Consider the following 112,521-nt stretch of genomic DNA (forward strand, 5'->3'; position numbering starts at 1 on the left):
GATATTTGTCATGAAATCGACATATTATAACTTAACAACGGATTACGACACAAAGTCGGAAACTAAACAACCGGTGACTTAGTTTACGTTTGGTAGACTTGAAATGTCTACTGTATTCTAATAATATTGTCCGAAGTTCTGATTGGAACTTAACGTGTGAACAACTCTGAGGAAATAGTGTCCATCAATGACGAGATTTCATTGGTTTTGATGATTTGTATTACGCGAAAGTTGTAACTCGTGACCTTCCCGGTCACTGTACGGTAATATTTATTGATAAGAATTGTTAGAATTGGTCTCATTAGAAAGGCTGAAATCGTCAAGAAATGATTTGCAGAATTTGTAAGTTTTTGTTTCATTGTGTTCGATATCAATTTCTATTTTTAGAAAAAAAAATCTGACTGGAAAAACCTTACTGATTTCCATTCATTGTTCTACATAATACGATTTTTTTTATTATGATTACCAGTTGGTTACTGACTAAATAAGTAATCATTCTGTGTAAAATAACTAGTACTTTTCAGAATTGTCTTTTATTGAAAGTTAATTAAACAATAACGAAGATAAAAGAAAGCGACAATTCGCTTGTTTGCTCAAATGAAACAAAGCATTTTGCTTTAAACGAATGTGGATATCAGCCAAGAGTTTCATAATTTATTTCAATATCTTGTGTAGTTTTATAACTATTATATTCCTGCTTCCAGGGTTAATCGCTGTCACTTGTGTATTGCCATTTGACCTAGTAAAAGGTAATCTGTTGAAAGAAGTAAGCTACAATAAAAAATACACCAGACGAACACTTGCCTTAAATCAGGTTGCCTTTAGAACGATGCATTTCTAGAGAAAACTATAACATTTAAACCGTGTTTCAAAGGTGATAATGGGTAAAAGAGGAGTTATTTCCAAGATAACAAAAACTCGTTTAAATGCTCATTCACTAGCACAATAAATTTGTCGGAAAACGCATCATGACATATAGTACTAGTGGTTCAAAAGATTATAATAATACGTTTCAAGACCAGTTACTATACTTTGTCCACAGATGTTCTTCATGCAGAATATGTCAACTTTGGCTCGTTCATTTATTAAGACGTAGTTCATTATATTAGTTAAATGCCAAAGTAGAAATTGTTTTTAAGGAGTGGGACCAGTTTGTCTGGAATGCAAAGGAATTGACAATCCATTAGCTTGTAGTGACATTGTACATTGTGGAGATCACGAGGTAAGCCATTTTTTATTTTGAAATCATTCAGGAATAGAAATTTAAACCATTCCTTCGAAAACAATTTTTTACTATTAGCTCAGGTATTTGGCAGATGGAGTTTTGCTAATCGTCTTTCCTCTTCTATATACAATTTCCGTACCCTGACTTCTTGTTCGACAGTATTTGGATAAATATATAATAATAAATTTTCTAGAATCTTGGAGTCTGAGTTGCTCATTTACTTTTGTTACTTTGTATGTATGATTTTGGTTACTTTATGTTCTTTGTTGTGTATGTCTGTTTTCTATGTCTGGTCTTTGTCCCTGGATTACATTCTTTTGATTACCGCTATAACCTTGGTTCCCTTGATTACTCTTTTAAATGTTTGTGCTGATTTGTCGCTACTGGTCAAGGAGTAGTTCTCGCCAGCAAATAATTCTCGCCAATCCATTTTCCGTTCACCACTGTCAAACAACTTCGTGCCCAAAGTTTAGGAAAAAAAAAAACGTCCAACAAATTGCTGGTACTTTGTTTTTTAAAATGGGCTATCACACAAACATTTTCATTGAGGAATTTTTTTTTTGGTGATCAGATTGGCGAGATTCGCTCCTGACTGGAAAACAGTGAGCTCTACTCACACTTTTTGGTGGAGTCCGAGTTGCTCATTTGCTTTTGTTACTTTGTATGTATTATTTTAGTTACTTTATTTTCTTTGTAGTGTATGTCTGTTTTGCATGTCTGGTCTTTGTCCCTGGATTACATTATTTTGATTATTTCCAGAACCTTGGTTCCCTTGATTACTCTCTGACAAGTATATCCTACATTTTCTGTAAATATTTGAATATTTGATGTTATTCCACAATAAATATCAATCTTCCTATTTTCATTTGTGTGGAAACTGCGTAACACAGTTCATGGTCTGTCAATTATCTCAATTTGTTATTAAATTTCTTATAAATCGTGACTACCAAATAAAGCTTAGAACAAAATGACGAAATCATAAAAATAGGGAATGAAAATAATTAGTAAATGAACTGTTAAAATCAAGGATAAATCAGGAAAGAATCAATAAGCCTCTCTGACTTGGTAGATGAATTTCACGGTCTGTGTTAAACGCTACTAAAAGATAGTCATCAAACATCTACAACAGCCATATCCTATTATTGTCTGAAACACCATGTTTCTGCCTCGGACTATAAAAAACTGCTTTTAATTGTGATTGATTGCTAATACAACCACTCTGTGCCAGATTTTATGCATTCAATTTGGTTCTTTTGATTCTGAATTTTGTTGTAATCCTGAATGATCTGATTAAAGACTTGTCAGAATGTAAAGCCACGGTAGTACTTTGAGTTTTCGATATAATAAACCTATAATATATGTCCAATGGTAAAGTGGAATTTTCTTTTATCAAGAAGTACGTTCCATGGCTTCTAGCACTTCTTGTTCATATATCTCCTTCACTTCATTTCACGAGTCGTTTTTTTATATGCTAGACTTTTTTTTACCTATTACCAGTTCTTTTTTGCAGCATTAGTTCATAAGTTCAACGGTGAATTTTCCACATTGTTAAGAGCAATATTAAGATTCAGGTATAAGTTAATTTGGTGCTATCTGTATGGCGTCGAAAATTTGTCTTGTTGTGGTTTGTTGATTTTGTCCTTACTGATTTGCTGCATTAAGTTATTTAAGCATGTCATTTTAATTCCAGCAATGCAGTGTTACAAAGTATGTCACGCCAGACGGACATTTGTTCTTTGACGTTGGATGCAAGGACGAAACGGTAATGACGATGCACATGAAAGAGATTTTCGATTTTCTACTGAAGAAAAGAAAAGTTATAGTTGAATTCATCATCATTTTTTTTTGGCCTTTTTTTCAGATATTAAAGTATACATTTACCAGTGTTCAGAAAGTATACGTTACTTTTTAGTAATGAAATTTAGAATCGTCATGATATTGATGAAAAATAAGCATAGTTTACAGGTGATCAAATGATCTCTTTAGAAAAAGATTTTTGGTATCATCACAAACTTCAATCTGTTGGAATTCTTTTCTAAATAAGATCAAATACTTGTCAGATTTGTGCGAAATTACTCAGCATTGGTAAACGAGATGGTTCTCATTCAACTAATTCGACGTTAGAAGATGCACAATCATCTAAGAATATCAAAATCTGTGAACACTGCTGTGCCAGCGACCTCTGCAACAAAGATCCCCAATGCGGTTCTCCAAGTAGGTCAACTAGAAATAACTTTATGTTGGTAGAATTAAACACATTACTGAAGGAAAATTCATCGCATCGGTCATTGGGTTCCAAAAAAATCCCAGATTTTCTTTCAATTATCGAGTTTATAATTGAGGAGATCTGGTTAGTTGAAATACGATTTAAGAAAATATTTGAGGAAAGCCTTAATGCAAAGTTTTTTGTATCGCCCTAGAATTCTAACAAATAGGCTTCTGGAGCAGGGTTATGTTGCTACAAGATTGAAGTCATCACTACATCACTATAGAAGTTTTATGGTTGTCATCATTAACTCGTGGATCTTTACGGTGTATCCATCTGCGCTATGAAAACGGATTTGCTCAACGTGTCATAGTTTTCCTTTCCTCTTTCGTCTACCCCGGACTTCACTTTTATGTTGCTCATTCATGCTTTTGTTACTTTGTATGTATGATTTTAATTACTGTATGTTCTTTGTTGTGTATGTCTGTTTTCCATGTCTGGTCTTTGTCCCTGGATTACATTCTTTTGATTACCGCTAGAACCTTGGCTCCCTTGATTATTATTTTATTCTTATTACATCAGCCCATGTATTATTATGGCTCACATAATATGTTAACGGTCGAAGTCATGAGCTAGATAGCTGGATATAAGAAATGACATTTGCAAAATTAATAAATGTTGCTTTTATTTAATGTCCATTTAAAGCTTTTTGTTCGTTTTTTTATTAATACGCGATACAACGCCAGAATTCAACTGACTGTAAGCCCAATCATGTGGTAGTGTGCTTACAGGGATATCGTTCACTTCTCTAGGTGATAGCCGTGATCATGGTTGTCAGTCTTGGTCATTTACACATGGGCAGAAATTATGTTAATTATGTTATTTACATCCTGTAAGACATGAAATTACACTTTCAGTGATTTCAAATTCACATTAAGTATGAAAAGATAATTTGTAAAAATCTGTTGAGCAGACGTTGAAAGATATACACCTTTGTTTTTTAGCGCTGCAACACACTGGAACTCTATTATGTTACCATTGTCAAAAACTGGCAGACCCGGCAAAATGTAACAAGATTATTTCGTGCACACAAAATCAGGTATATTTTTAAAATGTTTTAATAAAAATAAGGGTAGAATAGAACAAAATTACCGAACACTTATCCAATTCACAATCAAATCAAGTCCAAAATACATCTGGCAAAATACATATTACACCATCGGAGCAGCTGGTACCGCAATGTATGCAAAAATTTGTACTTAAAACTCTCATTTTTTCCATACGTTTCTTTGAAAGTTTTTTTTTTTTTTCAAATGAAGCACATCTACATCAATAGACTAATCAAGTAAGATTGGTATACTTTGTGTTCCAGTTTGCATTGAAAATGATTTCTAGAAGAGTTTCCTAAATGAGTATGAATTGAATAATCGTTTGTAATGATATACAGTTATTTTGGTCAAATATTATTATGTGATACTAAAGGTAATGGTAAAACAACTATTGTTTTTTTATTTTATTACCTGATATTTTCATTTTCATTTTTTATAAACATATTATGTCTGTATATAATCAAAATGGATATAAAATCTTAATAATATATAATGAAAGGAATAATAAGACATATATATGAAATGGTATTTCCCTTATAGTTATGCTCTTATGTAAACAAGCCAAATAGTAATTTGAATCATGGCAATGAGTGGGAGGTTACTTGTATGGAAAAGGCACAGGTTAGTAATATGGTATGTTGTCTTATCGCGTAACTCTGTGATGCACTTTCATTCCGTATTGTCAACTTTACTTGAATCTATGTCAACATCCCTTCTTTATTCTGCTAATGGATTTTTCATATCACAACTCAATCGTTATGAGAGAGCTTGTCGTTAATACGTAAACTTTTGTACCGTGCTAGCCTTCTTACAATTAGACTTCTCTAGTTATTTCATGTTCTTTATTGTGTGTGCTATATTAGTTTTGCTTATACTTCATTTGTTCTATTATTTAATAGATAGAAAATATAAAATATTCACCTTAAATTCACCAACTCAGTTAATTATATCATATTTTAACTACCCTATTTATGAAATCTTGCAGTATTCCATATTTAAATTTACGTAAAACACTTAGGCTTCATTCCTTGCATTGCATATGGTAGAACCTCTCGTTGATGAATTCGGCTTCCTCTTTCGATAGTTTTGGCTTTGAGTACTTCTTGTATACAGCTAGTATTTTGATTATTATCTTCCTACATATTTGATTTTAATGCTGCTGATGAGAGGTTACTCTTTGAAAAACGTGTACAGCATATCGAAATTTACATTATATAATCTGAGTGTTTTAATATATATATATATACACACAATTTCAACCTTAATTTCAATTTCATTTTTATTTAACATTATAGTGTGCCGTACTCCCAATAGGGAATTGTAACCTTGGTTGTTGTAATTCAGATATATGTAACACAGGTTGTAAAACAAAAGGTATGTACGACACCAAGAGCTTATACACAATAGTGCAATATCACAATAAAAAGGTAAATTTACACACAAAAAAAAACGGGGCAAAAAAAATTCAGTTACAGCATTCTTCAATTTGTTTTGTGGTAGACTCTTTATTTGTAAAATATTTAGCTCATGTTCTTTATAAGACCTGCTAACAACCTTGCAATGAAGACTTGGAACATTTACCATGATTCCATCGTTTCTTCGGTGTAGATGCAGCTTATGTCTGTACATAAAATATGGTACTACAGTTTTATTGTTTAATGCAACATTTTTACGAATTGTACTCAATTACATAAATGCCAACCATATTAATATTACAAATATCGGTATGCTGTACACGTGTTTCATGATGTAACCTCTCACTAGCAGCAGTTGAATAAAATATATAGGAAGATCTAAAACTAATTGTATACAAGAAGTACCAAAACTATCGAAATGGAAATTTAATTGATCACCAAAATGGTTTACCATGAACGGTATAAGGAATGCAGCCTGAGTGTTCATTAATTATTCCTTTATTTTATTTTTATATATACATTTTAGGTGGCTTACCTAACAATGGTAGGTAAATCCTGTGTAATGAAAGTATAATAAATGCTGTCCTAAAGCAGGTGACACACCTGTGCGAACGTCTTAGTATCTAATAATCCCAACAACTTTAACGACATAAAAAATAAAAGAAAACAACATAGAAACAAATAAAAAGAAAGCTCATTCTACCTTAGTACTAATTATAAAATATCTACATTCAATGCGATCTTTTCAGTTACCATTCGTTGCTGCCAATGAGCATTTTTTATGTACTCTATATGTGCTCTAGATACAAGGTTTTTTTCCAATTATGACAACAGAATTATATTTCAAATCATATGAATGTGATAATGTAAGATCAGGAATAAATCGGTAAGGATGGTTTTCATTAACAGTTAATAATTACACCACGTTGGCTATTTCACATAGACATCGATGAATCATCAATTGTGTATTATAGTAATTACCACAATTATCATGTCATATATTCCATAAAATGTACCTCTCATCAGTAGCATAAGAACATGATACGTAAAAAGTAAAAATTTCAAACGTAAGTTGTATGTAAGAAGTATTAAAAACCAAAACCGCCAAAGGAGAGTACATTATTTTTTTTTATTATTTTTTAGCCATTACTAGTCAAAGTAAGTATAAGTAAAAGTTGATGAATACATGCTGATTGTTGATATATCTATATATATATATATTTCGAAAGTGATCTAAGTAAGCAGGCGCTGAAGTTGACAAGGAAGTACTATTCGAAAAAAAAAAAACAAATCCATTCGAACTGATAACAAATACTAACAAATTGTATATGTTTCTATCATTAGTTAAAGCAGCACTCCAGCTAAGAATCATGCAAAATGTGATTCATGGGTGAAAAGCCTACACATTTTTATTTTTGATATTTAGTTTGACTTGCCATAGTAAACAGGCATTAACATTCAATTTTCACCACTGTGTCGATACCGCTGCTGGTGGATTTTGTCCCTAAGGTTATCATCAGCCAAGTTATACAATTTAAATTGTTGTAACAAGAGGAATGAAAGAAAAACTGGCTCGGACGTCGCCCAGTATAAAAAAAATCCGAACCTGACAACGGACCGGACACACTGTTGTCTTTTAAGGCTATGGTGTCCCCAGATGGGAATCCTATCACGTTCATATCTGGTATGGATAGTGCCACGACAATTCCAACAAAAGTAACCAATCACACGTTCAGTCAGCATACCAACTATTCCAGTACAAAAATTCTGACAATATTAAAGTATTCAAACAATGTTTCATCACTTTAAATGATATACATTTGACTACAACGATGACGAACCACATTGTACTATTTCAAAATGTGGTATTAAGTGGTGTCATAGTTTTCCTCTCCTCTTTCGTCTACCCCGGACTTGACTTTTTATGAGCAGCTCTGCGGGTGTTTCTAGAAAAGCAGAGGACACTTACCTTGCCGGTGCACCTGGTCCATTCTCCAAATTTTCAGTTGAGTCCGAGTTGCTCATTTGCTTTTGTTACTTTTTATGTATTATTTTAATTACTTAATGTTCTTTGTTGTGTTTGTTTTCCATGTTTGGTCCCTGTCCCTGGATTGCTTTCTTTTGATTTCCGGGTGTATCAAATTTTTCAGATTTTGCATGATTTTTACAAAGACACTACTTAAATTCTTAATAGAACTTTAATTAGTAAAGTGATAAGAACAAGGGCGCTTTAAATGAATTACTGTATCATATCATGACTTTTGTATGGGGCGCTTTAAAGGAATCACTGTATCACTTAATGATTTGTAAGGGGTGCTTTAAAGGAATCACTCTATCATTTCATAACTTACAAGGGGCACTTTAAATGAATCACTCTATCATTTCATAACTTGTAACGGACGCTTTAAATGAATTGATGTATCATTTCATGAGTTGTAAGGGGTGCTTTAAAGGAATCACTGTATCATTTAAGAGCTTGTATCACAGGATTCTCCCTTTATTCTATAATTGCCTTGTTAAATGTTAAAGTGTTTTGTCCTTATTTGGTTATAGTTTGGAGCAGGCGCATACATTGTAAAGGCATTTTCACTTAGTAGCGATTGAAATAAAATCAGCTTAAGCTAAAGCAAATTGAAATGTTTTTATTCCGTTTCCAACATTATTTTGATAGTGACAACAACTTAAAATAATTAATTATACATAGATTTATTTTGTTTCCTTCAAAACTTTTTTTCCAAAGACACGTTTTGAATATCTAAAAAATAGCTCATTGTAAAAATTATCAAGGGATATCAAATTTATTAAAGATATCAAAGTATAATTTAATTTGTCTTTTAATTAGGTAGTTCATATGATAACATGCACATCATCTATTTTCTGTAATTCTTTGTATCGTTGAAGTACAATTCAATATCTTAACAATTAAAGTAAAATAATTCCCAACATAGTCGTGCTACAGAAATATGAAATATCTACTAATGAATACATAAAACTTTTAAATTTTGATTGAGTAATACGAATGCTTGCCCTGGTATTGAATACGAACCAATCCAGTGGCAGAATTCTTTTTTTATTTGGACAAATATAGACTTCGGAAAAACGATAAAAGCATAAATGATTTTTAACAGTTATCACTCAGACTTATTTACTTTGCGGAAACAAACGTCAAATATTTCGATTGGATGTGTTTCATTGGACATCGCAAGTATTCTTTTATTAACTTTTATTTAATTATCGCTTTTTATATTTGAACTTAATACTACATACTTTAATGAATATTTCGGAAAAAAAGAATTTTAGTTATTTAAAAGTTAAAGACGAAATTCGGAGTGTTTGTAATGCGCAACCGGGAAAATTCAGTGACACAGCACACAAATAAACAAAATAAACAACAAAAAATGGATTATCAAGCATTCACTTTGATTATTACCTGAATACGCAAATAGAAAATAGAATGGCAATCTTATGTTTAATTTAGATTTTAAAACAAAGCGTAAAGATATTATTCCTCAGTACAACACAACTTTTTCTTTGTTATGTAATATCATTTCTGAAATTTAAAAAAAAGAAATGTTTTACAGCTACTTGTGCAGACCAACATTTATTTAATTGCAATCCAAGCGTATGTAATACACCAGACTTGGCAAAATATTGTCCCTTGACGTGTGGCTCATGTAGTGCAGGTAAAACATTTCATGTTTATTTGTATGTAATACCTTTATCTGGAATCAGTTTGTTTGAATCAAATTAGAGAGATTTTAACATATTCCTTCACTCTTATGAGACTGACTTTATAGGTTACCTGATCCAAAAGAAGGAACATCGTTTGGGCAGATCCTTTGATCTCAGATTCTGGTATATAGATGACATATTGTCATTAAACAATCCTAGTTTCAGGAATTTTATACATCGCATCTACCAAAGAACTTTAGATTAAGGACAATACAGATACTATGATGCCAGCCTCATTTCGTGACCTACGCTTAGAAATCCACAGTAAAGGAAAACTATTGACAAAAATGACTATGGTTTCGGTTAATTTATGGGTATCAATTTTTGTGATAAGAGGAAAAAAGACATTTCGTTGAACATTTTAAGTAGTGGTTCGTGGGTCAATAAAATTTTCGATGAATTTCCCTGCATTTCCGGTAAATTATTACTGACTTTGCACACAATTTTAATCGACAATCCTGTGAGTATTTAACGCATATAAACATTAGATGGTATTTTTGTGAACAGGTGTTTTACTCCATTGCAATTAAAAAGGGCTTTGTCATAAGCTGTTTCAATCACATATGAAACAGTTGTAATACATCCATCAGAAAATGCAGACTCTCAATTCTATTTTCTGGACTACGAGTAAAAGTTCGGTATGTCAAAATTATTTTTTCAAATGAAAACTTGAGGAGCCATTGCTTGTTCAATAGTAGACGGTAAGTGGTATAATCCCGAATTCTACGACAACCGATGTCAGTAGAAAGACGAGGAAATCCGAGAATACCGAACGTCACTCTTACGATTTTTTTTAATTAAAACTGACATTACACGACTCACGAGCCCTAAGGCTTTATGGGTCTAAAAAACAATTGATATTTTGTTTAATTAAACGGTAAGAGTGGCGGGGTGACGTAATGTCGATATGGTTACACGTGTCACTTGACCATGACAAATATTAAGGTGAGCAATCTTTCATCAACAGAAAAAATGTTCGTTGGAATCTTAATTTCATGGTTAAACACTATCCACGAAAACCACGAAAAAAAGTACCAAACGAAAACGAAAAACTGAAAACACCGTATACGACTAACGCAATGAAATTTCATTCCGCATTTGTGGAAACATTCGTTCAGCACCTGCGTATGCAGTTTTTATATCTTAACTCATTTGTTATTCCTGACATTGCCGTAACTACGCGGACTTTATGTACCGTGCTAGATTTCTTAATATATAAGGCTTCTGAAACAAGGTTATGTTGCTTCAAGATTGAAATCATCACTACAAAAATTATATGGTCGACACTATGAACTCGTGGATCGTTATTGTGTATTCAACTTCACCTCTAGAACTGATTAGAGTCATATAGTTTTCCTTCCTTCTTTCGTTTAATCCGGACTTGAACTTTTATGAACGATTAACACGTTGGTTTCTAGAACGACAGGGGACGCTTACCATACGGGTTTACATGGTCTCAGTTTTTCAAGTTTTGAGTGGAGTCTTTGTTCGTGTTATTTTGGTCAAATAATGTTTTTTTTCGTTGTTGTGTGTGTCTGTTTTCCATGTTTAGTCTTTATCAATGGATTTTATTCTTTCGATTTCCGCTCGAATCTTGGCTCACTTGAATATCATTTGCTATAATTAGCTATGCATTACTATTGACAAACATTTCTCCAAAATGTTGTTACATTGATATTCAAAAATTGAAAGTCAATAATCAATGACGAATCAATGTAAATAACGACCGAATCAAAGTTCAATGTTTTATATTTTGGTTTTCTTATATTTTTTTATGAAAATTGTATATAGAATTTTATTTTTATTGTCGAATAACTTGCATATTTCAGGGCCGCAATCTACACGTAAGTTGCTTTACATAGTGTCTTGATTTTAATATTTAATTAAAAAAAAGTGTCTAAAACATCTGCTTGTAGTATTAATAATTGGGGGAGGTTTGTTCTACAATCATTCAAAATGAAAACCTATCTTATATTGATAGTCTTTACATAATACAATAACTTTCCTTCGTTCCACTTAATTATTTAATTAAATATTATAATTGCGCTAAACCTATGGTTACAGGGTGCAAGTATATATTAAATGATTCACTCTATCTGATATATTATTAAATCTTGATCTACCTGATCTATTCCTGAAAAGCATTAGTCGGGCAAGAGGAATCCACAACAATCCTCCATGTAGTATTAAAAAACAATCCTAAACCTGTGAAAAATGTACAGTTTATCACAAATTAAAATTATCAGAGTGTTTGTGTTTTTTTTAAATGTTGGTGAAGTTTACATTTCTATTATTTAGTAAACACATATGGTATATACTAAATTCAATACATTTACACAGCTGATGTATTATATTTTATCTACAATTTACATTACTCAATCATGCAAAAATACATAAATATACTTTCTCTTTTTAGACACCATTTAATTGAATTGAATTGATATCAAAATAAAAGATATTTGAAAAAAGAATTTTACAAATTAAAGAGCTTAATATTCTAGATATGGAAATTCAAATGCATATTAAACGAAAAGAAAATTAATTGTTTTATAATTTTTTCTAGTCTTCTTTTTTGTGGTAAACGAGCTTTAAAAGTTGAGTATTACTTAAATCTGTTTTTGCCTGATTAACTGATGCGCTATCTCATATATGATATTGATTTTTTTTAAAATATTCTTTGTATTTATTTTTCTACACTAATGTTGATTTTTTAAAAACAAGTTTTAATCTATTTTTCATTATACATCTATTTGGATATATATAATCTACTTCAATTTTTTTGGGTTTTTTTGTGTGTGTGACTACATGTTAAGATAAAGCACATTATTATAGAACCAGGTAGGGATTAGTGCCACATATACGTCATAATCACGATGCATGCTGGGAACAAATCTCATTCTTCTGTATTAATGTTTGTCAGTTAGTTAAGGGTAATTAGTGAGACTCTGAAATTGAAGAATAAAATCATGCATTATTTAGATACTATTAAATTTGAGTAAGAGTCTTTTGGGGTTCCCATACTCTTTAAGTATCAGACAGGAATTGACTCAGTCTTAGTTTTTCATTTGGTTGTTACACTTTTGGGATGAGCTTATATAGATTGTATTTAATATTGACACGTTCCAAGAGTTAGCGTTCATGATTTGGTAGGTCAAAGTAGGAAATTAAGGCATGATTTTCTTTAAAATATGGTTACATATGATTTGTTAAATACCGAAAAATCATTGTTTGTTCGATAGGTTTTTTTTACAAAAAATCTAAGTTATCAACGTATGAATAAGTAACGGAACAACTTTTGTGTAATATCGAAAGAACAAACCGACAGTAGACGAATAATTCATTGATCAAACAACAAAATATAAAGCAAAATACACACGGAAAATGTGCAAAACCACCTAAAATTGCGAGTGACCTAGGTGATTTTAACGTGGGAGTAGTTTCTGCTTCGTGCTGCTACATTTTTTATTTGAAAATCAAGTTCGATGAAAGAGGAAAATCATCAATGAAAGATGGCTATTGTTTGTAATGTTGAAACATCATATCGGTCAGTTAAGGGGAAGTGACGACCTTTCTACTTTAAGCATGACGACCTTAATCTATTGGCAACAAGTCCTTATTTTGCGTAAACTGCAGAGCCCAGTCTTGAAAATCAGTATAATGATCACAGTATCTAAAATACAAAAATTCAAGTTTTATACATTGTAAATTTCGAGATGCTGTATACGTATTTCAAGGAGTAACCTCTCATCAACAGCATTACAATCAAATCAAATATGTAGGAAGATCATGATCAAAATAAAATTTATATCTAATGAAACGTATAGGTTTTAATACAAAACTCGATGCACAGGGAGTTATGTTGTTTTTTTCTTTTGTTTTTTTGTTTCGTTTCGTCTTGTTTTGTTTGTTTGTTTGTTTTTTTTTTTTTCGTCATTGAAATAGACGTATATACCTGAATTTATCAACACCATTTTCAGGATATTGCAAAAATGATATTCTTTATTTGTTTTGGTCTTGTGTTGCAGTTTTATGTAAAGACTCAACTCTGTTTAATTGTAATCCTGCAGTATGTTCTGACCCAACTTTAAGACGCATGTGTCCTGCTACTTGTGGTTCGTGTGGTGGGTATTTTTTTTTTTTTTTTTTTTTGGAAGGACACTTTAAGGATATGATTTTTTCAATTAATTTAATTACGAACATTTAGCTGTTATAGTAAACAAAGAGTAATCAAGGGAACCAAGGTTATATGGTAATCAAGGGACAAAGACCAGACATAGAAAACATACATACACAACAAAGAACATAAAGTAACTAAAATCATACATACAAAGTAACAAAAGCAAATGAGCAACTCGGGCTCCACAAAAAACTGGAAGCATGGACCAGATGCACCGGCAAGAATGAAAATTCATAACATTTATTTAAGCAATTGCTACTTAAATCAATACATAAGTCGCTTTAAATTGCAATTGAAGTTTAAATTATTGTTTTAATATATTTTAGGAACAGGGAAGAAATAAAAAAATAATAAAATATGAATATTATCTGTTATAGTTTTCCTCTACTGGTCATGATATATGCTATTTGCGATGGTTTTGACTTAAGGTAAATTCATATGTCAACACCATGCGAACAGTTTTCAAGGCATTAGCAACTAAGTGGCTAATACAGAAGATACTTTCCCACCAGAAGTTCTTAGGCCATAAATACTTGTCACCACGGTCGATACAGAATGACAGATTTCGATGGGACAAGTGGCCTCATTTTATATCCTTTCGTCTGAAAGATGAAAGTTTATACAGAAAATGTGCTGGTTACAATACCATTTTGTGATGTACCAGCTCTTATAACAAAAGGGGAAAATTTGGTATATGCCGAGACAAGCCCGTCTGAAATCTGTACCTAGCTAGCAAACTAATAGGTTAACCAAAAATGTTATATTACCAAATTTAGATACATTAACTTTTATGCAAGGCTTTCTAACATGTATTGATATTTAGCTATACCAGTACGTAGTACCTACAAATTTATAACGATATTTGTTAATACCTTTCAGGGATCGGAACCACCGAGCCGATTAAGTTTCCTATAAACATTCATGCATTCAATTACGCATTCACATGAAATAATAAACATTATTTTAATTACAATTAAAATATTTGGCTAATCAACAAGATATGAAGTGGATTAAACGGCCACAGTCGAATCAGGATGACGATATATGACACGAAAAAAAACAGAATACCAAAATATATAGAGCAAGTCTTCGCGCCTTTGGTATCAAAGAATGCTCAAATTCCTCTTACTAAAGCAAATCACCAAGAGAGGACAAATGTCCTGCTCTTTTACACTTTATCCTAGAACACCCTGGTTGACAAGGAAGAGCAGCAATTAAACAATTTACTAGCTTAACTACGTACATTTATATTTCATACAAGCTAAAAGTATACTTAAACACGGTGATAACAAACTGGTATCAGATTAGCCGCCCGCCCCGGCTACTCACGGTTACATGAGATAGTCTTCACCGAACTGACTTCCCAAGGTAACGTGGAAAAGTCGCTGACTTTGATATGATCCGACGTAAAATAGTGGAAAAGATCGGGACCCTTATACCAGTGGGTCTATACATACTCACATAATCCCCCTACTTAACAACTGACTTTTTCAATATTTTTTCTCTTTCCTACGGTGACGTGCCAATATCGCCTAATTAGTATGTAATTCCAAATATTTTGAGAGACAAAGATGCAAAATATCGGCATGTCATTAATCAATTCACATGATTTTTTATCCCCAATATCATTCTAACCTAGCTGAATCAAGATTAGTTGGGGTACATATTTTAGCTCCTATTCGACTGCGGCGGCCATGAGGGCATACCATGGTATTCCACGTATCCGTGTCCACTTGATATTGACCTATTCCTTCACTCTTATGAGGCTGACTTTATAGCTGATCTGATCAGAAAGAAAGAATATCGTTTGGCTAGATCATTCAATCTCAGTTTCCTCTATATAGATGACGTATTATCTTTAAACAATCCTGATTTCGGGGATTTGATACATCGCATCTACCCAAAAGAACTTGAGATAAAGGATACTACAGACACTGTGATAATCAAAAGAATATAATCCAGGGACAAAGACCAGACATGGAAAACAGACATACACAACAAAGAACATACAGCAACTAAAATCATACACACAAAGCAACAAAAGCAAATGAGTTACTCGGACTCCACTGAAAACTGGGAGTATGGACCAGGTGCACCGGTAGGGTAAGCGTCCTCTGCTTTTCTAGAAACACCCGCTGGGTTGCTCATAAAAAGTCAAGTCCGGTATAGACAAACGAGGAAAGGAAAACTATGACCTGTTGAATAAATCAGTTTTCATGGTGCAGATGGATACACCATAACGATCCACGAGTTCATGATAACTTCAATCTTGTAGCAACATAACCCTGTTCCAGAAGTCTATTTGTTAGAGTTCTAGCGCGAACCAAAAAGTCTGGCATAACGTATGAGTTGTGATATGAACACTCCATACGCAGGAGCCGAAGGGATGTTGCCACAGATGAAAGGAATGTTGACAATTTTGAATGAAAAGTCATCACGTTTGTCGTAAAGTTTGGTCAATAGTTTTCCTTTACCATCGATTTCTAAGTGTAGGTCAAGATATGAGGCTGACTTCACAGTGTATGTAGTATCCTTTATCTCAAGTTCTTTTGGGTAGATGCGATGTATCAACTCCCCGAAATTAGGATTGTTTAAAGATAATACGTCATCTACATAGCGGAAACTGAGACTGAATGATCTAGCCAAACGATATTCTTTCTTTCGGACCAGATTAGCAAAAAGAATTTAGCAAATGAAAAAGCAAAACAAAACATTTCCCGTTCGTATCGGGTAAAATATACTTTGTTTAGGGCGCTGATTAGGCGATTTAATAACGCTAGAGAAATTGGTGACCTAGCATCAGCTTCTCGTGATTTATTCCGTCGGAGCCCCTCAACCATTTTCTCTATGAAAAATGATTTTACACTATCTGTTATGTTTCGTATTTTGAGGGCAAAACTCAGTCCTGACAAGTAAGTGGTCACTTTAGAAACTGACAGTTGTTTTTGTAAGAAAGGTATGCTATGAACTTCGCCCAATTGTCAATAGGATTTGGCCGCAAATCATCCAAATTATCAAGTAACCGAAACTGAATGTAAGACTCTACTGCTATTTCATAAGTTTCCAGGTACTAGACAACATAGAAAAATTAACTAGCAAATTCTGTACTCATGTAAAACTTTCAGAATTGGAACGAAATTTCACTGCTATTGATGTCTGCTGTGGGACACATTCTTCTGAATTTTTTAAATTTACCACGTGAAAGAGAATCAGAATTCAAACATCTCGGGATATGTTCAGGTTTTCACAAAATATCAAATTCTAAACCAATTTTCTGACAAGGGCTATCACTCTTGGGGATTTCGAGGATTTATTTCGTATAATTGTGACTAGGCCATGTTATCGATTTTGAAAATAACATTCTTGTTTTTTAAATGTTGTCCCCATATGTTCAATGCGATTACTACAACGAATAATTCAAGAAATGTAATATCAGTATTCAAACCAAGAATATGGCAAATTCTCCTGTGCCACCCACCATTGAAATAAATACCAAACCCTATATCTTAAATACCCGCGCTATCACTGAACGGTTGCAACTGGTCATTATAAGACCAAAATTGATCCAGAAGAGCGTAGTTTCATTCTATTTGTCCAGAAATGATAGCTAAGTTCTAATGTCTTCTTTCATAGACTGTGTAACCCTGATTTTATGCTGAGGTTTATCACATTACTTGTTTCGTCAATTAAGCTGCTCGACCTGGAACGATACCTTGACACGCAAAATTATCATGCCTATCAAAGATTGCAATTCACGGAGTATGATTTTTAACAATTTAGACAAGAAAATAGTTTGTTACACAAGGTTTCAATCTTATCTCGCCAAAGCTTCATTACCAACGGCTTGGTGTCAAATTCTCCCCCAAAATGTCAGTACCTCTGTATAATCTACGGTTTTCTCATCCGCTTAAGGGACCCAATGCCTACCCCCCTAAACTGCAACTCTTCTGAAAGGTGGTTAAAGTGCTTTTACACTCAAAACTTCCCTCTTTTGAACACAGCAAATAGTCATTTAAGTAGTTCAAGATATTTTCAATGTAAAGCCATTGAAAAAGATTCAAACAAAGAACAGCTAACAGAGGCACCCATCGTGAGATATTTTTCTAAGTAGTACATAATTTCAAATTTGAACTTCGTAGATCGAGTTCTCTAGACGAATGTCATAAAATTTATTTTAAATGCCGATTTAATATAATATTTTGCTAAGACACTGAATGATATTTACAGCATTGTCTATACTTGAATATTTAACTTTACAGTGTTCCCTATCAATATAGTCGTTGTCAGATTTATTATGAAGAAATGACAGATTATGGATCATTCGAAATTCGCTGCTGGATCAGTTTTTGGAATAATCGAAATTGGGGACACTCGGAAGATTAGGAATGGAGGGGACAAAATAGACCGACTACTCTGTCTAGTTTTATTTCTTTGTTGATTTTTCTTCAGCAATAGTAGCCAACTCCCCGACAATCTCTTTACATTCATGACCAAACAGTAATCTAGGAAATTGCAAAACACACCTCTGTTGTAGAATTTCAATGTCTAGTTTTCTGGTAAGTCATAAATGAATTTATAATCCCGTTCATGTTCTTATGAGGCTGAAGATTGTTCCTGTCCCCTGATTGACCTTGACTGATACCCAAAGAGCTATTATAATTAGGCGTTGTAACGTACATCATTTATAATTCCATGTCCACTACCCCCATCCCCAGGAGGTTAATACTGAGTGAACCTTATTCAGCCTGATTAGTTCGTCATACATAACACAACCATTTGAACATCCAACCCCTTTCCTTGCCATGTCTCGAGCATGACACTACTATAAATCATGAATGCTGTTGACTAAGTATGCATGTTTTTGATTGTATATGTTTTTTTTTTCCACAACTGACAGAAAATCACCTTCCCTTTTAGAGCAAACCGTCCCTCCAGATTTAGCTCAATATTTAAAGCCTGGTTTAACTTTAACATTAAGCTCAAATATGTGAATTCTCGGTTTACACTTTGTTTATATGATCACTATCACTTTTATAGTAAAAAATGAAAAAGATATATATGTTATAGGACAGATTGAAATTTAGTAGGATTTGAAACCCTCGATTCTAGGGAAAATTGAATTATAATTTCTCCTAGGATAAAAACAAGTCAAGTCCTGGGTAGACGAAAAAGGAAAAAAAACTATGACACGTTGAACAAACCAGTCTTCATGGTGCATATGGATACACCGTAACGATCCATGAGTTCACGATGACGACCATAAAACTTTTGAAGTGATGATTTCAATCTTGTAGCAACATAACCCTGTTCCAGAAGGCTAATTGTAAGAAGTCTAGCGTGATACAAAAGGTCTGCGTAGTAACGGCAAGCTCTGGCTTAACGTAGGAGTTGTAATATGAGCATTCTAGACGCAGGTTCTGAAGGGATGTTGCCACAGATGAAAGGAAACTTGACGATACGTTTTGAAAAGTCAACGTTTGTCCTTTTACATTGATCTCTAAGTGTAGGTCAATATATGAGGCTGTCTTCACAGCGTCTGTAGTAGGATCTTTTACCAATAATACGTCATCTATATGACCGAAACTGAGATCGAAGGACCTGGCTAAACGATGTTCCTTCCTTTTGATTAGATCAGCTATAAAGTCAGCTTCATTACAGTGAAGGAATAGGTCAGCCAGTAGAGGAGCACAATTTGTCAGCCAGTAGAGGAGCACAATTTGTCAGCCAGTAGAGGAGCACAATTTGTTATTATTGGAATGCCAAAGGTTTGTTGAAAAATGCGTCCACCTTACTGAAAAAATATGTTGTCGATAAAAAACTTCCAGCATTTTGACAATATCTTTTTTCTTTATGATTTTGAATCGTTTTGTAAAAAGTATGACGAATCTCTATGAAGTACCACGCATTTATATCTAGATGTGTCATTTTTTTCTTGGAGTAAGAAATTGCATTTTACACAATTTTTCATGTCAAGGGAATAATGTTTTTTCTTTTAAAAACGCTATTTTGGAGTCGATGTAAGCTATAGAGTTCCTACTTCTTTGTAGGTAAAAGTTGTAAAAGATTTTCATAATTTAGAAATTGAGTGTTAGTATCCTTTACTCAATACTCTGGTTTCCTTGAACGCCATAAACATCTGCACAGACTCCTGAATCAAGGGTATGAAGAAATGCGTCTCAAAAGGTCTCTTACCAAATTTATTTTAGTAATAATATAATAGGTATCGGGAATTTTTCTAGTACAAGTATCAGTGAAATCAATGCAATGACGTTATTTAACACCTGTCCAAGAAGTAAACGTAGCCATTGCCAAAGACGTCGGAAGACTAGGGAAAAAGATGCACCCGACCCTGTCCCATCATATTCACTTTCAGACAGATAGAATAACCTTCTGTCTAGTTTACAATAACCTTTACTTGTTCATTACATAAGAACGAAACTTTTTTCACTACCAGTCACCCTTCTAAAAGATCTTAGATATTTCGGACTCGTGGAAGGATGTCAACCCCTTTTCGATGAAATACAGGTTGTCCGGCATTATATTTGACGTGGCCAAAGTCCGTCCTTTAAACCTGTTAGATCTGAACCTCTTCACGGTGAGAATCGGAAATTTATACACATCCCATTTTCCAACAAAGGAATAGATGCTCTTAACATCAGCAATATTCTTCATCGTAAAGCGGTAGTTTCCAAAATTTCACCATATTTCAAAAATCAATCTGTTCCTATAGTCTCTTACAGCTACACTAAGATAATAAGTAGTAAAAAGACATTGCAGAATCTAAACATTAAGGAATACTTAAAATCCCCTCTGACATGTGACTGTGCTTCTTTTTTTAATAACAGTCCTTCTGGCCATGTCATCACTGGACATTTGAATATCATTGAGAATGAACTCCTCAGTTTCTCATGGTCCAAAATTCGGAGAATCACAGCGCCTTAATTGGAAACTTAATTTCAAAACTATAATGGATGCCAGATCATGGATAAAGAGAGAGACAAGGACTAAGAATCAGAAATCGAGTCCTTGTCAGATTGGATACGTGCCATCTAATCGTTGGTACGGAATCGTATTGACAATCTCCAGAAATGTGTCGATAAAAGACCCAAGTCCGAATTCAACGATTGTGAGGCAATTGAACGATACATGAGAAATGTGTCATCAAAATGTGTGGACAAAGTTTCGAACAACATTGTATTTGTTTGTAAAGCGCATTACTTCAGTTGTCTTATTACAGAATTAGGCAATGATAGTAACATTCCAGGTTGTGCCACATACAAATGTACTACTTCTAAAAAGAAAGATGAAATTCTAAACAACTAGAAGTCCTTCATGTCTTTTCTCAACATCGAAACAAAATTTGAGGACTTACCTTACTTGTATTGGATTCCCAAACTCCTTAAGAATCCATACAAAGAAAGGTATATAACTGGATCTTCATCTTGCTCCACGAAGGAGATGTCAGTTCATCTTACAAAGATATTGTCTGCAGTTAAGAATGGACAGCAATCTTATTAAAATACCTCCTACTCTCGTAGCGGCATTAATCATATGTGGACACATTCTAAAGACTAACTTCAAAACCTAAAATCCTGCAGTTTTTCGGAAATTATTTCTCTCCAATTTTTTTACTGCTCAACTCTTCACACTACATTACCACATGAAAAATCGAAATCTCGTAAATCTTTAACTATTTCAAAATTTATGTTGTCCTCGGTTACAAATCCACATACTTTTCTAAAACATCGTAGAAGGCAAAGTGTGCTACACAGAAAAGCAGGTTTGCGATATGCTAGATTTCCTTATTGATAACATATTTGTCACATTTGGAGGAGCTATTTTATTCAACAACAAATTGGCATACCAAAGGGCACTAACTGTACTCCTATCCTGGTCGATTTGTTTTTATATTCATATGAGACTGAATTCCTTAAGAACCTTGTAAAGAATAAAAATTTAAAAGATGCTAAATTATATAACTTTACATAAAGATATATTGATGATGTATTGTCCATCAACGTACCTTCTTTTGGTAAATGGTTACCGTCAATATATCCATCAGAGCTCGAGATATTGGAGACTCCCGAAACAGCCTGTTCTGCATCTTTTTTTTACCTACATCTCGAATTCGACAACAGTGGTCAACTCGCACTAAGATTTATGATAAAAGAGACGACTTTAATTTTAATAAAATTTCCTTTTCTGTGCAGCTATATCCCTGCATATGGTGTTTATATTTCATAATTGATTCACTACGCTAGAGCAAGTACTAACTACTCGGATTTCCTTGAACGTCATAAATATCCGCGTAACAGACTCCTGAATCAAGGATATGAAGAAATGCGTCTTAAAAAGTCTCTTACCAAATTATTTTTTAGAAATCAGTCCTCAGTTTCTTCTAAAACAATGAGTAATGATTGTTGTTTTTTAATCATCACTATCGTCATGCTGCAATGGGAGAGGGGAAGTTTAGCGCCCTGTAAAACCTAGATTTAACCCACCATTTCGTTTGAAGTGCCTGTACCAAGTCAGGACCATTGCGGTACCAGCTGCTCCGGTGGTGTAATGTCAATTTTGCTAGATTTATATTGTACTCAGTTTCTTCTAAAATAATGAGTAATGATTGTTTTTTGTAAATTGTTCTTTGTGCTAATTTTTCGATTTTAAAGCAATAGCATGCAAATGCTGTTTAATCACCACTGGTATATTCACGCCGCAATGAAAGAGGGGGGTTTAGTGCGCTGTAAAACCTTTATTTTACCCACCATTTCGTTTGAAATCGCAGTACTGAGTCAGGACCATTGCGGCATCAGCTGCTCCGTTGGTAAAATATCTATTTTTTCACATTTATTTTGGACTTGACTTGATAAGGGATCGAGTTATTGTTCGGTAATTTTGTTATTATCCTTATTCCTCAAATGAATTTAAATATAGTTTAAATATAAATTTAAACTCAGCCTTTTGACCAAAGTCTTCAAATACGTTTTTGAGTTTTGGTCTTTCACCTAGGTTCTAAACCAGATGAATCAAATAACCTTCATATTTATATACGTACAACCAAATAAAGGCAAAAAGGTAATATTTGATTTAAAGTGATTTTGTGGGGTTTAACAGGAAGTTGTTTTGATATAAATTTGGTTTGATCTGTTATCATATGACTTAAATGTAAGACAGTACGCATTGATATGGATGTCGTTTTGAGAAATTTCTTACCTTTAAGTTTGTTTTTCTGTTTGTCCTGTTTGTGTCAAACAAATGGATATTTATGGGGAAGAGAGAATAGCAACAAGCAGTTAGAAACCCTAGTTAACAGATGGGACAACAAGAAATACAGAGGTATGTCTATTCAGCGTTCTCCATTTCATGGATATGTGTTTATCTTAACTACATATTTATTTGTTTCTTTTAATCCTTTCATTGACTTTTTATATTAACGATTTTAATTTGTTAAATGACAAAATAAATTATCACTAACACACGTCATTTTTATTTATATCGTGATGTGAGAGTACAGCTGTACTACATTACTTCCACACATATTACGTTACGGTTAGATAAGCTTGTTCAAATACATTTAAAAAGATAAACATTGCAAAGTAACTTCCGGATAAATTTGTGGATTTTCAATTATGGTGAAAATGGTTTGCATTGTTGAATTTATTTATTTTATTTTGATTTTAAATTGATTTTTTTTTATATTTTTCTTCAGAAATAAGATGAACTTCAATGTACATAAGAGAGTTATGTTTACTATGCATTACAATTTTACCTTGTAATATATTTTTTGTAACTAGAAGGATGAACTTCAAAGTATTGAGCTTATTGCAGCACTACCAAACATGATGTTACTATCAAAATTAAAATATATTTAAAAATGGTAAAATAAATTTGAAATTAAGGGGTGAAAATACAAATATATAAATACAAGTATAAGATTAGAAATTAAGAATGCAATTCTAATCATGGAATAAAAGCTAATTTTCAATAAGTTTGGTCTATATCATTATAAATCCGTTATTACGTTACATACATTTTGATGTAGACTGTGGTGAAGTAAGGAAGTATGGTGAATACACAAAGGATGGAGTGTACAGGATATGGATGAACTCAACCTATAGTTTTGAGGTAAACTGAACATATAAGTATGAAGGGATAAAAAAACCGCTGTCTCATTCTAATTGTAACTAGACATTGAGTTTTATTTTTCTCATAAAAAAACAAATCAGACAGACAAATTAGGCTGGACAGCGTCTGACATCATTGAGTACTTTTATTGATTCAGTTTTTGTTGTTGTATTTCCCTAATTTAACTTAATATCAAAGTGTATCAAAGCACAGGTTACCAATAGTAGAGATAAAACAATAAAAAAACATCAACCTACGCTTTTTTTTCTTTTTTCTTAATAACATTTTTTTTTTTGTTAAATAAAGGAAGTTTTTTTTTTTTATCAAAAATGCAAATATTTACTGCTTACAAATGTAACAAATTCTTCATTCCAGATCTACTGCATTCACAACGTTTACAACTCTTATAATGTAATCTTGAAAAGAATGGACCCGCAAATAAGCTTCAGCCAGGGATGGCAGTCTTATGTCTCTGGATTTGGTAACAGTCAAAGTGATTACTGGATAGGGTTAAACCAAATATACTATCTCACAAATATTCAAAGTAAGTTGAACCGTAACCTGTAAGAAAGAAAGATTCAAATATTTTCGAAGAGTCTCAATAGTCAAACAAATATTGCAGTTGTGAACTTAAGACTAAGTTTTCGGTAAGTTAACATTGCGCATGTCAATATTAACCAATGATATGTAGCTCTCGATTAAGAAAGTATATTTTCTTCTCCATTTTATTAATTCGTGGATTCATCCGTGTGTGATAATATTTACTACCAGTATGACCTTGACTTTTTCATTACAGGAAATACGATTTTGACAATTAATCTTCAAGACTGGGCGGGACACAACAAAAACGCTCGATACAGTCATTTTCAATTAATAGACTCAACAAGCTACACACTAAGAATTGGTGGTTACTCTGGTGACGCTGGTGACTCGATGTCCCATAATGATAACATGGCATTTGCAACACAAGATAAACCTGACCGGAATTACTGTGCTGTTCATCAACAGGGAGGATGGTGGTTCAATTGCTGTACATACGCCTTCCTTACCGGCAAATATTACTATGGTGGACCCTATACGCCCAGTGGTAGTTACTTTGATGGAATTTACTGGTATTCCTGGGGAGGATATGGTGATTCCATGAAGTTCGCGCAAATGATGGTGTCTAACAATTAGATAAACATATGAACATAAGGGATGTAAATTGGTATAATTTAACATTTGTTGTATCATTTTATCGACCTAGTTTCTTTATGTATCATTTTGACACTCTCAGAATAATGCTTTATGTATTTACATGATAATGCGACATTTCGGCCTGCTGCTCAAGATGAGATTATTGAGATTTTGTTACACAATTTATACGCTTTGCTAAAAATTAATTTTCTTGATAGGGCTTTAAGGCTCAGTGGCTTACAAAAAGGCAACTTGGACAAGGTTATGTTGTGAATGAATAGAGGTTGTTAATTCAAGAAAGTCCATAACCTCATTGACCGATATGAAGTACTCGTTACCAATTTCATTAAAAAACATTCATCTATCCAAATGTTCAGATTTCCTCATTCATTTAACTGGACCTTCAACGAGTAGCACGAATGATGTATTGTAAGAATTTTTATATATATGGGGCTGCATTCAAAACCAAACACCGATTCGAATTTAGTTTATTACTTCCTTGTGCATCGATGTGACGGATAGTAATCCGAATTTTCTACTATTCATTTAAAACTTGTAATAGTGTAGAAAATAATTAAGCGTCTTAATGTATTTATGTGTAAAATGTTTTACTGATAAGATCTTGGTCTTTACTCTATTTAAAATCATCTCCAATGCTGTTGAATGGGAGTTACTACCGATTCTCATGAATTCCAAGAGTTAACGTGTCGAGACTTAAAGGACATATTGTCCACCCTTCCGGCTAACCTTAGTTCGACTTCAGTTTTAATTGGGTTCGTAGTGTTCGTTTCTGTGGATACGTTTGTTTAATGTGACCTGCGTTCTTGGCTTTGTTTTGTCCATGGATTTTCCCTCTGGTATTCCATACCCCTGCAATTTAAGAGAAGCGCAACTTTACAGAGACAAATATTTTTCACGTAAAATTAATGTTAATCGAGCTTCACATGATATTAACGTGAAATTCACTTAATACGAATTTCACGTGAAGGCTCATTCACCTGAATTTTACGTGAACTCTGTCACAAAGTTTATTTGCTTAATTCAGGTAAAAATCATCTGAAATTCGCGTGAAATCATCATGTGAAATAATTTTGCATGTGTAGCGTTAACAAACAAATTGGTTTGTAAAATCTAGCGACGTAGTTCGATAACTACCGAAATCACGCGATACTACTTTGTGTATTGCTAAGTATAGTTTATAAACAATATTCTTTGAAATTATAGACTTATGTATAAATTTGTAAAAAGATACAAGTGTGTAAATGATAAATAATGTATTCAAATGAATGTTTTTGCTTATTGTTTTTAATTGAAAAATTAAAAATGAATAACGTTCATTTTCATGTAATGGCAACCAGAGATGTGTTGCATGCACACATATCAATTGTGTTCATCATAAAATTTTTAAACCTTTCAAGGAAGAGTTCATATAAATCCTTCAAAATGTCACAAACAAGCATTAAAATAGAAAGTAAGGGGTTTGAAGGCCACATTTAATCAAATATTAATCACAATTGCCTTGAATTGGTCGAAGAAATGGTGTCGTTTCCATTTCTAGAACTTCTTTACAATATAAATGTCTCTATCTTAAACAGAAACTTCATCATTTATGTTTGAAATAACAGTTACAATATTTAGAAATGGGAAATCAATGTGATCAGTGTCTTTGAATGCAGAGGGTTTATGTTAAAGTCTCTGTTAAAAGTAATTACTTTTATTTCAAATCTTGTTTCGAGCAGCGTGGTAAAGCGGAATTTTGATGTCTTGCTATTCTCTAACTAGAATAATTCTGCGCCCTATATCGGCCACTGGCCATACAAGGTAGCGATCGATAGTGAGCGGAATATAACGACTGCATTATTCGGATTAGCTAATCTATTTAATAACAGGTATATGGGTATTCTTAATTCTCTTAGTTATAATATTCCTAACACTGGAAAAAAATATGTAAATTTAAAATTTAAATGTGTGCATGTACAATAGGAAATTAAGAACAAAATGGAGTAAAAATTTTGACTTTGATATGTTAAGTGTATGTTTGTATCCTTTTCTCAATTTCATCTCTAAATGCACATTTTTTTAATGATTTATATATATATATCTTCTTTACACTTTTAATTAGTTTTACCATATTTAAAAGTTACAAAATATGAAATCTCCTCTTTTTATGCACGCTGCTTGTGTCGAAAAGCAGCAAAGAAGTTCGAGAAAAGTCATATTTTGTAAATAGGATAAGAAGAATTAAAACGGTTTTTTCTATCTTTGAAATGTCAAAATGAGGACAATTTCTGACACTAAATTATGTGACTAAGAACTTTCAAAAATTTTCAAACTTGACGCTCTTATGGGCTTTTGACGTTTAACATTTCGAAAATTGCGCCGTTGGACTCATTAATCCAAGCGTCTTGTATAGTCAGATCTTCAAAATGAGACCAAAATCAGCAATGCGGTACATTTATCCCCTTTTGTTCCCTTACATTTTTTGACATGACTGTACAATTTTTAAAAAATGGCAGTAAGTGGTGTCTTGGGTTTGGATTCTAGATGTAGCATTTGTCTTTCGTGTTATAAAGAGCTAAGACTTTGAATTGTTACCATGTGTCTTGCACTCTATGTCTCAAAACATTAATTGTTGATGAATGTTCTTTCGATTGTCCTTTATGTAGGACCCGGATATCTGTTGACGAGGAAGGTGTAAACAGTTTCAAGTTAAACCCACTTTACAGCAAAAAAATTTCAACAGGAAAATGATATGCCGATCAAAGTGTGTGGTCTATTCGAGGACGAGGAACGTGGTATTGCTTAATGCCTGTATTTAGGTGTGCTTATTCGCAACCTTTGTGAAGAATATCCCATGAGGCTAAAGCAATAAAAAAACCACACAAAATCGAATATCTTACCGTTCCTGATTAAAAAATTTCATTGAAATCGGAAATTCAGTTATGCACCAAACATAACAAAGAACTTCATATTTTTGCAAACCAAGTAATGAACTTGTCTGCTCTGTTCTGATCAAGATCACAGCAAGCATGACTGTACAGCGATACTCAAATTAGCAGAACTTATGACTTGCATATCATAAAGAATGCAGTCTTGTAAAAGCAATTGAATTATTACAAAAAAACTTACTTCAGTGTTATTATGAAAATGGAAATATCTTATTCACCAACCCAGTAGTCAGACTTGTTTGACCTCGAATAATATCACATTTTATTTAACCTATTTATGAAATCTTGCATTATTCCAAATTTGAAAATACGTAAAACACTGAGGCTTCATTCCTTGCATTGCATATGGCAGAACCTTTCGGCGATGGATTTGGCTTCCTCTTTCGATAGATTTGGTTATGAGTACTTCTTGTATACAACTAATATTTTGATTATCATCTTCCTACATACCTGATTTTAATGCTGCCGATGAGAGGTTACTCCTTGAAACACGTGTACAGCATATCGAAAGTTTCAATATAAAAACTGGTATTTTTTGTATTTACCAATATGGCGACACAGTCAGTGCACCATTTTACAAAATCCACAAGATGGCATATAGCTATGGCATGAAAACCGTGCTAGCAAGTTAAATAAACATAAGAAAACTAGCTACGCTACAGAAAACTGTTTGGCCGTTTGTTTCCTTCATGGTGGAAAGTTAGTCGTATTTGAATTGAAAAACAATATATTAAATGAAATCAACGATCTTGGGGAAATGGTGAGAACAATTGAGCACCCGAGTCTTCAATCCGTTTTTCAAGATGTCAAGGCCAATGGTTCAAGTTTTTTTTCAATTATAACCACAGGCTTTAGATCATTAGCAACAAACAATTATGGACATATTCTAGTGGCTAACTATAATAATCATACTGTTTACCATACTGTTTACCATACTGTTTACTTGTCATCAGAGTTTAGACAATTAAAACGGACTCTTCTTAATAATACTAACAATAGGATAACTTATTCTACTCATATTGGAGTGGATGACTGAGGAAATATTTGGCTAAGCGGAAGGAAAATTCAAAAAATAATGTAAAAGTGTTTTCATACATATGAATAAAGATATAAATCACAACTGTATATGTTTTGTTGATAAATAAGATTGATGAACTGTTATCATTTTTGTCGCCACAACAATCGTGCCAAAACTTCCATCATGCTGTTAAATTCGACATTAAACAAGTTACTTTTATACATCATAAAGTCGTAATTATCACCATTTAATGTAATGTTTTAAACAGTATTTGTCTCGCTATTGTTGTTATTAGAAATCTTTGTATTTTTAGAGACGCCTACACTCATTCAAACAGTGCTCCGTGTCTATGCAACTCCTGTACGGAGTTCTGATTGCCTGCTTAGTTACCGATGGAATTATGCGTCTTCGGCTATATATGTGTTGTTTTGTTATTTCTGCAAACTTTTGCATGTTATGCATTATAAACTGTACAATGGTCCATTCCTCGCTTTGAGGTTTACTTTAAAGTTTAGCAGTGTGCAGAAATTAAGTTCAATTAACATTCAAGGAAATGAAAAAACCAAATTTATCAACAATAGGAAACGTTAGCCTAGAGCAAGATTAGCGAACTGATCCTTGACAAAAATTCCATGCAATTGTCAAATTAACAGTTTAAAGAAGGAACATCCATATAACAAATGGCAGAAGGCAAAACCCGGAAAGTTGGAATCAACCGCAATGGCCCTGACTTGGTACAGGAATTTCCAATCGAAATAGTTGGTTAAACCAGATTTTAGAACGCGCTTATAAGTTGGTCCTCGCCTAACTATTCACGTAGACTATGAAACAATAGTGAGTAATCAGACGGGAACGAGCTTAAAGCGTGCTAAACCTCCATTTCCCATTATGGTTGGTTGTTCCATCGGGCAAAGTTGGTAAGATCAGTATTCAAAACAGTACACAAGATATATTGGTGATACTTTTAAAATCCATCGTCTATAAACCCTTTTCAGAAACAGAATATTTCTCAATATGATTAGGACATCAGATTAAAACTTTTTTCAGGCAGTTCATGAGACATAATTTTAAACATTGGTACAAAATGCTATATACTACATTTCTAAAAATCAAAATCATTTGATCTCGACATCTCCATTACGTGTATTAACATCCTACAAAAACTTCAAAGCTACAGCTCAAAAATGTACTCCTTTTTACTCAATGAAAGATAAGAACTGCTACTTTCAAACTACTACTTTGCAATATTTTATAAATATCTTGTATATTATTAATTAAGTTTCAGTAGTGCAGCGGCGAAAAAAAATTGGAATCCCTAAAACACCGATGCAATATTCCTTCTATTAAACATGAGGCTAGAATAATGAGGCTGCTCATTTGAATATTTGGTAGAATTCTTCGGTGCTGACTTTGGCTTCCTATTTCGATTTTTAGTTTTGAGTGTTAATTTTTGAACTTCCTATGTATTTGTTTCAAATGCTGACAATGGGAGGTAATACCCATTGAAACACGTGTACAGCATATCCAAAATTTCATTAACCCTGCACGCCTCTATCATGGATATTAAAGCTGCCAAGTTCGACTATCTCTATTTCTTTTTTTATTAACAAATTCTAACTCTTTTTGCCATTCACGTTTCCATTATGTGTATAAGCATCCAACAAAATTTAAAAGTAGTAGCTTAAAAACAGAGGGAGGAGATAGTCGGATAAGCACGTACCCGCTATCAATATAGACAGCCAGGATTAAAATTAATATGCCAACTGACTTTTAGTCACGATATAAAAAGATCTTTTAGCTTTCTCATTTTGTATTACAGGTGTGTGTTTTCTTGGATAACACAATTACACCATTGCTTATATTTGGTAATTGCAGGAGGTAAATTTAGTTACAGCAACATAGAATTTGAATTAATTAAGATGGTCTCCGTTTTAAATGATTATTCAAGGTACAAAGATTGCAATATTAACTTAACTCACGACAGAAATGACGGAAGAACCAGGTCATGATCTAGACACCAAATGCAGCTTTATGCCTATCACTTTTTACCGAACCGAGACTTCAAGACTGTTATCGTGTGTTCTGCTCTAAGTGTATAGAGAAACATACTGATCAATCAAACAGATCCTGTTTTGTAAAACACCAAAAACGCTTAGCTGGATTATAATGTACAAGCCCATAGTTCTAAGCAGGCTTGTCACTCCACAAGTCACATTATTATGACCCAAAGACATGCAGTTGTGTTGCAATCACTCAATGACCTGTTGGATCGATAGGCAATGACTTTAATATTTTACGGTCTTTGGTATGTGTAGACTAGGACCATTACCACTACCTCCAGCACTAGGTGGGCAAACTATCACGAGTCTAGAACCACCTGGCCCTGCACATTTCTATTATATTTATAAGCATTGTACAAAATTTTGAAGTAGTAGCTTAAAAGAAGAGGGAGAAGATAGACAAAAATGAATCCGCTACCCATATGGATGGAGCTCTGATCTTGACTCCAAATGCAGCATTTGTCTGTCCCTTTAAATGAACCGAGACTTTTAGACTTTTATCATATGTTCTGCTCTCCGTGTATAGAAAAACATCCATAATAACTGTGTTGTGTGTCCTCTCTGTAGTACAACATGTTTCATTAGCAACGAGGAGCAAGTAAATAAAGGTCTTATCCGTATAATACTACGATTTCAAATCATGATTGCAATGCAATAGTAATTAATTGTGACTTGTGCAAAGACGAGAATACGGCAATTGCAAAATGCATTGACTTCAATGCGAACTTGTGTTCGATGTGTCATGACTACCATCGTAAATCTAAGTCCTGGGATAATCGCGGTATAAATCTTTTGGAAACCACAGCGAACACTTTGGATTCTTCTTGTATCAAAGCCAATGATGAAATATGCAACAAACATAAAAAGGAACTTGTTCTGTTGAGTAAGCCCTGCAACTTGGCAATTTGTCAAGATTGTGTCCAAGAATCTCATCAACAGCACAATACCAAAGAACTTACAGCACTAGCAGTCGAGAGTCGATATTCGTTACAAGTTCGAAAAACGAATTTAAAAAGTAGAATATCTTCCATAGAAGACAAGTTAGACCGAGTTAGGCAAGAAGAACAGGTGTTTTGCAAGAAGACAGAAATTGTCCAGAAAGATTTAAAAGTTCACGCGTCACATTTTAAAGAATTTTTTTGCAAAGCAATAGATAATTTTGTGGATGCAAAGTTGCGTACAATAGAATTAGAAAAAAGGTAAAAACCTGAAAAGTATTTAAACCATTCTGGACGAGAATGAAACCAAACATCTGTCGCTTTGTAGTCTGGCAATAACCTCGGATAAAATATTATCCGACTCGACGCTTTCTCATATCGACCTTTTTGAACACTCGCGACTGATCCGGGCACAGATTGATAAGTGTCTTTCCAATGTAGAGCCTATTATTACGTCCACTCTAACCATATCGCAAATCAAGTTTATGAAGAAAGCTTACAACGAAACAAAAGCTGAGAGATATATTTGGGGAACTTCAGATTGAAACTTGTAAAGTCGAATTAGAAGAAAACGTGATAGATCTTCAAATACCAGTATCAGATGTCCTTGCCCCCAAACAGAGGAGCGCCCAAATAAATGGCACTTTCACAAATATTTTTGGATCTAACAGCATTACAGCGTGGGTTATCACAAACAACTTAGGAAGTCTCTATCGGTCAAATGACAATTGATTGAAAGGCGTACACTGGAAATAAACTTTTTCTTTCTGCGAAAAAGAAGTGATTTGTGGATTTGGAGAGATAACTGTGTAAAAAATTGGAAAGAAGATGGGGAAAATAAGGGAAATTATGTATTATCAGATGACAAGGTGCCTGTATATTTTCCCTAAATGGAAATTTGCTTGTTTTAATAAAAGAAGAGATTTTTCTCGAATTAAATGAACTTGGTGAAATTGACAACAAATTGACCATACAAGCCTAAAATCGTGTTTGCAAAACGTTATTCTTACAAAAATAAAGTCAAAACAAGACATGGTTACTTTGCGACTTGTTGTAAAAGTGACCAAGTGATTCTAGCAGACAATAAGGGGAAAATACCTAACGCCGAATTTACCAGTTTATGCACCGATAATTACGGTGACTTGTTAGTATCAGACTATAATAACAATATCATATGCATGCTAAATGAAGATGCAAGTTATTCAAGAATTATCGTAGATTGTGACAAAATACACGGCCCGATGCATGTGGATATTGACGAATGTGGATAAATAATTTCAACAGATGTAATGGAAAGGGATCGTGTTATAAAGAAATAACTGTTTATTCTTATCTTTGGAAAGTGAATACAGTTTGACTAAAAAAAAAAATTAAAAAAAACTTTAATACGTTTACACAAGTAAACGTTATGATAAAATTTATTTTACAATCGTTAACATAACTACGCCCTTGCTATTTTGCCAGATAATCTATCTGGTAAATTGTTCACAAGATGCCAATAAATAGAACATACAACTTACCGTTTGTAATCTTCTATTTAGAAACCAAAAGGTCGATGTCTTTGTTGGTAGGCCATAGGTCCTTGTGGATATCCATCAGCCTAGTGCATGTAGCTTGTATTATAGATTGAAATTAGTTGTAGCACAAAATTCGAAGGAATGAACTAAAACCCCGAGGCTTCATTCTTTTTAAAACACATGGTGGAATTTCTCAGTGCTGGATTTCTGTTGTGTGTACTTCTTATATAAAATTAACTTTTGAATCTTGAACTTCCGATGTATGTTCAGTTCTAATGCTGCTGATGATATAGTTACTCCTCAAAACTAGTGTATTGCAGAGCGGAATGAATTTGCAATACACAAATGATTGATATCTTGTATTTATATAGTTCAATTCTTAGTTAGCGCAAACTTAAAGCTAAATCTTAACTCGAAAACTAAGTATTAATACCATGCAACGAACAATAAATGAACGATGACACGGAGATAAATGGGAATAAATGAGCAACTCTACCACTTAACAAGAACTGGGAGTATAGACCATGATCACTGATAGGGTAAAAAAACTCTGTTTTTTCTAGAAACGTCATACAAACAGAATTTTTTAAGTTAACACTTATAATTTAGGAACGATTGTTTCTAATCAAACTTTTAATTGCCGATATTTCATGTTTGTCTGAACAAGGACATATGCCCAATCTAACAGAGCCTGCTCCATAATAGGCCAAAACGCTGAGCTGATTTTTTTTTAAATGTGCTAACCCACAGTTCTAAGTAACTGCCCATGGAAAGGCTTGTCAGTCCACTAGTTACATTATTCTGACCCCAAGACAACCAGTCGTGTTGCAATCTCTTAATACTACCTGGTTCGATGATAAGCAGTGCCCACCATATTTTACAGTCTTTTGTACAAGTAGACTGGGACCCTAACCACGACCTCCCACACTTTAGGTGGGCACACTATAACGAGACTACTTAGATTGATAAAAGAACCACCTTATTCAACTAAGACAATGTTATGCATGCTTGAGTGATTGAATAGAAAAAAAAATTAAAAGTTACAAATTTTGAAAACAAAATTATGACCATTTACACTTGATATTGACCAAAATGAGCTATATACAAAACTAGAATATGCTGTAGTACATGAACACACACTGCATTATGACAAACAAGATAAAAAAGTTTTTAAAGTTATTGATAGATTGCCTTTGGAAGACATAGGTGACTAAATTATATATCAAACTCAACTGTAACTCACCATTGTATAAATCATAACAAACTATTCAACAATAAGTTTATTAATAACTTACTTCAATAACACACACCTTAGAATTGCTTGCAATGATGCTAATATGTACAATATACAGACTTTACATATCACAGATTAAAGGGGACACAATTCAAATCAAGGGGAAGCGAGGGTTTAAATGCTAACCATGTAAATACTTTCCTTTAAGCTCTGTTAAGACAATTACTGTGAAATAAAAATGGTTTGTCATGAGGAATTTTCACCTCAAAACAACATACATGAAATGGTAAAATTCTTAGGTAACTAAATAGCAGAAAGAATTTTGAATAAGCAAGAAATTTGTGAGCATTGGCTCACTAGTAATATCCCCCCCACCTTTCATCCACAATATAAAAAAAATAATCGAAGTCCTCGGTAAACAGGCAGTTGTTGTCAATTTTTTTCCGAAAATGGATACCACTATATGGCATACATACAAGAAGAATGTGTTAAAATCTCAGTAGTTGCTGAGAAAACTTTGACAGAAAAAAAGTGTTATGACCACACATAGAAAAAATGGATAAGAGTAAAGCAGTACACACTTCTCCTACTGTGCAGGGTACAACTACACCTGAAACTGACTTATTATGTATATATTTCATCAGACCATATCTGTATTGGCATATAGAAAATTAAAGTAAAGAAAGAACTCATTCAATTATGTATGATCTTATCTGATTTTTGCAATATGTGTATGAAACATACACAAACAAAAATTATGTCTATTTTTTCTTGTTGCAGTGACCTTAAAAAAATTTAAAAGATGTAGTTCATGTTTATAGCTATTGCTTTCATTTCCTTCAAAGATCAAGTTCATCTTATTATTTTTCTTCTTGCAAAATTTAAAAACAATATAAATCTTCAGCATTAATGCTTTCAATTGAGTACTAAGTATTTCATCAATTAAAAATCTAACTACAGTAAATGAAGCTTAAAAGAATAACCAGTCTTTTGGATACAAAACTGAATTCAATTTAGAAGTATCAGGCTTAACAGTAGACCAATCAAAATCTAAATAAATGATTTTTTTAAATCAAGTTGTAACACTATGCAACAACCATTAAATTTACTATTAGTACAAATGTGTGAGTGTCAGTGATATTATGACAATTCAAAATCTTCTTGAAAAGTAATTAGTACCAAAAAGTACATGAAATTCCATTGAGAGAGTTTCTCTTTCAGTACTAGCATTTAGGCACATAGAACTTTAATTTCTTAATAGTTCTTAGTTCTGAGATTCTAACAATGGACAATGGTTCTCTATCTAAAAACTATCTTCTTCTAATATTATTCTTACTGATATATATGTAGCAGATTATATTATTATTAAATAAATAAAACTACATATTTACATTTGTTCATATATAAATAGATATAGATGGATTGCTATGGAGTATACTGTATATTTCATTTGATATTTAGTCATTGCACAGTGACAGGTTACTAGTTTATCAATTTACCACAATAAAGAGAAACAAAACTTCTTAACCTGAATTCATTATATGTTCTGGGATGAGAGCCACAAAACTTAAAAATACTTTTCAGAGAATATTCTCAACTTCCATGGCAACTCCAATCAAAGTCTTTGAAATTGATGATGTCACAGTTGAGAATTTTCTAAGACTTATATAATTCTTCCAAGCCTTGTAGCACTGGGCCTGTATACTGGAGAATCAAAATCCAATGTGTATATTTATGATGGTAATTAATGTGTTTTCTACAATGCACAATAATTGTGTTCAACTTTAAACTGGTCTGTATATTGGCTAAAATAAAAAGTGTGCTTTTAACCATTTATTCACAAGACAATCACATTAATTGCTATACCATTATCACAATGACTTCTGAAATACCAGTATACTTGACTAGATTAATCTATTTTTTTTTCATTTTTCATGTTTCAGTCTATTAATGAAATAAGAAAATGTGTTAATTGATTGCTTGAACCTGATATGAAATGAAAAGTGGTAGATAGGAAAATTTAAAACTTCCTATCAAATTTTAATTTTATTCGATCTAGACCGAAAAACATTGTTTGCTTGGTAAGTTTTTCTGCCATAGGGAAGTGTTTGAATTTTTATGGATTGGTTCCTAACAGCCGTAAATAAAGTTTTAAGAGTGTTTTAAAAGCATTTGTGTATAAGTAAAAAAGGGGAGAAAAACTGAACACCACCATTATTAAATAACCAAGTTCATTCATTCATAATGAGCTTATAAAAAGTAAAAGAAACACTGATATATAATTAATGGCATGAATTTTAAACACTCTGTAACAAAGATATAAATCATCAAGCACTATATCGGACTTCTGATAACAAATAACAAAACCTTAACAATACAAACAGTATTACTGTGTCTAAAGAATGTAACAACTGAGTGACAAGATCACCAGAAAAGTAACTCTGAAGAACACCATGAATTATTTTCTAAACTCTGCAGGAAAATTATAACAGCACAGAGTTCATCTTTCTTCTTCAAATTTTGTTATGATACCATCTAAAGCAACATTATCAAAGGTAAATTATAATGAAACCAGGAAGTGATATTTTAGTAACTTGACAGATATTTGCAGAGAAATTAGGCCATATTCCTCTTGTATTGTTTCTTAATGCATAAAATATACTAAAATGTGTCTAGACATGCACAAGTAGATGAAACTGCCCACTAATGACATCCCATGGATTTTGACATACCAAACAGAAGTCTGAAGTCCTACAAGACCCAAATTTTTTGACACACTAAAACTGTTTTCAGGGCTGGTAACAAAAATGAAAAAAATGATGTTGGATTTCCATATTGGATGACTTATACAAAATTGTACCTTTCTCAAAACACACTTGTTATCATAACTATATAAAAGTGATTTTCTTTAAGCAGTTAAATATATACTAAACCCAAGTACTTTCCCACAGTTTTACAAGACTCACAAAACACAATTTTGCCTCCATATAATGCTGGAATATATAAATAAAGTGTAAAGTGTCTGCTAAAAAATGCATTGAACAAGAAAATCATTCATAAAAGCTTAAAATACACACACCCACACATGTACAGCAAATACCAGGAAAAAAATACTGAATGTAACATCATTTGAGGATACTAGATGTGTGGGTAAAAACAATATCTAGGTTTAATGGTACCTGTGAAATGTCTATATTCTATTGAAGTATTAGACATTTGAGGAATTTTACAAATGATGAAATCTATGAAGCAGGATCATTTTACCGAACCTTGAAATATTGGGGTCTGCAAACTAAAATCCTTCAACTGTAAGACACGATGAAACATATCAAGAACAATGACAGTTATTAAATACATGCAAAAATATTAACATAATTCTAAACCTTACAAGCCCCTGTTCTCTATGACTAAAATGCTCAACCAAGCTTGCAAATAGCAAAATCATATGAATGAATAGACTTCTGAAATGAAAATTCAGCAAACTTACAAAAATGGACAAAAACCAACATACTTTTTGCAGAAACAACATTAAATGCTTTTTTTTACCATACAGACAATAAAACTCAATTCAACCTAACAGTACTGTGAAAAAATTTCCATAGTATACCTATTTTCATTTTCTTTGTTGTTTACAAAAAATGACACAAATACTTGATGTTTTTACTTAACAGACAAATCTTGAAGTCATATAAAATTCACCAATTAAAAAGAAGGACAACTTGAAATGTGGCATCTCCTTGCCATGTCAAAAGTTGACAATGACTTTATTGCTATTTTTGACAGATAGAGGAATGCAGTAGCGACTTTGTATCCACTTTTGCAATTTTGTTTGAAAGGGAGAGACAAAAACCAATGAAGTGTTCTGAAAACAAGAGGCTGCCAGGAGCCTGAATCACTCACCTGGTTAAATTTTGCCTTTCAAGGGCAATAAATTACACAAGAAGTTGTCCAACAATTTTGACTCAAGAAAACTTTAATAGGACTTATCATAACGATCATTTCAGCAAATGAAAGTCTAAATCTACCATAGTTTTCAAGATATTGGCTGAAAACTGTAAAAAAAACCCTGTCATTTTCCCCTGTCAAGGGCAATAACTCTTATAAGAAGGCATCTGACAAATTTTATGCCAGAAGACTTTTGTAGTCCTAAAAATAAGGATTGTTTCAGCTATTGAAAGAATTTGAATAAACTTGATGGTTTTGGAGATATATGCAAAAAACTACTGTCTGACCCCTATGTTCTATTTTTAGTAACAGCAGCCATGTTTTTCAAAAAAAGATCAAAAAACCCCACATCAGTTCTATGCAGGATACCCCAAAGAACACTCATACTGAGTTTTGTTTCAATTGGTAAAATAGTGTCAGAGGAGAAGATTTTTGAAAGAAATAACATTAAAAATAGCAAAAAACTTTAAAAAAGGGCAATAACTCCAACATGGCTTAATAGATTAAAATGAAAATTTTACCACAGATTGATCTCATCATGCTGAAAACTTTTACCCATGTCAGAATTTGGCTAAACCTAACGGTATTGGAGATATATGTAAAAAACTTCTGTCTGACCCCTATGTTCTATTTTAAGTAATGGCGGCCATGTTTTTGGACAAATTAAAAATCCCACAACAGTTCTATACAGGATACCCCAAGGAACATTCATATCAAGTTTGGTTCTAATCAGTCAAGTAGTTTCAGAGGAGAAGAGTTTTGTATAATTGTTAACGACCACGATGGATGCAAAGTGATGGCAATAGCTCATATGGCCTTTGGCAAGGTGAGCTAAAAAGAAAATTAATACATTTACCCATGATTGAAATTTTCCTTCACAGTACATTTTTGTATTATATTCATAATTCTCAAGAAATTATTCAAACTTGCACAACCAGTACACAAAGTACTTAATAAACAAGAATGCCCTATTTAAATGATTAAGCTTCTGAGTCATCTACTGCTCCATCATCCTCTTGTCCTACATTTAAATCTTTAACATTTTGTGTTATTTGTGTCTCTACATTGTTAAAATCCTCTACAGCATCATCATCTTCTTCAGCAGCAGTAAGAACCAAGTATTTTCCATCAGGAGAAAGTGGAAGTTTGTTAAGTTCATCATCTGAATCAGCATCTTCAAGATTTTGTATATTTTGTAACAAAATGTTCTTTTCTTGGGCTTTAACTTTCTTGATCTTGTCCACAGCTTTCTTCTCCTGCAAGTAAATAAATGGTAAATGTGGGTAAATATACCATACAATTTTACCATTGTAACACAATACACATTCATGATATTTATCTCTCTTGACATATATTTTATTTGTCACAGAAATGACTGTGCCTGGAACAGTGAGTATCTGCTTTCATTGAAAATTAGTCAACATTTCTTCTGGGACAATTTGTTTGCCTAAAAATCTGATATTTTCCATATAATGACACTATGGTAAAAAAAGGTCAGCATATTTATACATGGTCACAAATAAAGTCTTGACATGCTGAGACAAAAAACAGAATATCTAAATGAGAAAATTCAAACACTGGACACACTTACATGTAAAAAGACTAGAGGCTCAAGAGAGCCTGAATCGCTCACATGCTTAACCATTTGCTCAGACCCATCGAAATTTTTTTAAGCACATCTGACATTCGGTCAGACACAAGGTGATGACTTGTCTGACCGAACGACAATTTGTCTGACCGAAAAAACTCTGAACAATTTATCAACACGCTAACATTTTTGATGGGGGGTGGGAATATCCAAGTACATTTTATTATCAAGCTGATTTTAAAACTACTGGGTATGGGCTCTTGAATTTGTTAATTTGTCACCATTATTCATTTTGGCTAGAGTGTATCTGATGAGTCTTCATAAACGAAACATGTGTACTTTGTTTTGAGTTCTTTGTATTATATATTGTGGATTTTTTAAATTTGAAATAAAGTATTGTTATTAAATTATAAAATCTATTCTCAATCTCTGGCATAAAACATAATCATTTCAAAATTCAACATTTCATCTTGATAGTCAAAACATTCACTGTCTTCATAATCATCATCATTGTCAAATGAAAATTTGTTTTATCAGATGTTCAATTATTAATCTTTATCAATTTCGATGTAAAAGAAATATACTTTATTATTTTTTTCATTATTATTTTGACAATATAATAACAGCATGTTTCACATGTAAACGAGTAGCGAGACAACGGAAGGGACGATATATCAAAGGACGAAATGATGTGTAGCGAATGAACCGGAAGTTACATATTATTATTTACAATCAAATTGATTGACTATCTCGCTAGACTGTAGACTAATTCACGTAATTATTAAAACGTTCTAGTTTTATTATTCACAAAAACCACTTCAGTTTTGAGAAAATCTTCTTTAACGTAAGAAAAAAACATCGGACACCCGGGCCGACAAGCAACGTGTATTTACCGGACCCGGGACAATTTTACCGGACAGGTCCGATGGTCCGGCAGGTTTCGATGGGTCTGTTTGCTTATTTGAAAAACTTGAGGAATGAGACAGGCTAAGTTAAAATCAACTAAATTGTCAAATGCAAGAAATGCTTTTCATAGCATTTTCATTACCTGAACCAGAATTTTGCTAAAGGCAACAATTTTTGAATTTTTTTTCAAAACCTGTCTTATGACCCCCTAAGTTCCATTTTTAGTATAGGCAGCCATATCTATTCATTAATTAAAAATCACTACAATCATTTTGAGCACAATGCACTAAACAACTATTATGCTTATTTTCATTCAATGATCTTAAATGGTTTTAGAGAAGATTTTCAAAGTTGTACATGTGAAAAAAAACAAAAAAAAACAACAAAACTGTAAAGGGTCTTAACTCCTACATTAGTCAATGAATGGTTTTGAAAATTTCGGCATAGGTCCTTCTCATGATGCTTAACAATTTTACCCTATGCCAGAAATTTGCTAAATGCATGAATCAACAATCCCAACTGTCAATTTGTGTGGGATACCCTAAGGAACATATATGTCAACTTCCACTGAATTCTGTGCAATGGATTTTGAGAAGATTTTCAAAGTTGCACATGCGAAAAATGCGTAAAAAACTGTTTCAAGGTCTGTAACTCCTACATCAGTTGACCAATCGTTTTGAAAATTTTGGCATAGGTCCATCTCATGATGCTGAACAATATTACTCCAGCAAGAAATTTGCTAAAGGCAATGGTTTTTGAGTTATTTGCAAAAAACTGCCGTCTGACCCCTATGTTCTATTTTTAGTAACGGCGGCCATGTTTTTTCATGGATCAAAAATTTCAACAATCATTTTGTGCAGAACACCCTAAGGAACAATCATGCCAAGTTTAAAACCTGTCAATTCAGTAGTTTCAGAAGAGAAGATTTTTAAAAATTTGTCCATGACAACGACGACGGATGCCAAGTGATGGCATAAGCTCACTTGGCCTTCAGCAAGGTGAGCTAAAAAAAAATGGCAATATGGAAACTACTGATGTTAGAAAACCTTAAGGTATAAGATAGTACCTTTAGAACAAAATCTGCAAGCATTTAATATAAAATATTTTTTTTATATTTATATAATTCATTGAATTTAAGTAGTTTTGAGGAACTGACCCATCACTACAAAAAAACTCCACTTAATGTCTTGAAATATGTAAGTTCTATGAAGTTCAAGTGATATATTATGTCTTCTTATTTTGATTTAAATCTTTAACAGGTAGGTGGATATGGATATAATTTAGAAGAATAAAATTGCTACATTTTGATCAATGTTCTTATTGCTACATTGTGTTTATAAAAAATCAACATTTCTGTTGTCATAATTTTATATAGGTAGTATTTAGTTAAGACTTGTTAATATATAATATGTAGCAGTATATACATTTTTTGTATTGTATAAAGCTTATAATAGTACAAGTAGCAAAAAAACAGAGAAGAAACAATCATGCGATAGATCCAGGTACTAGCATGTAAGTTAACTTTTAGAAAAAAAAATGCTGCATACAAAAATTGACTCCAATATTATTGAGCATTGTCAAGTTAAAACCTACTGATGGTAGCCAATCTAATCAAATTTTGGTTAAAATTACATTGGTATAGACAGGTAATGGGTTTACCCAGGTTAAAAATACACTTAAACTGATATAAAGGGACTTTGAAAGTATTTGGTCTACACAGGTTTTGGTTTATTCAGAGTTCAGTTTAGACAGATTACACTGTATTATTTACTGCATAAATGATACAGTTCATGTATTTATATATAGTATTATTGGTTAAGGTTTTCCATATTGGCTGAGTTATTGATCCAAGGCTAATCATATTGGACTGAGGCGTAGCCAAAGTCCAATATTGCTACCCAAGGACCAATAACTCAGCCAATATGGACAACCTAACATAATTATACCTTTATTGACTAACTAGGCCAATATGGATTTTAACCAGGCAAATATGACATATTGGACAGATTAATCCTGTATTGGATGGCTAAATCCTGTATTGGTCTGCTATCTAAGATCAAGTTTTTGAGAAAAAAAAACAATAAGATTTCAATTTTTGCCTCAAACTTTTATTTTGAACCCTTTGGACCTTGACATGGACCAATTAACACTGGACCCCAAAAAAACTAAAATAAATAAACCCTATTAGATTCAATATATGGAAGAACCCAAAGGAATGTTTTTCTTTGTTTTTAGTTTTTCTGAAATCAAACAAAGTTTCATTTTTGGACCCAACTTTGGACAAATTAAAATAACCAAAATGCAGCATTGTAAAGAACCATACAAAATGTGGATTTTTCCCAAATTCCTAAAACCCTCAAAACAATCCTTAACCTTCTTCCACATTGTCAGAGAGATCCCTACATTTATACTCAAATCACTGTCTAGGAAACCAAATGTATATTACGCCAAAGTCCGTCCTTTAAACCTGTTAGATCTGAACCTCTTCACGGTGAGAATCGGAAATTTATACACATCCCATTTTCCAACAAAGGAATAGATGCTCTTAACATCAGCAATATTCTTCATCGTAAAGCGGTAGTTTCCAAAATTTCACCATATTTCAAAAATCAATCTGTTCCTATAGTCTCTTACAGCTACACTAAGATAATAAGTAGTAAAAAGACATTGCAGAATCTAAACATTAAGGAATACTTAAAATCCCCTCTGACATGTGACTGTGCTTCTTTTTTTAATAACAGTCCTTCTGGCCATGTCATCACTGGACATTTGAATATCATTGAGAATGAACTCCTCAGTTTCTCATGGTCCAAAATTCGGAGAATCACAGCGCCTTAATTGGAAACTTAATTTCAAAACTATAATGGATGCCAGATCATGGATAAAGAGAGAGACAAGGACCAAGAATCAGAAATCGAGTCCTTGTCAGATTGGATACGTGCCATCTAATCGTTGGTACGGAATCGTATTGACAATCTCCAGAAATGTGTCGATAAAAGACCCAAGTCCGAATTCAACGATCCTGAGGCAATTGAACGATACATGAGAAATGTGTCATCAAAATGTGTGGACAAAGTTTCGAACAACATTGTATTTGTTTGTAAAGCGCATTACTTCAGTTGCCTTATTACAGAATTAGGCAATGATAGTAACATTCCAGGTTGTGCCACATACAAATGTACTACTTCTAAAAAGAAAGATGAAATTCTAAACAACTAGAAGTCCTTCATGTCTTTTCTCAACATCGAAACAAAATTTGAGGACTTACCTTACTTGTATTGGATTCCCAAACTCCTTAAGAATCCATACAAAGAAAGGTATATAACTGGATCTTCATCTTGCTCCACGAAGAAGATGTCAGTTCATCTTACAAAGATATTGTCTGCAGTTAAGAATGGACAGCAATCTTATTAAAATACCTCCTACTCTCGTAGCGGCATTAATCATATGTGGACACATTCTAAAGACTAACTTCAAAACCTAAAATCCTGCAGTTTTTCGGAAATTATTTCTCTCCAATTTTTTTACTTCTCAACTCTTCACACTACATTACCACATGAAAAATCGAAATCTCGTAAATCTTTAACTATTTCAAAATTTATGTTGTCCTCGGTTACAAATCCACATACTTTTCTAAAACATCGTAGAAGGCAAAGTGTGCTACACAGAAAAGCAGGTTTGCGATATGCTTGATTTCCTTATTGATAACATATTTGTCACATTTGGAGGAGCTATTTTATTCAACAACAAATTGGCATTCCAAAGGGCACTAACTGTACTCCTATCCTGGTCGATTTGTTTTTATATTCATATGAGACTGAATTCCTTAAGAACCTTGTAAAGAATAAAAATTTAAAAGATGCTAAATCATATAACTTTACATAAAGATATATTGATGATGTATTGTCCATCAACGTACCTTCTTTTGGTAAATGGTTACCGTCAATATATCCATCAGAGCTCGAGATATTGGAGACTCCCGAAACAGCCTGTTCTGCATCTTTTTTTTACCTACATCTCGAATTCGACAACAGTGGTCAACTCGCACTAAGATTTATGATAAAAGAGACGACTTTAATTTTAATAAAATTTCCTTTTCTGTGCAGCTATATCCCTGCATATGGTGTTTATATTTCATAATTGATTCGCTACGCTAGAGCAAGTACTAACTACTCGGATTTCCTTGAACGTCATAAATATCCGCGTAACAGACTCCTGAATCAAGGATATGAAGAAATGCGTCTTAAAAAGTCTCTTACCAAATTATTTTTTAGAAATCAGTCCTCAGTTTCTTCTTAAACAATGAGTAATGATTGTTGTTTTTTAATCATCACTATCGTCATGCCGCAATGGGAGAGGGGAAGTTTAGCGCCCTGTAAAACCTAGATTTAACCCACCATTTCGTTTGAAGTGCCTGTACCAAGTCAGGACCATTGCGGTACCAACTGCTCCGGTGGTGTAATGTCAATTTTGCTAGATTTATATTGTACTCAGTTTCTTCTAAAATAATGAGTAATGATTGTTTTTTGTAAATTGTTCTTTGTGCTAATTTTTCGATTTTAACGCAATAGCATGCAAATGCTGTTTAATCACCACTGGTATATTCACGCCGCAATGAAAGAGGGGGGTTTAGTGCGCTGTAAAACCTTTATTTTACCCACCATTTCGTTTGAAATCGCAGTACTGAGTCAGGACCATTGCGGCATCAGCTGCTCCGTTGGTAAAATATCTATTTTTTCACATTTATTTTGGACTTGACTTGATAAGGGATCGAGTTATTGTTCGGTAATTTTGTTATTATCCTTATTCCTCAAATGAATTTAAATATAGTTTAAATATAAATTTAAACTCAGACTTTTGACCAAAGTCTTCAAATACGTTTTTGAGTTTTGGTCTTTCACCTAGGTTCTAAACCAGATGAATCAAATAACCTTCATATTTATATACGTACAACCAAATAAAGGCAAAAAGGAAATATTTGATTTAAAGTGATTTTGTGGGGTTTAACAGGAAGTTGTTTTGATATAAATTTGGTTTGATCTGTTATCATATGACTTAAATGTAAGACAGTACGCATTGATATGGATGTCGTTTTGAGAAATTTCTTACCTTTAAGTTTGTTTTTCTGTTTGTCCTGTTTGTGTCAAACAAATGGATATTTATGGGGAAGAGAGAATAGCAACAAGCAGTTAGAAACCCTAGTTAACAGATGGGACAACAAGAAATACAGAGGTATGTCTATTCAGCGTTCTCCATTTCATGGATATGTGTTTATCTTAACTACATATGTTTCTTTTAATCCTTTCATTGACTTTTTATATTAACGATTTTAATTTGTTAAATGACAAAATAAATTATCACTAACACACTTCGTCATTTTTATTTATATCGTGATGTGAGAGTACAGCTGTACTACATTACTTCCACACATATTACGTTACGGTTAGATAAGCTTGTTCAAATACATTTAAAAAGATAAACATTGCAAAGTAACTTCCGGATAAATTTGTGGATTTTCAATTATGGTGAAAATGGTTTGCATTGTTGAATTTATTTATTTTATTTTGATTTTAAATTGATTTTTTTTTATATTTTTCTTCAGAAATAAGATTAACTTCAATGTACATAAGAGAGTTATGATTACTATGCATTACAATTTTACCTTGTAATATATTTTTTGTAACTAGAAGGATGAACTTCAAAGTATTGAGCTTATTGCAGCACTACCAAACATGATGTTACTATCAAAATTAAAATATATTTAAAAATGGTAAAATAAATTTGAAATTAAGGGGTGAAAATACAAATATATAAATACAAGTATAAGATTAGAAATTAAGAATGCAATTCTAATCATGGAATAAAAGCTAATTTTCAATAAGTTTGGTCTATATCATTATACATCCGTTATTACGTTACATACATTTTGATGTAGACTGTGGTGAAGTAAGGAAGTATGGTGAATACACAAAGGATGGAGTGTACAGGATATGGATGAACTCAACCTATAGTTTTGAGGTAAACTGAACATATAAGTATGAAGGGATAAAAAAACCGCTGTCTCATTCTAATTGTAACTAGACATTGAGTTTTATTTTTCTCGTAAAAAAACAAATCAGACAGACAAATTAGGCTGGACAGCGTCTGACATCATTGAGTACTTTTATTGATTCAGTTTTTGTTGTTGTATTTCCCTAATTTAACTTAATATCAAAGTGTATCAAAGCACAGGTTACCAATAGTAGAGATAAAACAATAAAATAAACATCAACCTACGCTTTTTCTTTCTTTTTTCTTAATAACATTTTTTCTTTGTTAAATAAAGGAAGTTTTTTTTTTCATCAAAAATGCAAATATTTACTGCTTACAAATGTAACAAATTCTTCATTCCAGATCTACTGCATTCACAACGTTAACAACTCTTATAATGTAATCTTGAGAAGAATGGACCCGCAAATAAGCTTCAGCCAGGGATGGCAGTCTTATGTCTCTGGATTTGGTAACAGTCAAAGTGATTACTGGATAGGGTTAAACCAAATATACTATCTCACAAATATTCAGAGTAAGTTGAACCGTAACCTGTAAGAAAGAAAGATTCAAATATTTTCGAAGAGTCTCAATAGTCAAACAAATATTGCAGTTGTGAACTTAAGACTAAGTTTTCGGTAAGTTATTTAACATTGCGCATGTCAATATTAACCAATGATATGTAGCGCTCGATTAAGAAAGTATATTTTCTTCTTCATTTTATTAATTCGTGGATTCATCCGTGTGTGATAATATTTACTACCAGTATGACCTTGACTTTTTCATTACAGGAAATACGATTTTGACAATTAATCTTCAAGACTGGGCGGGAAACAACAAAAACGCTCGATACAGTCATTTTCAATTAATAGACTCAACAAGCTACACACTAAGAATTGGTGGTTACTCTGGTGACGCTGGTGACTCGATGTCCCATAATGATAACATGGCATTTGCAACACAAGATAAACCTGACCGGAATTACTGTGCTGTTCATCAACAGGGAGGATGGTGGTTCAATTACTGTACATACGCCTTCCTTACCGGCAAATATTACTATGGTGGACCCTATACACCCAGTGGTAGTTACTTTGATGGAATTTACTGGTATTCCTGGGGAGGATATAGTTATTCCATGAAGTTCGCGCAAATGATGGTGTCTAACAATTAGATAAACATATGAACAGAAGGGATGTAAATTGGTATAATTTAACATTTGTTGTATCATTTTATCGACCTAGTTTCTTTATGTATCATTTTGACACTCTCAGAATAATGCTTTATGTATTTACATGATAATGCGACATTTCGGCCTGCTGCTCCAGATGAGATTATTGAGATTTTGTTACACAATTCATACGCTTTGCTAAAAACTAATTTTCTTGATAGGGCTTTAAGGCTCAGTGGCTTACAAAAAGGCAACTTGGACAAGGTTATGTTGTGAATGAATAGAGGTTGTTAATTCAAGAAAGTCCATAACCTCATTGACCGATATGAAGTACTCGTTACCAATTTCATTAAAAAACATTCATCTATCCAAATGTTCAGATTTCCTCATTCATTTAACTGGACCTTCAACGAGTAGCACGAATGATGTATTGTAAGAATTTTTATATATATGGGGCTGCATTCAAAACCAAACACCGATTCGAATTTAGTTTGTTACCTCCTTGTGCATCGATGTGACGGATAGTAATCCGAATTTTCTACTATTCATTTAAAACTTGTAATAGTGTAGAAAATAGTTAAGCGTCTTAATGTATTTATGTGTAAAATGTTTTACTGAAAGATCTTGGTCTTTACTCTATTAAAATCATCTCCAATGCTGTTGAATGGGAGTTACTACCGATTCTCATGAATTCCAAGAGTTAACGTGTCGAGACTTAAAGGACATATTGTCCACCCTTCCGGCTAACCTTAGTTCGACTTCAGTTTTAATTGGGTTCGTAGTGTTCGTTTCTGTGGATACGTTTGTTTAATGTGACCTGCGTTCTTGGCTTTGTTTTGTCCATGGATTTTCCCTCTGGTATTCAATACGCTTGCAATTTAAGAGAAGCGCAACTGTACAGAGACAAATATTTTTCACGTAAAATTAATGTTAATCGAGCTTCACATGATATTAACGTGAAATTCACTTAATACGAATTTCACGTGAAGGCTCATTCACCTGAATTTTACGTGAACTCTGTCACAAAGTTTATTTGCTTAATGCAGGTAAAAATCATCTGAAATTCGTGTGAAATCATCATGTGAAATAATTTTGCATGTGTAGCGTTAACAAACAAATTGGTTTGTAAAATCTAGCGGCGTAGTTCGATAACTACCGAAATCACGCGATACTACTTTGTGTATAGCTAAGTATAGTTAATAAACAATATTCTTTGAAATTATAGACTTGTGTATAAATTTGTAAAAAGATACAAGTGCGTAAATGATAAATAATGTATTAAATGAATGTTTTTGCTTATTGTTTTTAATTGAAAAATTAAAAATGAATAACGTTCATTTTCATGTAATGGCAACCAGAGATGTGTCGCATGCACACATATCAATTGTGTTCATCATAAAATTTTTAAACCTTTCAAGGAAGAGTTCATATAAATCCTTCGAAATGTCACAAACAAGCATTAAAATAGAAAGTAAGGGGTTTGAAGGCCACATTTAATCAAATATTAATCACAATTGCCTTGAATTGGTCGAAGAAATGGTGTCGTTTCCATTTCTAGAACTTCTTTACAATATAAATGTCTCTATCTTAAACAGAAACTTCATCATTTATGTTTGAAATAACAGTTACAATATTTAGAAATGGGAAATCAATGTGATCAGTGTCTTTGAATGCAGAGGGTTTATGTTAAAGTCTCTGTTAAAAGTAATTACTTTTATTTCAAATCTTGTTTCGAGCAGCGTGGTAAAGCGGAATTTTGATGTCTTGCTATTCTCTAACTCGAATAATTCTGCGCCCTATATCGGCCACTGGCCATACAAGGTAGCGATCGATAGTGAGCGGAATATAACGACTGCATTATTCGGATTAGCTAATCTATTTAATAACAGGTATATGGGTATTCTTAATTCTCTTAGTTATAATATTCCTAACACTGGAAAAAAATTTGTAAATTTAAAATTTAAATGTGTGCATGTACAATAGGAAATTAAGAACAAAATGGAGTAAAAATTTTGACTTTGATATTTTAAGTGTATGTTTGTATCCTTTTCTCAATTTCATCTCTAAATGCACATTTTTTTAATGATTTATATATATATATCTTCTTTACACTTTTAATTAGTTTTACCATATTTAAAAGTTACAAAATAAGAAATTTCCTCTTTTTATGCACGCTGCTTGTGTCTAAAAGCAGCAAAGAAGTTCGAGAAAAGTCATATTTTGTAAATAGGATAAGAAGAATTAAAACCGTTTTTCTATCTTTGAAATGTCAAAATGAGGACAATTTCTGACACTAAATTATGTGACTAAGAACTTTCAAAAATACTCAAACTTGACGCTCTTATGGGCTTTTGACGTTTAACATTTCGAAAATTGCGCTGTTGGACTCATTAATCCAAGCGTCTTGTATAGTCAGATCTTCAAAATGAGACCAAAATCAGCAATGCGGTACATTTATCCCCTTTTGTTCCCTTACATTTTTTGACATGACTGTACAATTTTTAAAAAATGGCAGTAAGTGGTGTCTTGGGTTTGGATTCTAGATGTAGCATTTGTCTTTCGTGTTATACAGAGCCAAGACTTTGAATTGCTACCATGTGTTTTGTACTCTATGTCTCAAAACATTAATTGTTGATGAATGTTCTTTCGATTGTCCTTTATGTGGGACCCGGATATCTGTTGACGAGGAAGGTATAAACAGTTTCAAGTTAAACCCACTTTACAGCAAACAAATTTCAACAGGAAAATGATATGCCGATCAAAGTGTGTGGTCTATTCGAGGACGAGGAACGTGGTATTGCTTAATGCCTGTATTTAGGTGTGCTTATTCGCAACCTTTGTGAAGAATATCCCATGAGGCTAAAGCAATAAAAAAAACCACACAAAATCGAATATCTTACCGTTCCTGATTAAAAAATTTCATTGAAATCGGAAATTCAGTTATGCACCAAACATAACAAAGAACTTCATATTTTTGCAAACCAAGTAATGAACTTGTCTGCTCTGTTCTGATCAAGATCACAGCAAGCATGACTGTACAGCGATACTCAAATTAGCAGAACTGATGACTTACATATCATAAAGAATGCAGTCTTGTAAAAGCAATTGAATTATTACAAAAAAACTTACTTCAGTGTTATCATGAAAATGGAAATATCTTATTCACCAACCAAATAGTCAGACTTGTTTGACCCCGAATAATATCACATTTTATTTAACCTATTTATGAAATCTTCCAAATTTGAAAATACGTAAAACACTGAGGCTTCATTCCTTGCATTGCATATGGTAGAACCTTTCGGTGATGGATTTGGCTTCCTCTTTCGATAAATTTGGTTATGAGTACTTCTTGTATACAACTAATATTTTGATTATCATCTTCCTACATACCTGATTTTAATGCTGCCGATGAGAGGTTACTCCTTGAAACACGTGTACAGCATATCGAAATTTTCAATATAAAAACTGGTATTTTTTGTATTTACCAATATGGCGACACAGTCAGTGCACCATTTTACAAAATCCACAAGATGGCATATAGCTATGGCATGAAAACCGTGCTAGCAAGTTAAATAAACATAAGAAAACTAGCTACGCTACAGAAAACTGTTTGGACGTTTGTTTCCTTCATGGTGGAAAGTTAGTCGTATTTGAATTGAAAAACAATATATTAAATGAAATCAACGATCTTGGGGAAATGGTGAGAACAATTGAGCACCCGAGTCTTCAATCCGTTTTTCAAGATGTCAAGGCCAATGGTTCAAGTTTTTTTCAATTATAACCACAGGCTTTAATTCATTAGCAACAAACAATTATGGACATATTCTAGTGGCTAACTATAATAATCATACTGTTTACCATACTGTTTACTTGTCATCAGAGTTTAGACAATTAAAACGGACTCTTCTTAATAATACTAACAATAGGATAACTTATTCTACTCATATTGGAGTGGATGACTGAGGAAATATTTGGCTAAGCGGAAGGAAAATTCAAAAAAATAATGTAAAAGTGTTTTCATACATATGAATAAAGATATAAATCACAACTGTATATGTTTTGTTGATAAATAAGATTGATGAACTGTTATTTTATCATTTTTGTCGCCGCAACAATCGTGCCAAAACTTCCATCATGCTGTTAAATTCGACATTAAACAAGTTACTTTTATACATCATAAAGTCGTAATTATCACCATTTAATGTAATGTTTTAAACAGTATTTGTCTCGCTATTGTTGTTATTAGAAATCTTTGTATTTTTAGAGACGCCTACACTCATTCAAACTGTGCTCCGTGTCTATGCAACTCCTGTACGGAGTTCTGATTGCCTGCTTAGTTACCGATGGAATTATGCGTCTTCGGCTATATATGTGTTGTTTTGTTATTTCTGCAAACTTTTGCATGTTATGCATTATAAACGGTACAATGGTCCATTCCTCGCTTTGAGGTTTACTTTAAAGTTTAGCAGTATGCAGAAATTAAGTTCAATTAACATTCAAGAAAATGAAAAAACTAAGTTTATCAACAATAGGAAACGTTAGCCTAGAGCAAAATTAGCGAACTGATCCTTGGCAAAAATTCCATGCAATTGTCAAATTAACAGTTAAAGAAGGAACATCCATATAACAAATGGCAGAAGGCAAAACCCGGAAAGTTGGAATCAACCGCAATGGCCCTGACTTGGTACAGGAATTTCCAATCGAAATAGTTGGTTAAACCAGATTTTATAACGCGCTTATAAGTTGTTCCTCGCCTAACTATTCACGTAGACTATGAAACAAAAGTGAGTAATCAGACGGGAACGAGCTTAAAGCGTGCTAAACCTCCATTTCCCATTATGGTTGATTGTTCCATCAGGCAAAGTTGGTAAGATCAGTATTCAAAACAGTACACAAGATATATTGGTGATACTTTTAAAATCCATCGTCTATAAACCCTTTTCAGAAACAGAATATTTCTCAATATGATTAGGACATCAGATTAAAACTTTTTTCAGGCAGTTCATGAGACATAATTTTAAAACTTGGTACAAAATGCTATATACTACATTTCTAAAAATCAAAATCATTTGATCTCGACATCTCCATTACGTGTATTAACATCCTACAAAACTTCAAAGCTACAGCTCAAAAATGTAATCGTTTTTACTCAATGAAAGATTAGAACTGCTACTTTCAAACTACTACTTTGCAATATTTTATAACTATCTTGTATATTATTAATTAAGTTTCAGTAGTGCAGCGGCGAAAAAAAATTGGAATCCCTAAAATACCGATGCAGTATTCCTTCTATTAAACATGAGGCTAGAATAATGAGGCTGCTCCTTTGAATATTTGGTAGAATTCTTCGGTGCTGAATTTGGCTTCCTATTTCGATTTTTAGTTTTGAGTGTTAATTTTTGAACTTCCTATGTATTTGTTTCAAATGCTGACAATGGGAGGTAATACCCATTGAAACACGTGTAGAGCATATCCAAAATTTCATTAACCCTGCACGCCTCTATCATGGGTATTAAAGCTGCCAAGTTCGACTATCTCTATTTCTTTTTTTATTAATAAATTCTAACTCTTTTTGCCATTCACGTTTCCATTATGTGTATAAGCATCCAACAAAATTTAAAAGTAGTAGCTTAAAAACAGAGGAAGGAGATAGTCGGACAAGCACGTACCCGCTATCAATATAGACAGCCGGGATTAAAATTAATATGCCAACTGACTTTTAGTCACGATATAAAAAGATCTTTTAGCTTTCTCATTTTGTATTACAGGTGTGTGTTTTCTTGGATAACACAATTACACCATTGCTTATATTTGGTAATTGCAGGAGGTAAATTTAGTTAAAGCAACATAGAATTTGAATTAATTAAGATGGTCTCCGTTTTAAAAGATTATTCAAGGTACAAGGATTGCAATATTAACTTAACTCACGGCAGAAATGACAGAAGAACCAAGAAACCAAACATCTGTCGCTTTGTAGTCTGGCAATAACCTCGGATAAAATATTATCCGACTCGACGCTTTCTCATATCGACCTTTTTGAACACTCGCGACTGATCCGGGCACAGATTGATAGGTGTCTTTCCAATGTAGAGCCTATTATTACGTCCACTCTAACCATATCGCAAATTAAGTTTATGAAGAAAGCTTACGACGAAACAAAAGCTGAGAGATATATTTGGGGCACTTCAGATTGAAACTTGTAAAGTCGAATTAGAAGAAAACGTGATAGATCTTCAAATACCAGTATCGGATGTCCTTGCCCCCAAACAGAGGAGAGCCCAAATAAATAGCACTTTCACAAATATTTTTGGATCTAACAGCATTACAGCGTGGGTTATCACAAACAACTTAGGAAGTCTCTATCGGTCAAATGACAATTGATTGAAAGGCGTACACTGGAAATAAACTTTTTCTTTCTTACAAGCCTAAAATCGTGTTTGCAAAACGTTATTCTTACAAAAATAAAGTCAAAACAAGACATGGTTACTTTGCGACTTGTTGTAAAAGTGACCAAGTGATTGTAGCAGACAATAAGGGGAAAATACCTAACGCCGAATTTACCAGTTTATGCACCGTGCACCAGTTTATAATTACGGTGACTTGTTAGTATCAGACTATAATAACAATATCATATGCATGCTAAATGAAGATGCAAGTTATTCAAGAATTCTCGTAGATTGTGACAAAATACACGGCCCGATGCATGTGGACATTGACGAATGTGGATAAAAAATTTCAACAGATGTAATGGAAAGGGATCGTGTTATAAAGAAATAACTGTTTATTTTTATCTTTGAAAAGTGAATACAGTTTGACTAAAAAAAAAAAATAAAAAAAAAACTTTAATACGTTTACACAAGTAAACGTTATGATAAAATTTATTTTACAATTGTTAACAAAAGTACGCCTTTGCTATTTTGCCAGATAATCTATCTGGAAAATTGTTCACAAGATGCCAATAAATAGAACATACAACTTACCGTTTGTAATCTTCTATTTAGAAACCAAAAGGTCGATGTCTTTGTTGGTAGGCCATAGATCCTTGTGGATATCCATCAGCCTAGTGCATGTAGCTTGTATTATAGATTGAAATTAGTTGTAGCACAAAATTCGAAGGAATGAACTAAAACACCGAGGCTTCATTCTTTTTAAAACACATGTTGGAATTTCTCAGTGCTGGATTTCTGTTGTGTGTACTTCTTATATAAAATTAACTTTTGAATCTTGAACTTCCGATGTATTTTCAGTTCTAATGCTGCTGATGACATAGTTACTCATCAAAACTAGTGTATTGCAGAGCGGAATGAATTCGCAATACACAAATGATTGATATTTTTGTATTTATATAGTTCAATTCTTAGTTAGAGCAAACTTAAAGCTAAATCTTAACTCGAAAACTAAGTATTAATACTATGCAATGAACAATAAATGAACGATGACACGGAGATAAATGGGAATAAATGAGCAACTCTACCACTTAACAAGAACTGGGAGTATAGACCATGATCACTGATAGGGTAAAAAAAACTCTGTTTTTTTCTAGAAACGTCATACAAACAGAATTTTTAAGTTAACACTTATAATTTAGGAACGATTGTTTCTAATCAAACTTTTAATTGCCGATATTTCATGTTTCTCGGTACAAGGACATATGTCCAATCTAACAGAGCCTGCTCCATGATAGGCCAAAACGCTGAGCTGATTTTTTTTTAAATGTGCTAACCCACAGTTCTAAGCAACTGCCCATGGAAAGGCTTGTCAGTCCACTAGTTACATTATTCTGACCCCAAGACAACCAGTCGTGTTGCAATCTCTTAATACTACCTGGTTCGATGATAAGCAGTGACCACCATATTTTATAGTCTTTTGTACAAGTAGACTGGGACCCTAACCACGACCTCCCACACTTTAGGTGGGCACACTATAACGAGACTACTTAGATTGATAAAAGAACCACCTTATTCAACTAAGACAATGTTATGCATGCTTGAGTGATTGAATAGAAAAAAAAAATTAAAAGTTACAATTTTGAAAACAAAATTATGACCATTTACACTTGATATTGACCAAAATGAGCTACATACAAAACTAGAATATGCTGTACATGAACACAAACTGCATTATGACAAACAAGATAAAAAAGTTTTTAAAAGTTATTGATAGATTGCCTTTGGAAGAAATAGGTGACTAAATTATATAACAAACTCAACTGTAACTCACCATTGTATAAATCATAACAAACTATTCAACAATAAGTTTATTAATAACTTACTTCAATAACACATACCTTAGAATTGCTTGCAATGATGCTAATATGTACAATATACAGACTTTACATATCACAGATTAAAGGGGACACAATTCAAATCAAGGGGAAGCGAGGGTTTAAATGCTAACCATGTAAATACTTTCCTTTAAGCTCTGTTAAGACAATTACTGTGAAATAAAAATGGTTTGTCATGAGGAATTTTCACCTCAAAACAACATACATGAAATGGTAAAATTCTTAGGTAACTAAATAACAGAAAGAGAATTTTGAATAAGCAAGAAATTTGTGAGCATTGGCTCACCAGTAATATCCCCCCCTTTCATCCACAATATAAGAAAAATAAGTCCTCGGTAAACAGGCAGTTGTTGTCAATTTTTTTCCGAAAATGGATACCACTATATGGCATACATACAAGAAGAATGTGTTAAAATCTCAGTAGTTGATTTTTGCAATATGCGTAAGAAACATACACAAAAAAAAATATGTCTATTTTTTCTTGTTGCAGTGACCTTAAAAAAATTAAAAAGATGTAGTTCATGTTTATAGCTATTGCTTTCATTTCCTTCAAAGATCAAGTTCATCTTATTAGTTTTCTTCTTGCAAAATTTAAAAACAATATAAATCTTCAGCATTAATGCTTTCAATTGAGCACTAAGTATTTCATCAATGAAAAATCTAACTACAGTAAATGAAGCTAGAAAGAATAACCTGTCTTTTGGATACAAAACTGAATTCAATTTAGAAGTATCAGGCTTAACAGTAGACCAATCAAAATCTAAATAAATGATTTTTTTAAATCAAGTTGTAACACTACGCAACAACCATTAAATTTACTTTTAGTACAAAGGTGTGAGTGTCAGTGATATCATGACAATTCAAAATCTTCTTGAAAAGTAATTAGTACCAAAAAGTACATGAAATTCCATTGAGAGAGTTTCTCTTTCAGTACTAGCATTTAGGCACATAGAACTTTAATTTCTAAACAGACAAATCTTGAAGTCATATAAAATTCACCAAAAGAAAGACAACTTGAAATGTGGCTTCTCCTGGCAATGTCAAAAGTTGACAATGACTTTATTGCTATTTGTGACAGACAGAGGAATGCAGTAGCGACACTGTATCCACTTTTGCAATTTTGTTTGAAAGGGAGAGACAAAAAACAATGAAGTGTTCTGAAAACAAGAGGCTCCCAGAAGCCTGAATAGCTCACCTGGTTGAATTTTGCCCTTCAAGGGCAATAAATTACACAAGTTGTCCAACAATTTTGACTCAAGAAAACTTTGATACGCACAATCGTCTATGGTGACCAACATTTGTGAACATTGCTGTGCTAGCGACCTCTGCAACAAAGATCCCCAATGCGGTTCTTCAAGTAGGTCAATTAGAAATTACTTCCCTTTTCAGAAAAAATGTTGGTACATTTAAACACATTACATCGCATCTACCCCGAAGAACTTTAGATGAAGGATACTACAATGACTGAAAGGTCAGCCTCATATCTTGACCTACACTTAGAAATCGATGGTAAAGGAAAACTTTACGACAAACGTGATGACTTTTTATTCAGAATTGGCAGGTGCGATGAACTTTCATATGGTAAGAAAAGATTAATCAAGGGAACCAAGGTTATAGAGGTAATCAAAAGAATGCAATCCAGGGACAAAGACCAGACATGAAAAACAGACACACACAACAATGAACATAAAATAACCAAAATAATACATAAAAAAGTAATGAAAGTAAATGAAATACACTATTCCAATTAATATTGTATGCATAAATTTATTTTGGTCAAATATTATTGTATGTTACTGGAGGAAATGGTATGACAATTATTTTATTATAAGGTATTTTGATTTTGATATGAATATAAAATGTTTGTAAATGATCAAAATGGATATAAAATCTTAGCAATACTAAATAATATGACATAGATGTATATGAAATGGTATTTTCCTTGTAGTTATGTTCCTATGTAAACAAGCCAAATAGTAATTTGAACCATGGCAATGAGTGGGAGGTTACTTGTATGGAAAAGGCGCAGGTTAGTAATGCGGTATGTTGTCTTGTCGCGTGACTCCGTAATGACTTCTAATTCTGTATTGTCAACTGTCCTTTCATCTACGGCAATATCCCTTCAGCATCTGTATATAAAGTTTTCATATCACAACTCATTCGTTATGCCAGAACTTATTGTAAATTCGTGGATTTTTTAATTGTGCTAGCCTTCTTACAATTAGGCTTCTGGAACAGAGTTATCTTGCTACAAGTCATCACTGCAGACGTTTTATGGTTGTGGGTCGTTATAGTGTGTCTATCTGCACCATGAGATACAATTTGTTCACCCTGTCATAGCTTTTCTTTCCTCTCTTTTCTTACCCGGACGTGAAATTTTATGAACTCGGCAGATGTTTCTAGAAAAGCAGGATGCTTATCCTACCGGTGCACCTGACGCATGCTCCCAGTCTTTTTTTGCTCATTTACTTTTAATTTATTTTACTTGTTATCTGGTTATTTCATGTTCTTTGTTATGTGTGCTATACTCTTTCTTGTTTATGGACAAATATGATATGTTCACCTTGAAGCATACCTCATGACACAGGTACCTTAATTTCGAAATGAATTCACTTTTTTAATACTGGGTGTATTTAATGTAGAACATCTCTATTCGCTACACTACTCCATCGAATCAAATTGATACAGGGAAGATATATAAACGTATAGAAAGGTCTGAAAAATTTCCCAACGATGTTAGAACTGTCAAATTTGCGATGCAAATTTTTGATCGTTTCGTCCGCGGAACTCGAACTCGTACCGCTGTGACATCTATGGCAACGCCGCCTGCACAAAGTCCAGCGCCCTAGACCACTCGGCCACGCTGGACTTTGTGCAGGCGATGTTGCCATAGATAGATAGATAGATAGATAGATATAATGTACCTATCCAATTTCAACCTTAAATCATTATATTTAACATAATAGTGTGCCGTACTCCCAAAAGGGAATTGTAACCTTGGATGTTGTAATTCAGACATTTGTAACTCCGGCTGTAAAACAAAAGGTATGTACGACACCAAGAACTTATATACAATAGTGCAATATCACAATAAAAAAAGTATATTGAGAGAAAAAATGAGGCAAACATTTTTTTTATTCAGTTACAGCATTCTTTAACTTGTTTTGTAGTAGAATTTTATTTGTAAAATATTTCTCACATTTTCATAACGAGACCTGCTGACAACCTAAAAGAGTATTGCAATGGAGACATGGAACATATACCTGGGAACCATGTTTTTGTCGGTTCAAATACAGCTTCTGCCTGTAAATAACATATTGTACTACTATTTTATTTGCCACATTATAACAAATTGTACTAAAAAAAACAGAAATACCATTCATATTGATATTACAAATTTCGATATGCTGTACACGTGTTTCAAATAGTAACCTTTCATCAGTAGCATTAGAACCAAACACATAGGAAAGTTCATTGTATACAAGAAGTACTCAAACCAAAACTATCGAAATAGGAATCCAAATGTGCCACCAAGAGGTTCTACCATGCACAAGGAATGCAAACTAAGTTTTTATTATTTTTTCTGTTCCTTTAGGTGGCTTACCTAACAATGGTAGGTAAATCCTGTGTGGTGAAAGTATAATAAATGCTCTCCTAAAAGAAGTGGTACACCTGTACGAACGTCTCAGTATCTAATAATCCCAACAACTTTAACGACATATAAAACAAAACAACATAGAACCAAATAGAAAGAAAGCTTCTGTTACCTTATAACTAATTATATAATATCTCCTTTAATGCGTTCTTTTCCGTAACAATTCGTAACTTCCAATAAGAATGTTTTATGTATCTGGTTTACATACAAGTTTTTTTTTCTAATTATCACGAACACAATAAATTTATAAGAATACGATCATTTTACCTTATCATTTAAAATCAGAAATAAATCGTTAAGGATGCTTTTCATTTACAGTTCTTGATTACACAACGCTTAAACAAACGTTGGCTATTTTATATTTCCGTGACATCGATGTACCATCATTGTGTATTATAGAAGTAATTATCATGTAATATAAACCATAAAAAGCAATAGTAAAATCTAAAATACCAGTCATATAGATGTGGCATGCTCATGTTCCAAATAGTAACCTCTCATCAGTAGCATTAGAACGAAATACATTACAAAATAAAGTATCAAAAGTATTGTATGTAAGAAGTACTAAAAAGGAAAACCGTACCGATAAGTTTTATGTCAAAGGAAAGTACATTATTTTTTATGTAATTTTTAGCAATAACTAATCAAAGTAAGTATAAATAAAACGTTGATAAATACATGTTTATTATTGAAATACATAAAATGTATATATGTATTACGAAAGTGATCGAAGTAAGCTGGCACTTAATTTGAGAAGTTTTTTTTTTTTCTTTCGAAAAAAAAACAACAACAAATCAATTCGGTCCGATAACAAATGTTAACTTTTTTATATATGTTTATAGAGATATAAGGTTTAAATCATGAATAGACCGGAAATACGCCTTTGTTACTAAAGTAATAAGATCAAGGTGCGCTATAAAGGTATCACTGTATCATTTCATGATTTATATTATGCTTATTCTATTATTGCTCTGGTACTTTGGTAAATGATTTGTTTTGTCCTTATTTGTTTATATTTTTGAGAAAGTACACATATTCTTAAGGCATTTTCACTGAGTATTAATTGAAAAATATAGCTGTAGATATATGTATTGACATGAATTTGGGCTGCATTGGTAAATTGTAATGAGGAAAATTAGGTTCTATTTTACAGTTTTTATTATAACAATGCAAGTAGCAATTAATCTTTTGGGAGAATGATTATCTTGTATATTTGGGTGTTGTAAGATCTATTTTGCCAGATTTATTTTGGACTTGACTTGATTATGAATAGGAATAGTGTTTCGGTGATTTTGGTGTTACCCTCATCAATGTAGAAAATTTAATGAAATGCTTGATTTGGTTGGAACTCTAGAAGAAACATGTCATTGCGCAAATGTGCGAATTGTTCATATTTAGGGATGAAAATATTTTCTTTTTAGATGCGCATAGTAAGTATGACTTGTATAAAATACACTGCTTAGGGAAGGATTCGCTTATTTGTTGTTGTTTGTATGTTCCTGTTTCTCACTAATATAACAACTTCACTTCAGACATCACATTTCTGCATATGCAGTACTGGAGGTTGTATTTTAATTTATTTAGCTTACTGTAGAAAATTTGTTTCATTAGTTACTATCATCTTAAATGTTTTGTTATGATAATATTTATACATTTACGTTTAGTTTGAACATATTTAAAAACAATTTGGTTATCATAAATCGTCTGTCTGTAGTTAGATATGTAAATATGTCTACTAATACTTAATTAATGCATTAGCTTAACCAAGTATAGTCAAAATTATGCTGTCTATAGATGTTTTACAAGAATGCATATTACCTTTTGATTAAGGGTCATACATAAATTACGTTGTCTAAATTTGATGTGATACAGGATAATATAGAAACAATATAACATTAGAATATATAAATAGAAAATAAAGAAAAACAAAGTCAAGTTTTGTTAACAGACAAATTGAAAGAGTATCAAGACAAAAGAATAAATTATATTTTTATATCTATTGGTTAATACAGAATGTGTTTCCGATCCTGCTGATATACTGTTTCTACTGGATGCAAGTGGAAGTATTCAAGCAAGTAATTTTCAACTAGAACTGCAATTTATTGCTGAATTCGCTAAACATTATGTGATAAGTCCGACAAATGTACAGATTGGCGTCATGACATTTACTACTACGGTTTATGACCATTTTGCTATGAATGCTTACCATGATATAAATACTCTCACGAAGGCTATCATGTCAGTCCCATACACATCTGGAGGAACAAGGACAGATATAGCGTTAGAGTATGTTATTAAAAATGGCTTTACTCTATCGAAAGGAGACCGTAGCTCAGCACCTAACTTTCTTATTGTGATATCAGATGGTCACTCGAATAAGCCTGCATTAACACAAATGGCTGCACGCCATCTCCATACTGCTCACATCAATACATTTGCTGTAGGAGTTGGCAGTGTTAACCTTGTAGAGTTTACCTATATAGCTTCTAGTAGCACAAACCATGTAATGACTGTTCGAAACCATCTGGAATTACGACTGCCTTTAAAACAAATTCGCTGTCGTAAGTAATATAAAATATGTTTAAGTTTGTCAAAAAACTGAAAATGTTTTTCAACCGTCAAGAGTTTTTCGAGCTGTATATGTATATGAAGAAAATACATAGCTATATGCACCTGAATGCATAAAAAATTAAATTAAAAAAGTGCCAGTTTGTTTATTAGATATGTTCATCAATGTAAGATTATGGTGAGGAGATAATGCTTGTTAATACAATCCACCCAAAATAGATGCAGTAGGTCGTAGGTCATGTATGTAATTATTTTTTGTTAACATTGTTTTTATTCATAAATAAAATCTTTGTTGTCTGTGTGTGTATGTATGTATGTGCATGTATATTCGTGTTCACATAGTGAAAATTTAAAGTGAAAGAGTGAAAACTATATTGTTGTATCGATTTTAAAAAGATTATTTAGAAGGTACAATTTAGTTTGATATACCATCAGAACAATGCATTTGTCCCTACTAGTTGTAATAAACATGATATGTGATCGTGTCATAAACATTTTGTTATTTGAATAAGCTGATAAATTACTTTTTTCCTGGAAACTTGAAATCGTGTTATTTACTTGCTCATCGATACACTCTTCATGTAATAAATTTGATAAAGGTTTTATCCCGCAATGTCATTATAAAGATAGATTTAGATACCGCTATAACCTTGGTTCCCTTTATTACTCTCTTAAACACCTTTTTTGTTTTCCTCTGTATTAAGATAATATTTTTCAATTGTGAACAAATATAATATCATGATGTGTCCCTCTGTTAACTGTACAAGTTCACCTTAAAGGAGCACTAGAATTCGTTTGTGCTTCTTTTAGAATTAAATTACCTGTATATTATCATTAGCAGATTTAAACTGTAGAAGTTCATATATAAGCATTATATACAAAATGTTCAAAACGATTTTAAATGCTTTTAAAGGCTGACAACACCCCCTCAATTTCTATGACATATCAAGCAATTGTTTGTCTTGTTTATTGTACAATTTATGACCATTTACAATAATAACAATATGAAACATACACCGCAACTGATCATATCATACTGTAAATTTTGTACCTACAGTATTCTTTCTGTGATCTGACCACAATGGATGTGCACGACAACAATATTTCGATAGAGCTTAAAATAAGCTTTCTGAAGGCATATAATTTTTGCATTGATATATTAAATTCTAAACTTCGATAGCCTGCTATCGTACCACTAATTTTGCAATGCTTCATTTTTTTGCAGCTGCATACCAGAATCAAATTGGAGGTAATTTAAATGTACAAATATTGACAATGACTGAATCAAAATATTTCTTAGGAATGTCCACCGTTTTCCCATTGAACGATGCTTTAATTTATCGTTCAACATATTTTTCCTTTGACAATGACAACAACTAAAACTAATTAATTAAACATTGATATATTTTTTTTTGTTTTCTTGAAAACTTATTTCAAAGACACATTTTGAATATTCAAAAAATAGTCTTTTTCTTGATAATAATCGAGGGGTATTAAATCTATGAAAGATGTTCAAGTATGATATAGCTTGTTTCTGCAGTTACCTCAGGAACTTGTAAGTATATTCATACATACAAACATCATCTATTTTCTTTTTTTGCATAGTTGAAGTATAGTTCACAGAAGAGGATCCAGGATTTTAGTTCGGGGGGGGGAGCGTTAATTGAATTAAATGCCATGCAAAGCAAGGCAAAACATATTATGGGGTGAAACTTGTGAATTTTTTTTACCGATTTAGGGGGGGGGGGTACGCCCGGCACGCCAGTCCTTGGATCTGCGCCTGGTTCAGTGTATCAATAATCGATGAAACGAAATTATGGAAACAAATTTTCTCGACGAATTGTATAGCAATGTCGTGTACAGAAATATGATATATCTACTAATAAAAACAAGAACTATTTACTTTTGTCTGAGAATTGTGCGTGCTCGTCCTGGTGTTGAAATGAACCAATCCAGTGACAGAATTCTTTTCTTCAAACAATTATTGACCTCGAAATAAATAACCATCCACTTCGATTAGCACCTGGCCACGCCATTGAAGAAAATGGAATTTTAAGAAATCAAATGTGTGTAATTCAGACTTAAAGATATAATTCATCTATAAAGCAAAACTTCACTTTTGTTATATAATGTCATTTCTGAAATTAAAAAAAAAATGTGTTACAGCTTCGTGCGCAGATCAACATTTATTTAATTGTAATCCAAGCGTATGTAGTACACCGGATGTGGCGAAATATTGTCCCTTGACGTGTGGATCATGTAGTGCAGGTAAAAACCTTTCATGTTTATTTGTATATAATACAGTTTCAGTCTATTTAAATCAAATTAGATTATGTAATAATGGGCTATTGCATATCATTGACAAACATTTCGCCGAAAAGAATGTTGAATTGGACTACCTTAGAAGCCACTTTTAGTAATTTGAATGTCATGTAACCTTTCATTTCACAGTTCAATTACTCGTTTGTTACTGGCACGATCTTTTCTGAATATAACGTAAAACTCCGAATATTTTCAAAATGACTCAAGGAATCGATTCTATTTAATATGAAAAGAAACTGAAATATGAATGCATAAAATGTAAGAAGTAAAGATAACATAAACTAAAATATCTGCAAGTAAGGCAAATCGATTATATGATTATGCGGTTATATCGATATTCAAATCTCAAAAGTCAATAGTTAATGACGAATCAATGTAAAGAAAGACAAAAAATAAACAATATCCAATAAATTGTTGCTACGTTTAAATCTTGATTCAGCGCTTTATGTTTTATTGAAAATTGAAAATCGAATTTGATTTTGGATATTTCAGGAACGCAATCTACATATAATGTGTGCATTTACTTACTGTTATGTTTTTAATATTCAATCAATGATCTTAAATATTCGAATGATAAGTGATAATGTTTGCTGCTTGTAGTATTATAAATTGATGAGGATATTAAAAATAAAAACTTATCAAAGCATCAAGATATCAATTTATTGACATATTTTTAGGACAAATGTTGAAGTAACAGTCTTTATAAGTATCAGACAGATGATACAGCCTTAGTTAAGCATTCTGTTTTTGCACTTTTAAGATGAACTTATACAGATTATATATTTAGTTGATACTCTCCAAGAGTTATCGTTCTTTATTTGGTTGCTTTAAGTGGGAGGTAAATGCACTACTCTGTATACGGAAAGGACTATAGTGACATAAGATTTTACCGTTTGTTCAAAGGATATTTTATGCCTTGTATCCATACCTTTGGCAGTGTTTGAATTATATATCGATTGAGGTACTAATTGAACATGTTTTTTTTAATTTTTTTTTTATAATAATTCAATTTTGATTATGGGTAATTATTACGTAGAATAATACGCAGCGTTGCTAGGAAATCGAAAGATGAACGTCTTACTTCATTATACTGACAACAGACTAATATGAACTAAATTGATTATTAAAAGAGAGGTTGCATACCTGCATTTCTATCAAGTTGACTCTGGTGGTTAAGTATAGTAAATGATTAAAACCAAAACATTAAAAATTGAAGGAATACAATAAGTAAATGTTTAACCTTCCCTCCCACATAATTTACAAAATCATCAATCATTGTTTTTTTTAATATGGAATCAGACTAAAGTACATATTCTTTTTATATTCATTTATATAGCGTCATGCTCAGATACTACACTGTTCAACTGTAATTCTGCTGTTTGTGGAGACCCGGTATTATCATCAAAATGTCCTATGACTTGTGGAAAATGTACTACAGGTAAGTATACGACAAAGGATTCATTGTACATTAAATAAATATTCCTTATATTGCGCAACCAAAGTAATTTTTATGCAGGAACCAAAGTTGTCAGCATATGAATAGGTAACGGAATTTTTTAAACTGTGTTATATCGGAGGTACAAACTAGGGAAACAATGCCACAGTAGAGGAAGACTAATTAAACAGCAACATATATTAAAAAAATACTCAAAGAGAAATGAAAAGTGCGAAAACCACTAAAACTAGTCTCTGCTATCAAAATCGGTGAAAGAAGAAAAATAGCTATGATAGATGGCTATCGTTTGCTATGTTGGAACGCCATATCGGTCAGTGAAGTCGAAGTGACGACCTTACCACTTTTGGCTCGACGACCATTATCTATGGACATCAAATCCTTGTTTTACGTAAACTGCTGAGCCCTATCTTGAAAATCGATATACTGATCACAATATCTAACGAAGCGTGTAGGCTGGAATACAAAAATTCGACACGGAATGAGTCTTTTTTTCTGTTTGGATCAGGCGACAACCCTGTGAGGTACATGAATTCATTAACACCATTTTCAGGGTATACAAATATCAGTAAAAAATGATAGTTTTAATTTGTTTTGGTCTTGTGTTGTAGCTTCATGTAAAGACTCAACTCTGTTTAATTGTAACCCTGCAGTATGTTCTGACCCAACTTTAAAATCCAAGTGTCCTCTTACCTGTGGGTCGTGTGGTGAGTATTTTTGAAAGAAATATTGAAGGAAATGATGTTTTCAGATTATCATTTTAATCAAATCATTGAACTTGGTGACCAAGTAATCGTTGAAAAAATTTCTTGATCAAAGAATGAAATTCATATTTTTTTAAGCAACTGTAACTTAACTCATTACACAAGTCGTTTACAAAACACCCGCATTTTAACTTGATTTTTTATATATTTTAGGGACAGGGAAGAAATAGATAAAAAAAACTAATAAAGATGAAAAGGAAATCTTGTAGTTTTCTTCCGCCGGTCATGAGATGTGGTAATTGCAGTGGGTTCGACTCGGTCAGCTTAAGGTCAATTTATATATTACAAGTGTGGACACAGACTGGTATTGCCCAAAAGAAGCAAATTTAGACATACATTTGTTTTGTCTTGAATGTGTTTGCATCGGCGAGAAAGCAAAATATTGTGGGTTTTCGGCAAGAAAGCAAAATATTGTGGGTTTTAACATCAATTGATGCCACATTATACAATATTAATGTTGAAACCAATATGATCACTGCTCCACGACAGCTAATTTATCAATAATGTAATCTACATTACCAACTATTGTGATTATTTTATTGAAGAGTATAAAGCAGGCATTGCTACTCTTAACAAGTTAACAGACATAAATGAATATTACATCAACATATGATTTAGCTCATTCTTATCAGACTTGAAATAATTGTGTTTTTTGTTTGAATAACTGCATCTGCAATGCAAAATATCAAATTTTCGCAACTAAAAGATTCTATGATAGTTTAATTAAATTCCATTTAGTGGCGTAAGAGGAGTAAAATTAAGACATGGGAACCCTTTAGCGTTATAGAAGGAAGGAAGGAAGGAAGGAAGGAAGGACGGAAACCTCTATCGCTGTTAATCATCACTGAAATTATGGGTTTGAAGAATTGAGCGTATCTTTTCTACTATACATATAGGAAATGAAATGTAAACTTGATTATTTGGGTTAACTTTTCATAGTTGACGTCCCAATTCTCAAAAACTAAGGTTATATATCATAAGCAAGTTAAAGGCAGAACATTTACATTACAATATTTCTTTCCTGAAGGTTTTCTTGTATGAATGTGTTGAATTTTGTTATGTTATGTTTAGGATTAAACTTGACGTAGGTTAGCTTTCTCAGATTTGTTGTTCTAATTCTGCACTCTCGTTTTTTTTGTTTAATAGAAACCAATAGTGTGGTAACTATCAATTACATGGAAATAAAGAAAAATTCTGTATTGAAGATTTATGAGCCACAATTCTGAAAGGAAGCAGCATATATACAATATTTTATTGAAAGTTACATGCATTAGAACGTTCCTTACATGCCCGTGTAAAAGTTCCAAGCATTGGTGCATTTTCCTGACATTTTTTTATCTTTAAGAGAAAGAACACAGAGTAACTTCTTGCAAGCATTAACTTATTTCAAGCAACAATTTTCTGTGCATTCCATCAGTATTGGTTCTTCAGACTGCAAAATAAATGACAAAAAATTTTGTAAGATGATTAATTGTTCAATATCAAATGATTGTGTAAGAGTAATCAGGGGAACCAAGTTTTAGTGGTAATCAAAAGAATGTAATCCAGGGACAAAGACCAGACATGGAAAGTAGACATACACAACAAAGAAGATTAAGTAACTAAAATCATACATACAAAGTAACGAAAGCAAATGAGCCAACTCGGACTCTACTAAAAACTGGGAGCACGGACCAGGTGCACGGTAAGGTAAGCGTCCTCTGCTTTTCTAGAAAAACCCGCCGAGTTGCTAAAAAAATTTATTCCGGGGTAGTCGAAAGAGGAAAGGAAAACTGTGACACGTTGAACAAATCAGTTTTTATGGCGCAGATGGATACACTGTAACGACCAAAAACTTCTGTAGTGATGACTTCAATCTTGTAGCCCAATAATCCTATTCCAGAAGCATACTTGTTAGAAGTCTAGTGCGATGCAAAAAGTCAGCATAGTTTCGACAAGCTCTGGCATAACGTATGAGTTGTGATATGAACACTCCATATGCAAGTGTTGAAGGGATATTGCCACCTATGAAAGGAAATTTGACAATTCTGAATGAAAAGCCATCACGTTTGTCGTAAAGTTTGGTCTGTAGTTTTCCCTTGCCGTCGATTTTTAAGTGTAGGTTAAGATTTGAGGGTGACTTCAAAGTGTCTGTAGTATCCTTTATCTCAAGTTCTTAGTAGATAAGATGTATCAAATCTTCGAAATTAGGACTGTTTAAAGATAATACGTCATCTATGTAGCTGAAACTAAGATTAAAGGATCTAGCTAAACGATATTCTTTCTTTCGGATCAGATCAGCTATAAATTCAGCCTTATAAGAGTGAAGGGATTGGTCAGCAAGTAGAGGAGCGCAATATGTTCCCATAGGAATACCGACCTTTTGTTGAAAGAGTAATCAAGAGAACCAAGGTTATAGCGGTAATCAAAAGAATGTAATCCAGGGACAAAGACCAGACATGGAAAACAGACATACACAACAAAGAACATGAAGTAACTAAAATCATACATACAAAGTAACAAAAGCAAATGAGCAACTCGGACTCCACTAAAACCTGGGAGAATGGACCAGGTGCACCGGTAAGGTAAGCGGCGTCTGCTTTTCTAGAAACACCCGCTGAGTTGCTCATAAAAAGTCAAGTCCGGGGTAGACAAACGAGGAAATGAAAACTATGACCCGTTGAATAAATCAGTTTTCATGGTGCAGATGGATACACCATAACAATCCACGAGTTTATGATGACGACCATAAAACTTCTGTAGCGATGACTTCATTCTTGTAGCAAAATAATCCTGTTCCAGAAGCCTATTTGTTAGAGTTCTAGCGCGATACAAAAAAGTCTGTGTAGTTTCGGCAAGCTCTGGCATAACGTATAGGTTGTGATATGAACACTCCAAACGCAGGTGTCGAAGGGATGTTGCCACAGATGGAAGGAAAGTTGACAATTCTGAATGAAAAGTCATCACGTTTGTCGTAAAGTTTGGTCAATAGTTTTCCTTTACCATCGATTTCTAAGTGTAGGTCAAGATATGAGGCTGACTTCACAGTGTCTATAGTATCCTTTATCTTAAGTTCTTTGGGTAGATGCGATGTATCTAATCCCCGAAATCAGGATTGTTTAAAGATAATACGACATCTATATAGCGGAAACTGAGATTGAAGGATCTAGCCAAACGATATTCTTTCTTTCTGATCAGATCAGCTATAAAGTCAGCCTCATATGAGTGAGGGAATAGGTCAGCAAGTAAAGGAGCACAATATGTTCCCATTGGGATGCCGACCGTCTGTTGAAAAACACGTCCACCACACTGGACAAATGTTGTCGATTAAAATTTCAAACATTTTGTAAACATCTTTTTATGTATATTTGGAAGGTGATTTGGAATTATTTTTTACAAAGTATGAGGAATCTCTATATATTTGCATCTAGGTGTACCATCGAAAAAAAAAATTGTCTTGAACTGATAGTCTCCAGGAGATTTTTTTCAGGATCCACATTGAATTACTACCAATACAGGAGTAACAAGTGTTGTGGTAGGACTGCAGACCCTCTTTGACAGCTGTGAGTACAGAAGTTAAAAGTTTTGAAAGAGGTTTGATAGAGGATCAAATTAATCCTATTTCCTACATAATAACACCAAAATGAACTGTCCCGTACTACCATACATCGTGTACTAAGTTACAGCCCTAGATTAAATCCTACGAGGATGAATGACCCGGCCAGCGAAAGCTATATTATTATAGCCTAGCTGGCCGAGTGGTCTAGGGCGCTGGACTTGGTGCTGGCGGTGTTGCCATAGATGTCACAGCGGTACGAGTTCGAGTTTCTCGGAGGGAACGACCAAATATCTGCATAGCAAATTTGACAGTTCTAACATCGTTGGGAATTTTTCAGACATATATATATATTTATTTATTATTACCCTCAATAACATACATATTTATAAAAAAAATCAATGGTATGATATAGAATATAACATGATATTACATTATCAAATATGTCAATGTAACACGTTTTAAAATAAACGAGTGTGACTAAGTTATCAGAAAGAAAATCAAATATATTAGAGTACTAATAAATATTCAAGAAACTTTTCAGAAATTTACAAGACAGAAAGGATTACGAACTATCATATCTCAATGAACATACAGTATAGTTGGAGGTGGTTTAATGTCTTTTTCAAGTGCGATAAGTTACACATGAATCCAGTGGTAACAGATTAAAAAAAATATTCTAATACTATTTGATTATGTACACATTTTACTTGTTTCAACTGCAGTATTCACGGGACATTAACCTTTTTTTCTTTCTCCAATACCCAAATGCTTCAAATATTAACTTTCCTGTTCCACATTTTATCGTCAATAGATTAACTCATTAAATCATTAAATCATAACATTCTTATAGACTTAAAAGTACATTGTTTTATAGATTTATTTATTTAAGGGATGCATCTACTTTTTGAATACTAAATAAACTGTGTTGCGACAGCTTCCACTTGTAAACAACGTACACTGACCAAAACCAGGTTATATAGTAAAATTAGTTCAAAATTAAGAACCATTACATATAATTTAATTTTCAATGAATGACAGTCCAAATATGAGTGCATGTAATTGATTCGTAATCAAAAAGTTATTTTGTTAGGGTTAATTGCGTTAACCAGTCAACGTTAATGACGTCATAGTACCGAACCAGGTTATAAGGTTGCACTATACAAATTGGATTGAGGTGCACTGTTTCGTACACAAAACTGACCCGGTCTTATTTTGTATAACTTAAAAAGTGAAACATTTCTATAAATATTAATTGTGGGTAGTAGAGCATTCGTACATAAATAGGTGCATACTTGTGAAAGTAAAGAAAAAAATCAGGTCCTCACCTCTTCCCTTCACCAACTGGCTGTTTTTCAAAAATGCAAAATTTTGCACGAACTTTAAGAATTAAAATCATTAACAAATGGACGAAAATGTACTCTTTTATTTGTTTTTTACAATGATACCATGCCCGCTTAATTTTTCTGGCAGTTTAAAGTGCCTGATATTTAAAAAAAAAAAAAAAACAACAAACCTGTTTTTGACAATTAATTTTTGGAAGTCACTCATTATATATATATATATATATTTTGTTATGTAACCATGGCTACAGAATTTCATGACAAAATAGAAAAGAATATGTATTTTTTTTCATGGCTTTACCTAATGTAAGTTTTTAAAACACCAGTTTATTTAAGGCACTGAAGAAGGTCATTTGTTGACTGAAAATGTTGCCCATTATATAATCCTTGTACAATCCTTTAGACTTTATACATATACTTTTTACAGGAAAAAATGTTGGATTTGCTTGTTTAAGTATCTCGATATACCTTTATTTCAACAAATTGTCATAAAATTATCTGCAGTGACCTATATATAGTGGAACCTAAAAATAACTTTGTTTGCTCAAAACTAGAGCGCCAATCTATCAGAAAGCTCGTTATAAATCAAATCAAATCAAATAGTTTTCAAAGGGCTTTTACTTTAACCTGGTCCCTCCTACAAAAGAAATAGATATATTAAATACAAGCTTTGTACTAGAGTAAAAGGACACCTTGTATTTATAGATGACTGGCATGAATAAATGCTTTATGAGTTTGTATGATATTGAAAGTAAAAGCAACGAGACCACGATTATATCGGGACCAGGAAAGTCATGACAGGATCAAGACAAATACAAACAAAAACAAAAACATAACAAATAAAAAAAATTAACACACACATTAAAGAATGAATATCAGCCCGGACTCCAATAAAGAGTTAGAATATGCTTATCGTTCGAAAGTAGAAAAAGAGTCCCTGCTTTTAAAGAAACACCAGTAGAGTTCCTCGTATGAAGTCAAAACCCGTTTAAGATATTAACTTCGACTTTATGAACAAGCCTTTATTTCATTTTTAATTTGGATGATAAATTTCCATATCTTTATTATACATTTCATAATATGATTATTCATGTTATATCCTTAATCATGTATTGCTTTATTTATGATGAATAATAAAGATGATAATACAATTTGTGTCAATTTCCATCCCCATTCTGTCATGCAATGTCTCCATATATGGAATTTATATTTAAGTATTTAATTCTTATGGACTATGGACATACTTAACCCTAGTTGAAAATTTATGTTGCTTTTCTAAACCCTTTAGTTTACTTTCAATGTACGGTGGGTTATCGGCAATCCTATAGAATTATATGTTTTATTGTGTCTAAGAGTGTAGCATAAATACTATACTCGACGTCAGCTAAGCTAAAACCATAAAAATAATTTTAAAAGGCTTACAAACATGTTTACTGTCACCTACCTGTCTTTAAAATGTTAAATTTATATAATACAATTGAAATTACAAAATAGTTTCTCCCTATGAAGTCAATCATCCAAATCCGTCGAGTATGTAAATATTAATGGCAATATTTACACTGTCAAAGTCAGCCATTATTTTTCCGTTTGGTAGCTAGGGAGATGTTGCTTATTTTATGTGGTTTGCCTAAAGAACAATGATTCCAGCATGAACTGTGGTACCTTCGAACCTCTCGGACGAATTACCTGTTTGTCATCTACGAATTCGATTTTCGGGAAAACTGACGGTTTTCACCGGAGATCTCTCAATAATAATACAAACATTGTTTATAAAAAATAGGTCCAGCAGAAACCAATATGGCGGATTTTTTATAGGTTTTTATATATTCATGTATATATTTCATTTATTCATGTTGTACTTATGAGATTTATATCTTACAGTTATGATTGTGATTTATGTGTGGTGACATGTATTTTTGTTTGTTTTATAACAAAAGCATGTGTCCCCTATGTAATATGGGGTATCGACAATCGTATAGATTGTGCGTTTTATTGTGTTGTCTTTAAGAATTAGTAGATTAGGAGAAGATTGAAGGGTGAAGGTTATTTTTTGATATTTGTCATGAAATCGACATATTATAACTTAACAACGGATTACGACACAAAGTCGGAAACTAAACAACCGGTGACTTAGTTTACGTTTGGTAGACTTGAAATGTCTACTGTATTCTAATAATATTGTCCGAAGTTCTGATTGGAACTTAACGTGTGAACAACTCTGAGGAAATAGTGTCCATCAATGACGAGATTTCATTGGTTTTGATGATTTGTATTACGCGAAAGTTGTAACTCGTGACCTTCCCGGTCACTGTACGGTAATATTTATTGATAAGAATTGTTAGAATTGGTCTCATTAGAAAGGCTGAAATCGTAAAGAAATGATTTGCAGAATTTGTAAGTTTTTGTTTCATTGTGTTCGATATCAATTTCTATTTTTAGAAAAAAAAATCTGACTGGAAAAACCTTACTGATTTCCATTCATTGTTCTACATAATACGATTTTTTTTATTATGATTACCAGTTGGTTACTGACTAAATAAGTAATCATTCTGTGTAAAATAACTAGTACTTTTCAGAATTGTCTTTTATTGAAAGTTAATTAAACAATAACGAAGATAAAAGAAAGCGACAATTCGCTTGTTTGCTCAAATGAAACAAAGCATTTTGCTTTAAACGAATGTGGATATCAGCCAAGAGTTTCATAATTTATTTCAATATCTTGTGTAGTTTTATAACTATTATATTCCTGCTTCCAGGGTTAATCGCTGTCACTTGTGTATTGCCATTTGACCTAGTAAAAGGTAATCTGTTGAAAGAAGTAAGCTACAATAAAAAATACACCAGACGAACACTTGCCTTAAATCAGGTTGCCTTTAGAACGATGCATTTCTAGAGAAAACTATAACATTTAAACCGTGTTTCAAAGGTGATAATGGGTAAAAGAGGAGTTATTTCCAAGATAACAAAAACTCGTTTAAATGCTCATTCACTAGCACAATAGATTTGTCGGAAAACGCATCATGACATATAGTACTAGTGGTTCAAAAGATTATAATAATACGTTTCAAGACCAGTTACTATACTTTGTCCACAGATGTTCTTCATGCAGAATATGTCAACTTTGGCTCGTTCATTTATTAAGACGTAGTTCATTATATTAGTTAAATGCCAAAGTAGAAATTGTTTTTAAGGAGTGGGACCAGTTTGTCTGGAATGCAAAGGAATTGACAATCCATTAGCTTGTAGTGACATTGTACATTGTGGAGATCACGAGGTAAGCCATTTTTTATTTTGAAATCATTCAGGAATAGAAATTTAAACCATTCCTTCGAAAACAATTTTTTACTATTAGCTCAGGTATTTGGCAGATGGAGTTTTGCTAATCGTCTTTCCTCTTCTATATACAATTTCCGTACCCTGACTTCTTGTTCGACAGTATTTGGATAAATATATAATAATAAATTTTCTAGAATCTTGGAGTCTGAGTTGCTCATTTACTTTTGTTACTTTGTATGTATGATTTTGGTTACTTTATGTTCTTTGTTGTGTATGTCTGTTTTCTATGTCTGGTCTTTGTCCCTGGATTACATTCTTTTGATTACCGCTATAACCTTGGTTCCCTTGATTACTCTTTTAAATGTTTGTGCTGATTTGTCGCCACTGGTCAAGGAGTAGTTCTCGCCAGCAAATAATTCTCGCCAATCCATATTCCGTTCACCACTGTCAAACAACTTCGTGCCCAAAGTTTAGGAAAAAAAAAACGTCCAACAAATTGCTGGTACTTTGTTTTTTAAAATGGGCTATCACACAAACATTTTCATTGAGGATTTTTTTTTTTTTGGTGATCAGATTGGCGAGATTCGCTCCTGACTGGAAAACAGTGAGCTCTACTCACACTTTTTGGTGGAGTCCGAGTTGCTCATTTGCTTTTGTTACTTTGTATGTATTATTTTAGTTACTTTATGTTCTTTGTAGTGTATGTCTGTTTTGCATGTCTGGTCTTTGTCCCTGGATTACATTATTTTGATTATTTCCAGAACCTTGGTTCCCTTGATTACTCTCTGACAAGTATATCCTACATTTTCTGTAAATATTTGAATATTTGATGTTATTCCACAATAAATATCAATCTTCCTATTTTCATTTGTGTGGAAACTGCGTAACACAGTTCATGGTCTGTCAATTATCTCAATTTGTTATTAAATTTCTTATAAATCGTGACTACCAAATAAAGCTTAGAACAAAATGACGAAATCATAAAAATAGGGAATGAAAATAATTAGTAAATGAACTGTTAAAATCAAGGATAAATCAGGAAAGAATCAATAAGCCTCTCTGACTTGGTAGATGAATTTCACGGTCTGTGTTAAACGCTACTAAAAGATAGTCATCAAACATCTACAACAGCCATATCCTATTATTGTCTGAAACACCATGTTTCTGCCTCGGACTATAAAAAACTGCTTTTAATTGTGATTGATTGCTAATACAACCACTCTGTGCCAGATTTTATGCATTCAATTTGGTTCTTTTGATTCTGAATTTTGTTGTAATCCTGAATGATCTGATTAAAGACTTGTCAGAATGTAAAGCCACGGTAGTACTTTGAGTTTTCGATATAATAAACCTATAATATATGTCCAATGGTAAAGTGGAATTTTCTTTTATCAAGAAGTACGTTCCATGGCTTCTAGCACTTCTTGTTCATATATCTCCTTCACTTCATTTCACGAGTCGTTTTTTTATATGCTAGACTTTTTTTTACCTATTACCAGTTCTTTTTTGCAGCATTAGTTCATAAGTTCAACGGTGAATTTTCCACATTGTTAAGAGCAATATTAAGATTCAGGTATAAGTTAATTTGGTGCTATCTGTATGGCGTCGAAAATTTGTCTTGTTGTGGTTTGTTGATTTTGTCCTTACTGATTTGCTGCATTAAGTTATTTAAGCATGTCATTTTAATTCCAGCAATGCAGTGTTACAAAGTATGTCACGCCAGACGGACATTTGTTCTTTGACGTTGGATGCAAGGACGAAACGGTAATGACGATGCACATGAAAGAGATTTTCGATTTTCTACTGAAGAAAAGAAAAGTTATAGTTGAATTCATCATCATTTTTTTTTGGCCTTTTTTTCAGATATTAAAGTATACATTTACCAGTGTTCAGAAAGTATACGTTACTTTTTAGTAATGAAATTTAGAATCGTCATGATATTGATGAAAAATAAGCATAGTTTACAGGTGATCAAATGATCTCTTTAGAAAAAGATTTTTGGTATCATCACAAACTTCAATCTGTTGGAATTCTTTTCTAAATAAGATCAAATACTTGTCAGATTTGTGCGAAATTACTCAGCATTGGTAAACGAGATGGTTCTCATTCAACTAATTCGACGTTAGAAGATGCACAATCATCTAAGAATATCAAAATCTGTGAACACTGCTGTGCCAGCGACCTCTGCAACAAAGATCCCCAATGCGGTTCTCCAAGTAGGTCAACTAGAAATAACTTTATGTTGGTAGAATTAAACACATTACTGAAGGAAAATTCATCGCATCGGTCATTGGGTTCCAAAAAAATCCCAGATTTTCTTTCAATTATCGAGTTTATAATTGAGGAGATCTGGTTAGTTGAAATACGATTTAAGAAAATATTTGAGGAAAGCCTTAATGCAAAGTTTTTTGTATCGCCCTAGAATTCTAACAAATAGGCTTCTGGAGCAGGGTTATGTTGCTACAAGATTGAAGTCATCACTACATCACTATAGAAGTTTTATGGTTGTCATCATTAACTCGTGGATCTTTACGGTGTATCCATCTGCGCTATGAAAACGGATTTGCTCAACGTGTCATAGTTTTCCTTTCCTCTTTCGTCTACCCCGGACTTCACTTTTATGTTGCTCATTCATGCTTTTGTTACTTTGTATGTATGATTTTAATTACTGTATGTTCTTTGTTGTGTATGTCTGTTTTCCATGTCTGGTCTTTGTCCCTGGATTACATTCTTTTGATTACCGCTAGAACCTTGGCTCCCTTGATTATTATTTTATTCTTATTACATCAGCCCATGTATTATTATGGCTCACATAATATGTTAACGGTCGAAGTCATGAGCTAGATAGCTGGATATAAGAAATGACATTTGCAAAATTAATAAATGTTGCTTTTATTTAATGTCCATTTAAAGCTTTTTGTTCGTTTTTTTAGTAATACGCGATACAACGCCAGAATTCAACTGACTGTAAGCCCAATCATGTGGTAGTGTGCTTACAGGGATATCGTTCACTTCTCTAGGTGATAGCCGTGATCATGGTTGTCAGTCTTGGTCATTTACACATGGGCAGAAATTATGTTAATTATGTTATTTACATCCTGTAAGACATGAAATTACACTTTCAGTGATTTCAAATTCACATTAAGTATGAAAAGATAATTTGTAAAAATCTGTTGAGCAGACGTTGAAAGATATACACCTTTGTTTTTTCAGCGCTGCAACACACTGGAACTCTATTATGTTACCATTGTCAAAAACTGGCAGACCCGGCAAAATGTAACAAGATTATTTCGTGCACACAAAATCAGGTATATTTTTAAAATGTTTTAATAAAAATAAGGGTAGAATAGAACAAAATTACCGAACACTTATCCAATTCACAATCAAATCAAGTCCAAAATACATCTGGCAAAATACATATTACACCATCGGAGCAGCTGGTACCGCAATGTATGCAAAAATTTGTACTTAAAACTCTCATTTTTTCCATACGTTTCTTTGAAAGTTTTTTTTTTTCAAATGAAGCACATCTACATCAAGTAAGATTGGTATACTTTGTGTTCCAGTTTGCATTGAAAATGATTTCTAAAAGAGTTTCCTAAATGAGTATGAATTGAATAATCGTTTGTAATCATATACAGTTATTTTGGTCAAATATTATTATGTGATACTAAAGGTAATGGTAAAACAACTATTGTTTTTTTTATTTTATTACCTGATATTTTCATTTTCATTTTTTATAAACATATTATGTCTGTATATAATCAAAATGGATATAAAATCTTAATAATATATAATGAAAGGAATAATAAGACATATATATGAAATGGTATTTCCCTTATAGTTATGCTCTTATGTAAACAAGCCAAATAGTAATTTGAATCATGGCAATGAGTGGGAGGTTACTTGTATGGAAAAGGCACAGGTTAGTAATATGGTATGTTGTCTTATCGCGTAACTCTGTGATGCACTTTCATTCCGTATTGTCAACTTTACTTGAATCTATGTCAACATCCCTTCTTTATTCTGCTAATGGATTTTTCATATCACAACTCAATCGTTATGAGAGAGCTTGTCGTTAATACGTAAACTTTTGTACCGTGCTAGCCTTCTTACAATTAGACTTCTCTAGTTATTTCATGTTCTTTATTGTGTGTGCTATATTAGTTTTGCTTATACTTCATTTGTTCTATTATTTAATAGATAGAAAATATAAAATATTCACCTTAAATTCACCAACTCAGTTAATTATATCATATTTTAACTACCCTATTTATGAAATCTTGCAGTATTCCATATTTAAATTTACGTAAAACACTTAGGCTTCATTCCTTGCATTGCATATGGTAGAACCTCTCGTTGATGAATTCGGCTTCCTCTTTCGATAGTTTTGGCTTTGAGTACTTCTTGTATACAGCTAGTATTTTGATTATTATCTTCCTACATATTTGATTTTAATGCTGCTGATGAGAGGTTACTCTTTGAAAAACGTGTACAGCATATCGAAATTTACATTATATAATCTGAGTGTTTTAATATATATATATACACACAATTTCAACCTTAATTTCAATTTCATTTTTATTTAACATTATAGTGTGCCGTACTCCCAATAGGGAATTGTAACCTTGGTTGTTGTAATTCAGATATATGTAACACAGGTTGTAAAACAAAAGGTATGTACGACACCAAGAGCTTATACACAATAGTGCAATATCACAATAAAAAGGTAAATTTACACACAAAAAAAAAACGGGGCAAAAAAATCTTTTAATTCAGTTACAGCATTCTTCAATTTGTTTTGTGGTAGACTCTTTATTTGTAAAATATTTAGCTCATGTTCTTTATAAGACCTGCTAACAACCTTGCAATGAAGACTTGGAACATTTACCATGATTCCATCGTTTCTTCGGTGTAGATGCAGCTTATGTCTGTACATAAAATATGGTACTACAGTTTTATTGTTTAATGCAACATTTTTACGAATTGTACTCAATTACATAAATGCCAACCATATTAATATTACAAATATCGGTATGCTGTACACGTGTTTCATGATGTAACCTCTCACTAGCAGCAGTTGAATAAAATATATAGGAAGATCTAAAACTAATTGTATACAAGAAGTACCAAAACTATCGAAATGGAAATTTAATTGATCACCAAAATGGTTTACCATGAACGGTATAAGGAATGCAGCCTGAGTGTTCATTAATTATTCCTTTATTTTATTTTTATATATACATTTTAGGTGGCTTACCTAACAATGGTAGGTAAATCCTGTGTAATGAAAGTATAATAAATGCTGTCCTAAAGCAGGTGACACACCTGTGCGAACGTCTTAGTATCTAATAATCCCAACAACTTTAACGACATAAAAAATAAAAGAAAACAACATAGAAACAAATAAAAAGAAAGCTCATTCTACCTTAGTACTAATTATGAAATATCTACATTCAATGCGATCTTTTCAGTTACCATTCGTTGCTGCCAATGAGCATTTTTTATGTACTCTATATGTGCTCTAGATACAAGGTTTTTTTCCAATTATGACAACAGAATTATATTTCAAATCATATGAATGTGATAATGTAAGATCAGGAATAAATCGGTAAGGATGGTTTTCATTAACAGTTAATAATTACACCACGTTGGCTATTTCACATAGACATCGATGAATCATCAATTGTGTATTATAGTAATTACCACAATTATCATGTCATATATTCCATAAAATGTACCTCTCATCAGTAGCATAAGAACATGATACGTAAAAAGTAAAAATTTCAAACGTAAGTTGTATGTAAGAAGTATTTAAAACCAAAACCGCCAAAGGAGAGTACATTATTTTTTTTTTATTATTTTTTAGCCATTACTAGTCAAAGTAAGTATAAGTAAAAGTTGATGAATACATGCTGATTGTTGATATATCTATATATATATATTTCGAAAGTGATCTAAGTAAGCAGGCGCTGAAGTTGACAAGGAAGTACTATTCGAAAAAAAAAAAAAAAATCCATTCGAACTGATAACAAATACTAACAAATTGTATATGTTTCTATCATTAGTTAAAGCAGCACTCCAGCTAAGAATCATGCAAAATGTGATTCATGGGTGAAAAGCCTACACATTTTTATTTTTGATATTTAGTTTGACTTGCCATAGTAAACAGGCATTAACATTCAATTTTCACCACTGTGTCGATACCGCTGCTGGTGGATTTTGTCCCTAAGGTTATCATCAGCCAAGTTATACAATTTAAATTGTTGTAACAAGAGGAATGAAAGAAAAACTGGCTCGGACGTCGCCCAGTATAAAAAAAATCCGAACCTGACAACGGACCGGACACACTGTTGTCTTTTAAGGCTATGGTGTCCCCAGATGGGAATCCTATCACGTTCATATCTGGTATGGATAGTGCCACGACAATTCCAACAAAAGTAACCAATCACACGTTCAGTCAGCATACCAACTATTCCAGTACAAAAATTCTGACAATATTAAAGTATTCAAACAATGTTTCATCACTTTAAATGATATACATTTGACTACAACGATGACGAACCACATTGTACTATTTCAAAATGTGGTATTAAGTGGTGTCATAGTTTTCCTCTCCTCTTTCGTCTACCCCGGACTTGACTTTTTATGAGCAGCTCTGCGGGTGTTTCTAGAAAAGCAGAGGACACTTACCTTGCCGGTGCACCTGGTCCATTCTCCAAATTTTCAGTTGAGTCCGAGTTGCTCATTTGCTTTTGTTACTTTTTATGTATTATTTTAATTACTTAATGTTCTTTGTTGTGTTTGTTTTCCATGTTTGGTCCCTGTCCCTGGATTGCTTTCTTTTGATTTCCGGGTGTATCAAATTTTTCAGATTTTGCATGATTTTTACAAAGACACTACTTAAATTCTTAATAGAACTTTAATTAGTAAAGTGATCAGAACAAGGGCGCTTTAAATGAATTACTGTATCATATCATGACTTTTGTATGGGGCGCTTTAAAGGAATCACTGTATCACTTAATGATTTGTAAGGGGTGCTTTAAAGGAATCACTCTATCATTTCATAACTTACAAGGGGCACTTTACATGAATCACTCTATCATTTCATAACTTGTAACGGACGCTTTAAATGAATTGATGTATCATTTCATGAGTTGTAAGGGGTGCTTTAAAGGAATCACTGTATCATTTAAGAGCTTGTATCACAGGATTCTCCCTTTATTCTATAATTGCCTTGTTAAATGTTAAAGTGTTTTGTCCTTATTTGGTTATAGTTTGGAGCAGGCGCATACATTGTAAAGGCATTTTCACTTAGTAGCGATTGAAATAAAATCAGCTTAAGCTAAAGCAAATTGAAATGTTTTTATTCCGTTTCCAACATTATTTTGATAGTGACAACAACTTAAAATAATTAATTATACATAGATTTTTTTTGTTTCCTTCAAAACTTTTTTTCCAAAGACACGTTTTGAATATCTAAAAAATAGCTCATTGTAAAAATTATCAAGGGATATCAAATTTATTAAAGATATCAAAGTATAATTTAATTTGTCTTTTAATTAGGTAGTTCATATGATAACATGCACATCATCTATTTTCTGTAATTCTTTGTATCGTTGAAGTACAATTCAATATCTTAACAATTAAAGTAAAATAATTCCCAACATAGTCGTGCTACAGAAATATGAAATATCTACTAATGAATACATAAAACTTTTAAATTTTGATTGAGTAATACGAATGCTTGCCCTGGTATTGAATACGAACCAATCCAGTGGCAGAATTCTTTTTTTATTTGGACAAATATAGACTTCGGAAAAACGATAAAAGCATAAATGATTTTTAACAGTTATCACTCAGACTTATTTACTTTGCGGAAACAAACGTCAAATATTTCGATTGGATGTGTTTCATTGGACATCGCAAGTATTCTTTTATTAACTTTTATTTAATTATCGCTTTTTATATTTGAACTTAATACTACATACTTTAATGAATATTTCGGAAAAAAAGAATTTTAGTTATTTAAAAGTTAAAGACGAAATTCGGAGTGTTTGTAATGCGCAACCGGGAAAATTCAGTGACACAGCACACAAATAAACAAAATAAACAACAAAAAATGGATTATCAAGCATTCACTTTGATTATTACCTGAATACGCCAATAGAAAATAGAATGGCAATCTTATGTTTAATTTAGATTTTAAAACAAAGCGTAAAGATATTATTCCTCAGTACAACACAACTTTATCTTTGTTATGTAATATCATTTCTGAAATTAAAAAAAGAAATGTTTTACAGCTTCTTGTGCAGACCAACATTTATTTAATTGCAATCCAAGCGTATGTAATACACCAGACTTGGCAAAATATTGTCCTTTGACGTGTGGCTCATGTAGTGCAGGTAAAACATTTCATGTTTATTTGTATGTAATACCTTTATCTGGAATCAGTTTGTTTGAATCAAATTAGAGAGATTTTAACATATTCCTTCACTCTTATGAGACTGACTTTATAGGTTACCTGATCCAAAAGAAGGAACATCGTTTGGGCAGATCCTTTGATCTCAGATTCTGGTATATAGATGACATATTGTCATTAAACAATCCTAGTTTCAGGAATTTTATACATCGCATCTACCAAAGAACTTTAGATTAAGGACAATACAGATACTATGATGCCAGCCTCATTTCGTGACCTACGCTTAGAAATCCACAGTAAAGGAAAACTATTGACAAAAATGACTATGGTTTCGGTTAATTTATGGGTATCAATTTTTGTGATAAGAGGAAAAAAGACATTTCGTTGAACATTTTAAGTAGTGGTTCGTGGGTCAATAAAATTTTCGATGAATTTCCCTGCATTTCCGGTAAATTATTACTGACTTTGCACACAATTTTAATCGACAATCCTGTGAGTATTTAACGCATATAAACATTAGATGGTATTTTTGTGAACAGGTGTTTTACTCCATTGCAATTAAAAAGGGCTTTGTCATAAGCTGTTTCAATCACATATGAAACAGTTGTAATACATCCATCAGAAAATGCAGACTCTCAATTCTATTTTCTGGACTACGAGTAAAAGTTCGGTATGTCAAAATTATTTTTTCAAATGAAAACTTGAGGAGCCATTGCTTGTTCAATAGTAGACGGTAAGTGGTATAATCCCGAATTCTACGACAACCGATGTCAGTAGAAAGACGAGGAAATCCGAGAATACCGAACGTCACTCTTACGATTTTTTTTTAATTAAAACTGACATTACACGACTCACGAGCCCTAAGGCTTTATGGGTCTAAAAAACAATTGATATTTTGTTTAATTAAACGGTAAGAGTGGCGGGGTGACGTAATGTCGATATGGTTACACGTGTCACTTGACCATGACAAATATTAAGGTGAGCAATCTTTCATCAACAGAAAAAAATGTTCGTTGGAATCTTAATTTCATGGTTAAACACTATCCACGAAAACCACGAAAAAAAGTACCAAACGAAAACGAAAAACTGAAAACACCGTATACGACTAACGCAATGAAATTTCATTCCGCATTTGTGGAAACATTCGTTCAGCACCTGCGTATGCAGTTTTTATATCTTAACTCATTTGTTATTCCTGACATTGCCGTAACTACGCGGACTTTATGTACCGTGCTAGATTTCTTAATATATAAGGCTTCTGAAACAAGGTTATGTTGCTTCAAGATTGAAATCATCACTACAAAAATTATATGGTCGACACTATGAACTCGTGGATCGTTATTGTGTATTCAACTTCACCTCTAGAACTGATTAGAGTCATATAGTTTTCCTTCCTTCTTTCGTTTAATCCGGACTTGAACTTTTATGAACGATTAACACGTTGGTTTCTAGAACGACAGGGGACGCTTACCATACGGGTTTACATGGTCTCAGTTTTTCAAGTTTTGAGTGGAGTCTTTGTTCGTGTTATTTTGGTCAAATAATGTTTTTTTTCGTTGTTGTGTGTGTCTGTTTTCCATGTTTAGTCTTTATCAATGGATTTTATTCTTTCGATTTCCGCTCGAATCTTGGCTCACTTGAATATCATTTGCTATAATTAGCTATGCATTACTATTGACAAACATTTCTCCAAAATGTTGTTACATTGATATTCAAAAATTGAAAGTCAATAATCAATGACGAATCAATGTAAATAACGACCGAATCAAAGTTCAATGTTTTATATTTTGGTTTTCTTATATTTTTTTATGAAAATTGTATATAGAATTTTATTTTTATTGTCGAATAACTTGCATATTTCAGGGCCGCAATCTACACGTAAGTTGCTTTACATAGTGTCTTGATTTTAATATTTAATTAAAAAAAAGTGTCTAAAACATCTGCTTGTAGTATTAATAATTGGGGGAGGTTTGTTCTACAATCATTCAAAATGAAAACCTATCTTATATTGATAGTCTTTACATAATACAATAACTTTCCTTCGTTCCACTTAATTATTTAATTAAATATTATAATTGCGCTAAACCTATGGTTACAGGGTGCAAGTATATATTAAATGATTCACTCTATCTGATATATTATTAAATCTTGATCTACCTGATCTATTCCTGAAAAGCATTAGTCGGGCAAGAGGAATCCACAACAATCCTCCATGTAGTATTGAAAAACAATCCTAAACCTGTGAAAAATGTACAGTTTATCACAAATTAAAATTATCAGAGTGTTTGTGTTTTTTTTAAATGTTGGTGAAGTTTACATTTCTATTATTTAGTAAACACATATGGTATATACTAAATTCAATACATTTACACAGCTGATGTATTATATTTTATCTACAATTTACATTACTCAATCATGCAAAAATACATAAATATACTTTCTCTTTTTAGACACCATTTAATTGAATTGAATTGATATCAAAATAAAAGATATTTGAAAAAAGAATTTTACAAATTAAAGAGCTTAATATTCTAGATATGGAAATTCAAATGCATATTAAACGAAAAGAAAATTAATTGTTTTATAATTTTTTCTAGTCTTCTTTTTTGTGGTAAACGAGCTTTAAAAGTTGAGTATTACTTAAATCTGTTTTTGCCTGATTAACTGATGCGCTATCTCATATATGATATTGATTTTTTTTTAAATATTCTTTGTATTTATTTTTCTACACTAATGTTGATTTTTTAAAAACAAGTTTTAATCTATTTTTCATTATACATCTATTTGGATATATATAATCTACTTCAATTTTTTTGGGTTTTTTTGTGTGTGTGACTACATGTTAAGATAAAGCACATTATTATAGAACCAGGTAGGGATTAGTGCCACATATACGTCATAATCACGATGCATGCTGGGAACAAATCTCATTCTTCTGTATTAATGTTTGTCAGTTAGTTAAGGGTAATTAGTGAGACTCTGAAATTGAAGAATAAAATCATGCATTATTTAGATACTATTAAATTTGAGTAAGAGTCTTTTGGGGTTCCCATACTCTTTAAGTATCAGACAGGAATTGACTCAGTCTTAGTTTTTCATTTGGTTGTTACACTTTTGGGATGAGCTTATATAGATTGTATTTAATATTGACACGTTCCAAGAGTTAGCGTTCATGATTTGGTAGGTCAAAGTAGGAAATTAAGGCATGATTTTCTTTAAAATATGGTTACATATGATTTGTTAAATACCGAAAAATCATTGTTTGTTCGATAGGTTTTTTTTACAAAAAATCTAAGTTATCAACGTATGAATAAGTAACGGAACAACTTTTGTGTAATATCGAAAGAACAAACCGACAGTAGACGAATAATTCATTGATCAAACAACAAAATATAAAGCAAAATACACACGGAAAATGTGCAAAACCACCTAAAATTGCGAGTGACCTAGGTGATTTTAACGTGGGAGTAGTTTCTGCTTCGTGTTGCTACATTTTTTATTTGAAAATCAAGTTCGATGAAAGAGGAAAATCATCAATGAAAGATGGCTATTGTTTGTAATGTTGAAACATCATATCGGTCAGTTAAGGGGAAGTGACGACCTTTCTACTTTAAGCATGACGACCTTAATCTATTGGCAACAAGTCCTTATTTTGCGTAAACTGCAGAGCCCAGTCTTGAAAATCAGTATAATGATCACAGTATCTAAAATACAAAAATTCAAGTTTTATACATTGTAAATTTCGAGATGCTGTATACGTATTTCAAGGAGTAACCTCTCATCAACAGCATTACAATCAAATCAAATATGTAGGAAGATCATGATCAAAATAAAATTTATATCTAATGAAACGTATAGGTTTTAATACAAAACTCGATGCACAGGGAGTTATGTTGTTTTTTTCTTTTGTTTTTTTGTTTCGTTTCGTCTTGTTTTGTTTGTTTGTTTGTTTTTTTTTTTTTTCGTCATTGAAATAGACGTATATACCTGAATTTATCAACACCATTTTCAGGATATTGCAAAAATGATATTCTTTATTTGTTTTGGTCTTGTGTTGCAGTTTTATGTAAAGACTCAACTCTGTTTAATTGTAATCCTGCAGTATGTTCTGACCCAACTTTAAGACGCATGTGTCCTGCTACTTGTGGTTCGTGTGGTGGGTATTTTTTTTTTTTTTTTTTTTTTTGGAAGGACACTTTAAGGATATGATTTTTTCAATTAATTTAATTACGAACATTTAGCTGTTATAGTAAACAAAGAGTAATCAAGGGAACCAAGGTTATATGGTAATCAAGGGACAAAGACCAGACATAGAAAACATACATACACAACAAAGAACATAAAGTAACTAAAATCATACATACAAAGTAACAAAAGCAAATGAGCAACTCGGGCTCCACAAAAAACTGGAAGCATGGACCAGATACACCGGCAAGAATGAAAATTCATAACATTTATTTAAGCAATTGCTACTTAAATCAATACATAAGTCGCTTTAAATTGCAATTGAAGTTTAAATTATTGTTTTAATATATTTTAGGAACAGGGAAGAAATAAAAAAATAATAAAATATGAATATTATCTGTTATAGTTTTCCTCTACTGGTCATGATATATGCTATTTGCGATGGTTTTGACTTAAGGTAAATTCATATGTCAACACCATGCGAACAGTTTTCAAGGCATTAGCAACTAAGTGGCTAATACAGAAGATACTTTCCCACCAGAAGTTCTTAGGCCATAAATACTTGTCACCACGGTCGATACAGAATGACAGATTTCGATGGGACAAGTGGCCTCATTTTATATCCTTTCGTCTGAAAGATGAAAGTTTATACAGAAAATGTGCTGGTTACAATACCATTTTGTGATGTACCAGCTCTTATAACAAAAGGGGAAAATTTGGTATATGCCGAGACAAGCCCGTCTGAAATCTGTACCTAGCTAGCAAACTAATAGGTTAACCAAAAATGTTATATTACCAAATTTAGATACATTAACTTTTATGCAAGGCTTTCTAACATGTATTGATATTTAGCTATACCAGTACGTAGTACCTACAAATTTATAACGATATTTGTTAATACCTTTCAGGGATCGGAACCACCGAGCCGATTAAGTTTCCTATAAACATTCATGCATTCAATTACGCATTCACATGAAATAATAAACATTATTTTAATTACAATTAAAATATTTGGCTAATCAACAAGATATGAAGTGGATTAAACGGCCACAGTCGAATCAGGATGACGATATATGACACGAAAAAAAACAGAATACCAAAATATATAGAGCAAGTCTTCGCGCCTTTGGTATCAAAGAATGCTCAAATTCCTCTTACTAAAGCAAATCACCAAGAGAGGACAAATGTCCTGCTCTTTTACACTTTATCCTAGAACACCCTGGTTGACAAGGAAGAGCAGCAATTAAACAATTTACTAGCTTAACTACGTACATTTATATTTCATACAAGCTAAAAGTATACTTAAACACGGTGATAACAAACTGGTATCAGATTAGCCGCCCGCCCCGGCTACTCACGGTTACATGAGATAGTCTTCACCGAACTGACTTCCCAAGGTAACGTGGAAAAGTCGCTGACTTTGATATGATCCGACGTAAAATAGTGGAAAAGATCGGGACCCTTATACCAGTGGGTCTATACATACTCACATAATCCCCCTACTTAACAACTGACTTTTTCAATATTTTTTCTCTTTCCTACGGTGACGTGCCAATATCGCCTAATTAGTATGTAATTCCAAATATTTTGAGAGACAAAGATGCAAAATATCGGCATGTCATTAATCAATTCACATGATTTTTTATCCCCAATATCATTCTAACCTAGCTGAATCAAGATTAGTTGGGGTACATATTTTAGCTCCTATTCGACTGCGGCGGCCATGAGGGCATACCATGGTATTCCACGTATCCGTGTCCACTTGATATTGACCTATTCCTTCACTCTTATGAGGCTGACTTTATAGCTGATCTGATCAGAAAGAAAGAATATCGTTTGGCTAGATCATTCAATCTCAGTTTCCTCTATATAGATGACGTATTATCTTTAAACAATCCTGATTTCGGGGATTTGATACATCGCATCTACCCAAAAGAACTTGAGATAAAGGATACTACAGACACTGTGATAATCAAAAGAATATAATCCAGGGACAAAGACCAGACATGGAAAACAGACATACACAACAAAGAACATACAGCAACTAAAATCATACACACAAAGCAACAAAAGCAAATGAGTTACTCGGACTCCACTGAAAACTGGGAGTATGGACCAGGTGCACCGGTAGGGTAAGCGTCCTCTGCTTTTCTAGAAACACCCGCCGGGTTGCTCATAAAAAGTCAAGTCCGGTATAGACAAACGAGGAAAGGAAAACTATGACCTGTTGAATAAATCAGTTTTCATGGTGCAGATGGATACACCATAACGATCCACGAGTTCATGATAACTTCAATCTTGTAGCAACATAACCCTGTTCCAGAAGTCTATTTGTTAGAGTTCTAGCGCGAACCAAAAAGTCTGGCATAACGTATGAGTTGTGATATGAACACTCCATACGCAGGAGCCGAAGGGATGTTGCCACAGATGAAAGGAATGTTGACAATTTTGAATGAAAAGTCATCACGTTTGTCGTAAAGTTTGGTCAATAGTTTTCCTTTACCATCGATTTCTAAGTGTAGGTCAAGATATGAGGCTGACTTCACAGTGTATGTAGTATCCTTTATCTCAAGACAGACTGAATGATCTAGCCAAACGATATTCTTTCTTTCGGACCAGATTAGCAAAAAGAATTTAGCAAATGAAAAAGCAAAACAAAACATTTCCCGTTCGTATCGGGTAAAATATACTTTGTTTAGGGCGCTGATTAGGCGATTTAATAACGCTAGAGAAATTGGTGACCTAGCATCAGCTTCTCGTGATTTATTCCGTCGGAGCCCCTCAACCATTTTCTCTATGAAAAATGATTTTACACTATCTGTTATGTTTCGTATTTTGAGGGCAAAACTCAGTCCTGACAAGTAAGTGGTCACTTTAGAAACTGACAGTTGTTTTTGTAAGAAAGGTATGCTATGAACTTCGCCCAATTGTCAATAGGATTTGGCCGCAAATCATCCAAATTATCAAGTAACCGAAACTGAATGTAAGACTCTACTGCTATTTCATAAGTTTCCAGGTACTAGACAACATAGAAAAATTAACTAGCAAATTCTGTACTCATGTAAAACTTTCAGAATTGGAACGAAATTTCACTGCTATTGATGTCTGCTGTGGGACACATTCTTCTGAATTTTTTAAATTTACCACGTGAAAGAGAATCAGAATTCAAACATCTCGGGATATGTTCAGGTTTTCACAAAATATCAAATTCTAAACCAATTTTCTGACAAGGGCTATCACTCTTGGGGATTTCGAGGATTTATTTCGTATAATTGTGACTAGGCCATGTTATCGATTTTGAAAATAACATTCTTGTTTTTTAAATGTTGTCCCCATATGTTCAATGCGATTACTACAACGAATAATTCAAGAAATGTAATATCAGTATTCAAACCAAGAATATGGCAAATTCTCCTGTGCCACCCACCATTGAAATAAATACCAAACCCTATATCTTAAATACCCGCGCTATCACTGAACGGTTGCAACTGGTCATTATAAGACCAAAATTGATCCAGAAGAGCGTAGTTTCATTCTATTTGTCCAGAAATGATAGCTAAGTTCTAATGTCTTCTTTCATAGACTGTGTAACCCTGATTTTATGCTGAGGTTTATCACATTACTTGTTTCGTCAATTAAGCTGCTCGACCTGGAACGATACCTTGACACGCAAAATTATCATGCCTATCAAAGATTGCAATTCACGGAGTATGATTTTTAACAATTTAGACAAGAAAATAGTTTGTTACACAAGGTTTCAATCTTATCTCGCCAAAGCTTCATTACCAACGGCTTGGTGTCAAATTCTCCCCCAAAATGTCAGTACCTCTGTATAATCTACGGTTTTCTCATCCGCTTAAGGGACCCAATGCCTACCCCCCTAAACTGCAACTCTTCTGAAAGGTGGTTAAAGTGCTTTTACACTCAAAACTTCCCTCTTTTGAACACAGCAAATAGTCATTTAAGTAGTTCAAGATATTTTCAATGTAAAGCCATTGAAAAAGATTCAAACAAAGAACAGCTAACAGAGGCACCCATCGTGAGATATTTTTCTAAGTAGTACATAATTTCAAATTTGAACTTCGTAGATCGAGTTCTCTAGACGAATGTCATAAAATTTATTTTAAATGCCGATTTAATATAATATTTTGCTAAGACACTGAATGATATTTACAGCATTGTCTATACTTGAATATTTAACTTTACAGTGTTCCCTATCAATATAGTCGTTGTCAGATTTATTATGAAGAAATGACAGATTATGGATCATTCGAAATTCGCTGCTGGATCAGTTTTTGGAATAATCGAAATTGGGGACACTCGGAAGATTAGGAATGGAGGGGACAAAATAGACCGACTACTCTGTCTAGTTTTATTTCTTTGTTGATTTTTCTTCAGCAATAGTAGCCAACTCCCCGACAATCTCTTTACATTCATGACCAAACAGTAATCTAGGAAATTGCAAAACACACCTCTGTTGTAGAATTTCAATGTCTAGTTTTCTGGTAAGTCATAAATGAATTTATAATCCCGTTCATGTTCTTATGAGGCTGAAGATTGTTCCTGTCCCCTGATTGACCTTGACTGATACCCAAAGAGCTATTATAATTAGGCGTTGTAACGTACATCATTTATAATTCCATGTCCACTACCCCCATCCCCAGGAGGTTAATACTGAGTGAACCTTATTCAGCCTGATTAGTTCGTCATACATAACACAACCATTTGAACATCCAACCCCTTTCCTTGCCATGTCTCGAGCATGACACTACTATAAATCATGAATGCTGTTGACTAAGTATGCATGTTTTTGATTGTATATGTTTTTTTTTCCACAACTGACAGAAAATCACCTTCCCTTTTAGAGCAAACCGTCCCTCCAGATTTAGCTCAATATTTAAAGCCTGGTTTAACTTTAACATTAAGCTCAAATATGTGAATTCTCGGTTTACACTTTGTTTATATGATCACTATCACTTTTATAGTAAAAAATGAAAAAGATATATATGTTATAGGACAGATTGAAATTTAGTAGGATTTGAAACCCTCGATTCTAGGGAAAATTGAATTGTAATTTCTCCTAGGATAAAAACAAGTCAAGTCCTGGGTAGACGAAAAAGGAAAAAAAACTATGACACGTTGAACAAACCAGTCTTCATGGTGCATATGGATACACCGTAACGATCCATGAGTTCACGATGACGACCATAAAACTTTTGAAGTGATGATTTCAATCTTGTAGCAACATAACCCTGTTCCAGAAGGCTAATTGTAAGAAGTCTAGCGTGATACAAAAGGTCTGCGTAGTAACGGCAAGCTCTGGCTTAACGTAGGAGTTGTAATATGAGCATTCTAGACGCAGGTTCTGAAGGGATGTTGCCACAGATGAAAGGAAACTTGACGATACGTTTTGAAAAGTCAACGTTTGTCCTTTTACATTGATCTCTAAGTGTAGGTCAATATATGAGGCTGTCTTCACAGCGTCTGTAGTAGGATCTTTTACCAATAATACGTCATCTATATGACCGAAACTGAGATCGAAGGACCTGGCTAAACGATGTTCCTTCCTTTTGATTAGATCAGCTATAAAGTCAGCTTCATTACAGTGAAGGAATAGGTCAGCCAGTAGAGGAGCACAATTTGTCAGCCAGTAGAGGAGCACAATTTGTCAGCCAGTAGAGGAGCACAATTTGTTATTATTGGAATGCCAAAGGTTTGTTGAAAAATGCGTCCACCTTACTGAAAAAATATGTTGTCGATAAAAAACTTCCAGCATTTTGACAATATCTTTTTTCTTTATGATTTTGAATCGTTTTGTAAAAAGTATGACGAATCTCTATGAAGTACCACGCATTTATATCTAGATGTGTCATTTTTTTCTTGGAGTAAGAAATTGCATTTTACACAATTTTTCATGTCAAGGGAATAATGTTTTTTCTTTTAAAAACGCTATTTTGGAGTCGATGTAAGCTATAGAGTTCCTACTTCTTTGTAGGTAAAAGTTGTAAAAGATTTTCATAATTTAGAAATTGAGTGTTAGTATCCTTTACTCAATACTCTGGTTTCCTTGAACGCCATAAACATCTGCACAGACTCCTGAATCAAGGGTATGAAGAAATGCGTCTCAAAAGGTCTCTTACCAAATTTATTTTAGTAATAATATAATAGGTATCGGGAATTTATCTAGTACAAGTATCAGTGAAATCAATGCAATGACGTTATTTAACACCTGTCCAAGAAGTAAACGTAGCCATTGCCAAAGACGTCGGAAGACTAGGGAAAAAGATGCACCCGACCCTGTCCCATCATATTCACTTTCAGACAGATAGAATAACCTTCTGTCTAGTTTACAATAACCTTTACTTGTTCATTACATAAGAACGAAACTTTTTTCACTACCAGTCACCCTTCTAAAAGATCTTAGATATTTCGGACTCGTGGAAGGATGTCAACCCCTTTTCGATGAAATACAGGTTGTCCGGCATTATATTTGACGTGGCCAAAGTCCGTCCTTTAAACCTGTTAGATCTGAACCTCTTCACGGTGAGAATCGGAAATTTATACACATCCCATTTTCCAACAAAGGAATAGATGCTCTTAACATCAGCAATATTCTTCATCGTAAAGCGGTAGTTTCCAAAATTTCACCATATTTCAAAAATCAATCTGTTCCTATAGTCTCTTACAGCTACACTAAGATAATAAGTAGTAAAAAGACATTGCAGAATCTAAACATTAAGGAATACTTAAAATCCCCTCTGACATGTGACTGTGCTTCTTTTTTTAATAACAGTCCTTCTGGCCATGTCATCACTGGACATTTGAATATCATTGAGAATGAACTCCTCAGTTTCTCATGGTCCAAAATTCGGAGAATCACAGCGCCTTAATTGGAAACTTAATTTCAAAACTATAATGGATGCCAGATCATGGATAAAGAGAGAGACAAGGACTAAGAATCAGAAATCGAGTCCTTGTCAGATTGGATACGTGCCATCTAATCGTTGGTACGGAATCGTATTGACAATCTCCAGAAATGTGTCGATAAAAGACCCAAGTCCGAATTCAACGATCGTGAGGCAATTGAACGATACATGAGAAATGTGTCATCAAAATGTGTAGACAAAGTTTCGAACAACATTGTATTTGTTTGTAAAGCGCATTACTTCAGTTGCCTTATTACAGAATTAGGCAATGATAGTAACATTCCAGGTTGTGCCACATACAAATGTACTACTTCTAAAAAGAAAGATGAAATTCTAAACAACTAGAAGTCCTTCATGTCTTTTCTCAACATCGAAACAAAATTTGAGGACTTACCTTACTTGTATTGGATTCCCAAACTCCTTAAGAATCCATACAAAGAAAGGTATATAACTGGATCTTCATCTTGCTCCACGAAGGAGATGTCAGTTCATCTTACAAAGATATTGTCTGCAGTTAAGAATGGACAGCAATCTTATTAAAATACCTCCTACTCTCGTAGCGGCATTAATCATATGTGGACACATTCTAAAGACTAACTTCAAAACCTAAAATCCTGCAGTTTTTCGGAAATTATTTCTCTCCAATTTTTTTACTGCTCAACTCTTCACACTACATTACCACATGAAAAATCGAAATCTCGTAAATCTTTAACTATTTCAAAATTTATGTTGTCCTCGGTTACAAATCCACATACTTTTCTAAAACATCGTAGAAGGCAAAGTGTGCTACACAGAAAAGCAGGTTTGCGATATGCTTGATTTCCTTATTGATAACATATTTGTCACATTTGGAGGAGCTATTTTATTCAACAACAAATTGGCATACCAAAGGGCACTAACTGTACTCCTATCCTGGTCGATTTGTTTTTATATTCATATGAGACTGAATTCCTTAAGAACCTTGTAAAGAATAAAAATTTAAAAGATGCTAAATCATATAACTTTACATAAAGATATATTGATGATGTATTGTCCATCAACGTACCTTCTTTTGGTAAATGGTTACCGTCAATATATCCATCAGAGCTCGAGATATTGGAGACTCCCGAAACAGCCTGTTCTGCATCTTTTTTTTACCTACATCTCGAATTCGACAACAGTGGTCAACTCGCACTAAGATTTATGATAAAAGAGACGACTTTAATTTTAATAAAATTTCCTTTTCTGTGCAGCTATATCCCTGCATATGGTGTTTATATTTCATAATTGATTCACTACGCTAGAGCAAGTACTAACTACTCGGATTTCCTTGAACGTCATAAATATCCGCGTAACAGACTCCTGAATCAAGGATATGAAGAAATGCGTCTTAAAAAGTCTCTTACCAAATTATTTTTTAGAAATCAGTCCTCAGTTTCTTCTAAAACAATGAGTAATGATTGTTGTTTTTTAATCATCACTATCGTCATGCTGCAATGGGAGAGGGGAAGTTTAGCGCCCTGTAAAACCTAGATTTAACCCACCATTTCGTTTGAAGTGCCTGTACCAAGTCAGGACCATTGCGGTACCAGCTGCTCCGGTGGTGTAATGTCAATTTTGCTAGATTTATATTGTACTCAGTTTCTTCTAAAATAATGAGTAATGATTGTTTTTTGTAAATTGTTCTTTGTGCTAATTTTTCGATTTTAAAGCAATAGCATGCAAATGCTGTTTAATCACCACTGGTATATTCACGCCGCAATGAAAGAGGGGGGTTTAGTGCGCTGTAAAACCTTTATTTTACCCACCATTTCGTTTGAAATCGCAGTACTGAGTCAGGACCATTGCGGCATCAGCTGCTCAGTTGGTAAAATATCTATTTTTTCACATTTATTTTGGACTTGACTTGATAAGGGATCGAGTTATTGTTCGGTAATTTTGTTATTATCCTTATTCCTCAAATGAATTTAAATATAGTTTAAATATAAATTTAAACTCAGCCTTTTGACCAAAGTCTTCAAATACGTTTTTGAGTTTTGGTCTTTCACCTAGGTTCTAAACCAGATGAATCAAATAACCTTCATATTTATATACGTACAACCAAATAAAGGCAAAAAGGTAATATTTGATTTAAAGTGATTTTGTGGGGTTTAACAGGAAGTTGTTTTGATATAAATTTGGTTTGATCTGTTATCATATGACTTAAATGTAAGACAGTACGCATTGATATGGATGTCGTTTTGAGAAATTTCTTACCTTTAAGTTTGTTTTTCTGTTTGTCCTGTTTGTGTCAAACAAATGGATATTTATGGGGAAGAGAGAATAGCAACAAGCAGTTAGAAACCCTAGTTAACAGATGGGACAACAAGAAATACAGAGGTATGTCTATTCAGCGTTCTCCATTTCATGGATATGTGTTTATCTTAACTACATATTTATTTGTTTCTTTTAATCCTTTCATTGACTTTTTATATTAACGATTTTAATTTGTTAAATGACAAAATAAATTATCACTAACACACGTCATTTTTATTTATATCGTGATGTGAGAGTACAGCTGTACTACATTACTTCCACACATATTACGTTACGGTTAGATAAGCTTGTTCAAATACATTTAAAAAGATAAACATTGCAAAGTAACTTCCGGATAAATTTGTGGATTTTCAATTATGGTGAAAATGGTTTGCATTGTTGAATTTATTTATTTTATTTTGATTTTAAATTGATTTTTTTTTATATTTTTCTTCAGAAATAAGATTAACTTCAATGTACATAAGAGAGTTATGATTACTATGCATTACAATTTTACCTTGTAATATATTTTTTGTAACTAGAAGGATGAACTTCAAAGTATTGAGCTTATTGCAGCACTACCAAACATGATGTTACTATCAAAATTAAAATATATTTAAAAATGGTAAAATAAATTTGAAATTAAGGGGTGAAAATACAAATATATAAATACAAGTATAAGATTAGAAATTAAGAATGCAATTCTAATCATGGAATAAAAGCTAATTTTCAATAAGTTTGGTCTATATCATTATACATCCGTTATTACGTTACATACATTTTGATGTAGACTGTGGTGAAGTAAGGAAGTATGGTGAATACACAAAGGATGGAGTGTACAGGATATGGATGAACTCAACCTATAGTTTTGAGGTAAACTGAACATATAAGTATGAAGGGATAAAAAAACCGCTGTCTCATTCTAATTGTAACTAGACATTGAGTTTTATTTTTCTCGTAAAAAAACAAATCAGACAGACAAATTAGGCTGGACAGCGTCTGACATCATTGAGTACTTTTATTGATTCAGTTTTTGTTGTTGTATTTCCCTAATTTAACTTAATATCAAAGTGTATCAAAGCACAGGTTACCAATAGTAGAGATAAAACAATAAAATAAACATCAACCTACGCTTTTTCTTTCTTTTTTCTTAATAACATTTTTTCTTTGTTAAATAAAGGAAGTTTTTTTTTTCATCAAAAATGCAAATATTTACTGCTTACAAATGTAACAAATTCTTCATTCCAGATCTACTGCATTCACAACGTTAACAACTCTTATAATGTAATCTTGAGAAGAATGGACCCGCAAATAAGCTTCAGCCAGGGATGGCAGTCTTATGTCTCTGGATTTGGTAACAGTCAAAGTGATTACTGGATAGGGTTAAACCAAATATACTATCTCACAAATATTCAGAGTAAGTTGAACCGTAACCTGTAAGAAAGAAAGATTCAAATATTTTCGAAGAGTCTCAATAGTCAAACAAATATTGCAGTTGTGAACTTAAGACTAAGTTTTCGGTAAGTTATTTAACATTGCGCATGTCAATATTAACCAATGATATGTAGCGCTCGATTAAGAAAGTATATTTTCTTCTTCATTTTATTAATTCGTGGATTCATCCGTGTGTGATAATATTTACTACCAGTATGACCTTGACTTTTTCATTACAGGAAATACGATTTTGACAATTAATCTTCAAGACTGGGCGGGAAACAACAAAAACGCTCGATACAGTCATTTTCAATTAATAGACTCAACAAGCTACACACTAAGAATTGGTGGTTACTCTGGTGACGCTGGTGACTCGATGTCCCATAATGATAACATGGCATTTGCAACACAAGATAAACCTGACCGGAATTACTGTGCTGTTCATCAACAGGGAGGATGGTGGTTCAATTACTGTACATACGCCTTCCTTACCGGCAAATATTACTATGGTGGACCCTATACACCCAGTGGTAGTTACTTTGATGGAATTTACTGGTATTCCTGGGGAGGATATAGTTATTCCATGAAGTTCGCGCAAATGATGGTGTCTAACAATTAGATAAACATATGAACAGAAGGGATGTAAATTGGTATAATTTAACATTTGTTGTATCATTTTATCGACCTAGTTTCTTTATGTATCATTTTGACACTCTCAGAATAATGCTTTATGTATTTACATGATAATGCGACATTTCGGCCTGCTGCTCCAGATGAGATTATTGAGATTTTGTTACACAATTCATACGCTTTGCTAAAAACTAATTTTCTTGATAGGGCTTTAAGGCTCAGTGGCTTACAAAAAGGCAACTTGGACAAGGTTATGTTGTGAATGAATAGAGGTTGTTAATTCAAGAAAGTCCATAACCTCATTGACCGATATGAAGTACTCGTTACCAATTTCATTAAAAAACATTCATCTATCCAAATGTTCAGATTTCCTCATTCATTTAACTGGACCTTCAACGAGTAGCACGAATGATGTATTGTAAGAATTTTTATATATATGGGGCTGCATTCAAAACCAAACACCGATTCGAATTTAGTTTGTTACCTCCTTGTGCATCGATGTGACGGATAGTAATCCGAATTTTCTACTATTCATTTAAAACTTGTAATAGTGTAGAAAATAGTTAAGCGTCTTAATGTATTTATGTGTAAAATGTTTTACTGATAAGATCTTGGTCTTTACTCTATTAAAATCATCTCCAATGCTGTTGAATGGGAGTTACTACCGATTCTCATGAATTCCAAGAGTTAACGTGTCGAGACTTAAAGGACATATTGTCCACCCTTCCGGCTAACCTTAGTTCGACTTCAGTTTTAATTGGGTTCGTAGTGTTCGTTTCTGTGGATACGTTTGTTTAATGTGACCTGCGTTCTTGGCTTTGTTTTGTCCATGGATTTTCCCTCTGGTATTCAATACGCTTGCAATTTAAGAGAAGCGCAACTGTACAGAGACAAATATTTTTCACGTAAAATTAATGTTAATCGAGCTTCACATGATATTAACGTGAAATTCACTTAATACGAATTTCACGTGAAGGCTCATTCACCTGAATTTTACGTGAACTCTGTCACAAAGTTTATTTGCTTAATGCAGGTAAAAATCATCTGAAATTCGTGTGAAATCATCATGTGAAATAATTTTGCATGTGTAGCGTTAACAAACAAATTGGTTTGTAAAATCTAGCGGCGTAGTTCGATAACTACCGAAATCACGCGATACTACTTTGTGTATAGCTAAGTATAGTTAATAAACAATATTCTTTGAAATTATAGACTTGTGTATAAATTTGTAAAAAGATACAAGTGCGTAAATGATAAATAATGTATTAAATGAATGTTTTTGCTTATTGTTTTTAATTGAAAAATTAAAAATGAATAACGTTCATTTTCATGTAATGGCAACCCGAGATGTGTCGCATGCACACATATCAATTGTGTTCATCATAAAATTTTTAAACCTTTCAAGGAAGAGTTCATATAAATCCTTCGAAATGTCACAAACAAGCATTAAAATAGAAAGTAAGGGGTTTGAAGGCCACATTTAATCAAATATTAATCACAATTGCCTTGAATTGGTCGAAGAAATGGTGTCGTTTCCATTTCTAGAACTTCTTTACAATATAAATGTCTCTATCTTAAACAGAAACTTCATCATTTATGTTTGAAATAACAGTTACAATATTTAGAAATGGGAAATCAATGTGATCAGTGTCTTTGAATGCAGAGGGTTTATGTTAAAGTCTCTGTTAAAAGTAATTACTTTTATTTCAAATCTTGTTTCGAGCAGCGTGGTAAAGCGGAATTTTGATGTCTTGCTATTCTCTAACTCGAATAATTCTGCGCCCTATATCGGCCACTGGCCATACAAGGTAGCGATCGATAGTGAGCGGAATATAACGACTGCATTATTCGGATTAGCTAATCTATTTAATAACAGGTATATGGGTATTCTTAATTCTCTTAGTTATAATATTCCTAACACTGGAAAAAAATTTGTAAATTTAAAATTTAAATGTGTGCATGTACAATAGGAAATTAAGAACAAAATGGAGTAAAAATTTTGACTTTGATATTTTAAGTGTATGTTTGTATCCTTTTCTCAATTTCATCTCTAAATGCACATTTTTTTAATGATTTATATATATATATCTTCTTTACACTTTTAATTAGTTTTACCATATTTAAAAGTTACAAAATAAGAAATTTCCTCTTTTTATGCACGCTGCTTGTGTCTAAAAGCAGCAAAGAAGTTCGAGAAAAGTCATATTTTGTAAATAGGATAAGAAGAATTAAAACCGTTTTTCTATCTTTGAAATGTCAAAATGAGGACAATTTCTGACACTAAATTATGTGACTAAGAACTTTCAAAAATACTCAAACTTGACGCTCTTATGGGCTTTTGACGTTTAACATTTCGAAAATTGCGCTGTTGGACTCATTAATCCAAGCGTCTTGTATAGTCAGATCTTCAAAATGAGACCAAAATCAGCAATGCGGTACATTTATCCCCTTTTGTTCCCTTACATTTTTTGACATGACTGTACAATTTTTAAAAAATGGCAGTAAGTGGTGTCTTGGGTTTGGATTCTAGATGTAGCATTTGTCTTTCGTGTTATACAGAGCCAAGACTTTGAATTGCTACCATGTGTTTTGTACTCTATGTCTCAAAACATTAATTGTTGATGAATGTTCTTTCGATTGTCCTTTATGTGGGACCCGGATATCTGTTGACGAGGAAGGTATAAACAGTTTCAAGTTAAACCCACTTTACAGCAAACAAATTTCAACAGGAAAATGATATGCCGATCAAAGTGTGTGGTCTATTCGAGGACGAGGAACGTGGTATTGCTTAATGCCTGTATTTAGGTGTGCTTATTCGCAACCTTTGTGAAGAATATCCCATGAGGCTAAAGCAATAAAAAAAACCACACAAAATCGAATATCTTACCGTTCCTGATTAAAAAATTTCATTGAAATCGGAAATTCAGTTATGCACCAAACATAACAAAGAACTTCATATTTTTGCAAACCAAGTAATGAACTTGTCTGCTCTGTTCTGATCAAGATCACAGCAAGCATGACTGTACAGCGATACTCAAATTAGCAGAACTGATGACTTACATATCATAAAGAATGCAGTCTTGTAAAAGCAATTGAATTATTACAAAAAAACTTACTTCAGTGTTATCATGAAAATGGAAATATCTTATTCACCAACCAAATAGTCAGACTTGTTTGACCCCGAATAATATCACATTTTATTTAACCTATTTATGAAATCTTCCAAATTTGAAAATACGTAAAACACTGAGGCTTCATTCCTTGCATTGCATATGGTAGAACCTTTCGGTGATGGATTTGGCTTCCTCTTTCGATAAATTTGGTTATGAGTACTTCTTGTATACAACTAATATTTTGATTATCATCTTCCTACATACCTGATTTTAATGCTGCCGATGAGAGGTTACTCCTTGAAACACGTGTACAGCATATCGAAATTTTCAATATAAAAACTGGTATTTTTTGTATTTACCAATATGGCGACACAGTCAGTGCACCATTTTACAAAATCCACAAGATGGCATATAGCTATGGCATGAAAACCGTGCTAGCAAGTTAAATAAACATAAGAAAACTAGCTACGCTACAGAAAACTGTTTGGACGTTTGTTTCCTTCATGGTGGAAAGTTAGTCGTATTTGAATTGAAAAACAATATATTAAATGAAATCAACGATCTTGGGGAAATGGTGAGAACAATTGAGCACCCGAGTCTTCAATCCGTTTTTCAAGATGTCAAGGCCAATGGTTCAAGTTTTTTTCAATTATAACCACAGGCTTTAATTCATTAGCAACAAACAATTATGGACATATTCTAGTGGCTAACTATAATAATCATACTGTTTACCATACTGTTTACTTGTCATCAGAGTTTAGACAATTAAAACGGACTCTTCTTAATAATACTAACAATAGGATAACTTATTCTACTCATATTGGAGTGGATGACTGAGGAAATATTTGGCTAAGCGGAAGGAAAATTCAAAAAAATAATGTAAAAGTGTTTTCATACATATGAATAAAGATATAAATCACAACTGTATATGTTTTGTTGATAAATAAGATTGATGAACTGTTATTTTATCATTTTTGTCGCCGCAACAATCGTGCCAAAACTTCCATCATGCTGTTAAATTCGACATTAAACAAGTTACTTTTATACATCATAAAGTCGTAATTATCACCATTTAATGTAATGTTTTAAACAGTATTTGTCTCGCTATTGTTGTTATTAGAAATCTTTGTATTTTTAGAGACGCCTACACTCATTCAAACTGTGCTCCGTGTCTATGCAACTCCTGTACGGAGTTCTGATTGCCTGCTTAGTTACCGATGGAATTATGCGTCTTCGGCTATATATGTGTTGTTTTGTTATTTCTGCAAACTTTTGCATGTTATGCATTATAAACTGTACAATGGTCCATTCCTCGCTTTGAGGTTTACTTTAAAGTTTAGCAGTATGCAGAAATTAAGTTCAATTAACATTCAAGAAAATGAAAAAACTAAGTTTATCAACAATAGGGAACGTTAGCCTAGAGCAAAATTAGCGAACTGATCCTTGGCAAAAATTCCATGCAATTGTCAAATTAACAGTTAAAGAAGGAACATCCATATAACAAATGGCAGAAGGCAAAACCCGGAAAGTTGGAATCAACCGCAATGGCCCTGACTTGGTACAGGAATTTCCAATCGAAATAGTTGGTTAAACCAGATTTTATAACGCGCTTATAAGTTGTTCCTCGCCTAACTATTCACGTAGACTATGAAACAAAAGTGAGTAATCAGACGGGAACGAGCTTAAAGCGTGCTAAACCTCCATTTCCCATTATGGTTGATTGTTCCATCAGGCAAAGTTGGTAAGATCAGTATTCAAAACAGTACACAAGATATATTGGTGATACTTTTAAAATCCATCGTCTATAAACCCTTTTCAGAAACAGAATATTTCTCAATATGATTAGGACATCAGATTAAAACTTTTTTCAGGCAGTTCATGAGACATAATTTTAAAACTTGGTACAAAATGCTATATACTACATTTCTAAAAATCAAAATCATTTGATCTCGACATCTCCATTACGTGTATTAACATCCTACAAAACTTCAAAGCTACAGCTCAAAAATGTAATCGTTTTTACTCAATGAAAGATTAGAACTGCTACTTTCAAACTACTACTTTGCAATATTTTATAACTATCTTGTATATTATTAATTAAGTTTCAGTAGTGCAGCGGCGAAAAAAAATTGGAATCCCTAAAATACCGATGCAGTATTCCTTCTATTAAACATGAGGCTAGAATAATGAGGCTGCTCCTTTGAATATTTGGTAGAATTCTTCGGTGCTGAATTTGGCTTCCTATTTCGATTTTTAGTTTTGAGTGTTAATTTTTGAACTTCCTATGTATTTGTTTCAAATGCTGACAATGGGAGGTAATACCCATTGAAACACGTGTAGAGCATATCCAAAATTTCATTAACCCTGCACGCCTCTATCATGGGTATTAAAGCTGCCAAGTTCGACTATCTCTATTTCTTTTTTTATTAATAAATTCTAACTCTTTTTGCCATTCACGTTTCCATTATGTGTATAAGCATCCAACAAAATTTAAAAGTAGTAGCTTAAAAACAGAGGAAGGAGATAGTCGGACAAGCACGTACCCGCTATCAATATAGACAGCCGGGATTAAAATTAATATGCCAACTGACTTTTAGTCACGATATAAAAAGATCTTTTAGCTTTCTCATTTTGTATTACAGGTGTGTGTTTTCTTGGATAACACAATTACACCATTGCTTATATTTGGTAATTGCAGGAGGTAAATTTAGTTAAAGCAACATAGAATTTGAATTAATTAAGATGGTCTCCGTTTTAAAAGATTATTCAAGGTACAAGGATTGCAATATTAACTTAACTCACGGCAGAAATGACAGAAGAACCAAGAAACCAAACATCTGTCGCTTTGTAGTCTGGCAATAACCTCGGATAAAATATTATCCGACTCGACGCTTTCTCATATCGACCTTTTTGAACACTCGCGACTGATCCGGGCACAGATTGATAGGTGTCTTTCCAATGTAGAGCCTATTATTACGTCCACTCTAACCATATCGCAAATTAAGTTTATGAAGAAAGCTTACGACGAAACAAAAGCTGAGAGATATATTTGGGGCACTTCAGATTGAAACTTGTAAAGTCGAATTAGAAGAAAACGTGATAGATCTTCAAATACCAGTATCGGATGTCCTTGCCCCCAAACAGAGGAGAGCCCAAATAAATAGCACTTTCACAAATATTTTTGGATCTAACAGCATTACAGCGTGGGTTATCACAAACAACTTAGGAAGTCTCTATCGGTCAAATGACAATTGATTGAAAGGCGTACACTGGAAATAAACTTTTTCTTTCTTACAAGCCTAAAATCGTGTTTGCAAAACGTTATTCTTACAAAAATAAAGTCAAAACAAGACATGGTTACTTTGCGACTTGTTGTAAAAGTGACCAAGTGATTGTAGCAGACAATAAGGGGAAAATACCTAACGCCGAATTTACCAGTTTATGCACCGTGCACCAGTTTATAATTACGGTGACTTGTTAGTATCAGACTATAATAACAATATCATATGCATGCTAAATGAAGATGCAAGTTATTCAAGAATTCTCGTAGATTGTGACAAAATACACGGCCCGATGCATGTGGACATTGACGAATGCGGATAAAAAATTTCAACAGATGTAATGGAAAGGGATCGTGTTATAAAGAAATAACTGTTTATTTTTATCTTTGAAAAGTGAATACAGTTTGACTAAAAAAAAAAAATAAAAAAAAAACTTTAATACGTTTACACAAGTAAACGTTATGATAAAATTTATTTTACAATTGTTAACAAAAGTACGCCTTTGCTATTTTGCCAGATAATCTATCTGGAAAATTGTTCACAAGATGCCAATAAATAGAACATACAACTTACCGTTTGTAATCTTCTATTTAGAAACCAAAAGGTCGATGTCTTTGTTGGTAGGCCATAGATCCTTGTGGATATCCATCAGCCTAGTGCATGTAGCTTGTATTATAGATTGAAATTAGTTGTAGCACAAAATTCGAAGGAATGAACTAAAACACCGAGGCTTCATTCTTTTTAAAACACATGTTGGAATTTCTCAGTGCTGGATTTCTGTTGTGTGTACTTCTTATATAAAATTAACTTTTGAATCTTGAACTTCCGATGTATTTTCAGTTCTAATGCTGCTGATGACATAGTTACTCATCAAAACTAGTGTATTGCAGAGCGGAATGAATTCGCAATACACAAATGATTGATATTTTTGTATTTATATAGTTCAATTCTTAGTTAGAGCAAACTTAAAGCTAAATCTTAACTCGAAAACTAAGTATTAATACTATGCAATGAACAATAAATGAACGATGACACGGAGATAAATGGGAATAAATGAGCAACTCTACCACTTAACAAGAACTGGGAGTATAGACCATGATCACTGATAGGGTAAAAAAAACTCTGTTTTTTTCTAGAAACGTCATACAAACAGAATTTTTAAGTTAACACTTATAATTTAGGAACGATTGTTTCTAATCAAACTTTTAATTGCCGATATTTCATGTTTCTCGGTACAAGGACATATGTCCAATCTAACAGAGCCTGCTCCATGATAGGCCAAAACGCTGAGCTGATTTTTTTTTAAATGTGCTAACCCACAGTTCTAAGCAACTGCCCATGGAAAGGCTTGTCAGTCCACTAGTTACATTATTCTGACCCCAAGACAACCAGTCGTGTTGCAATCTCTTAATACTACCTGGTTCGATGATAAGCAGTGCCCACCATATTTTATAGTCTTTTGTACAAGTAGACTGGGACCCTAACCACGACCTCCCACACTTTAGGTGGGCACACTATAACGAGACTACTTAGATTGATAAAAGAACCACCTTATTCAACTAAGACAATGTTATGCATGCTTGAGTGATTGAATAGAAAAAAAAAATTAAAAGTTACAATTTTGAAAACAAAATTATGACCATTTACACTTGATATTGACCAAAATGAGCTACATACAAAACTAGAATATGCTGTACATGAACACAAACTGCATTATGACAAACAAGATAAAAAAGTTTTTAAAAGTTATTGATAGATTGCCTTTGGAAGAAATAGGTGACTAAATTATATAACAAACTCAACTGTAACTCACCACTGTATAAATCATAACAAACTATTCAACAATAAGTTTATTAATAACTTACTTCAATAACACATACCTTAGAATTGCTTGCAATGATGCTAATATGTACAATATACAGACTTTACATATCACAGATTAAAGGGGACACAATTCAAATCAAGGGGAAGCGAGGGTTTAAATGCTAACCATGTAAATACTTTCCTTTAAGCTCTGTTAAGACAATTACTGTGAAATAAAAATGGTTTGTCATGAGGAATTTTCACCTCAAAACAACATACATGAAATGGTAAAATTCTTAGGTAACTAAATAACAGAAAGAGAATTTTGAATAAGCAAGAAATTTGTGAGCATTGGCTCACCAGTAATATCCCCCCCTTTCATCCACAATATAAGAAAAATAAGTCCTCGGTAAACAGGCAGTTGTTGTCAATTTTTTTCCGAAAATGGATACCACTATATGGCATACATACAAGAAGAATGTGTTAAAATCTCAGTAGTTGATTTTTGCAATATGCGTAAGAAACATACACAAAAAAAATTATGTCTATTTTTTCTTGTTGCAGTGACCTTAAAAAAATTAAAAAGATGTAGTTCATGTTTATAGCTATTGCTTTCATTTCCTTCAAAGATCAAGTTCATCTTATTAGTTTTCTTCTTGCAAAATTTAAAAACAATATAAATCTTCAGCATTAATGCTTTCAATTGAGCACTAAGTATTTCATCAATGAAAAATCTAACTACAGTAAATGAAGCTAGAAAGAATAACCTGTCTTTTGGATACAAAACTGAATTCAATTTAGAAGTATCAGGCTTAACAGTAGACCAATCAAAATCTAAATAAATGATTTTTTTAAATCAAGTTGTAACACTACGCAACAACCATTAAATTTACTTTTAGTACAAATGTGTGAGTGTCAGTGATATCATGACAATTCAAAATCTTCTTGAAAAGTAATTAGTACCAAAAAGTACATGAAATTCCATTGAGAGAGTTTCTCTTTCAGTACTAGCATTTAGGCACATAGAACTTTAATTTCTAAACAGACAAATCTTGAAGTCATATAAAATTCACCAAAAGAAAGACAACTTGAAATGTGGCTTCTCCTGGCAATGTCAAAAGTTGACAATGACTTTATTGCTATTTGTGACAGACAGAGGAATGCAGTAGCGACACTGTATCCACTTTTGCAATTTTGTTTGAAAGGGAGAGACAAAAAACAATGAAGTGTTCTGAAAACAAGAGATTCCCAGAAGCCTGAATAGCTCACCTGGTTGAATTTTGCCCTTCAAGGGCAATAAATTACACAAGTTGTCCAACAATTTTGACTCAAGAAAACTTTGATACGCACAATCGTCTATGGTGACCAACATTTGTGAACATTGCTGTGCTAGCGACCTCTGCAACAAAGATCCCCAATGCGGTTCTTCAAGTAGGTCAATTAGAAATTACTTCCCTTTTCAGAAAAAATGTTGGTACATTTAAACACATTACATCGCATCTACCCCGAAGAACTTTAGATGAAGGATACTACAATGACTGAAAGGTCAGCCTCATATCTTGACCTACACTTAGAAATCGATGGTAAAGGAAAACTTTACGACAAACGTGATGACTTTTTATTCAGAATTGGCAGGTGCGATGAACTTTCATATGGTAAGAAAAGATTAATCAAGGGAACCAAGGTTATAGAGGTAATCAAAAGAATGCAATCCAGGGACAAAGACCAGACATGAAAAACAGACACACACAACAATGAACATAAAATAACCAAAATAATACATAAAAAAGTAATGAAAGTAAATGAAATACACTATTCCAATTAATATTGTATGCATAAATTTATTTTGGTCAAATATTATTGTATGTTACTGGAGGAAATGGTATGACAATTATTTTATTATAAGGTATTTTGATTTTGATATGAATATAAAATGTTTGTAAATGATCAAAATGGATATAAAATCTTAGCAATACTAAATAATAAGACATAGATGTATATGAAATGGTATTTTCCTTGTAGTTATGTTCCTATGTAAACAAGCCAAATAGTAATTTGAACCATGGCAATGAGTGGGAGGTTACTTGTATGGAAAAGGCGCAGGTTAGTAATGCGGTATGTTGTCTTGTCGCGTGACTCCGTAATGACTTCTAATTCTGTATTGTCAACTGTCCTTTCATCTACGGCAATATCCCTTCAGCATCTGTATATAAAGTTTTCATATCACAACTCATTCGTTATGCCAGAACTTATTGTAAATTCGTGGATTTTTTAATTGTGCTAGCCTTCTTACAATTAGGCTTCTGGAACAGAGTTATCTTGCTACAAGTCATCACTGCAGACGTTTTATGGTTGTGGGTCGTTATAGTGTGTCTATCTGCACCATGAGATACAATTTGTTCACCCTGTCATAGCTTTTCTTTCCTCTCTTTTCTTACCCGGACGTGAAATTTTATGAACTCGGCAGATGTTTCTAGAAAAGCAGGATGCTTATCCTACCGGTGCACCTGACGCATGCTCCCAGTCTGTTTTTGCTCATTTACTTTTAATTTATTTTACTTGTTATCTGGTTATTTCATGTTCTTTGTTATGTGTGCTATACTCTTTCTTGTTTATGGACAAATATGATATGTTCACCTTGAAGCATACCTCATGACACAGGTACCTTAATTTCGAAATGAATTCACTTTTTTAATACTGGGTGTATTTAATGTAGAACATCTCTATTCGCTACACTACTCCATCGAATCAAATTGATACAGGGAAGATATATAAACGTATAGAAAGGTCTGAAAAATTTCCCAACGATGTTAGAACTGTCAAATTTGCGATGCAAATTTTTGATCGTTTCGTCCGCGGAACTCGAACTCGTACCGCTGTGACATCTATGGCAACGCCGCCTGCACAAAGTCCAGCGCCCTAGACCACTCGGCCACGCTGGACTTTGTGCAGGCGATGTTGCCATAGATAGATAGATAGATAGATAGATATAATGTACCTATCCAATTTCAACCTTAAATCATTATATTTAACATAATAGTGTGCCGTACTCCCAAAAGGGAATTGTAACCTTGGATGTTGTAATTCAGACATTTGTAACTCCGGCTGTAAAACAAAAGGTATGTACGACACCAAGAACTTATATACAATAGTGCAATATCACAATAAAAAAAGTATATTGAGAGAAAAAATGAGGCAAACATTTTTTTTATTCAGTTACAGCATTCTTTAACTTGTTTTGTAGTAGAATTTTATTTGTAAAATATTTCTCACATTTTCATAACGAGACCTGCTGACAACCTAAAAGAGTATTGCAATGGAGACATGGAACATATACCTGGGAACCATGTTTTTGTCGGTTCAAATACAGCTTCTGCCTGTAAATAACATATTGTACTACTATTTTATTTGCCACATTATAACAAATTGTACTAAAAAAACAGAAATACCATTCATATTGATATTACAAATTTCGATATGCTGTACACGTGTTTCAAATAGTAACCTTTCATCAGTAGCATTAGAACCAAACACATAGGAAAGTTCATTGTATACAAGAAGTACTCAAACCAAAACTATCGAAATAGGAATCCAAATGTGCCACCAAGAGGTTCTACCATGCACAAGGAATGCAAACTAAGTTTTTATTATTTTTTCTGTTCCTTTAGGTGGCTTACCTAACAATGGTAGGTAAATCCTGTGTGGTGAAAGTATAATAAATGCTCTCCTAAAAGAAGTGGTACACCTGTACGAACGTCTCAGTATCAAATAATCCCAACAACTTTAACGACATATAAAACAAAACAACATAGAACCAAATAGAAAGAAAGCTTCTGTTACCTTATAACTAATTATATAATATCTCCTTTAATGCGTTCTTTTCCGTAACAATTCGTAACTTCCAATAAGAATGTTTTATGTATCTGGTTTACATACAAGTTTTTTTTTCTAATTATCACGAACACAATAAATTTATAAGAATACGATCATTTTACCTTATCATTTAAAATCAGAAATAAATCGTTAAGGATGCTTTTCATTTACAGTTCTTGATTACACAACGCTTAAACAAACGTTGGCTATTTTATATTTCCGTGACATCGATGTACCATCATTGTGTATTATAGAAGTAATTATCATGTAATATAAACCATAAAAAGCAATAGTAAAATCTAAAATACCAGTCATATAGATGTGGCATGCTCATGTTCCAAATAGTAACCTCTCATCAGTAGCATTAGAACGAAATACATTACAAAATAAAGTATCAAAAGTATTGTATGTAAGAAGTACTAAAAAGGAAAACCGTACCGATAAGTTTTATGTCAAAGGAAAGTACATTATTTTTTATGTAATTTTTAGCAATAACTAATCAAAGTAAGTATAAATAAAACGTTGATAAATACATGTTTATTATTGAAATACATAAAATGTATATATGTATTACGAAAGTGATCGAAGTAAGCTGGCACTTAATTTGAGAAGTTTTTTTTTTTTTTCTTTCGAAAAAAAAACAACAACAAATCAATTCGGTCCGATAACAAATGTTAACTTTTTTATATATGTTTATAGAGATATAAGGTTTAAATCATGAATAGACCGGAAATACGCCTTTGTTACTAAAGTAATAAGATCAAGGTGCGCTATAAAGGTATCACTGTATCATTTCATGATTTATATTATGCTTATTCTATTATTGCTCTGGTACTTTGGTAAATGATTTGTTTTGTCCTTATTTG

General features: G+C 32.9%; 7 protein-coding genes across 10 annotated transcripts in view; all 7 read left to right on the plus strand.

Annotated features, from left to right (window-relative positions):
* Window positions 1-214: 214 nt before the first annotated feature.
* On the plus strand, window positions 215-62,184 carry LOC148627227 (uncharacterized). Of its 4 annotated transcripts, none has more exons than XM_088569892.1 (14): window positions 215-342; window positions 705-749; window positions 1,140-1,222; window positions 2,916-2,987; window positions 3,286-3,439; window positions 4,436-4,530; window positions 5,081-5,173; window positions 5,836-5,914; window positions 6,482-6,499; window positions 7,099-7,113; window positions 9,537-9,638; window positions 11,517-11,531; window positions 13,713-13,808; window positions 14,191-14,231. In XM_088569892.1, exons 1-14 carry the CDS (start codon window positions 327-329, stop codon window positions 14,205-14,207), a joined length of 900 nt encoding a protein of 299 aa, XP_088426018.1. In that variant the 5' UTR covers window positions 215-326; the 3' UTR covers window positions 14,208-14,231. The 4 variants fall into 4 exon arrangements, with proteins under 4 accessions (XP_088426018.1, XP_088426027.1, XP_088426035.1 ...); XM_088569901.1 differs by having other exon boundaries at window positions 217-342; window positions 5,081-5,161; XM_088569909.1 differs by lacking the exons at window positions 9,537-9,638; window positions 11,517-11,531; window positions 13,713-13,808; window positions 14,191-14,231 and adding an exon at window positions 9,084-9,392 and having other exon boundaries at window positions 217-342.
* Window positions 22,963-26,452, plus strand: LOC148627228 (fibrinogen-like protein 1). Its single transcript, XM_088569931.1, has 4 exons — window positions 22,963-23,200; window positions 23,907-23,989; window positions 24,365-24,533; window positions 24,786-26,452. The coding sequence occupies exons 1-4, from the start codon at window positions 23,050-23,052 to the stop codon at window positions 25,163-25,165; spliced, it is 783 nt and encodes a 260-aa protein (XP_088426057.1). The 5' UTR covers window positions 22,963-23,049; the 3' UTR covers window positions 25,166-26,452.
* On the plus strand, window positions 46,309-49,733 carry LOC148627229 (fibrinogen-like protein 1). The gene is made up of 4 exons (XM_088569954.1): window positions 46,309-46,551; window positions 47,255-47,337; window positions 47,713-47,881; window positions 48,138-49,733. The coding sequence occupies exons 1-4, from the start codon at window positions 46,401-46,403 to the stop codon at window positions 48,515-48,517; spliced, it is 783 nt and encodes a 260-aa protein (XP_088426080.1). The 5' UTR covers window positions 46,309-46,400; the 3' UTR covers window positions 48,518-49,733.
* A 260-nt stretch (window positions 62,185-62,444) lies between the features above and the next one.
* Window positions 62,445-67,761, plus strand: LOC148627230 (matrilin-1-like). Its single transcript, XM_088569988.1, has 7 exons — window positions 62,445-63,014; window positions 64,247-64,270; window positions 64,562-64,576; window positions 65,188-65,289; window positions 66,680-66,781; window positions 67,408-67,503; window positions 67,714-67,761. The coding sequence occupies exons 1-7, from the start codon at window positions 62,612-62,614 to the stop codon at window positions 67,728-67,730; spliced, it is 759 nt and encodes a 252-aa protein (XP_088426114.1). The 5' UTR covers window positions 62,445-62,611; the 3' UTR covers window positions 67,731-67,761.
* Window positions 67,762-74,762: 7,001 nt separating this feature from the next.
* The window catches only part of LOC148627231 (uncharacterized), a gene marked incomplete in the record, with an annotated part of 44,071 nt that continues 6,312 nt past the window's right edge, over window positions 74,763-112,521 (plus strand). Inside the window, 7 exon segments of the mRNA XM_088569877.1 lie at window positions 74,763-74,832; window positions 75,195-75,239; window positions 75,630-75,712; window positions 77,407-77,478; window positions 77,777-77,930; window positions 78,928-79,022; window positions 109,805-109,885. Of these exon segments, the coding sequence (XP_088426003.1) occupies window positions 74,817-74,832; window positions 75,195-75,239; window positions 75,630-75,712; window positions 77,407-77,478; window positions 77,777-77,930; window positions 78,928-79,022; window positions 109,805-109,885 (546 nt within the window).
* LOC148627232 (uncharacterized) lies at window positions 79,605-88,717 on the plus strand. Its single transcript, XM_088570002.1, has 9 exons — window positions 79,605-79,639; window positions 80,312-80,390; window positions 80,966-80,983; window positions 81,584-81,598; window positions 83,567-83,639; window positions 84,018-84,119; window positions 86,000-86,014; window positions 88,197-88,292; window positions 88,677-88,717. The coding sequence occupies exons 3-9, from the start codon at window positions 80,981-80,983 to the stop codon at window positions 88,691-88,693; spliced, it is 321 nt and encodes a 106-aa protein (XP_088426128.1). The 5' UTR covers window positions 79,605-79,639; window positions 80,312-80,390; window positions 80,966-80,980; the 3' UTR covers window positions 88,694-88,717.
* On the plus strand, window positions 97,364-100,791 carry LOC148627233 (fibrinogen-like protein 1). The gene is made up of 4 exons (XM_088569941.1): window positions 97,364-97,605; window positions 98,312-98,394; window positions 98,770-98,938; window positions 99,195-100,791. The coding sequence occupies exons 1-4, from the start codon at window positions 97,455-97,457 to the stop codon at window positions 99,572-99,574; spliced, it is 783 nt and encodes a 260-aa protein (XP_088426067.1). The 5' UTR covers window positions 97,364-97,454; the 3' UTR covers window positions 99,575-100,791.

Source organism: Perna viridis, chromosome 1, assembly GCF_037379345.1.
Source record: "Perna viridis isolate PV_CMFRI_1.1 ecotype Kerala chromosome 1, ASM3737934v1, whole genome shotgun sequence".
Classification (NCBI taxonomy): domain Eukaryota; kingdom Metazoa; phylum Mollusca; class Bivalvia; order Mytilida; family Mytilidae; genus Perna; species Perna viridis.

What these genes read in the sequence shown, in the direction of transcription:
- LOC148627229 (XM_088569954.1), top strand. Translation starts at nt 46,401, where the DNA reads ATGGATGTCGTTTTGAGAAATTTCTTACCTTTAAGTTTGTTTTTCTGT. An exon ending in ACTCAACCTATAGTTTTGAG is followed by an intron (nt 47,338 to 47,712) that starts GTAAACTGAACA and finishes TCTTCATTCCAG; the next exon opens with ATCTACTGCATTCACAACGT. An exon ending in CTATCTCACAAATATTCAGA is followed by an intron (nt 47,882 to 48,137) that starts GTAAGTTGAACC and finishes TTTTCATTACAG; the next exon opens with GAAATACGATTTTGACAATT.
- LOC148627227 (XM_088569892.1), top strand. An exon ending in GCCATTTGACCTAGTAAAAG is followed by an intron (nt 750 to 1,139) that starts GTAATCTGTTGA and finishes ATTGTTTTTAAG; the next exon opens with GAGTGGGACCAGTTTGTCTG. An exon ending in TCCCCAATGCGGTTCTCCAA is followed by an intron (nt 3,440 to 4,435) that starts GTAGGTCAACTA and finishes TTTGTTTTTTAG; the next exon opens with CGCTGCAACACACTGGAACT.
- LOC148627230 (XM_088569988.1), top strand. Translation starts at nt 62,612, where the DNA reads ATGACATTTACTACTACGGTTTATGACCATTTTGCTATGAATGCTTAC. An exon ending in GTGTGGATCATGTAGTGCAG is followed by an intron (nt 65,290 to 66,679) that starts GTAAAAACCTTT and finishes TCATTTATATAG; the next exon opens with CGTCATGCTCAGATACTACA. An exon ending in TTGTGGAAAATGTACTACAG is followed by an intron (nt 66,782 to 67,407) that starts GTAAGTATACGA and finishes CTTGTGTTGTAG; the next exon opens with CTTCATGTAAAGACTCAACT.
- LOC148627233 (XM_088569941.1), top strand. Translation starts at nt 97,455, where the DNA reads ATGGATGTCGTTTTGAGAAATTTCTTACCTTTAAGTTTGTTTTTCTGT. An exon ending in GGACAACAAGAAATACAGAG is followed by an intron (nt 97,606 to 98,311) that starts GTATGTCTATTC and finishes ATTTTGATGTAG; the next exon opens with ACTGTGGTGAAGTAAGGAAG. An exon ending in CTATCTCACAAATATTCAGA is followed by an intron (nt 98,939 to 99,194) that starts GTAAGTTGAACC and finishes TTTTCATTACAG; the next exon opens with GAAATACGATTTTGACAATT.
- LOC148627232 (XM_088570002.1), top strand. An exon ending in GATGTGTTTCATTGGACATC is followed by an intron (nt 83,640 to 84,017) that starts GCAAGTATTCTT and finishes AATGTTTTACAG; the next exon opens with CTTCTTGTGCAGACCAACAT.
- LOC148627228 (XM_088569931.1), top strand. Translation starts at nt 23,050, where the DNA reads ATGGATGTCGTTTTGAGAAATTTCTTACCTTTAAGTTTGTTTTTCTGT. An exon ending in ACTCAACCTATAGTTTTGAG is followed by an intron (nt 23,990 to 24,364) that starts GTAAACTGAACA and finishes TCTTCATTCCAG; the next exon opens with ATCTACTGCATTCACAACGT. An exon ending in CTATCTCACAAATATTCAAA is followed by an intron (nt 24,534 to 24,785) that starts GTAAGTTGAACC and finishes TTTTCATTACAG; the next exon opens with GAAATACGATTTTGACAATT.